The 144179-nt window shown below is 35.1% G+C and overlaps 1 protein-coding gene and 1 pseudogene across 2 annotated transcripts; both read left to right on the plus strand.

Moving 5' to 3' along the window:
- The first annotated feature begins 7368 nt into the window (after positions 1–7368).
- On the plus strand, positions 7369–98722 carry COX10 (cytochrome c oxidase assembly factor heme A:farnesyltransferase COX10). Of its 2 annotated transcripts, none has more exons than XM_074225158.1 (7): positions 7369–7503; positions 18475–18608; positions 22335–22644; positions 51237–51361; positions 77637–77707; positions 85099–85331; positions 96482–98722. In XM_074225158.1, the coding sequence occupies exons 1-7, from the start codon at positions 7461–7463 to the stop codon at positions 96889–96891; spliced, it is 1326 nt and encodes a 441-aa protein (XP_074081259.1). In that variant the 5' UTR covers positions 7369–7460; the 3' UTR covers positions 96892–98722. The 2 variants fall into 2 exon arrangements, with proteins under 2 accessions (XP_074081259.1, XP_074081260.1); XM_074225159.1 differs by lacking the exon at positions 7369–7503 and adding an exon at positions 7665–7848.
- Positions 98723–132582: 33860 nt separating this feature from the next.
- On the plus strand, positions 132583–133320 carry LOC141512107 (heterogeneous nuclear ribonucleoprotein H-like; annotated as a pseudogene).
- Positions 133321–144179: the final 10859 nt, after the last annotated feature.

Raw genomic sequence — 144179 nt, forward strand, 5'->3', positions numbered from 1 at the left:
AATGCCTGAAGTTTGATCATATGGATTCCCTGAGAAGAAACTTTCCCAGGAATTCCTGAATTGGCTACTAATGACTTTTGATTTCCAACTCTAGAAAAACTAGATTAAACTTCAAATTTGTGAACTTGGAGAATTGCATTTTCTGTAGAACTTCTACATATTACAGTATCCACCTTTACTTGAAAACCTAGGAGAACCAGAGACTGGCAAGTTCTATGTGTGTTCTGAAAATTCACTTGAAAACAGATTTGATGTTTCACTCTGATGCAATGATTAGAGTACTGGTCTTGGAGTCAGGAGGACTGGAGTTCAAATCCATCCTGAGATACTTGATACTCACTAGCTGTGTGACCTTGGGCAAGTCACTTCACCCTGATTGCCTCGTATCTAGGACCATCTCCAGTAAATCCAGTCTGATTCATATCTGGCCATTGGATCTGGATGACTATGAAGGAGAAAGTGAGGCTGGTGGCTTAGCACAGTACCCCCTCACTCAAATCCAATTCATATGCTTGTCATAGCATCACCTCCCTGATGTCATGGTTTTCTTTGAGAATGGAGAACAAACATCATCATCATCATCATCACTATTATTTTTTATAGATTTTATTTCATTTATTTCATCTATTTATTTATTTATTGATTGATTGATTGTAAGGCAAGTAGGGTTGAGTGGTTTGCCCAAGGCCACACAGCTAGGTAATTATTAAGTGTCTGAGACCGGTTTTGAACCCAGGTACTCCTGACTCCAGGGCCAGTGCTTTATTCACTGCACCACCTAGCTGCCCCCATCATCACTATTATTAACTTTGAACCCAGAGAAGACTTCATTTAGTTAATTAAAAATGTTTTCAAATACATATCTGATTAAAAGTTCAAACTGGTGAATATGAAAAAAATAGATGTTTTCAATAAAATGAATTCATTTTACCTTTATTTAGGATTTTTGGCTAGGGAGATCTAAAATTCCTTTAAATCTCCCCAGAGGGGAAGAATATAAAGTGTGTGTGTGCTGGGGCAGCTAGGTGGTGTAGTGGATAGAGCACTGGCACTGGAGTCAGAGGACTGAGTTTAAAATCCAACCTCGGATACTTAATAATTCCCCTAGCTGTGTGAACTTAGGCAAGTCACCTAATCCATTGCCTTGCAAAAGTCAAAAATAAAATAAAAATAAAGTGACTGTGCTTTCTGGGCAATTAATTTATCTGCAAATGGAACATTTAGGATTTAAACACTTATATGTATATTGATAACTGATTTGTATAGAAATGATGTTAGCAGAAACTTTGTTGCATCTCAGCTTCAGAAATTGCATTGAGTGCACAATCATTTGCATACAGAAGATCATACACCAACACTTCATCCACTTTGGTCTTGGTTTGTAGCCTTTTCAAGTTGAGGAATTTGCCATCAATGCGATAGCTGACCTTGAGGACACGGTCATCCTTAGTGAAAACATTTGATTAATATGGCTGAAAACATCATGCTAAAAAGCATGGGAATTGTCAGTCAGCAAACATCACACTGAACATTCCTCTACCCTTTCTGAAGTCACATTGGCTCTCCAGGAGGTGACCATCTTCCAGGTGAAGGATCAGCCTATTTGGCAAGAATCTTACCAGCAATGACTAAAAGACAAACACTCCTGTGATTGTCACAGGACAATCTATTCCCCTTACTTTTATAGAGATGGATGAAGGAGGCATCCTTGAATTCTTGGGGTATAACCTCTTCATGCCATACAACCTAGAAAATTTCAGTCAGCTTTTGGATGAGCAAAGGACCCTCCACTTGTATATCTCAGTTGGGATAGAATCAGTATCAGATGCTTTGCCATTTGAAAGCAGTCTAATGGCATTTAAAATCTCTTCTTCAGTTGGAACGTCAGTTATTGATTTCAATTTGAGGTAAATGGTCAATGGTTTCTGCATTGAATGATGATGATCTGTTAAGAACACTGTGGAAATGTTCAGCCTATCTCCCTGGGATCATGTCTCTATTGTTGACCAATGTGGATCCATGAGCAGTTGAAATGTACCATAAATCTTTGGCCCATAAATAGCCTTCAGGGCAGCATAAAAGCACTTTGGTTTGTTACTATTTGCATAAAACTGAAATTCATCTGCCTTGTTATTGAGCCAAGAGACCCGCATTTCACTAAGCTTAGCTTGTACTTTAATTTTTTTTTTTATTTTAAGGCATTGGGGTTAAGTGACTTGCACAAGGTCACACAGCTAGACAGTTAAGTGCCTGAGGTCACATTTGAACTCAGGTCCTCCTGACTCCAGTGTTGGTGCTTTATCCACTGCACCACCTAGCAGCCCCAACATTAATTCTTCTAGTAGTCATTTTGCCTTGGGACTACTGCTTTGGCTGAATGTGAATATTTAACTTGGAGAGGATTAGTCTATGATCAGTCTAGCACTGTGAATCATACATAGCAGTTGTAACTCTCACATTCTGACTCTCTTCTCTTTACAATTGCATAGTCTATTAGATGTTATGAAGGTACATCCAGGAAGTTTTATTGTGTTTAGATAAACGGAAGACTATTCATGATGAGGTCTTGAGATGTGCAAGTCTTCAGTAGTGGGTGACCATTGCTGTTGTTGTTTCCAACTCCATTCCTCTCAAGGACTCCCTACCATGTCTGAAGTAGCAGCAGTGAAGGGGAGGTGCCATGAAGCTGGGATAGGTTTTAGGATCAAAACTAATCTAATCAACATTTTTGAATGCCTACCAAAAGGAGTGAATGACAGGCTCATGACAATGAGATTGCCACTTCCAGGAATACACCATGCCAACATCATCAGTGACTATGCTCCCACCATGTAAATCAAAGAAAAATTTTATGAAGACCTAGATAGAGTTCCTTATCAATATAGAAAAAAAGGAAAAGCTTATAATTCTGGGTGAATTTAATGCTATAATAGGTTCAGATTTTAATTGATATAATAACTTATTAAAGTGTTAGGAGTGAAGTTATCTAGGAGAAGGTAATGCTATTTGATCATTCTATATTTTCAGTTTTCACCATCACTTCTGTAAAATGAATGTGAGTACAATTAGAATAGATTTAAATAGAATTGATGGTAAGGTAATTCTTTTTTTTTTTTTAGTTTTTTGCAAGGCAATGGGGTTAAGTGACTTGCCCAAGGCCACACATCTAGGTAATTATTAAGTGTCTGAGGTCGCATTTGAACTCAGGTACTCCTTACTCCAGGGCTGTGCTCTATCCACTGCACCACCTAGCCACCCCCAGGTAATTCTTATTGTTTTGCAAGATCCGTTTCCTTATGCTCCATCACTTTTCCCCCAATGTTTGAATTCAGTCTTTTCCACATCAGCTCTGCATTTTTCTTTTATGTGTTGAAATAAGGCTTATGGCTTGTAACAAAAAGTTGTTCTCATCTGATTCTCTCTAGAGAAGTTCTCTTTGGATGACAAAGCTCTCCAACATTGGTTGTATTTTCCCTTATTTTACCAACTTAGTGGTTGAGGTGGAGGAGTAGGAATACTCTTTGCTCCCTATTGTCACTATCAACTCTTCTCTACCTCCATCACTCAGTAACCTTTCCTTTGAAATTTGGTCAATCCTTATGTACAACTCAGTTAAAATTTTGTATGCTCTTTTCTCCCTCTTGAAGCAGCTTGGTGTTGCTGGATCTGGAGTCAGGAAGATTGAAGTTAAAATTTGACCTTAGATACTTGCTAGTTGTGTGACCCTGGAAAAAAATCACTTAACTTCTGTTTACCTTGGTTTCTTTAATTGTAAAATAATAGCACTAGTAGTCCCTTCTTGACTTTATTGTGAGGCTATAGTGAGATAATGTCTTAACTCAGAATAGTACTTGGAACAGCATAGGCACATTTAGATAGGTAAATTGAGAGTGATGAGATCTTAAAATCTTATTTCCTTTTACCCCTCCTCAATTCCTGCCCTTGACATAGATTTTGTTGTTTGTCCTTTTTCCTCTCAAAAAAGTCCAACAAAGAAATAGATACTCCTTCAATCAACCTCTCCTCTCAGTTGTTCAATTAGCTCATTTCCCATAATCTACTACTTTCAGGTACATAGAGCTACTTACACTCTTGATCTTATTTACAGACATGCCATTTCCATGTTTATGAACTCTGAGATTCCCTTATTTGACATTCTCTTCTCCCTCTGCCTTTTCTTTATCATTACTATCATTTCTAATCCCTGGTACTGTACTGCCTACACTACCCTCCCTTCCCCCTTTCCATCCTTTAGTGATTTAGTTCAACCCGTAATTGTCCTCTTCTCTTGAATAACCTTCTCCTCTATTCTGTCTCCTATCTTGCCATGCCAAATGGCAGTTTACATTACTATACTATCAAAAACTTTTGTGCCTATTCTGGTGCTGCTGAATAAAGCTGTAGAAAATCGCAAAACTGTGCTAATTGGATTCACTACAACTCTATGGTACATAATCTCATTTGGTTTCTCACTGCAGAAAAGCAATCCTTTTGCTACTTCTTCAGGTGATTTATTATCCCACTACCACAGTAGCTCTTCCAAACCTTTTCATCCCTTCCTCCTCTCCACCCTCTTTCCCTTTCCTCCCATTTTCATATTTAACTGGAAAAAGTTGAGGTCATTCACTTGACAACTTCCTCTTTTCCCTTTCCCCTCATCTCACATATCACTTTCTGCCACTGTCTTTACTTTCATCCATCTAGTATAATGAGGTAATCCTTCTTGCCAAAGCAAACATCTCCACATGCACAAGGGACTCCATTCCAACTCGTGTTCTCCAGCATTATTTCTTCCTTCTTATTATTTCTTCCTCTTACTTATTTCATATCTCTTTGTCTACTGGCTATTTTCCTACTGCCTATAAAATTGAAATATCCCATTCTCAAATAACTTTGATTTGATATACCTATATCTACCAGCTATTTGGCCCTCTCCCTTTTAAGCTAAATTCCTTGAGGTCTTCTATAATAGGTGCCTCTCCTTCTCTCTCTTTTAACTCTCTGCAGTTTGATTTCTGACCTCAACATTCAACTGAAATTGTTTTCTCCATAGTGTCCAATAAATTCGACTTAATTGCCAAATAAAATGTGCTTTTTTTCTCAATCTTCATTTTTTTGTTGACCCTTCTGCAGTTTTTGGCACTGTCAATCATCTTCTTCTTGATTCTCTTCTGTTTTTGATGACATTACTCTATCCCAATTCTCCTCTTACTTTCTGTCTATTCCTTTTTCCTGCTCCTTTAATAGGCTGAGGTCAGTATCAACCTCCCAGGAAGCTAGGTTCAGGCTGTATCTTCTAACTGTAGATGTCACCCATGGTTGTGTCCTGGATCCCTTATGATACCTTTAACTGGGTGATATCATCAGATCCTATGGATTCTGTTATCATCTTTAAGGAGTTAGTTCACATATTATATTCCTTAATGACCTTTCTCTAACTTCCAGTATTGCATTTCCAACTATCTATTGGATAGCTTGAACTGGATTATCAAGTAGATATCTTAAATGTCTCAAACTGAACTTATTATCTTTCATCTTAAACCCTTCCCTCTTCCAGATTTTTCACATGTCTGTTAAGGTCAGCACCATCAGCACCTAGCCTCAAAATAATAAAATATTCATTGACTGACTAAAATCCAGCGAGGGAAAGTTTTCCAGAGAAGGCAGAATGTTAAATGCTTTATTGGTCAAGTAGGTGATGATTAAGAAAAAGCCATGGGATTTGGCAATAAAAAGTTCATTGAAGACTTTGCAGAGGGCAGCTTTAATGAAGTGGTGAGGACAGAAGCCATATTGCAAGGAGTTAAAGAGAGAGGTGAAAAAGTGTAGGCAAAGAATGGAAACTTTTTTTCCCCCCTCAAGAGTATGGCTTGAAAGAAAAGAAGTATAGATAGTGATAGTGTGAAAGAATGGATAAGTCATGTGGAGGATTTTTAAGAATTGGAGAGTATTGGGTATGTTTTGAAAGGCAACAGGAAAGAAACAGTAGATGAATGAATAAAAGAAGAAAAAATATATATTAAGCACTTGATTTGTACCAAACACCATGCCTGGTCCTGGGGACAGAAAAAGAAAAAGATCCTTGTTCTCAAGGATTTCACACTCTGGAGGAGACAAGACAAAAATAGGAAATCCAGTTTTAGGGATAAAGTACTAATGGGGCAATGGAAGATTTTTTTAAAAAGCCTGAAAATTAGTAAAAGGGGTTGATCAAAGTAACAAACTAATGGAGATGGATTAAAAAAGAACTAAGGGTACAAGTAAAGGGGCTGGCATTGGCAGGGAGAAGAACTGAAGAGAACCAGGGAGATGATGTTCTGGGATGTGAATTCTGGAATTCAAGAGAAGGTATAGTTCCTTAAGAAAGGTCTCAATTTTTTTATTTAAATATGGGCCAAGAATCCTCACTTGAAAGGGTTTAGGGAAGTGGTAGCATAGATGCCTTGAGGACCTGAGAAGAGCTATTTTGGATAGTATATTAAAGAGCTTATTAGAAAAGAGTAAGAAAAAAGTATGCAGCAATGAGGATTAAGTTGAGACTGTTGGCTTTTTCTTTTTTTTGCAAGGTAATGGGGTTAAGTGGCTTCCCAAGGCCACACAGCTAGGTAATTAATTGTCTGAGGCCGGATTTGAACTCAGGTACTCCTGACTCCAAGGCCGGTGCTCTATCTACTGCACCACCTAGCCGCCCCAACTGTTGGCTTTTTTCTTAAGAAGAAAGGATGATGTCAGTAATCCAAGTTTGGGTTTTAAGAGGATGATACATGCAGAGGGGTTCAAATGTTAAGGACTGAAACTAGATCAGACACAAAAGCAGGATAATTATATACAGTGAGAAAACCAGTATTAACTGCGTTATTACTATTTGTTAGAATATTTGTCAAAATATTCAGGAAAAAGACCCCAACATAGAAGGCTGATCCCTCTTGTGGGATTTATGAAAGGATATGGATGAGACTTCACCTCCGCATCAGGGTGGGAAATGCCCACACCAATGATACAATATACATTAACCAATCAACACGCTGACTTACTAATTGCTGGTCAGGGTCACTCACCCTAGCAACAAATATTCTGTCGGGTCAAATGGAAATACAAAAAAAACCCAGTCCCCACTTTCGAGGGGTGTCAGTTAATTACGGGGTGACGCAGTGAACAAATAAATTGTGATATTATGTGATTATGAGTATTTCCTTATTTTCCCCCTCTAGCAGTCCCAGGTGCACATCCAGGGTTGCAAGGGAAGTGGGCCCGGGCTCCACACCCGCCTCGGCATCTCCGAGAAACCCTGGGCTGGCAACGGATCACTTCCGGCCTCGCTTTCGGAACAGAGCCCGCCTCCGGATGTGACGCCAGAGACTCCTCGCAGAGTGGGAGGGACAAGATGGCGGCGCCCAGCAGTCGGTGAGGGACTAGGAAGTCTGGTCGACCCCGGCAAGTAGTCCTCAGTTTTTCGCATTATGACCACCGGCTCTCACGCACGTTCCTCACTAGTCTTGACAGGTATCAAGTCCTTTAGCTCCCCTTCACCCGAATTATGCGGCCCCTAGCACTGTTCCGAGACAACCTTGATAGCCCTTGACGGACCTGTGGCCGCTCCGGGCAGGAAACCTCCCCGGCCTGGGGGGCGTGTCCCCGATGGGCGCCTTTCAGCCGCCACCCTGCTCTTCTCCCGTTTTCTCCTCTCACCCGGACTTTCCTTGCTTAGAGGTTTTGCTGCGTTGCCTTATGCTGAGGGGCTGCCTCCCAGGGTCTCGTGGGGACAGATAGAATGCATGGAGCCAAGGGGAGCTTGTTGGGGGCCTTGACCTCAGCCTAGCTGCACCTGAGGAAACAACTCTTAGTTCAGTAAGTTACATTTCTTAGAGCTGGAAGGGATTTAACCGATCCTCGAGTTCTGTAGCCTCGTTTTTCCAGAGGAGGCCACAAGCACAAGGGGTTATTGTCTTGGTCATTAAATCTAGCGGTGGCAATCCCCTTCATTTAACACCGAAGGAAATCCAGTGCCAGACAAGGCAAGTGACTTGCTGAACTCTAAATTCCAAGGTTCATTCCATTGCACTAGGATAGCAAACCTCCTCATTACTTTTTTTTTAGGTTTTTTTTGCAAGGCAATGGGATTAAGTGGCTTGCCCAAGGCCACACAGCTAGGTAATTATTAAGTGTCTGAGACCGGATTTGAATCCAGGTACTCCTGACTCCAGGGCTTGGTGCTTTATCCACTGCCACCTAGCCGCCCCTCATTACTTTTTTTTTTTTAATTTATTTAAGGCAATAGAATTAAGAGTGATTTACCCAAGATCACAAGGCTAGGCAATTCTTAAGTGTCTGAGGCCGTATTTGAACTCAGGGCCGGTGCTCTAACCACCGCACCACCTAGCTATCCCCTAAACCCCTTCGATATTATTTGGGAAATTTAGTCCCAGATATGATAAGTTGACTCCATAAAGAAGTTTACCTTTAAATGCATGTCTTTATTCTTTTATTTTGATCAGATCTTATCTTTGTTGCTTTCTATTAGTTTTTGCTGTTCAGAAACTATCAAATTATATAAAAGGTTTCTGGATGTATTACAAGTCACAAATTCAACAAGCTTTTTATGAAGTTCCTACTTTATACAAGGCAGTAGGGATACAACAGTCCTCAAACTTTCTTTTTAATAGGTTGATCTAACATATACACAGATAAATACTTTGTTGGAGGAGAGTAGGAGGAAGATAGGTGGAAGATGACTTACATTTGGAAGGATCAGGAAGTGGTACCTGAGATGAAAGGAGATAGGGATTCCAAGAGGTTGTGATTCCACATTTTTAAAATGTCCACTCATAACATAAGGATCCTAGTTTAGACTGTTATCACTTTTTTTCTTAGATTGTTAGAGTACCATCCTCATTATTTTCCTTATATCCAGACTTTCCCCTTGCCTTTATATCTATCACAGAATTGCCAAATTGTCTCTAGGATAAAATGCAGACTCTTTCACTTAAAGCCTTTCACAGTTTGCTTCTTGCCTATTCTTAATGTTTATTTACTCATTAATCTCCAGACAAACTACCTGCTTGATGTACTCCATGCTTGATATTCCACCTCTTTGTAAAAGACCCAAACCTATAATTTCCATTTTCATTTTACCTTTTGGAATCTCTGGCTTTCTTCAAGAATTAGTTCATACACCATAGAGTTGCCTTGTTTTTGTCTTTTTTCCCCCACTAATCTTTTAAGGGTCCCATCACCCTAGGTATCCAGCATCATTTGGTATTATCCCAAACTCTTAATTCTTCTTCATCATATATGTTTAATCAGTAAGCTTGTCATTTCTGCTTGTATAATATTTTTAGTATCTATTCCCTTCGTGTGGAGACCACCCTGGTTTGGCTCTTAATTTCCTCCTGCCAGGACCATTGCAAAATCCTCCTAACTGTTCTCATTGCCTCCAGTTCCTCTGCTCTCTACTTTATCCATATAGCAACCAAAGTGATATTACTAAAGTATTCGCTTGACCAGTAATTCCAGAAGCTTCTTCAGTGGGAAAATGACAAGAGTCATTCTTTGCTTTATGAATATCATTTTGGTTGTTGGATTAGAGGAATGGGAGAACAGAAATAGTGATGCCAAGGGGCAGGCTATTCTAGTTGTTGCAGGCTAGAGATAATTAGGGACTAAAATTGGGAGATACCTGAGTAGTAGAGAGAAGGAAACAGATAGGGAGAATTAATGAAGTAGAATTAAAGTCTTGGCAAGAGGTTGTTTATTGAGAGTAAGGGTAAGTGAAGAGTAGGGAATGATTTTAAGATTATGAACCTGGGTGACAGGAAAGATAACAAATTCTGATATACACACGCACATAAATACACACATAGTTTTTTAAGCAAAAAAGTATTTGTTAAATGATGTGCCAGGCAATGTACTAAGCACTTTACAAATATTATCCTTATTTTTTATCCTTAGTTTTGTAAAATAGGTGCTGTTCTTATCCCCATTTTACAGTTACAGAAACTGAGGCAAATAGAAGTTAAGTGACTTGCTTAAGGTGACACAGTCTGAGGCAGGTTTTGAACTCAAGTCTTCCTGACTCAGGCTCAATACTCTATCCACTCCACCATTCACAGTGGAGTGAATTAATCTTCAATGAAAAAGCAGTTTTTTAGAAGTGTTTTTTCCTTTTTAAAACTAAATTTTATTTTTAGGTTTAAATTTTCTCTTTTCATCCACTCCCTCCCCACCCATTGAGAAGACAAGAAATAAATTTCTTCTACATATATAAAGTCATGCAGAACTTTTTATTTGCATTAGGCATGATGGGGGTGGGGGGGCAGTGAGATAAGAAAGAATGAGAAAAACAATACGCTTCATTCTGCACTGTTGAGCCCCATCATGAGTTCTTTGGAATTGTGGTGAATACTTGTATTCATCAGAGTTACTAAGTTTTCACATTTTGTTATCTTTAATATTGTTGTTTCTGTGTAAATTATTTTCTTGGTTCTGTTTACTTTGCTTTGCATCAGTTCTTAAAAGGCTTCCCGGGTTTTTTTAAACCATTTCTTTTATCATTTTCTACAGATCAGTAGCATACCCTTAATTCATAAACCACAACTTGTTCAGTCATTCCCCAATTTGATGGACTTCCCTTTTGTTTCTAATTATTTCCCACCACAAAAGAACTCATTTTTTTCCCCTTCATAGGTACATTTTCCTTTCCTTTTTCTTTGATCTCTTTGGGGTACAGACCTAGTCAAGGTATTGCTGGATCTATTAAAGCTATTTGGGCATAGTTCCAAGTTGCTCTCCAGAATGGTTAGACTAGTTCCCAGCTCCAACAGAGCATGCCCTCCAGCATTTATCATTTTCTTTATCTGTCTTGTTAGCCAAACTCATAGAGGTGAGGGAGTATTTCTGAATTTCTTTAATCTAATTATTAGTGATTTGGAGCATTTTTATATGGCTATTGATAGTTTTGATTTCTTCTTCTGAAAACTGCCTTTTAATATTCCTTGACCATTTGTCAATTAAGGAAAGGCTCTTATTCTCATAAATATGACTCATTTCTCTATAGACTTGAGAATTGAGACCTTTTTTTCAGAGATATTTATTGCAGATTCCTCCTCCCCCTAATTTCCTACTTTTAATTTTGGCTGCATTGATTTTTGTTCAAAAACCTTTTCATTTTATTTAATCAAGATTATTCCTTATATCTTCCATGAATTGTTCTATCTCCTGTTTGAGAGGTCATGAACTATTCCCTTAGCTATAGATCTAATTGATAATTTTTTGTGTGTGTTTCTTTGATTTACTTAAGATATCACTCTTTATGTCTAAACTGTGTACCCATTTATCTTGATAGACCTTGGAAATGTTGGTCACTGTCAGTCTAATTTCCAGATTGTACAGCAGTTTTTGTCAGTTAGTGAGTTTTTAATTAAAAGTTGATAGTTGGGGGTTTGTTAAACACTAGATTGCTGCACTCATTTGCTTCTATAAATTGTTTAACTAATTTGTTCCATTGATCAACCACTCAATTTCTTTATTTTCCCTCTAGGATTGGACAGCATTCTTTATCATAAGTCCTTCAGAGTTGTTGGGTCTCAACAGTACATTTCACTTTTCACCAGCTCATGTATCCAGGTTTTTTTGAGTGTCTTGCTCATCATTTCTCATAGCAGAATGACATTCCATCATAATCATATGCTACAATTTGTTCAGCCATTCTCCAACAGATGGACATCCTCTCAATTTCAAATTCCTTACCACCAGAAAAGAGCTGCTATAAATATCCTTTTACATAGGTCCATTTCTTTTTTATTTTTCATCTTTTTTGGAATACAGATCTAATAATTGGATTACTAGGTCAAATGTGTTTCTGTGTATGTGTGTGTATATGTATGTGTACATGTATGGTTTTATAGTCCTTTGGGCATAGTTGTTCTATAGAATGGTTGAATCAGTTTATAACTTCATGAACAGTTCATTAATGTCTCATTTCCCCTATATCCCCTCCAACATTTGTCATTTTCCTTTTCTGTCCTATTAGCTAATCTAATAAGTATAGGGTAAATACCTCAGAATTGCTTTAATTTGCATTTCTCCAACTAATAGTGAATTTTTTTTTCAGGTAGCATTGCTAACTGTATTTTCTTTCCATCTTATTCTCCCACCCCCCATTTATTCTATTCTCTTTCTCCTTTCACCCTGTTCCTCAAGTTTTACTTCCAAGTAACCCCTCTCCCAAACTGCCCTTTCTTTCATCATCTCCCCTTTAACCCACCCTTATCATAGTCCCCTCCTACTTTTTTGTACGGTAAGATAGATTTCTAAACTCAATTGAGTATGTATATTATTCCCTCTTTGTGACATTCACTTATTCCCCTTTAATCTCCACCCCACCTTCCACTCTGCTGAAAAGCTTTTTCTTGCCTCTTTTATGTGAGATAATTAACTCTATTCTACCTCCCCATTTCCCTTTCTCCCATTACATTCCTCTTTCATCCCTTAATTTTATTTTTTCAGATAACATCACTTAATATTCAACTCACATCTGTGCCCTCTGTCTTCCGATGTAAGAATCATAAGAGTTCAACATCATTAAGTCCCTTTTGATTCCCTTTCCTGTTTATCTTTTTATACTGTACTTGAATCCCATATTGAAAATCAAATTTTCTATTCAGGCCTGGTCTTTTCATTAGGAAAGTCTGAAAGTCCCCAATTTCATTGGATGTTCATCTTTTCCCCAATAGAGTATGCTCAGTTTTTCTGGGTGGTTGATTCTTGGTTATCATCTAAGGATTTTTGTTCTCTGGAATATTGTATTCAAGTTCTATGATCCTAAATGTAGAAGCTGCTAAATTTTGTCTTATCCTGATTGTGGTTTTGCAATGCTTGAATTACTTTTTCCTGGCTACTTGTGGTATTTTCTCCTTGACCTGGAGGCTCTGGAATAATATTCCTGGGAATTTTTTGTTTAGGTTTTTTTGTAAGGTAAACGGAGTTAAGTGGCTTGCCCAAGGCCACACAGCTAGGTAATTATTAAGTGTCTGAGACCAGATTTGAACCCAGGTACTCCTGACTCCAGGGCCAGTGCTTTATCCACTACGCCACCTAGCTGCCCTCTATTCCTGGGAATTTTCATTTGGAGATCTCTTTCAGTAGAGATTGGTGAATTCTTTCTATTTCTAATTTCCCCTCTGGTTTTAGAATATCAGAGCAGTTTTCCTTGATAATTTCTGGAAAAATGATGTCTAGGCTCTTTTTTTTTTTATCATTGCTTTCAAGTGTCCAGTAATTTTTAAAATATCCTGGATCTATTTTCCAGGGCAGGTGTTTTTCCAGTGAGATATTTCACATTATCTTCTGTGTTGTTTTTTTTTCATTCTTTTGGTTTTGTTGTATTATTGGTTGATTTTCCCAAGTCATCAGTCTCCATTTGCTCAATTCTAATTCTTAAGGAATTAATTTTCCTCAGTGATCTTTTGTACCTCTTTTTCCATTTGGCCAATTTTGCTTGTTAAGGCATCCTTCTCATTGACTTTCTGAACCTCTTTTACCATTTGGCTTTATTTGGTTAAGGCATTATTTGTGTGTTTGTGTGTGTGTGTGTGTGTGTGTGTGTGTGTGTTTTCTTTACCAAGCTATTGACATGTTTTTCAGGATTTTTTTGTGTCACTCTTATTTCTCTTCCCAATTTTTTTCTTTCTGCTACTTGATTTTCAAAATCCTTTTTGATCTCTCTCATGGCCTGAGACCAATTCATATTTTTCTTGGAGTCTTTGGATTTTTCTCTGTGTTTTGATCTTCCTTATCACCATAGGAACTTTTATGATCTGATTTTTTTTTTCTGTTTGCTCATTGTAGCAGCCTATGACTTGATTTTAACTTTGTTAAAATAAAACTCTGCTTCCAGAGTGGAGGGTGCACTGTCCCAAGCTTCTGGGGTTCTGTACTGCTTCTAGGGCCCTATAAGTTTTCAGTTCTTCCAAAGTGGTTTAATCTAAGAAGAGGTGTTTTATTACTGTTCTCTTGTATGCTATTCTGTGAGTGACCACAAGTACTCTTTTCTACTCTGATGTTAGGAGAAGAGACCCAGAAAGATTCTAAGGACCTCTCTTGGTTCATAGACAATTGTGAGAGAACTCACATGGACAAAAATATGTTTCAGTCAGTCATTATTATATATTAAAGCTTGTGGAGTTAAGAAATAAAGGGTTGGGGTGGCTAGGTGGTGCAGTGGATAGAGCACCAGAGTTCAAATCTGGCCTCAGGCACTTAATAATTACCTAGCTGTGTGGCCTTGGGCAAGCCACTTTAACCCCATTACCTTGCAAAAAACTTAAAAAAAAAGAAATAAAGGCTCTAAGCTAGTTGACTGACTATGTAGGGAGAGAGGAAGGCCTTTTTAAAGAAAAATCTTGGATCTCAACCAGGTACCATAATCTAGGGAATTTTCCATTTGCAAAGTTCCCAAAGTGGGAATTTCTCAGAAAGAGAGAGGGGGAGCAAGGAGTCTTAGAGATGGTGCAAGGATGAATTCTGTCCATGATGTTTCATGTGCTTGAACTAGTTTTCAGGTTCACATCATTAATTCTCTGTCTGGGAGCCTCTTTCTACATAAAGCTAGGTGTTATAATATTACAGTGAACCTTTCATTTCAGAGTTCAAGTTAAGCACTTCACTTAAACCTAATGGTGGGACTGTGAGGAGGGTCTCTGCTCCCCTGTGGCAGCAGCCCCTGGTGTACTATTAATTCTCTCCTTGGGACTGCAACCCAGCTCTAAATATGGGCAAAGCAACAGAGTCCTGCCTTAGTGAAAACAAAGAGACCCATGTAGTCTCTTGATTCCCTTACTATCTGGAGCCCTGAGAGTTCCTGAAGTAGTTGCTACCACTTCTGCTTTAGTGACTCCCAAGCCTTCCCCTCCTGGTTTCCTGGGACCAAGGCTGCTCAACTCTAGTTCTGCTCTGTTCCATTCTCACCCTGGTATGATAGATTTTTTCTGCTAACTTTCTAAATTGTCTTGAGCTGGACATTGTTTAATTCCATCTTTTTGTGGGTTGTGCCATTCTAGAATTTGTTTAAAGATTTTTTTGGAGGGGCTTGGGGGAGAGCTTGGCTAAATCCCTGCCTTGACTTTGCCTCTATTTCTTATATATTATGAAATTGTTTTGATTATTTTAGCTTTTGTACTCTCAGTTTATGATCCTTAATGATCTTTATGATTTTAATATCACTTTAGATCTGATACTTATAGACCTCCTTTTTTTCCCCCTTCTGATTTCTTTTTCTTTCTCTCTCTCTCTCTCTCTCTCTCTCTCTCTCTCTCTCTCTCTCTCTCTCTCTTTCTTTCTTTCGATTTTTCAAGGCAATGGGGTTAAGTGACTTGCCCAAGGCCACACAGCTAGGCAATTAAGTGTCTGAGGTCGGACTTGAACCCAGGTACTCTTGACTCCAAGGCAGGTGCTCTAGTCACCGCGCCACCTAGCTGCCCCTCCCTTCTTATTTCTTTGATATATTGAATTTTAGTTCTTCCAGAAGCTCTAATCCATTCTCTAGTGTCAGCCAATTTCCCTTATCTCCCTATGCTAACCTCTGCCAAGAAAGGTCCTTACTGAGACTTACTTTGAATTTCTTTATCAGAATAAAGTCTAGTGCATTTCTAGATCTAGTTAGGAGTTTTATGGACTGGAGTTTGGATGCATTTTTTCTTGTACACCACCATCTTAGCTCTGCCTCCTCATAGTTCTTTTCTTGTTGTCTCCCCAATTAAGCTATTTAATTCTTGAGAGCACGGACCATCTTTTGCCTTTTTTTTTTTATGTTTACTCTTTTTTTTTTCATTTTTTAATTAAAGATTTTATTTGAGTTTTACAATTTTTCTCCCAATCTTATCCCCCCCCCCCCCCATGGAAAGAAATCTGTCAGTCTTTATTTTGTTTCCATGTTGTACATTGATCCAAATTGAGTGTGATGAGAGAGAAATCATATCCTTAAGGAAGAAATAAAAAGTATAGATAACAAGATCAGACAATAAGATATCTGTTTTTTCCCCTAAATTAAAGGGAATAATCCTTGAACTTTGTTCAAACTCCATGGCTCTTTATCTGGATACAGATGGTATTCTCCATTGCAGAAAGCCCAAAATTGTCTCTGGTTGTTGCACTGATGGAACAAGCAAATCCATCAAGGTTGAACATCACCCCCGTGTTGCTGTTAGGGTGTACAGTGTTTTTCTGGTCTGCTCATCTCACTCAGCATCAGTTCATGCAAATCCCTCCAGGCTTCCCTGAATTCCCATCCCTCCTGGTTTCTAATAGAACAATAGTGTTCCATGACATACATATACCACAGTTTGCTAAGCCATTCTCCAATTGAAGGACATTTACTTGATTTCCAATTCTTTGCCACCACAAACAGGGCTGCTATGAATATTTTTGTACAAGTGATGTTTTTACCCTTTTTTCATCATCTCTTCAGGGTATAGACCCAGTAGTGGTATTGCTGGATCAAAGGGTATGTGCCTTTCTTTATATGCCCAACACTTAGTATAGTGCCTAGTACATAGTAGTACATAATGCCTAGTACATAAATGCCTATTGACTTATTGACTTGATTGAATAATCCTATAGATTGTGACTTTAAAATGACTCATATGATAGTGGTGTCCAGCAAGCAAGGAGGCTGTATCAGTTTGGACATTTCTCCAAAAAGAATGTTTAAAGTATTCATAAATTAATAAAAATTGTTTTTCAAGTGTGTGCATTCAGTGCAAACTACAGAATTTTCTTTGATACCAGCAAGTGTCTTTTCTTGAAGGCCCAGTCCCTCTTGGGGAAGCCAGTTATACTTTTGTACAACCTGGATGTTTAGAAGGGACAAGCGGATGGCAGCTATATAATTCCTACCTTCCTGAGTTCATATTTGACCTCAAGTACTTACTAGTTGTGTGACCCTGAGCAAGTCACTTGCCTTACTTTCCTTATCTGTAAAAAAAAGAAAAACAAACCACTCCAGGATCTTTGCCAAGAAAAGCCCAAATGAAGTTGTGAAGAATCAAACATGACTAAAAATGACTGAACAATAGCAAAATGTTAAGTAAGATTTCCCTTACAGACATAACTTTGTTTCTCTTTAACTTGTATCCACTTCTTTTTGTTCCAGCCTGTTGCCTCTCCAGGCTAAATAGCCATTCTCATGCCATATCTGAAAGCCTGTCACCATTCCAACTGTCTTCCTTTGCATAATATCCAGCTCTTTATTATCTTTCTATAATGTAGTATTCAGAATTGAATTCTGCTTCAGTCTCAGAGGATAGTATGTAGGATAGTGGGACTTTGACTTCATTTAATCTTGAATTCTGCTTCAGTCTCAGAGGATAGTATGTAGGATAGTGGGACTTTGACTTCATTTAATCTTGAACAACATGCCTCTTTTAATATAGCTTAAAATCATACATACTTTTTTGTTATTTTGTTATCTTATTGTTCACTCATTGGTCTTGTAGTCCACTAATACCCCCATATCTCTTTAAAGACAAACTTCTAACAGGACCTTTCACAATGCTAACAATACAATCCCATATTGTACTTTTGAAGTTCATATTTTTGAATTTGAATACTTTCCTTTGCTATTATTTGTATTATTTCCTTATCTAAATTTATTTCCTGTTTATACATACTAGTCTTTTTAAGGCAACTTTTCCTTTTCCTCTTCTTTGGAATTTGTAGCCATTGTTTATTCAAAATTCTGTTCTTCAATGCTTCCTTTCTCTTCTGGGCTTACTTTCCCTCTGGAATTTTATTGTTGTAATCTTATCTTTGATTTCCATGAAATCTTTGAAATCTATATTCCTAATATTAGGATGCATATCAGATTATACTTGGCTTTCTACATTAAAAATTCTAATATAGAAAAGTCATTTCCCCTTCAGATTTGAATGATTTTCATCTCATCATTTCATCTTGTTAGTGAGACTCAATTCCAAAATAGATTGTTCCCCTGCTTAGTTAGTTCCTCTTCATTTTTGAAGGTTGAAATTAGCATCAAAGCAAGTCAGGAAATTATTCTGTGTTCTACTTTTATAAATTTTCAGCAGGTAAATAGATTATCAGAGTCCCTACTTACTTACTTACAATATCCTGTCAAATGCTTTGCTAAAAATTAGGTAGACTAAATCAAAAGTCTAATAACTCTTTCAAAATAGAAAATGATGATAGTTTACCTTGACTTTATAATAATTTCAAATTCTGGTTGTTTATGATGTTTGCCTTTTAACCTGCCTGAAAAGTTGGGGCTGACTAAAACATTGATTGGGTTGAAATATTTTTAGGGAATTAATTATTCAAAGCTATAAACTTTGGGTAGTTTTGAATCCTTATCAGTTCCATAATTCAGTATTAACTATTGTTATTAATTTTGATCAATGATTATATTTAATCATACTTGTGGTGACTAGAACTAACCTTTTTTTCTTCTTCTTTACAATGTAGGCCAGGTAGGAGCATGTATCTGTCACCTGAAAAGAAGAACCATGCAACAGACACCACATAGATTTATGCACCAGTTAAAGAATGTTAATAAACAATGGATTACATTTCAGCATCTAAATTTCCTCAAGCACATGGTAAGTTTAGAAGAATATCCAAATTTTGATTTGTAATCTGTGCATCTTTTAATTTTATTTATTTAAAGCAATAGGTTTAAATGATTTGCCCAAGATCACAGAGCTACGCAATTATTAAGGGTCTGGGGTTAAATTTGAACTCAGTTCCTCCTGATTCCAGGGGCCAGTGCTCTATCCACTGTGCCACCTAGCTGTCCTTGGTTTGTAGACTATGGAAAACTTTTGTGAAACTGTTGTTATTTGTCATGTTCTTCAGTTTAGAAACTAATTTATTGCTTTGGTGGTTTTTCTCTGAAGAAAGTTTGAATTCTGAATCATAGTGTTAAAAAATGGTACTGAATTTGCCATTTCATTTTGAAGATATGTTTAACTTCTGTCATAATGAGACTGTTAAAATAAGAAAAACCTCAGTTTGGTCTGCATGAAACCTTGAGTAATTCATTAAATCTCTTTGAACCTCAATTTCTATAGTTATTTTTTTTTATTTTTTATTTTTAGGTTTTTCAAGGCAATGGGGTTAAGTGGTTTTCCCAAGGCCACATGGCTAGGTAATTATTAAGTGTCTGAGGTTGGATTTAAACCCAGGTACTCCTGACTCCAGGGCTAGTGCGCTATCCACTGCACCACCTAGCTGCCCCAGTTTCTATAGTTTTTTTTTATGTGGATAGTAATACTAGCTCTGCTTATTTTAAAGATTTATGAAAGTAACTTTTTTATTATTTTATTTTTTTATTTTAGGCATTGGGGTTAAGTGACTTGTCCAAGGTCATACAGCTAGGCAGTTATTAAGTGTCTGAGATCGAATTTGAACTCAGGTCCTCCTGACTCCAGGGCTAGTGCACTATCTACTGCGCTACCTAGCTGCCCCTGAAAGTACCTTCTTAGTGAAATAAAATGCTGTGTAAATGAAAGCCATTGTTTTTCAGATCTATGTTAACAACACATTCAATCCTAAACTGGTAACTCATATTATTGTTTAAAAATCCAAAGTACATAAAGAAATCTCTCTTAAATATCTATTCTTTCAATTCATTCAATTTAGCAACTTATTATAAGCAAGGATAGCTAAGTTCCTAAGTTCCCAAAGCATTAAATTCTGATACAGTATTTGAACCCAGAGCCTACTCTAGAGTCACTGTCATTCATCTGGAAAATACAACTTTTAAACAGATAAGTAAATAAAAGATAATTTGAGGGGAGATAAAACACTAAAAATTAGAGATTAGAAGTTTGCTATCTGCTTTTCACAATGTAGTGTTCATTCATGAAACCTTTACATTATTTTATTCTCTGCTTTGAGTGATATAGAACACTAAGACTTCCTATTTATTCCCAGTGGTGATATTTTCCACCATTTTTATAAATTACAAAGGATCAGAGGGTTTAGGAAACAAGTTTGAAAGCAAAGTCTAATGCCTTATTAAGGAATTTTAGCAAAATCATGATTTGTAATCCTGTTTGTTTTTTTAAATATTTATTCATTTTTAAAATTTTGAGTGCCATGTTCTTTCCTTAGAATGCTCTATTAAGGAATTTTAGCAAATTCATGATTTTTAATCCCATTTGTTTTTTAAATATTTATTCATTTTTAAAATTTTGAGTACCATGTTCTTTCCTTAGAATGCTCTATTAAGGAATTTTAGCAAATTCATGATTTTTAATCCTGTTTGTTTGTATTTTTAAACATTTATTCATTTTAAAAATTTTGAGCTCCAGATTCTTTCCTTAGCCATAGCTCCTTCTTTACTCATTGACAAAGCAAGTAATATGAGATATCCTATTTGCATGTGAAGGCATGCAAAACATGTTTCTGTATTAACCATGTTTCCCCATCTCCCCCTCTCCAGCAACAACAATAAAGCAAAAAAAATTATGCATCAGTCTACCCTTAAAGAGTTCTTCAGTTCTTTCTCTGGATATGATTTTTCAGCATGACTTTTCTAAAATTGTTGTGAATTTTTGAATTTAACAAAGTGGCAAATGTCTTATAGCTGTTCATGATTACAGTATTACTGTTATTGTGTAGTGTTCTTTTGGTTTTGCTCACTTCACTTTGCATCATAAGTCTTCCTAGGTTTCTCTGAACCCATGCATCCCCTTTTTCGTTTCTTATAGCATTATAGTATTCTGTCACAAAGGGGCATCTAGGTGATAAGTGCATAGAATATTAGACATAAATCAGGAAGACCTGAATTCATAACTGACCTCAGATACTCATTTGCTGTGGGCAAACCTCTTAGCCATGTTTGCTTCAGTTTCCTCATCTTAAAATGAGCTAGAGAAGTCAATGACAAATGCTCCAGTTTCACTGCCAAAAAAACCTTAAATGGGGTCACAAAGAATTGGACGTAACTGAAACAGCTGAACAACTATAAATTCTATCATATCATATAACACAACTTATTTTGTCATTTCCCCTGACAGACATCACTTTCTAATTTTTTGTCATCACAAAAGGGCTGCTATAAACTATTTTTTGTACATATTGATCTTCTCCTTTGGAATTCTGTTTTTTTAAAGTGATATCCACCTTCTTAAAGTCTATAGTATTAGTTACATTACATTTTTATAACTGTATGGGAGGAAATAGAGTTGAGGGAAATAGTGGGATTTTAATTTTTTAAATAAATAGGAGTATTCATATTTTATAAATGAGGAAATACCACAAGTTCACGAGGTCAGGTACTTTGCTCAAAGTCAAAAAGTTATGAGTCTAAGATCTTTTACTCCCAAGCCCATTGATTCTATCTCTTGTCTAGATTTTAATCGCTTGTTTCCTGGATTATAATGAGAATCTTCTTTTATTACCTCTTTTCTTCCCATTTGAATTTATCCTGTACTGAACTTCTAGAATATTCCTTTTTCCAACACTTTTCATTGTATCTATCACCTGTTTTAGAAACTATGGTGTATCCAGAATCCAGAAACCTTAAGAGATCATAGCTCTGTATCTGAAAAGAAACTCAGAGGGCATCTTATCCATTTTTATTTCATTTTATATAGTTGATGACTGGCTCAAATTACATTATGTATGTAGATCAGTTGAAGAAGATGTAGGAGAGACATGATAGTTTCAAGTGTTTGAAGAAATGCCATATCAAACAGGGATTAGTTGGGGTTTTTTTTTTTTATGCTTTGCCTGAGAGGACAGAACCCAGAATAATAGCTGAAAGTTGTGATGAAATAGATTTTGGCTCAGGTATAAAATTAAATTTAAAACCCTAACAATTATAGACTTATCCAAAAGCTGTTTTGGAAGATATTGAGTTACCCTTTTCTAACCTCCCCACCCCAGTGGAAATCTTCAAGCATAGCCTGAATGACTTTTTCTGGGATATTGTAGAGAGAATTTCAAACAAATGGTCTGAACTTTATGTTCTTTAAGACTCCTTTCAACTTCAAAGTTCTGTCTGATTGTGTGTGACATACTGAGTGCATTAGTGGACCAAGAATTTAAAAAAAAAGCAAAAACCATCAAGTAAAGTGAATAGGCAAAAGTCAAATTAGTAAGCTGGAATTTGGGAACAGGAAGATTAGAATCTGGAGTGAAATAATAGTCATGCAGAAATGCATATTTAAATGAATGGATTAAAATATTTGTTATTGAAAGTAAAAGAAAATGCTCTTCATTATTTGTTCTAATTAAAGATTTAATTTTGATTACCTAGATTAACTATTTATTATTCTTATAATAAAATACTTTTTTCATTCTTTATGGTAATGCAGTTGAACAGAAACCTCAACCAGCAAATAAAACCCAAGCCAGAGCCAAGGTCACCTCTGTTCCTTGAAAAAACATCTTCAAGTCAAACCAAAACAGTTGTTCATGAGATCAGATCAATTTCACTTCCCAATCTACCTTTGTCTAAAATTTCAAATCAGAAGGAATTGAAAGAATTAGAAACTACATCAATAGTTGAAAACCTAGGAGGAATGGGGACAGAGTCCAAAGATGAAAAGCAGTGGAAAGAGATGAAACTACAGTTGGATGACTTACCAGGAATTTTGGCCCGGCTGTCCAAAATCAAACTTACAGGTATATTTCTTATTTTTTTACTATTCTTTATTTTCATGTTCATCACTTATATACAGAGATAATTTTGCTTGGTATTTAAGAAAATAATTTAATTAAAATTGGGACTTTCTAAATATGGTTTTTCTTTTTTTATTTAATATTTATTTGGTTTTTCTTTTTCACTGAACTTTAATATGACTCTAAATATGTTTAGAATTATTTAATTTGATAGGTTGCAAGTCTACTACCTAAAATTATATTCTCTTCTAATTAATTTATTAAAAATATAATTCATGTTAATTCATGCTTCAATTATCTTTCTAATTCAGCTTACCATTAAAAAGCATTAGAAATAGAGACCTGTTATATTTGAGTTTCTATATTATAATAGGGGAATAATAGACTGTTAAGAATACTATAATACTAGCTGCCCTCAATCCATATATCTGGTCATATCTGTTGTCCTAGTTTTGACAGCTCATTAAGGAAACTGTTTTAGTCCTGAAAGTTCTTTCCCGCATCATCCCCCACTTTGGGTTCTAATCCCAAACAAATTGAGAATTGAGGAAGAATAAAAATGGGAGAAAGATGAATTTGAATCTAGATATTCTTGGGGATAAATGGTAGATAATGAGAGAACATCTAAGTCAGAATTTAGCAATTGTGAAGCATCCGGAAGCTTCTTCAAGAGCAATTGTCCCGAATGCAAAGTATAGCCTAATAAATCAGTCATCAAAATGAACTTGTTTCCTCTATGTAATTAGAATGGACTTTGGCTTATTTTGAAGAGAGCCTTTGAGCCCTTGATATAGAGCTTAACAGAAAGCCAAGGACTGTGAGCATCGAGAATCAAGCCAAGGCAATCAGAAATGATAGAAAACTGTGAAGAGAAACCTCTCAGCTAGATTCAGGAAGCAGTTATAGGCAGAATAAGGAAACGATATCTTTCTGCATTCAGGCAATAGGCAATCAAGGTTGGAATTTAATTGTGATGGTATATTTAAGGAGCCAATAGATCATATACTAGAATGAGGAGGAAAAAAAGAAGTATAACAAGTAACAATCTTGAGAAATAAGGATTTGGGTAAAGCAAGATATCAAATTAACTACAAAGGACCTTTGAGGGAAGATTCTGTCTGTATCCAGAGAAAGAATTGATAAATAGAAGAATGTATAGAATGATTTTACACACACACACACACACACACACGTGTCTAAGGTAACTATTTCTAGGAATAGGAGGATGGGGAAGAGGAAGAAAAAAAACAAGAAAAGGAAAATCATATAATTTTAATATATATATATATATTTAGAAGGAATAGCAATTTGTACATATCAGATTTGCAGTTTCATGTGCAATCATTTTTTTTCTATTCTATTTTATGGAAATGCTGGTTTTATTTCCTAAGTTCAGAATCAAATGAGTTTAAAAAGAAAACAATAAAAAAAGTTAAGTAGTAAGTTAAATACAATTTTTGAGCAGATAGATTAATCACATAGCAGCTTAGGGGCCTTTAGGAGGTTTGGCCTGAAAGTGAGGTTGTTGAGAAGAAAGGCCATTATATCAAAATTTTCATCTCCCAGAAAGGTGTCACAAGTCTTGAACTTGAGAAATGTCCAGTGATGAAGGCAGAATACCTCTTACTAGAGTGCTCTGAGCATTTCATCATTTATGTTATATAGCATTCTCTTTCCAAAATAGTACCCCTTCAGTTGTTTTGGAATGGTACTAGACTTAACTCTTTCCTCTTTTTATCTCTTTCATTAGAAAGCATAGGTAGAATCTCACAATCCAAAATTCTGTTGGGGATATAGAAGAATAAATAGCTATCAAGAATAGTATTCTGAACACTTTGACGAACTAGAAAGAAAGACTGTTTAAAGAGTCTGAAGTGAATGTCTAGGGAGTTCACCAAGCTGTTTAGATTCTTTTTTTTTTTTGCAAGACAGTGAGGTTAAGTGACTTGCCTAGGGGTCACACAGCAAAGTATTTAGTGTCTGAGGGCAGATTTGAACTCAGGTCTTCTTGATTCCAGGGCCAGTGCTCTATACACTGCACTACCTAACAGCTTAGATTTTTAAAATGCAGATACAGCAGCATCAGGTGGCAGAATGAATCCAAAGTGTATTGTATGCCCCTGTAAGAATAGCATCAGGAGGATGAAACTTCAGAATGAACTGAAGTTGATGAGGAAAACTAAGGTCAACAGAAGGCAGTGGTATTGTACCCTTGTTTTGCTTCCATTTTCTCTAACAAGGAGAATAATTTTTAGATTAAAAAGAAAGATGGCAAATAGGGAGCAGAGACCTAGCAAAAGAAAGGAGATAATAAGAGAGCACTTGATCAAGTCACCTGATCCTGTTGAATTATTTCACTGAATACTGAAATAACTGGTAGGACTCCTTAGTGATCTTCGAAAGATCATGGAGGATTGAAAATGAACTAATGACCTGATTTTTGAAAATGGAAGAAGTCATAGAGCTTGACTGATTAAATTCTAGAGATATTATTAAAAGTATAATTAGTAAATATCTTGAAAAGGAGATAGTGTTCACAAAGAGTAGGCATGTGAAATCAATGAGAAGACATGGCAAACTAATCACATTTCTTTTTTTTTAACGGGATTAACTGGACTGGTTAGTTCAATCACTCACATTGTTCTTGAGAACAAAATGAAAAGATGTGATCAAAATTATAATGCATTTAGATACATTCAGAACTGGTTGACTGGCCAAAGTTAATGAAAAGTTATTAATAGTTCAGAGTCTGTTTTCAAGGTATTTTTCATTAGAATGTTTTAGGGTTCTTTGCTTGGCCTTGTGCTGTTTAACATATTTTTCAGAGATTTAGTCAAAGGTAAAATGGTATGCTTAGCATGTTTATAGATGACACAATCCTAGACACGCTGGACAAAGACAGCATTTTAAAAGATCTTCATAGTCTAGGTCCATATTCATGGACCTAATAAAGTAAAACTTAATAGGAAGAAATGGGAGTTTTATACTTGGGTTCAAAATATCACCGTCACAAGAACAAGATTGGGTAGATAAAACTATATAGCATTTTGTCTGAAAAAAGATTTGGAGATGTAGCAAGAGTCATTAGTCTGATATGACTGTCCAAAAAATGGAATTTTAGAAGTATTAAGTCAGACATGTCATTCAAGAATTATTGAGGAGGGGCGGTTAGGTGGTGTAGTGGATAAAGCACCTGCCTTGGAGTCAGGAGTACCTGGGTTCAAATCCGGTCTCAGACACTTAATAATTACCTAGCTGTGTAGCCTTGGGCAAGCCACTTAACCCCATTACCTTGCAAAAAAACCTAAAAAAAAAAAAGAATTATAGAGGTAATAGACCTGCTGACCTCTACCCCACTGAGACTATATATATACTCTGGTGAAATCAATTGATTCTCTATTCAACCATTGAAGTAATTTTCCCAAATTGCAGGTCTGCATAATCATGTAATTCCCCCATTCAGCAAATTTTGTTGACTTTTCATCATCTGTTTCCAGTCTTCTTACACATTACTTCCCACCATTTTCTCTTCAGTCCCAGTGATACTAGCCTTCTAGCTATTGGACATTTTTTCTGGCTGTCTCCCATTGCTGGAATTTCTCTTTTCTCCACCCTGACTACTAAAGTCCCTGGTTTCCCATGAATTATTCAAAGCCTTCCCTAACACTGCTTAATTTTAGTGCCTTTCCTGTTAGTTATTTCCTGGATAATAAATATGTTGGATAAAGGGCTGCCAGGTGATACAGTGGGTATTTTCCTGAGTTCAAATCTGGCCTTAGATTAGCTTGTATAACTTAGTTGTGAAACACTGGGCAAGTCATTTATCCCTCTTTGTCTCAGTTTCTTCATAATGTAAAATGAGCTGGAAAAGGATATGGCAAACTATTTCAATATGTTTACTAAGAAAACCCCATATGGGTCCATAATGAATTGGATATGACTGAAAAAAATGACTCAAGAACAATAACAAAATATAGCTTGCTATATACATATGCATATGTATATACATATATATTTGCATATTGTTTCCCCTATTAGATTATAAACTCCTTGAGGGCAGGAATTATTTTTTGCCTCCTTTTGTATCCTAACATTTAGCACATTGTCTGGCATATTGTAGGTCCGTATTAAATTTAGTTTAGTTTATTAAAATTATTGATTGCTTGATATGAGATAGTCTGTTTAGTTCTTGGTTAGGAAAACTTTTCAGACTCTTTAAAAAAAGTGTTTTCAGAGGGTGGCACCCTTCATATTCAAGAGTGGAGATTATGCCATATGAAGATCATTTGAAAGAAATGAAGATGTTTAGCTTAGAAAAGAAAAGACTTTATAGAGCACATGATAATTGTTTTTCCGTATTTGAAGGCCTTTGGGGAAGAAGGGAGTTTTTACTTTTTCTGATCTACCCAAGAATATAGAACTAGGAACATTGTGTAATGAAGTGTTAAAGAGATTTGTAAAGTTAGATTTGATTTTTACAAAGACTTTCTCTCCAGTAAAGTTAATCAAAAATCATACTGCCTACCACTAAAAGGTACAGATTTATTACTCTTATTAGAAGTCTTTGTATTTTATTTTTTCAACTTAAATGCATTTATTTTATCCTCCCTTTCCTCATTGGAAAAAGAAAAGAAGAAAAGAAAATGCTTGTAATAAGTATGCATAGTTAAACAAAACAAATTCCACATTGGCTGTGTCTCAAAATATGTTCCATTGCAAATCAAAAAAAAAAATAGTCATAGTAAGTCATTTTTTTTGGCACAGAGCAGGTTAGGAAAATAGGTCAATGGTCAATGGGAGCTGACCAGAAGCACAGCACAGAGGTGTGTGCTCACTAATGGTGTTATTGACATTAGCGGCAGGCAGTGACATCATGCCCAGAGATGGTAAGAGGCCTGAAAACCTGGGTAGAATAAGATACCCATACTAGTACTAGGAAGAGACTTAGCAGCATTTAACAGCTCTTTTGTCTATTATCCACTTCTGGGTCACAGTTCTAGAGCACAGCAAAGAGTGGTTACGCCAGCTGTCACAGCTGGCAAGGCATAGAGGAACAATTTGTCAAGGCTGTAAGGGAACAGGGATCCTGTCTGTAAAAGGGAGCATAGACCAGGAGCACAGGCCTCTCCCTGGATCACACCCAAGATGAAAGTACAAAAAAATCTACATATCCCTAGATTGAGCAGTGAAAACAGTAGGACATAAAAAACAGACCAGGCCAACCATCCTTTCAGAGGTAGACCAGATTCTAATATAAAGTCCAAAGTCAAGAAATAGGCTGAAAAATGAGCAAATACAAACTTGACTATAAAATCTTTTGTAGTCAAGAAAACTTAAGGTACAAATACAGAAGAAGACTATGATTTTAAAACACATGCAGACAAAGCCCCAAAGAAAAATGTAGACTACTAATAGCAACATGAGGGTGATGATCAACCTTAATGGACTTGCTCATTCCATCAGTACATTAATCAGAAAGGGACAATTTTAGGGTATCCGTTGTGGGGAATACCATCTGTATAGATAGAACTATGGAGTTTAAACAAAGACCAAAGTTTATTACCTTCAATTTTTAAGAAAAGAGGTCTTATGTACTACATAATTTTGCTATCTCTGATATTTTATTTGTTCCTCAATGATTTTTTTCCTCTTAACACATTCAATTTTGATCAATGTATAGCATGGAAACAATGTAAAATTTATCAGATTGCCTTCAGTGGGGGGGAGAAGGGGGAAGGAAGGGAGGGTGGGGAAAATTGTAAAATTCAAAACCTAACAAAGAAATGATAGGTGGAAAGATGTAGACTGGACACAACCTCAACAAGAATTCTTTTTTTTTTTAATTAATTCTTATTTTTGTACAAATGATTTTTTTATACATTACTAAAATATTCTTTTTAAGAGTAAACATAATACCCCTTCCCCCCAATATAGACCCACATGAACGATAAAGTAAAGGAAAGAGAAAATAATTAAAATTAATAATAATAATAATAATAATAATAATAATAATAATAATAATAATAATAATAATAGGTGCAACCAGGTGGTGCAGTGGACAGAGCACCAGCCCTGGAGCCAGGAGCACCCGAACCCAGATCCAGCCCCAGACACCCACAATCCCCCAGCCGTGTTACCCCGGGCAAGCTACCCCAACCCCATTGCCCTGCAAAAACAATAACAACAAAAAAGACAATAATAATAATAATAATAATAATAATAATAATAATAATAATAATTATAGTAGGGGGTGGCCAGGTGGTGCAGTGGACAGAGAACCGTCCCTGGAGCCAGGAGTACCTGGGTCCAAATCTGGCCTCAGACATCCAACAATCACCCAGCTGTGAGGCCCCAGGCAAGTCACCCAGCCCCATTTGCCCTGCAGCCCCCCCCAATAATAATAATAATAATAATAATAATATTAATAATAAAATGTGCTTCAGTCTGTGTTCTAACACCTCCAGCTCTGTCATGGGTGGATCACATTGTTTATGATAAGTCCATCAAAAAAGCTACTTCCATATTTTTCCACCATTGCCATTGCTGATTGCGACTTCCTCTATTTGTACTTCCACACTACCATATACTGTATTTTCTCTCCTTTCACTCTGTTGCTCTTCTTAAATGTGCTGTAGGGTAGCTGAATGGAACAGTAGACAGATCCCTGGCCCTGGGGCCAAGAGGCCCCGAGCCCACATATCACCCCTAAAGCCCAGCAACTACTTGGCCCTGTGGTCCCAGACAGGCCATCCAATCCCAGCCCCTTGCAAGAAGTGAAAAAGAAAATGACCACTTTCCCCCCATGGTCTCTCGTCCATCACTCACATCCCCCCCCCCCCCCCCCCACCGTTCCCCTTCTCTCCTTACTCTAGATGTCTGTACCCCATTGAATATATATGCTGTTTCCTCTCCTGGCCACCTGTGATGAGAGCAAAGATTCCCTCATGCCCCCTTGCCTTCCCCCCTTCCATATCATTGCAATAGCTCATTGTAATAAAGAAAAATCTTATTATATGAAATATCTTGGCCTATTCCCCCTCTCCTTTTTCTTTCTCCCATTCCATTTCCCTTTTTTCTATTGATTCCATTTTTACACCATATTTTATCTTCAAATTCAGCCTTGTGCTTCATCTATAGAATCTCCTTCTACTTGCTCTGTTAATTGAGAAGGTTCATATGAGTATTATCAGTGTCATTTTTCTATACAAGAATACATGCAGTTCATCTTCATTAAGTCCCTCATATTTTCCCCTTCTCCAATCTCTATACTTCACCTGAGTCCTATATTTGAAGATCAAACCTTAGTTCAGCTCTGGCCATTCCAACAGGAACATTTGAAATTCCCCTAGTTCATTGAAAATCCATCTTTTTCCCTGGAAGAGGACATTCAGTTTTGCTGGGTAGTTGATTCTCAGTTGCATTCCAAGCTCTTTTGCCTTCCAATATATTATATTCCAAGCCCTACGAGCTTTTAATGTAGTTGCTGGTAAGTCCTGTGAGATCCTGATTGCAGCTCCACGGTATTTGAATTGTGTCCTGGCTGCTTGTAACATTTTCTCTTTGACTTGGGAGTTCTGGAACTTGGCTATAATATTCCTGGGGGTTGTTTTTTTGGGATTTCTTTCTCGGGGGGATCTGTGGATTCTCTCCATTTCTATTTTGCCCTCTGCTTCTAGAATATCAGGGCAATTTTCCTGTAGCAATTCTTTGAAAATGATGTAAAGGCTCTTTTCCTGATCATGACTTTCAGGTATTCCAATAATTTTTAAATTATCTTTCCTAAGTCTGTTTTCCATATCAGTTGTTTTTTCAATCAGATGTTTCACAGTTTCTTCTAATTTTTCATTCTTTTGGTTTTGAAGTATTATGTCTTGATTTCTCGTACAATCAGCAGCCTCCCTCAGTTCCATTCTACATCTGAAGGATTTGTTCTCCTCAGAGAACTTTCTTATCTCTTTTTCCATCTGGCTAATTCTGCTTTTTAAAGCATTCTTCTCCTCAATAACTTTTTGAACTGTTTTATCCATTTGACCTATGTTGGTTTTTAACATGTTATTTTCTTGCATTTTTTTGAATCTCCTTGACTAAGCTGCTGACTTTTTTTTCCATCTTTTTCCTACATCTCTCTCATTTCTTTTCCCGATTTTTCTTCTACCTCCCTCACTTGATTTTCAGTCTTTTTTGAGCTCTGTCATCACCTGAACCCAATTTCTGTTTTTTTCTTGGAGTCTTTAGATGTAGGAGCTTGGACTTCCTCATCTTCAGATTGAGTATTTTAATCCTTCTTGGGATCAGAGACAAAGAATTTCTCAATGGTGTTCTTTTTTCTCTGCTTACTCATTTCTCCAGCCTGTGCCTGGTTTTGGGGGTGCTTTCTGAGCTTTTGAATATTATTGGAACACCCCCCCCCCCCACACACACACACACAAGGATCTCCATGTATGAGGGAGGCTCTGTCTTCCCTCCTGGTCTGTGCACCCCTCTGCCACAGGGCTGAGGTGGGGGAGGGCTGCTGTTCTGTGGGGGGGGGGGCTAGACTGCAGTCAGGATCAGAATGTGGTCAGAGCCCCAGAATCCTGTTCCAGGGACAGAGGACAGACCATGGCAGTCTCTCTCCACTCCCCTACCTAGGCTCAGCATTCAAGGCTGAGTTGCCTGGGGGCTCCTGCTTACTGGCTCTGCCTGCTTCCAGTTCCTGGATCTGGGCTGCTGTGGCCACAGCTGCTTGCTGAGTGACCTGAGGGCTGGGCTTCACAGGCTTGCTCTGGCAGAGGTACCCCTGCTGATCCCCCAAGTTATGCTCGGTGCTCCCTGGGGTATAGGTCAGGAGACTTCCCCCGCTGCCATGAGCTGCAGCTCCCAGTGCCCTGGGGCTGCCTCTGGGAGGCTGAAGTTCCTTCACTCCAGAGACCACCCCTCTAACCCCACGGAACAGAGCTTTTCCTCTCTTTTCCAGGTTACCTTGGGCTGGAGAATTGCCTCACTGGATCCCTCTGTGGATTCTGTCTCTCGAAAATTCAGTTAGAGTCCTTATTTTATAAATTTGGAAATATCAGAGAGAGAGAGAGAGAGAGAGAGAGAGAGAGAGAGAGAGAGCACCTAAGAGAGGATCCTCTCCTGTCACCATCTTGGCTCTACTCCTACAAGAATTCTTTTTTTTTTTTTTGCAAGGCAAATGGGGTTAAGTGGCTTGTCCAAGGCCACACAGCTAGGTAATTATTAAGTGTCTGAGACCAGATTTGAACCTAGGTACTCCTGACTCCAAGGCCGGTTCTTTATCCACTATGCCACCTAGCCACCCCTCAACAAGAATTCTTAAAAGAGCCAATGAAAATGATTAAAAAACAGCAAAGAAAATTATTTTTAAAATCAAAAGAGATCAATAGAGGAAAAGTTGGGAAAGGAAATGAGAGAAGTCCAAGAAAATTATGAAAAACTTCATAAAAAGATGAAAATAACTCCTTAAAAAATAAAAATTGCCCAAATGGTGAAAGAGGTACAAAACTTCATTAAAGGGAAAAAAAAACTTTAAAATTTAGAATTTGGGGGGGGGGGGGCAGCTAGGTGGTGCAGTGGATAGAGCACTGGCCCTGGAGTCAGGAGGACCTGAGTTCAAATGTGGCCTCAGACACTTAATAATTACCTAGCTGTGTGGCCTTGGGTAAGTCACTTAACCCCATTGTCTTGCAAAAAACCTCCTAAAACTTAGAATTGGTCAAATGGGAAATTAATGATTTCATGAGACATCAAGAAACAATGAAACAAAGTCAAAAGATTGGGAAAAAAAATAGAAGAAAATGTGAGATATCAGATAGGAAAAATAACTGACCTAGAAAATATGTCAAGGAAAGTTAATTTAAGAATTATTGGACTACCTGAAAGCCAAAGCAAAAAAATATGTCATGAATATTTCAAAAAATTATGATGGAACACTTCCCAGATATCTTAGAACCAGAGGGCAAAATAAAAATTGAGAAAATCCACTGGTTACCTCCTCAAAGAAATCTCAAAATGAAAACTCTTAGGAATATTATAGTTAAAGGTTAAGGTAAAAATACTGCAAGTATCCAGAAAGGAATAATTCAAAGACTATGGGAAGCCTAGTCAAGATCACATAAGATAGAATCATCAAAGTCCAAAAGCAAGACAAACGTCAAGGCAACTGGCAGTGGTTGAGGAATCTTTGATCCTGACTAAGTACCTGCTTTAGTACCCTAACAACTTTTGTAACAAATTGTTCTAGCCATATATTCCACTAGGGAAAGTCTTGGCAAGCTTGGGTTACACATCCCTCTAACTCACTGACATATTAGCTTGTCAATTACCATCAATCCAGTGTAGCTTATTTGCTACTGAGCATGGTACAAATTCTTGGAGGTAAGAGTTTTGTGTAAGTGGATACCAAAAATGGATGAAAAGTCCTGAAAAAGGTTCAGTAAGCCCTCAAACTAGACCTATTGCTTCTCACCAAAAACTCCATGCACCCCTCTCATAACAAAAGAGGTCAAGGAAGAATTTATATGATAGAAGGGAAGTGTACAGTTGAGTGAGTATTGCTTGAACTTCACTCTCATTTGAACTGGTTCCAGCTATTCTATCAGATCTCATCTTTTTTCAGTTTTATTTTCTTGTTTACTTCCCTTTATTCATGCACATGCTTATCCAACTTTTAACAACTGCTTTTAGGTAATATAAAATAGTTACAAGAGAACAAATACCTAAGATTTAGAAATTTTTAAAAAATGAAGCATGCGTATTTTGTGGTCAGTAGCTTCACTCTAACTTGGTTGAGACTAAAACCATTCATCATTTCTCTAACAGATGCTGAAGGTATCATCTGAGGGGGAGGGAGATGGATGCACAATTGTCATCTCAGGAAAAAAAGTTAGTGTAGCAGCATTCTTTTTGTTTAAGCCTTTCATTTATTAAGAGATTTGAGGTTTCATATTGTATTTTGTGCTTATAATTGATTTTGTTAGAGAATTTTTTCTGAATTTATAGCATCAGCAAAACAGAAAACATGATATCAGGGACAGAAACTTCCTAGGTGACAGTGACTGGAATGTATGGCTTGGAATCTTTGGTTTTTTGAGGAATGGAGAGTGACCAGATAGTCATAGGCATCACAAATCAGAGTGAAGATCTAGTCTAGACTGAAAGAGAGGGTGGATGAGAGAAAATTAGAGAATGAGAGAAATCCTCTTCTCTTCTTTCTCTTCTCTTCTCTTCTCTTCTCTTCTCTTCTCTTCTCTTCTCTTCTCTTCTCTTCTCTTCTCTTCTCTTCTCTTCTCTCTCTTCTTTTCTCTTCTCTTCTCTTCTCTGTTTTTGCTAGGCAGTGGGGTTAAGTGGCTTGCCCAAGGCCACACAGCTACGTTATTATTAAGTGTCTGAGGCTGGATTTGAACTCAGATATTCCTGACTCCAGGGTTGGTACTCTATCCCACTGCACCACCTAGCTGCCCCAAGAAATCCTTTTTTTCAAAAAGGAAAGACATGAAATTTAAAAACCTAATGAACAGTTAGTCAAAGGAAAAGGGATGGAAGGGTAAATCTGTTTGATTAACTGGAAGAAAAAAGTGGGGGTAAAGATTTATATATCCACATAAAAACAGGAGACAAAAAAGAACTAATAAAACCTTAAAGGCCCAAAGGGTAATAAATGAGAGGAAAGGATCAGGAGTAAGGGAAAGAGAGGCAATATGAATAGGGCCACCTTTAAAATAAGATAAAGTAATTGGAGGAACAATATATATCTCCAGCAAAAGATCATAACTTTAAACAACCATGTAAGAAGATGAAAAAAAATAACATAACTTTAAATGTGAATGGATTAAAAAATCCAATAAAACAGAAAAGTGATTGATTCAGAAAAATAAAACCCTGCATTTTACTGCTTTGAAGATGAGCATTTTTTTAAAGAAAGATTTTTTTATTTATTTTGAGTTTTACAATTTTTCCCCATTCTTGCTTCCCTCCACAGAAGGCAGTCTGTTAGTCTTTACATTTTTTCCATGGTATACATTGATCTAAGTTGAATGTGATGAGAGAGAAATCTTATCCTTAAAGAAGAAAAATAAAATATAAGAGATAGCAAAATTATATATTAAGATGATGGGTTTTTTTTTCTAAATTGAAGGTAATAGTGTTTGGTCTTTGTTCAAACTCCACAATTCTTTCTCTGGATACAGATGGTATTCTCCATCACAGTTAGCCCAGAATTGTCCCTGATTGTTGCACTGATGGAATGAGCAAGTCCATCAAGGTTGATCATCACCCCCATGTTGCTGTTAGGGTGTACCTTTTTCTCGTTTTGCTCATCTCTCTCAGTATAAGTTCATGCAAATCCTTCTAGGCTCCCCTGAATTCCCATCCCTCCTGGTTTCTAATAGAACAGTAGTGTTCCATCACATATATATATACCACAGTTTGTTAAACCATTCCCCAATTGAAGGACATTTACTTAATTTCCAATTCTTTGTTACCACAAACAGGGCTGCTATGAATATTTTTGTACAAGTGATGTTTTTACCCTTTTTCATCATCTCTTCATGGTATAGATCCAGTAGTGGTATTGCTGGATCAAAGGGTATGCACATTTTTGTTGCCCTTTGGGCATAATTCCAAATTGCTCTCAAGAAAGTGTGCATGAGTTCACAGCTCCACTATCAATGTATTAGTGTCCCAGATTTCCCACATCCTTTCCAACAGGTAATGAAATTTTAATTGATGAGTAGCTTGAAGAACAAATTAAATAGTAACAATAGAAAAAGCTGGTGTTCTTTAAGAAATTGGATCAAAGACTCATTTTTGTAGTAATGGATTCCCTTCTACTCAAGGGCTGAAAATATTTATAGGGGATGAGAGATCACTAAAAATAGAATGAGATTTGATTGGTCAATTCTCAAAGGGGAAATTCACATGATTGACTACAAATGTCCATCAATCAGCAAAGTTTAGTCATCAGACTTTCCATATGTCATCAGTCAACAGGATTCTGGGATTTTCTACTTGCATATTATAAACATTAGGTATAAAAGAAAAAAGTAGAATGGAAAACTGTTTTTCTGGAACAGCAGAACTCAGAGTACAAGTCTTTTTTTCTGTCCTTAACACAGGTTGATTATGACCTCTAAATCTGTATTGTATAAATCTATCTTATAATTAATTTAAAAGCAATGTCATCATCAATACGTGGACATATCATCAATACATAATGGGCTAAATAATTCTGATCTACGTAATTCTAATAATTAAACTTAATTCTATCCTATTTATCTTATGTATAGACAATCCCTGATGCCCACAGTAACAACTGAATAGCTATTGATCAGACTGAGTAGGGATATCATAATGATTTTCTGAAAATATGTAATACTTCTGCTAATGAAATGCATCTTAAAAAATTGGAAAGAATTCTTTCATGAAACAAATATAGTCTTTATACCTAAAGCAGAGAGGGGGAAAGCCATAGAAAGATAACTATAGACTAATGTCATTTGTGACAAAATCTTTTCAATAGCTAATACAATTTGTCCAAAAAATCATAATCATTTGAGATTTGTACCAGGGATGCAAGAATGGTTCAACATGAGGCAGTTGATCAGCATAATTAATAATTAAAAAAACAACATCCTTAATCATAATATCACCTAAATGGATGCAGAAAAAACTTTCACAAAATATAATACTCATAATTAAGTATCCTACAAAATAGAAGCATATTTTTTAAACATCATAAAATATGATTTTTCAAAATAAAAGGAAAAACATCTATCTGAAACCAAAAGTAAGCATGATAAGCAATGTGGATATCCTAGAATCTTTTCTAATGAATATGAGAGTGAAATAATCATATCCACTGTTATTTCATGTTTTTAATAATGTTTGCGATAGCAATAAAAAAGGAGATAAAACTATGCTTTTTTACTAATGATATTGTAGTTTATTTGGACAAACCTAGAGAATCAGCAAGTATAATAATTGAAACAGTTATAGATTCAAGAATGTTGCAGATTGCAAAATATATCTTCAAAGCCTCCTAACATTTCTGAATAATAACAAAGCATAAGAAGAAATAATAGGAAAGAAAATTTCATTCTAAATAAGTACAAAATGCATAAAATGTCTGGAGATGACCTCTCAAAGCATGCACAAAAGCTTGTATAGATTCAATTAAAAAAGTATTCCTTAATAAGGAAAGGAGAATCTAAATAGCTGGAGGAATATTTAATGCTTATGGCTAGGCAAAACTAATATTATAAAAATAATATTACTACCAAAATTAAATTATACTTTTAATGCTATACCAATCAAATTACTAAGGAGATACTTTACAAAACTAAAATTTATTTGAAAACACAAAACATCTAGAATATCAAGAGAAATGATGAAAAGAACTATAGCCAAATAGGGGCATAGCACTTGGAGTCCTTTAAGTATATTATAAAGCAAGTCATCAGAATTACCCAGTGCTGATTAAAGAACAAAGATACATATCAACTGAACAAACTTTCAACCCAGCATTGGGTAAAGTGAAAAATAAATTACCTGGGCAAAATCTACTTAAAAAATTTCTGGGAAAATAGAAAAGCAGTCTGGCAGAAATAAGGCCTATAACAAAATGTTATACTGTATTCCATAATGCATTTTTAAATCTATACATTATATTTGATTTAAGATCATACTCTAAGAAAACTAGAAGACAGATTATATAAGTCGTCTCATAGCTATGGAAAAGTATTCTATTCATAACAAAAAAGAGAATACTTGTAAATGAAAATATAGATCACTTTAATTGAAAATGAAAAGCTTTTGCCTAGTCAAAATTAATACATCTAGGATAAGAAGGGAAGGCAGAGTGAAGTTGGCCAAGTAAAAATAGAGACTCACATGCCCTCTTCCAAATTCCCTTCTAAATAACTTTAAAATAATTCATATAAATTGAATTCTTGAACAACAGAATCACAAAAAAAGTTAGAGTGAAACCATTGTCCAGCCCAGGGCAACCAGGAAGGTCAGCAGAAAAAACACTTTAATTAGGATGGTGGCTTGACCTGGAGCTCAACATAGACTGTGCTGGGTTGCCTAGAGCAGGTCTTGGAAGCATTCTCTGTGATAGAACCTTTGAGTACTCTCAACCCACAGCCAGGAAGGGGATCTATAAGAAGGATATACAAGGGACCCTTTGCTGGCTGTGGGTCACATTGTCCATGCACAGTTACAGATATAGTCCCAAGGCTTAGAGGAGCACTAGCTAACTAAGCACTTGTGGCCTCAGCAGTACATGGGCCCTGCCTGGTCACAGTTCCATGGTGGGGAAGAGTACTTGTGGTCACTCATAGTCCAGAATGCAATGCCAGGAAAGCAGTGACAGTACCTCCTCTGATTATAATCTAAGGAGACCTCAAAAGGACAGAAAAACGACAGACCCCCCCAGAGTCTGAAATCAGTAGCAAGAAAGGCTCCCTCCACCACATGAGCAGAGCCCAATTTTAACATAAATTTAAGTCAAGAAATAGGCTAGAAAAATGAGCAAGACATAAACTTAGAAGAATACAACAAAACCATAACTGCTAAATAAAAAGAATTAAATGTGAATTGGTCACAAGCCCCTAAAAATGTTCCTGGAAAAGCTCAAAAAGGATTTTGAAAAATCAAATAGGTAGAAAAGAAAAGTTGGGAAAAAGAGCCAATGGGGCAGTAAAAGAGGCACCAAAAATGCTGAAGAAAATAACACCTTAAAAAAGAATTGGCCAAATGGTAAAAGAGACACAAAAATCTATTAAAAAGTGGAGTTGACCAGATGGAAAAGGAGGTACAAAAGCTCAGTGAAGAAAACAACTTCTTAAAATTAGAATTGAACAATTGAAAGCTAATAATTCCATGAAACATCAAGAAAAAATAAAAGAAAATCAAAAGAAAAAATAGAAGGAAATGTGAAATATTTCATTTTTTAAAAATTGACCAGGAAAAATAGATCGACATATAATTTAAGAATTATTGGATTATCATATTTCCGGCCAAGATGGTGGAGAGAAGACAGGCACAGTTCTAAAGTCTCCTGATCTTTCCCCATCTACAATATGAAACAAACCTCTTAACAGAAATCCGACCCACAAAACCCAGAAAGAAAAGTCAAGAGAAAGAACATCTACCTCAGGATTTATTTTCCACAGCCCTGGGTGAGTTTGGGCAGGTGAGTCCCAGTGTAGAGGGCAGGTCAGCCCTATCAGCCAGATTAGCAACTGAATTGGAGCCTGGAAGCCTGAGGGCCTGAGAGAAGGACCTGCTTGATCAGCCCTGGGGCTAGACCGCTGGAGGCTTGAGTCAACTAGAGAGCAGAGGCACTGGTGTTGGCACTGATCCTCTGGAGCTTGCCCATAGGGCTAGGGGGAGGCTGAGGCCTCTTTCCAGAACAAATACAATTACAGACTACTTCTGCCTCAGGCACAGGTATGTGAGCAGAAGAACCAGCCCAGCTGACTCACCCCAGGGTAAAGCCCACCATTGACTGAAGGCAAAAAGATTCAATCTCTCCCTTCAAGCTAAGAGACAAGGCCTCAATCAAGGTCACAGACACTCCAGAGAAAGCAAACAGCACCTCCTACTGGCCAGCCAGAGAAATTGCACTCAGTGAGTAAAGCCTCTAAGAATCCCAACACCAAATCCCTGTGAACCAGCCCCTCCCTAATCCAAGGTTTTAGCAAAATGAAGAATGGTCAGTGGAAAGGTGGATTCATAGAAAAATTCTTAGAAGGAAAAGACCCTAACTCAGAGAGACCTAGAACCTCTGAGTTTAATGTGATCTGGTCTCCAACACAGAAAGACTTCCTTGAAGAAATAAGGAAGGAGTTTAAAAATCAACTGGAAAATTTGGGAGAGACAATTAATACCCTGCAACAAGAAAACAAATCATTAGAAAATACAATTGGTCAAATTCAAAATGAGAATAAATCTCTCACATCCTCAATTGGACAAATACAAAATGAGAGTAAATCTCTCAGATCATCAATTGGGCAAATGCAAAAGGAAAATAATTCTCTCAAAATCTCAGTTGGTCAAATGGAAAGCTCTTTCAAAAGTAGAATTGACCAATTGGAAAAGGAGTTGCAAAAAGGTTAATGAAGAAAACTCCTTAATAAAAAGAATGGCGTCTGCAGAAACTAATGACATCATGAGACAGCAAGAGCCTGTTAAACAATCAAAAACTAGAAAAAAATAGAAGAAAATGTGAAAAACCACTGACCTTGAGAATAGGTCGAGGAGAGGCAACCTGAGAATTATTGGACTTCCTAAAAACATTGAAGAGAAAAAAAAGCCTGGACTTAATATTACAGGATCTAATGTTGGAAAATTGCCCTGTTATCATGGAACAGAGGACAAAGTAGTTATTGAGAGAATACATCAATCTCCTCCAGAAAAAGATCCTAAAATGAAAACACCAAGGAATGTTGTGGCCAAATTCCAGAACTAGCAGATAAAAGAGAAAATCCTGCAAGCTACTAGAAAGAAACAATTTAAATACCAAGGAGCCACAGTAAGGATTATGCAGGACCTGGCTGCATCAACATTAAGGGATCGAAGGGCCTGGAACAAGATATTCCGAAGAGCAGGGGAGCTTGGAGTGCAACCAAGAATCCACTGTCTTGCAAAGCTAAGCCTTCTCTTCCAGGGGAAAAAGATGGACATTTAATGAAATGGAAGAATTCCAAAAATTCCTGATGAAAAGACCAGAGCAAAATAGAAAATTTAGACATCAAGCAGGAGGTCCAAGAGACACATGAAAAGATTAAAAAGGGGGGGGGCAGTAAAAAAAAACACCTGCTATCCAGTAAGTTGAAACTGGTTATATTCTAGCATGGGGAAAAAGATTCTCATAAATCTTGAGAATTGTGAGTCTAATAGAGAGAATATACCTAGCCAGAAGTGATGGACATTCATGACCTATCCATGAGACTGCTATCCAATAAGATGTAACTGGCTTTAACCTCACTTGGGAGAAAGATTCTAATAACTCTCAAGAATTTTAGCTCTATTAGATAGAATGTACTTAGCTAGAAATGACAGATACTCAGAATTTTCTATGACTCAGAATAATCTAAAAAACACTACCTCCTTAAAAAGGGGGACAGGAAGGACATGGGAGGAGGGAGGGGATTGAATGGGGTAAATCTCATTACACTAAGAGGTAAAAAAATACCTATGGTAATAGAGGGAAAGAAGGGAGGAGATGAGAAACACCTGAATCATCTTCTCATGAGACTTGGCTCAAAGTCAATTTACAAACATACTCAGTTAACTTAAAAAAAAAATTAACCTTTCAAGTATTCAAAGGGGAAAAGGGAATGGGGGATGGAGATAGCGAGGAGGAAGGAAAAAAGGGGAACTGACAAAAGGAAGGGTAAGGAAAAGGGAACAGGGAAAGAAAGGGGAGGGTGTAGATATAGGAGGGCAAACACATTGAAGGGGATGGTATTCAGAAACAAAATACTGGGGAATATGGATGGGGGGAAATGGGAAAAATACAAACAGGGAAGATAGCATGGAGGGCAATAAAGAATTAGTAATCATAACTCTCCCTTAAAACATAAGTGAATAGCGGAGTGGAATAAAAACCAGAATCCTACAATATACTGCTTAAAAGAAACTCATTTGAAGCAGAGAGACACATATAGAGTAAAGGTAAAAGGTTGGAGCAAAATATATTTGGCTTCAGCTGAAGTAAAAAAACGGGTAGCAATCATTATCTCAGACAAAGCAGCAGCAAAAATAGATAGCGTTAAAAAGAGATAAGGAACTTTATCCTCATAAAAGGTACCATAGACAGTAAGGTTATTTCAATACTGAATATATATGCACCCAATGGGACAGCATCCAAATTCTTAGAGGAGAAGCTGAAAGAACTACAGGAAGACATAGACAGCAAAACACTAGTACTGGGCGATCATAACCTCCTGCTTTCAGATTTAGATAAAATCAAATCATAAACAAGAGAGAAGTTAAGGAGGTAAATAGATTGTTAGAAAAACTAGATATGGTAGACTTACGGAGGAAATTGAATGGGGACAGAATGAAATATACCTTTTCCTCTGCGTACATGGTACTTATACAAAAATTGGTCATGTACTAAGACATAAAAACCTAATGATCAACTGCAGAAAGGTAGACATAGTGAATACATCCTTCTCAGATCTCAATGCAATAAGTCATATGCAATATTGGGCCAAGTAGATATAGATGCAGGACTAATTGGAAACTGAATAACCTCATTTTAAAGAATGAGTGGACCAAAAAACAAATTATAGAAAGAATTAATCATTTTATCCTAGATAATGACAATGATGAAACAACATACCAAAACCTATGGAATTCACTCAAAACGTCTGTCAGGGGATATATTATATCTTTAAATGCTTATATGAATAAATTAGGGAAAGAGAAAATTAATGAACTAAATATGCAACTAAAAAATTAGAGAAAGAACAAATTAAAAATCCCCAAATAAAAACCAAATTAGAAAGTCTTAAAAATAAAGGAGAAATTAATAAAAGCAAAAGAAAACTCTATTGAATTAATCAATAAAACCAAAAGTTGGTTTTATGAAAAAACCAATAAAATTGATAAACCTCTGGTCAATTTGATTAAAAAAAGAAAGAAGAAAACCAAATTGCTAGTATCATAAATGAAAAAGGTAAACTCGGTACTGATGAGGAGGAAATTAAAATAATAATTTGAAATTATTTTATTCAACTCTATGCCAATAAATTTGATAATCTAAGTGAAATGGATGAATATTCATAAAAATATAAGTTGCTTAGGTTAAATGAAGAAGAGATTAAATACCTAAACAACCCTATCTCAGAAAAAGAAATTCAACAAGCCATCATTGAACTCCCTAAGAAAAAATCTCTAGGGCCTGATATATTCACAAGTGAATGCTATCAAACACTTAAAGAACAATTGGTTCCAATTCTATATAAACTCTTTGGAAAAATAGGGGAAGATGGAATTCTGCCTAACTCTCTATGAAACCAATATGGTGCTGATAACTAAACCAGGAGGAGTTAGAACAGAGAAAGAAAATTATAGACCTAGCTCCCTGGTGAATATAGATGCAAAAATCTTAAATAAAATCTTAGCAAAACGATTACATGTTATCACTGGGATAATACATTATGATCAAGTAGGATTTATCCCAGGAATGCAGGGTTGGTTCAATATTAGGAAAACTGTTAGTATACTCAATTATATCAACAAGAAACCTATCAGAAATTATATGATCATATCAATTGATGCTGAAAAAGCTTTTGAAAAAAATACAGCACCCATTCCTACTAAAAACACTAGAGAGTGTAGGAATAAATGGACTGTTCCTTGGAATAATAGCAGTATCTATCTGAAACCATCAACAAGCATTATATTCAATGGGGAAAGGCTAGAGGCATTCCCAATAAGATTGGGGTGAAACAAGTGTGCCCATTATCACCACTACTATTCAATATCATCTTAGAAATGTTAGCTTCAGCATTTAGAGAAGAAAAAGAAATCGAAGGAATTAGAATTGGGAAGGAAGAGACAAAACTCTCACTCTTTGCAGATGACATGATGGTTTACTTAGAGAATCCCAAGAAATCATCCAAAAAATTTCTGTAAACAATTAGCAGTTTTAGCCAAGTTGCAGGATATAAAATAAACCCTCACAAATCCTCAACTTTTCTATATATGTCTAGTGAGATATAGCAGGAAGACCTAGAAAGAGAAATCCCATTCAAAATAACCTCTGACAATATAAAATACCTGGGAGTCTTTTTGCCAACAGACTCAGAAACTTTTTGAAAACAATTATAAAACTCTTCCCACACAAATCAATTTAAATAACCATGCAAATATCAACTGCTCATGGATAGGTAGAGCTAATATAATAAAAATGACTATTCTACCTAAACTACCTTTTTACTTCCCTACCAATCAAAATTCCAAAAAATTATTTTAATGAGTTAGAGAAAATTGTAAGTAAATTCACATGGAGAAATTAAAAGTCTAGAATTTCCAGGGATTTAATGAAAAAAAGTGCAAAAGAAGGGGACTTAGCCCTGCCTGATCTACAATTATATTATAAAGCATCAATCATCAAAACTGTTGGGTATTGGCTAAGAAATACAGTGATGGAACAGTGGAATAGACTAGTTGCAATAGCAGGAAATGATTATAATAATCTGCTGTTTGATAAACCCAAAGAGTCCAGCTTTGGGGAGAAAAACTCTGATAAAAACTGCTGGGAAAATTGGAAGTTAGTATGGAAAAAATTTAGATTAGACCAACACCTCACACCCTTTACCAAGATAAGATCCAAATGGATACAGGATTTAGACATAAAAAGCAGTACTATACAAGGACTAATTTACCTGTCAGATCTATGGAAAGGGAAGCAGTTTATGACTAAGGAAGAGATGGAGAACATCACCAAAAACAAATTAGTTGATTTAGATTACATTAAATTAAAAAGCTTTTGCACAGATAAAACCATTGTAATGAAGATCAAAATAAATGTAGTAAACTGAGAAACGACCTTTACAACTAATGATTCTGACAGGGACTTATTTCTAAAATATACAGAGAAGTGAGTCATATTTAAAAAAAAACCCATTCCCCAGTTGACAAATGGTCAAAGGATATGTAAAGGCATTTTACAGAGGAGATCAAAGCAATCCATAGTCATATGAAAAATTGCTCTAAATCATTAATTATTAGAGAAATGCAAATTAAAGCTTCTCTGAGGTAGCACCTCACACCTCTCAGACTGGCCAATATGACCAGAAATGATAATGATCATTGTTGGAAGGGTTATGGGAAATCTGGGACACTATTATACTGTGGTGCTGTGAACTCATTCAACCTTTCTGGAAATTTGCAACTACCCCCAAAGGGCAACAAAAATATGCATACCCTTTGATCCAGCAATACCACTACTGGGTCTATACCCTGAAGAGATGATGGAAAAGGGTGTAAATATCATTTGTACAAAAATATTCATAACATCCCTGTTTGTGGTTGCAAAGAATTGGAAATCAAGTAAATGTCCTTCAATTGGGGAATGGCTTAGCAAACTGTGGTATATGTATGTCATGCAACACTATTGTTCTATTAGAAACCAGGAGGGATGGGAACTCAGGGAAGCCTGGAGGGATTTGCATGAACTGATGCTGAGTGAGATGAGCAGAACCAGAAAAACACTTTATACCCTAACAGCAACATGGGGTGATGATCAACCTTGATGGACTTGCTTATTCCCTCATTGCAACAGTCAGGGACAATTCTGGGCTATCTGCAAGGAGAATATCATCTGTATCCAGATAAAGAACCATGGAGTTTGAACAAATTTCAAGGACTATTCCCCTTAATTTAGGATAAAAACCATATCTTATTGTCTGATCTTGTTATCTTTTATACTTTTTGTTTCTTCCTTAAGGATATGATTTCTACCTCATCACACTCAGTTTGGATAAATGTACAACATGGAAAGAACGTACAGACTGACAAATTGTTTTCTGTGGCGGGGGTGGGGGGAGGGAAGTAAGATGGGGGGGGAAATTGTAAAACTCAAAATAAATAAATCTTCAGTAAAACAACAAAAAAAAGAATTATTAGATTATCTGAAACCTTGATTAAAAAAAGTGTCTAGAATTATCTTTCAAGAAATCATTAAGAAACACTTAGAACCTCTTACATTCAGAGTATCAGATACAAATTGTAATAATGAACTGATCATCTCCTGAAAGAGATCCCAGAATGAAGATTCATAGGAATATTGGAACCAAATTGAAAAGCTATTTTGCTTAATTGTATGTTAATAAATCTTAGCAATCTAAGTAAAATGGATGAATATTTACCAAAAGTTGTTTCTCAGAATAACAAAAGAGAAAATAGAATATTCAATCCTATTTTGGAAGAAGAAACTGGACACCCATCAATGAACTCCCTAAGAAAAAATCCCCATGACCAAATGTATTCACAAGTGAATACTTGCAAACATTTAAAGAACAATTAATACTACATAACCTATTTGGAACTAGAGGAAAAGGAATCCCACCAAATTCTTTTCATGACACAAATATGGTACTGATACCTAAACAAGGAAGAACAAAAACAGAAAAAAAGGAAATTGTAGACCATTTTCCCTAATGAATATTGATGTATAAATTTTAAATAAAATACTAGCAAGGAGATACAAGTAATATATCACAAGGATCATACACTATGACCAGGTGGGATTTATACCAGAAATGCATAGACTAGTTCAATATTAGGGAAACTATCAGCATAACTGATAATTTCAGTAACAGAAACAACAACAATCATATGATTTTCTCAGTAGATGTGGGAAAAACTAATGACAAAACAACACTCATTATTTGAAATATTGGAAAGCAAATAAATGGGACTTTCCTTAAAATGTTATCTATGATAGGAGATAAGCTAGAGGCCTTCCCAATAAGATCAGAGTAAAACAAGGACATCTGTCATCACCACTATTGATAAAGTGCAAATTTTCATTTTATTACTTATCTAAAAATAGACCTCAGCAACAACAACAATATACCCAAATGCTAGTTACTATAACAAAAGAAAAGGAAAATCAAAAAGGAACTTTAAAAAATATTTCTGAAAAGCCAAAATTAAAATTGTTCTAACATGCTGCCAACTCTCAATTATCTATACTTGACTTATACCTTCTGCGTGTTATTTATGGATCATTTTTTTAGGTTGTTTTTTTTTTTTTGCAAGGCAAACGAGGTTAAGTGGCTTGCCCAAGGCCACACAGCTAGGTAATTATTAAGTGTCTGAGACTGGATTTGAACCTAGGTACTCTTGACTCCAGGGGTCAGTGCTTTATCCACTACGCCACCTAGCCGCCCTTTATGGATCATTTTAAAGCTTGGGCTAGTTTGTGCCCATCATCCTGCTGTGCACCTGGACTATGTTCATCTGTTTTTGTCAGCTGACTGCAAACTAATTTTAATAAATGCCTAAGTCAACATAATTAAGAAAATAAATACATAACGTAAAAAACCAGTATATAATCCGAATTAAAAAACCCTTACATTATCTATTAGTTTCCCTAATTTTTTGGGGGGGAGTTGTAGGGGCAATGGGAACAGACAATCAAGAGCTGGCTTTTGTAAACATTTTCATATTGTCATGAAAAGAATAAGGAAAAAAGCAATATCTAAAGCACACAAGAACATTTCAAAGAAAATAATGATATTCAGAATTTCAGGAGACTGTCATCTTCAAAGTGCAACACAGATATTTTAGAAAAACTCAGAAGGGGTGCTCCATCATGTTACTGTAGGCTTCAAACCACAGACTCACAAGGTGGGCTTGGAACAAACAACACTGCCCCATTTCAGCACCAGACCTGGGAAGAAGACAAGTCTTCCTACTCTCTCATCTAATTTTACAGAGGAAAAAAAAGCAGTGAGTGGCAGAAATTTCACAGCACCATGAATGGCTTTTACAATGTCAAAACTCATTTTTAAAGTGTATTTATGAGAAGGGAAAATAAGCTGTGTTAATTTGTGATCTTAAACAGACAAACATGAAAACAAATCCAACAACCCTTTTTTTCCCTTTAGTGACCATGGAAAAGTTTAACACATTCATAGAATATGTTTTACTTGGTGGGTATAGTCTGTTAATATGCTTTTCAAGTGGGAAACATTTTCTGAAATTGATGATGAGGGTTGCGCCATCTTCCTTTGCTTTGGTTCTTGGATGATTTTCTTTAAATGATCGTGTTCATCAATGGTTCTGTATGGAATGCCCCTTGAATAATACGTTTTGCATCCAATGTAAAGGATAGATAAAACTCCCAGAGTCAGTACAATGCCACCAACAAAGCTGTCTATATCAAATCTTGATCCTTTGTTCATTTGGGCATTGATGTTGGCTGTGGCTGTGGCCAGTGTACCAGTGTTATCATTGTACTGTTGCTGGTTGGGGCAGCTGATGACTTTGAGGCACTGTGGGCTGTTGTGCTTTGAGATACATTTTTTGAGTTGATGCCTGAGGTTTCAGGGTGCTGCAAGTGTTGAGACTTTGGTTGTTACCTGAGGTTTTTCGGTAGTTTTGTTGGTAGAGGCTGATGTGTTAGCAGAAGGTGGCTTGGTGGTGACAGCTGTAAGGTTTGATTGAATTTCTGTGTCACTAGTTCCTGGAATTTTACTTGTGGTCTAGTTGGAATTTTCCTCTGGGCCGAGGCTGCGCGCGGCTCCCCAGAGGAGCAGCACCTGCAGCTCCAGCACCAGCGAGGGCGCCCGGGGGCCGGGCCCAGGAGCCTCGTGGCTGCGCAGAGCGGCGCGGGGCCGCGGCCAAGGCCAGTCCTTGCGGCGGGGCCGTGCGCCCGCTCCTGGCGCCGGATGACCAAGTCCGTCATCACCACAATTATTCAATAATGAAATGGTTATGCTAACTATAGTCATTGGAAATGAAAATGTATTAAGATAGGCAATTAAGTAACTTTATCACTCTTTACAGGTGATACGATGATATACTTAGAGCATCCTAAAGAATCAACTAAAAAAACTAATTGAAATAATTACTATTAGCAAAACTTAAATTTAGCATTTCTATATATTTCCAACAAAGTTTAACTGGATGAAATAGACAATATAAAGTACCTAGGAGTCTACCCACCGAGATAAACCCTGGAGTTATTTGAACTCAATTATAAACTACTTATTACTTAAAATCAAATCTAAACAATTTGAGACATATTCATTGTTCAACATAATAAAATGACAATTCTGTTTAAATTAATTTAGTGCAATGAAACTACTAAAAATTTTAGAGCTAGAAAAAATAATAAAATTCATCTAAAGAACAAAAAGACAAGAATATCAAGGGAATCAGTGAGAAAAAGGAATGTAAAAGGAGGGGGCCTCCTAATACTAGATCTCAAACTTTATTGCAAGCAATAAACATGTAAACAATTAGTTACTGACCAAGAAAGTGTTGGAACAGTGGAATATATTAGATACAAAAATATTCAATAATATAGTGTTTGATAAATATCAAGTTCCAAGATTTTGGAAATAAGAACTCACTATTTGACAAAAATTACAGGGAAATCTGGAGAACAGTTTAGTTGAAAATATGTATAAACCAACATCTCACACTGAATACCCAAATAAGGTCAAAAAGGGTATATGATTTAGGCAGAAAGTATGATATCAAGTGAATTAGAGGAGCATGGAATATTTTGTCAATAAATTATATAGACAAGGAAAGAATTTGACAAGATAGAAAATTAAAATCAAATACAGTTAACAGAAAGTAAAAACTAGGGGAAAAATTAAAAGCAAGTTTCTGTGACAAAGGCCTTAATTCTCAAATATGTAGGGAATTGAGGCAAACTTAGAAGAATATGAATCATTCCCCAGTTGATAAATGGTCAAAAAGATATGATCCGGCAGTTTATCATATAAAGAATTCAAAGCTATGTATAATCATGAAAAATACTCTAGGTCGCTATTGATTAAAGAATCAAATTAAAACAACTCTGAGGTATTACTTTATATATATCTAATTGGTCTATATGAGGAAATATGTTAGAGGTGGATGTGAAAGAAGGGAGACACTAATGCACTGTTGGTGGAGTTATGAACTGATTCAGTTATTCTGGATAGCAATTTGGAAGCATACCCAAAGGGCAATAAAACTGTATTCCTTTTGTTCCAGAAATACTATTACTTGATCTATATCTCAGAGATTAAAATGAAAAAAAAGGAAAAGGACCTAAATATACAAAAATATTTATAGTAGCTCTTTTTTTTTGTGGTGGCAAAGAATTGAAAATTGAGGCCATGCCCAACAATTGGAGATGGCTGAAAAAGTTGGGATATATCTGACTGGTGTAATGCTATCATTTTATCAGAAATGACCAGCAGGAGGATTTGAGAAAAACCTGGAAAGTTTTATGAATTGATACAAAATGAAGAGAACAGAATCAGGAAAATATTGTGCATAGTAACCACAATATTGTATAATGATCAACTGTGAAGGATTTAGTTTATTCTCAGAAAACTGTGATCCAAGAAATTCTGAAGGATTTAAGTTGAAAAATGCTATCCATCTCCAGAGAAAGAATTAATAGAGTCTGAAGGAGATCTAAACATACTTTTTCTTAAACTTTTATTTTACTTTTTGGAACATAGCTAATACATAGCTATTTTTTTTCAATAACTGCATGTATATATTCTATATTCAATTGCTTGCCTGTTCAAGGAGAGAATAGGAAGGGGAGGTAGGAAGATAATTTAGAACTCAAAATCTTTTTTAAAAAAAAACAGTGTTAAATTGTTTTTATATGCAATTGGTAAAAGTAAAATACAAAACTATTTTTTAAGAAGAAAAAAGTAAATTTGAGGGAAATTTTTTTAGAGATAGTGACATGATTATAGTGTACAGAAAACAAGCTAGTAGATATGGAGAAATCAAAGATCCCAAAATAGATGGAGCTATTTTGCTGTAGAAAATGGGATTGGATTAAGTTTGCATTTAGAATTTTTGCCTTGTCAAGGAGAAGTGCCAGAGAAATGGATTAAGGAGAAGTAGTGGGACAAGATGTCTGAGTGATGTGAGATGAGGACAGAAAAAGTAATTTTTCATTAAAGAGTTTCCATTTTTTCAGTCAAATAGTATGTTTTTCTCAACTGAGAATGTGGTTGTGTGGATATTCCCTGGAAGGGTTGAGGATGCATGAAAATGTTTGGAATAACTTCTGTGAGTGGGATAGTGAATGGGAGAGTTTAAAAGGACAACTTTGTTCCTGGAGGGCCCCCATTGAGATCAGGTAACAAATTTGCAGCACACCCATTCAACACTGTTCTGTGATTTTCTCCGGAGTAAAGGCATCCTAGTAATGAGAATAGCTCAAAATTTGTATTGGAACCAGGTATGATCAGTCAAAAGAGAAATAGGGGAATTTGAGCATAGACGGCTGGGTAGAAGTGTATTGATTCCAAGCAATCCAGATTGAGAAGAAATGAAAATTTAGCTGATATAGGGTGGTATCCTGCCTGGGAAAGAACTGAGAGTTATATTGAGTGGATAATGACCAGTGGGGTTCAGGTTATAAGGTAGACAAAAAGTTAAAATGATTAAAGCTAATACCAGATGAAAGAATTTCAGAGTAAATGAACTTGGAAGTTACCAACACTTGGTTTAGTATTAGGTCATGGGACTAAAGTAGATTGAGGAATGGGAATATTAAGTTATTTGAGGAAGAACCAATATGTAGGTTAAAAAGACTAAAAACTTCAGCAAAAAGCAAGGACTGGGTAGTGTAGAAGTCTAAGGGAATGGGGAATTTTGTGGCATAGCTAGGGAAGCATACCCATTGAGAACCACTATGTAAATGCTTAATATTTGTTGGCAGAATAAACTCAAACCTCCAACTTTTCTGTGCATTTAAAAAAATTAGCATTTAATAATAGTATTTAAGAATTAATTTTTTTTCCTTGTGCTGGTGCCTTTAGGTTTGGGAATTTGCTTTAGCAATGATACTAGGTCCTCTTTTTATTTTTGTGTTGCAGCTTTAGTCGTAAGTACAGCTTCAGCTGGATTTGCATTGGCTCCAGTACCTTTCGACTTAAACTGTTTCCTGCTTGCCTCTGTTGGAACAGGCCTGGCATCTTGTGCAGCTAACTCCATTAATCAGGTTAGTATGTTACCTTTTATTTGGTTTGTAAGTGTCTCAATGTCTTTTAACTTTAGATAGAGGTGAGTGATGTAGAAACAGATGTATTTTCTGAAAGAATAGGGAGGAGATTGAGTTTATAGTAATAAATAGGCATAAGCATATGTGTGAGAAAAATAGCAATACGATTTTTCTCTTTAATATAGTTTATAATCACAATCATAGTAGAAATGATGTTTATGGGTGTCTTAAGTAATCACTTAGACACTTAAATTTCATTTTCTTGATTTGTGTTAGTGTTTTATTCTCATACCTGTTTGATTCATAAAAATAGTGTTAAATTCATTAAGAAAGTACTTTTTGGTCATCTAAGAAATTAGTAACTATAGTGTAATGGGCAATTAGAATTGTGTTGAAGCCAAAAACAAGTCTGATCATTTAAAATCCTGATTTTGGAACTTGTTAATGAATTCACTCTTAAATCAAAATAATCCTTTCAGTTTTGAAATATAAAGTTTATCTTGTGTTTTTTTTGAATTTTTAAAATTGAAAATAAGAAAATCCTAGATGTGAAACCATTCTAATGGGGAAAAGTTTATGAATAGATTAGATCTCAGCATCTGATTCTGGCCTTCCCCTGCATTATTTACCTTAAATGACCTCTTGGGGAAAAAATTGGATTTGCAGCCTCACTCTCTATTCCAAGACTATCTTAGTTTTTGTTTCTAATTGTTTTCTCTATGTTTCTTGCACTCTTTTCTTGGTATTTAAGTCCTCAACAAACTACTGGGAAGTAACGCCTCAGAGTTGTTTTCATTTCTATAGTCAATCATGATTTAGAATATTTTTCATATGTCTCTCTCTCTCTCTCTCCATATATATATATATATATATATATATATATATATATATATATATATATATGTATATAGCTTTGATTTCTTCACATGGAAACTGCTCCTTTGACCATTTATCCTCAACTCTAACCTCAATTCTAGCATAAGATAATTAGCTCTCCATCTTTTTATCTATGCCACTGATATCAAATCAAAGATACAATGTATCCTTTGTCAAGTTCCTTTAAAGTCATATATACAAAAATTAGGTTTGCACTGTTAGCAAACAACAAATTTGGTTAATAGATGGTAGTGAACCAAAGAAGGTATTTTGCATACCCAGTTTTTACCAAACTTTCATTTCTTTTCTAAGTTGATATATGGAACACCTGGATCCTTAGTCTCTTTCTCCACAACATGACAGCTAAGCAGGGTAGACAAAAGAACAAGAATTTTATGGGCTCAAACATATCCAATTGGTTTCTCATCTTTGATGTCATGGATAGGAAGACAGTAATGATTGGCTAACAAGACTTAAGTTGTACAAACTTTGGACATGGAAGTTTCCAGAAAAGGGGAGGGAGATTTTAGCTGAAAAGGAAGAACAGACCTATTCCTTTCTTTCCAGTCTTTCTACATCTTATACTCCTCATATATTCTACAATCTAACCATTCTGGTCTACTTACTGTTCTGCACACTTAGCATCTCTGTTCTCCATGTATCTATTTGGACTGTTCTTCAGCCTAGAATTCTTTGCCTCCTCAACTCCACCTCTTAAAATTCCTGGTTTTCTTCAACATAAAGCCTTTTCTCATCACCCCAGGAGCAAATATATTTCCTTCAAAAACTGACTTGGATTAATTTTGATATATTCTCTATGTGTATGTGTGTATGTAAATAAAAACATGTATAGATATATGTGTCATAAAGTGAATCATTGCATGTAATGACATATGCACACGTAGCATGTACATATGCATCTCCATGCACATATATGTACATTGCATTATATAATCTGTTATTACATATACTGCTATGTTTTATACACACATATGAAATATACACATATAATATACATGCATTTCTGTCTCTTTAAAATGGAAGCTCCTCTAGGATAGGGAGTGTTTTATTTCCATTTTTATTTCCCTAGCACTAATCACAATGTTTTACCAGTACTAAATACTTAGTAAATTTATTTTTGATTAGTTGCTGCAAGTGAGCCTTAAGGACCTTAGAAATACCTTCGGACAGAAAAAAAGGCTTTTGCCCTTATCACAAGATATTGTAAAGTTGAGTTTTATTTTGTATGGGTGGTTGAACTAGATTACCTCTAGGATCCAAGTTTCTTTCTTAGGGATAAGAAATAGACAAAGGTACAAAATTAGTAAAGATTTCCTGATGTAAATATAAAATAAATAGGTTTGCTAAAATAAAATTTAAAAGATTTTGAAATTAACAGTCTTAAAAAGAGAATTAACTGATGTAAAACATTATTTAAGGACTTCTTTCTGAAACCTTCCACTTGATATCACATTTTCAATCATGGCAAATATTATTAATTTGTGTTATAATATTAAAATTGTACAGAATATTTGCTTGAGTATTCTCAGAAAATAAAATGAATATATTTTAAAGCTCTACTTTAAGAGATTATCACAGAATAACTTTGAATGATTATGATTCACTTGTGTTATATAGAAAAAACCCTTCCCTACAATCAATATTAAAATCCTTAAATTATATTGATAAACCACATTTTAAAGCATTCTCTGATTATTGAAATTAAAGACTATTTCCTTTGTTTTTAGTGATGCTAATGAGCTACACCTTTGACTGTCTTTTGTTCACAGAGAGTTTTAAAAAAATCTTTCAAATATAAACTAGATGGTAACATCACTTGATTTTATATTGTCATGTTATATTGCATTTTATATTGTCAGATTGTTTTCTGAAAAGATCACCCCAGTTCACAACTTCACTTACAGTATGATATTGTGCTTGTTTTCTTCAATCCTGCCAATGTTGGATTTTTCTATTTTTCCATTATCTTTCCTAGTTTAGAAAATTTAAGGTGGTCCACAATCATTTTGATGTGCATTATCTTTAAGAATGGTTATCTGCCAAGGTAATTTGGGAAAAATAATCTCCAACAATCTGTGGTCATAGATTAGAGATGTTTTGCCTCCTGCTGATCTCATGTCTACTTCAATGAATTGTATAGATTTTTTTTTCAGTTTAATGTAGATACATCTAATTCAGAAAAATAATTACTGTATTAAGTTGGAATGAATATATGTACATATATATAAAACATATATATATGTTTGTGTGTGTGTGTATGTGTGTGTGTGTATGTGTGTGTGTGTGTGTGTGTTCTAAAAATTAGTCTTTTGCCTTGAGTGATGGGGGGAAATTTTATTCATTTGAGAGTTAAAAAGGGACATAGTTGAGGGAAAACATTTAATCCTACCTATACTGAACAAAAATTCTTTCTAATTTCCCTTGAAAAATTCCCTCATATTTCAGCTAGTGATCATTTAATGTTTTCTTGATTGGAATACTCTATAGGCTTCTAAGGTACCCCATTTTACTTTTGAAAAGTTCGGATCGTTAGGAAGTTTGTCTTTACTTCTTTAAATCTGCCTCTTTGCAGTTTCCACCCATTGCTTCTGGTATAACCTTGTTCTAATCTCTTATGAGACTGCCCTTGAAAACAGCTATTATGTTGTTCCCTTTTACCCCTGTCCCTAGATCTAAATTCCTAGTTCCTTTAATCAGTCATCATGTAGCATGAATTCAGTCAAGGTCTTTTGCTAATGAGGCTTCCCTATACTGATTACTTTCCTAAATGACCTTCCTAAAATGACATCCCAGAACTAAACACATTTCATATATGATCTGACCAGGACAGATCCTAGCAAGATGTTATGAAAAGCAGCCTTTTAATTCATGTGGCCTTTTTTGTTTCACACTGTTGCCTCATTGAATTTACCATACTTAAAACCTTTAGATCTTTTCTAGTACATTAATAAAATCATAAAACATAGTGGGATCATGAAGATAATTTTCTCATTTTTTAGATGAGAAAACTGATTCCTAGAGAGATTATGACCTTACTAGATAGTAGAAGACTATGTAACAATAATAATAGTAACAACAATAATAATAATAATGTAATAATTATATATAAGTTATTATAAACAATAATGTAACATAAAGGTTCCTGACTCTGCATCCAATATTTATATACCAAGCAATACAGATGTCTTTTTTTTTTAGGTTTTTGCAAGGCAAATGGGGTTAAGTGGCTTGCCCAAGGCCACACGGCTAGGTAATTATTAAGTGTCTGAGGTCGGATTTGAACCCAGGTACTCCTGACTCCAAGGCCAGTGCTCTATCCACTGTGCCACCTAGCCACCCCCAGATGTCTTTTTTAAACTAAAAAAACAATGAAATTGAATCTTGACATATTTTAAATGGACTCTTCTTGGTTAATTTAAAAATTGTCCTGATGATTTAAATGTAATTTAAATTATATATTAAAGGTAATTTATTTATACACTGTTAATGCATTTAAACAAGCCATAACTTGTTACATAATTAGTTCTAAGAGTTTTCAAACCTTTCACTAGAGGTCCTCTTGGAAAATAGTAGTAATTACTTATTTGGTATTTTTTTAGACATAAAGTTAACTAGATGGAGTATTTTTCAAGCCAGAAATTTTGTGATTCTGTGAAAAGAAGACTCTTAAATTGGTCCTAGATTCAGATCAGATCATCTGGTCTTGATTGAGGAACTGGGAAATTCTGATATTCAATAGAGGATTATTATGTTTGTTGAAATGTTCTAGTAGAAGGCAGAAGTTAGGGTGGAGAAAAACTGTTAGTCAGAAATTGAACTTATTGTGAAAGGCTCTCCCTCAAGGCTCAACTTTTTGGCAGGTGGTTGTGTCATGTGAGGCCCAGGAGCCTTGTGTCACAGCACACAGTAGCAGATGAAGGTCTCAGGAAGTCTAGACAGGAAGCAGGAATTGGCAATTCCAGGTGGATATGATCTTAGAAAGACTTCCAGTTTGCTAGACAAAGTCTTGGAGTAATAATGAAGACTGAGAGACAGGTTGCCTGGATTTGGGACTGATGCAAGTACTGGCTAAAAGGCAGTGGAAGAAAGAGAGCAGAGATTCCAAGATTCCAGACTGATACAGAGTTTCTTGGGAGGTGTCTGTAGAGAAAAGAGTTCAGAGGTGGGGACCATAAATCTGGGCTGAAACAGGACTTCCTGGGGAAAACCCTGGGGCAAGGACAGAGGTTAGGAAGTGTATATGTGGTCAGGAAAGGATATATTTAGTATTTCTGCTTTTCTAAATTTATGAGGTTTTCATTTCCTAATTTGTGATCAATTTTGCATTTGCATGGCTGAAAAATATATAAATGTCTTTCTTTATGTATTCAGTAATAAACAGAGATCTAACTTCTGTCCAATTTTCTAAAGTTCCATTTAGGTGCTTATTTTTTAATTTTTTGAAAATTTTGTTAGATATGTCCAGGTTTAAAAGGGGTAGTAGTATATAGAAACCCCATTATTATAACTTGACTGTCTATTTCTCCTTACAATTTGATTAACTTTTCCTTTTAAATATTTACATGCTATAGGGTGAGATAAATATGTGTAAGTACTGATACCGATTTCTTATTGATGGTACCTTTAAACACAATTTGTTATAAATCTATTTGGGATTAAAGCTTTTCCTTGCCTCTGTCCACTTTGGAAGTTCATTTCTTCCTGTTCAATTTCTTTTTCTGTTTTTGGGACATTTATTTAAATTTTCTCTTGTTCTCTTAATCTGTGTATTGTAAGTTTTTTTAAATTTTCATCTACTTCATTTGAATAATTAATTTTGCCATATAATTGGAAAAATATTTTAACAATTTCCTTTATTTGCATTTGTCAAGTTGCTTTCCCTCTTATTTTCAAGGTTCTATTTATCTGTTTTATTAGTTCCCTACCCCAGTTCAACCTCTAATAATATTAGTTTAATGCTTTTATTTTTCTTTCTTGATTTTGTTTATTTCTTCTTTGATTTGCAGAATTTCTATTTTGGCAATTGAGGTTTTGATTAATCCATCTTCAGGTTTCTTTTTTAAAAAAGTTACTTGTCTAATCTGTTTCCTTTGATGATCAAAGTAATTAGAAAGACAAATTTTCTCCTGTGGAGTTTGAGGGATAGCATTGTATATTTGATTCCTGGATTTAGGGTCTGTACGATCCAGGTTTGAATGCTGCCTCAGATACCTAATAGCCCTGTGACTTTTGGCAAGTAATTTACCCTCTTTGTATCTTAATTCTTAAAAGGTAATTTCAAGAAATACTTGGAAGTTATAAATGTATTTTCAACTATTTCTCTTTACTTTTGGCATTATATTGAGAAAGGGCTATTAATTTCAATAAAGTAACACCTGACACTTCATGAAATTTAAATCCATTTAACAACAGCACCTTCAAAGACAATAAAAATTCCAGTTTGCATTCATCTACTATTCCCTTGTGAAGTTGCTAAGGTATATATTATATCATGTGAAAATTTTGAGCTTAATATCATTTATACACTGTTAGCTAAGATTAGTTTTCCATTTTGCAGTTGTCAAACATCTGTCAACCCAACAGATCAGAAAGTTAATTTATATTTTATACCCTTCTGTATCGATCTTTTTCATATCTAAAGCTATTTTAATTCTCTTACTTCTCTCTGTCCCATCATAATAATTTAATAACTGCATATTTTCATTAAGGTTTATATTTACTTTGAAATTATTTCATTTAACATTGTGTACAAATAAACTCCTGGTATGGTTTTTATTAAAGGGAATTAAAAAGACAAAAAAATTGTTTCAGGTCTTTTTTCAAAGATGGGGAAATAAGTTACATTACTCTAAAGAAGTTTTTAACTGCTCAAACTGAAATAAGGTTATTGAGTAACAATTTTCTTCTAGGGTTGTGTTTGTGAGTGAATGTGCGCATGCATGCGTGCACGTGTGTGTATGAGTGTAAAATATATACACATATATATGTATGTATATGTGTGTGTGTATATATGTATATATATATATATATATATATATATATATATATACTGTGAACAGTATGTATGTGAATATGTTAGATAATTAATGAATTTTTACTTTTTTTTTAGTTTTTGCAAGGCAATGGGGTTAAGTGGCTTGCCCAGAGCCACATAGCTAGGTAATTATTAAGTGTCTGAGACCGGATTTGAACTCAGGTCCTCCTGACTCCAGGGCTGGTGCCCTACCCACGGTGCCACCTAGCCACCCCAATGAATTTTTACTTTCAATGATTTAATGAATTTGCTATTGATATACTAAAAAATAGTTCAAACTGCTACATAGTTACCAAAATATTCAAATAATTTCTTTATGACTGGTAGGATCTTTTGGTGTTGAATATATCCTTTTCATTATAGTCTTTGAAATGCAATTCAATAAATAACAATTATATAATGTTTTAAAAGTTTGTAGGATAGTACAGAAAATGACAACAATAATTGCAAACACTGGTAATTCTTGGTAATATTATAGGCAGGCAGTGTTGTATCATAAAGGGCAGAGGATCTGTTTTCAATTCCAAACTCTTCTTAGCTAGGTGATGTTGTCTCTAAACCTCTTTAAATCTCAATTCCTCATCTATGAGATAAGGATTTGAATGAAATTTGCTCCCTAAGGTGCTTTCCAACACTGTTTTCTTATTCTATGAAATACAAAAGAATTCGAAATACTACTTTTTTTCCCCATGAATATATGATCTTAATACTCTTTCTTGTGCTGCAGGTTCAAAGCTCATTTTTTGGCTAGGCCATGTCCCTTAAATTCTTCACAAATATTCCACCAAATGTGCTGATGGTCTCTTCACATTGAGTGTTATAGTTTTCTAGTATGTGCCAGGCAGTGTGCTGAACATTTTCTAGATGCTAATTCATTTATCCTCACAGCAGCCCTGTGAGGTAAGTACTGTTATCCTCATTTTACACATGAAAATGAGGCAAATGACTGTAAAATGATTTGCCCAGAGCCACTTAGTTCTGCACTATCTGAAGCCATATTTAAACTCAACTCCAGGTCTGGAGATCTGTCAATGCACCACCAAGCTCCCCTCCCCCCCAACCCCCACCCCCATATAAAGCAGTAGATTGTATTAGAAGAAAATGCTTCTAATAGCTAGAAAGCAAAATTAGCAAGATACAAATCCATTGTATTTTGGGAGCACTGCACTCATTTCTCTGCTTCATAGAATTTAGATGTTGAAAATATCCTTAGAGATTCTCTCCAATTCCTTGATAAGTAAAGGTTAAATAAATTATCTTTCCAATCATTATATTATTTTTCTCTTTTGCTTTTTCCCTCCTCTTTCTCCTTCCCTTCCCTTCCCTCTTTCCCATGATATTATCCATATTTTCAGAATCTAGATATTACTCCCATCTGGACTTGTTTAAAATGATCTTGATTACTGCTTTTCCAACCCTATCCTGGGTCTCACTGAAGGTGTTAAACTCATGGCATACAGCCCCCCAAAATTCCCAAACATAGTGTGAACCAGATTAAAATGTAATTAAGAAATTTTAACAAAACAAAATACAATACAGCATAGATAATGTTAATTTGTGTTTCTCCATTTCAGTTTACAACCAGCAGTGATCCTTACTATTCCAGTTTGTTGCCAGTGCTGTAGACTACTCCCTTACTTTTAACCATTGCTCTTTGTTCTCAGCCTTTGCCTTTAATTCTGCTATTGCTGGTGCTATTGGCAATAATTGTCAGTTCCAAGAGATTCTCAGACAGTTAATGCATGACCTGTCTGCTTCAATTTATCTTTTAGTAGTTGTCTAATACTTTAAAATATTCAATAATCTTTCATTGGTCATTCATGTACTTCAACTGTGAAAAAAGTATATTTAATTATGTAAAACAATATTTTAATACTTTTCATTACTAAAAAGTAATAGAGATAGGGGAAAAGGAAATTTAAGCCTAAAAGGAGAATATACATTTGCAGTTCTGTTAACATCACTATTTTAATCACACTTATTTGATACTTTCTTTTCAATAAATATGTAAGATAAATAGAATAAATATTGTGAAGCAGTATGATCAATAAGTACGAAATGTTGTAGTTGAGGTTTGAACACAAGCCTTATAACCCCCTCAAGGGTCCACTCTTCTAATCAACAAAAGAACTTGACTCCTTAAGTTGAACCTTATTGCAGACTTTTTTGTGCATGTAGTCTGCCTAAGTCAGGAAAGAAGTTGGCAAACAGTCAGACCTGCAACAAACAAACCAATATAAAGACAATATAAGGAGGAAATAAGAAATTTTCATAAATGATTACAAACATTTATGAAGTGATTTTTTTTTTTCCCAGAAAAGTTTCTTTTAAAAACTTCAGGTAAAAACAGTCCACTTTAAAAAAAATAAGAATGGTAAAGCACAAAATTTTTTTTTAGGTTTTTGCAAGGCAAATGGGGTTAAGTGGCTTGCCCAAGGCCACACAGCTAGGTAATTATTAAGTGTCTGAGACTGGATTTGAACCCAGGTACTCCTGACTCCTGACTCCAAGGCCAGTGCTTTATCCACTATGCCACCTAGCCACCCTGAGCACAAATATTTTTAAACAACACTAATGCTTAGTTTTAAAAACTTTAATAAAATTGAATTGCCCAGATGACATTACCAACATTGAATAATTAAAATATAGTAATTAAAATTTTATTTTTGCGGGGCATGAATGATTTAAAAAAGTTAACATTTTCAGGCAATTTTTAAGATTAAAAAGGGAAATTAATTAGTGAATCTAGTTTGTGATCAAAAACATTTTTGTCATATTATTTTTGTGATTTCTAGTAGTAGTAATATAATTATGCATCCCAAAGTAACTGAAATTGATGAATAAATCCACTTTGTTCAGAAAAAAAAGCGTGTGAAATGTAGTCAGCATGGTTTTATATGTATAATGTCCTCATACTTTTCAGAAGGGTATAAATGCCACTAATTGGGACACAACAGGTGCCTGCAATTTAAGTTCAAGACGTATATTTTCAAGCAGTCAGTTTTAAGTTAAACCATATGAAGTTCTGAACTAGATGTTTTTTCCTTTCAATTCAGTAATTTCCCTTTTTCCTGTTATGCTATCTTAGTAGTAATATCCAGGTGTGAAACTAGTCGTTCCTCTTCATTTGAATTTTTTAATTCTGCTTTAAAATAACAGCTGTAGGTAGTTACATAATGCTCTTTTTTTTTCCACATCCCATTTCTACCAAAATTTTAGTAAGCCTTCTAATTCATAAATTTGTACTTCAGTCAGTCCTTGGTTCTTTTCTGAATTCAGAATTTGGCAATCTGTTGCTTCAAAACATTAAAAATACCTTAAAATTAGAATTCACAAAATCAACTAAAGTTACAAAAGCTCCTTGTTTCTTAATTATTAAGTCTGATAAAAGATTATGAATTATGTGTTTCACAGACAGTATTATGAAACATTTGTAACTATACTTTGTTTCTCCATATCACTGATGAAGTTAGCAGAGCAGCTTAATATTGGTGAATGAACTGAAGCAGACAGAAATTATATGATTTGCCCAGAGTCACATATGTAGCCAGTTTGAGGATAGATATGAACTCAGATCTTCCTATCTCCAGGACCAACATTCTATCTATAGAACCACTTAGCTGCCTCCTGCCAGTATATACCAAATACAGATATACATGCATACATACATGTACTTGCATAATATTATTGATGTTTGTACTTCATTCTCGAAGAAAATCATGATATAAGAGAGGTGATGCTATGATGTGCAAATTGGAGTTGAGTGAGGTGGTGCTGTGTCTCACCAGCCTAACTTTCTCCACCTTGACCATCTCCAGTCATCCTGATCGATATCTCTGAATGTGAGATAATCAGGATTAAGTGACTTGCCTAGGGTCACACAGATACCAAGTGTCAACTCTCTGAGGCCAAATTTGAACTTAGGTCCTCCTGACTCTAGGCCTGATACTCTATCCATCATACCACCTAGCTGAGCCAAGTTTTTATATGAAGAAAGATGTATTTTTTTAGTCACAGCAGAGACACAACCTCCCACAAAACATATTTCTCTAAATCACATAAGCTGTACCACCCTATTGTCCTGATTGAATGCCTTCAAAACACATTTAATATTGCTGAAGCTGGCCATTCAGCCACGCTTCCCTTTACTCCCTGCTCATATCCTCTTGTGTGACCTACCCTCTTAAGTTAGCCCCCGTCAGTGTTTGGCAATTGTGCCCTTGCCTTTCTACTTTCCTTGGCCTGCCATTACTCACACCAAAATTCTGTCCCCAGACTCCAGCTCCAGTGTATACAATATCAGGTCTCTGAGGACAGTGATTATCTTGCCCTTATATTTATATCCCTATTGCTGGGCTTAGTGCTTGGAGCAGAGCAGGTGCTTAATAAATGCTTTTCTATTCCTTTAGATACACACTTCCATGGTCCTGTCTCTCTAGTACATTGCTTCCACATATTTTAAACAGTTTTCTTTTTTTTTCTTTATTTAAGGAAATGGGGTTAAATGACTTGCCCAAGATCGCACAGAGAGGCAATTATTAAGTGTCTGAGGTCACATTTGAACTCAGGTCCTCCTGACTCCAGGGCTGGTGCTCTGTCCACTGCGCCACCTAGCTGTGCCTGCATGTCTTGTTTTATAGGAATTTTCTGCATCAAAAACCCTATAAACTGTTTAGAAATAGAAATATAAGGGAAAAGGAAAAAGGAGTTTGCTTTCCTTGTAATCACAACTTTAATATTTTATTTTTGTCTTTTCCCATAGTCTTGCTTATTTTTTATGAAAAATGTGTGCTTTACTTATACATATTAGATGCTTAATAAAACCTTTTGCAAGTAAGTTAAATAATCATTAGTAAAATTGTCTCAACCTTTTGTTATATAATACTGGAAGAAAAATTATTAGGAATATAGTATTTAAGAAGTGATAAAATTAGAAAATAATATAGTAATTAACTATATATTATATAATTTATTACATATTAATAAAATGTAATAAAAAGATCTTAAATCTTTAAGACTATCATGAATAATTTCAATGGAATTTTGCATGTATGGTACAGTAGAAATGATACAGATAGAATGGGCTATGTGTATTGTACATGTAGAAATCTTTAGGTGGGCTAAGGTGGCATTAGAAAGACTTTTTTACTTAAATTCAAATCTGACCTTAGACATATATTAGCTGTATCATCCTGGGTAAGTCACTTAATTTCTCTTTGTCTCAGTTTCCTCATCTGTAAAATGAGCGTAAAAGGAAATAGTTAACTACTATAGTAACTTTGCCAAAAAAAAAAAAACAAAACAGAACAAAACAAATGGAGTCACAAAGAATCGGACACAACTGAAGTGACTGAATGACAAGAAATCTTTAATGGCCACATAGCTGAAATGCATTAGAGAAATGTCAGCATTTAGAAAATGTAGTTGTAGCTACTGTAATGAAGGCAGTTTTTACTGGAATATTTTTAAATCAGTTTTTACTATCACCAAGTTTTAAAAGTAAAATGTGGAGGGAAAAAATAATTAAATACCCTTGTATAGGGGATGCCATAAAAATGAGGAAAGCTTTTTGCAAACTTACTTATGAGTTTAAAGGACTAAATCACAATGGTGTGAGTACTTGATTCAGATCATGTGATTAGAATTGATGTTTATTAAATAATCTTTGAGAAGACTGCAGATCTTACATATTCGATTGCAAGATACCAAATTTACTTTCAGTCTTTTAAAATATGTCAGTAAGACAGCAGCGCTAATCATACTAAGCAAAGTCTCTGAAACCACAATGAATGCATAATTAATTCATCATTTTATCATAATAGGTTAATGGCTAGTTAATATATTGTTCATTGAGTGAAGAGCAGAACTACTTGAGGCAATTGGTGACACCACATCTGACTCAGCTCATTAATTCTATTTTGCCATAGTGCTATTATGGGACAGAGCTGTTCATGGAGAATTTTCTCTGAGATAGTAAATGCTAATTCATTGTCAGAAAAATTCCTTTTTTTGTGTGATTATTAAGAGACTTATGTGCTGATTCATTGATGCATTTTTTGTTTTATGTATGAATAAATATTTTATTATATAATATTATTTTGAATATATTTACCATCAGGGCACTTTTTAATCTTTAAAGTATACATAATTTTTACATCCTCACTTAAATTTTACTTGTATGAAACTCATTCATTTTAAGTCAAACTTTAAATACTGAAGTAGAGTTCAAACAGGTTTGTAACTTTTTTTAAAAATTTTTTTATTTATTTAAGTCAGTGGGGTTAAATGACTTGCCCAAGATCACACAGCTAGGTAAGTATTAAGTATCTGAGGGCAGATTTGAACTCAGGTCCTCCTGACTCCAGGACCAGTACACCATCCACTGGGCCACCTAGCTGCCCTTTATTCCATGTTTTGCAGCTTCTAATATTTAAAATGCATTATATTTTAAAAATACACCCAGTAAAGGGCAGCTAGGTGGTGCAGTGGATAGAGGAGTGGCCCTGGAGTCAGAGAACCTGTGTTCAAATTTGGCCTCAGATATTTAATACTTACTTAGCTGTGTGATCTTGGGCAAGTCACTTAACCCCATTGCCTTAAATAAATAAAACTTAAAAAATACATTCAGTATGCCATTGTGATAGTCATTATTTGTTTATATAGCAATTAAAGTCATTTTCTTATTACATCCTTAAGACTTTTATGAGAGGTACCTAAATTTTATATTGTTTTAGCTGTCTTCACATGCATTATTTTTAATTTAAAATTTGGGTCATTCTGCTCCTTTTTTGGTGATAGAGCAGATTCCATAGTGAAGTGGAGTCTGTAGGCATCTATTAAGTGCCTACCATGTGCCATACACTGTCCTAAACACTGGGAATATTCTAAAGAATAGAAGGAAAGGCAGTTCTTGCCCTCATAGAATTTACATTCTAATTGAGGAACAGACATGTAAAAAGATGATGAAAAGCAGGGGTGGAAGAGGTACCTGCATATGCTTAGTCAATAAAGTCCAGAGAGTTGGGAGAAAAGCAGGAAGAAGAATGAAGAAAGACAGGATATTATCTTCAAAGTGCCTTAAAAGTGAAAATTTGGGGAGGAACCAGCCAATTAGATAAGGAGTCATAAAGCCAGAATACAGATCCAGAGTGAGAAGGTCTGGAAAAAACTTCTAGGGTAAGGAAGCTACTATTGCATGGGAGAGGAAATCTGAAGAATCAGAAGGATTTCCAGGGGAAAATGTTCCTAGTTGTGTTATTATTAGTACTTGGAGAAAAGAACAGTTGAAGACCAATAAATTTCTCTTATAATGATTAGTACTTTTTCAGTCACAAAAATAGATTCTATAATAATGAAATGCACAACTGAGGTATAGCGAGAATCCTATTAAAAGTGCATGCTGATAAAAAATGAGAAGTATACTTTTTCTATAGTAATTTAGTTAAGAAGGAGGCACAAAAACTGCTAATCAGGGGTTTATGTTTTGGGGGAGGGGAATTATCTCTAATCTTCTAAGGAAGGAAAGTTGAACATATATAATATCTTTGGATATTTGTTTCATCACAGTTTTGCAAACATCCTTCACCAAATTTATGCCCTCAAAACTGTCCTCCAGGTGAAAATCTATAGAAGGAAAATTCTTTTTGTTTTATTTTAATATTAATTTTTTTCAGTGAATGGAAATCAAGGATTTTCTCCCTTCTACATTCCCATTCCATTATTTCAATTTTTAAAAATTTTGAATATAGATATAAATAAATTTGGTATTTCCATCTATATAGTATAATAGATGAAGATTGCTCATAAGACTATGAATATTTATTACATGTAGTTTGCTTTTCTTTTAAATATGTAAAATTTTTTTATTAATGTTTAAATGATTATTTTATCTTTCTTTCTTCTTCTTTGTATCCACCTTGATGCCTATGTCTCCTCACGTTGGAAAAAAAAAGAAAAATAAAAGCCCTTAAAGCAAATACATAGTCAAGGAAAATAGATCCTTTTATTGGTCATGTCCAGAAATGTTTATCATATATTTTTGGATATGGTCAGGGTAGGAATTTGTTTTGTTTGACAATGAATAGTTTTTGTTTAGAAAGTTTTTGATTTATGGGGGTGAAGGGACAGGCATAAAAGTCTTTTAATTCCAAAAAACTTTATATGAGCATCTTTGGTCTATTGCCTACATCAGTATCATATTTCATTATCAGTTCTCTAGAATCACTGTTGATCTTTTCCTTGATCAGAGTTTTTAAGTCATCCAAAGGTATTTTTATTTATAATGTTATTAGACTCAGATGCTGCATTGTACACGGGTCAGTCAGCAAGCATTTATAGGTGCTGTTAAGGGCCTTTATTAAGCTCTAGGGTAGGAATTAAAAGAATGAAATAGTTCTTACTTTTAAGTCAGAGATAATGAGTATATAAGTTATTTGCTATATTTATAAATAATAGTATGAATAAATACAAAGTAGTGAAATGTAAAGTAGAACTTATAGAACTAAAATAGAACTACCTTTTAACAAAGCTTAAATTTGACTCTTGTTTAGGGATTAATAAAGTCCCTTCTAGAAAACAACTCAAATTTACAAAGTAGATCAAATATGGGATACATATTTATACCTACCCCCATTCAAAAAAATTTGAAGTGTGACTCCTAAGTATACATTCAAAGATTTAAAACATGAAATAACAATCTATAAGTTTTATCATAGTTTTCCAGGAAGTTGATAGCATTAGAATATGAGCTTCATTGTAAGATTGGTGAGCAGGCATTTCACTTCACTTCAATTTCCAGCCTGAGCACTTATTCAAGGTCTTTATCTGATGGAAAGCTTGAGGTCAATACTTATTCAGATGATCATTCTAGGATCCATTGGAGTAGCTGCAGAGAGCATCTCCTGCTTCTGTTACTCATTTCATTTTTATGTCAGATTTCTCAGTGACCCTGGATTTCTTAGTTTCATGAGGTAGCTACTAACAGCAGAAAAGCCCATTTAATTATTTCTATAGGAATTTTTTTCATTTATTGTGTTTGTATTCCAGCACCCAGGACAGTGTTTAGGAAAAAATACAAGGCTGGAAGAAACTTTAGGTATCAAAATCATTGTAGCTTGCATTTATTTATATATAAATATATATAAGCTCTAGTAATATTTATTTCAGTTATTTTTTCTAAGTTATTTAAAAAACAAAGTACATGAATCTCTAGAGGTTCAGTAAACATAATTGAGGGTAAATAGGCAAAAAGGGGGGGGCAAATTTTCCTTCAGACTTGAAAATCAATCCCCTCATCTTTTCTTTGCCATATAAAGAAGTAATACATTTGCTGATGATTAAGCCAACAGGTGTCAGGGGTGCAGAAGCAAATTCTTTCTGTCTATGTGCTCACAGTGGGTATATTATGTCACTCTGTGTTTTGTTGTGGTTTTGTGCCCTTAAGAGGAAAGGGATAACCCAATTGAAATGCATACTGAAACTCCTCTGGGATTAAGTGTATTTCCTGGGGGTTCTCAGGTTGCTTAATGATTTTCCCTGATTTGCCTAAATGTGGATAGTAGAAACTTTTATTTGTTTCATTGTTTGCTTTAAATGTTGATTTTTGATCCACAGTAGACTTTACAAAATCAAATTTGAAACTTATTTTTTATTTTTGTTACTCTTAATAAGCCTATTATGCTTTATAGTTACTAAATCATAATCTAATCTAAATATATTAATCTATTATAATTGTTCATTGTCAATTATAATTCTATTAGAGGAGGATTATATTGCTCTTGGAATGACTAGTCTAGTATCTTTTGCTCCAGAAGCCCCTCTCTTCCTCTGATAGGGTTGGAATCTTCATCGTACTCTGCAGGTTCCCTCTTTTCATCTTTTTTTTTTTTTAAATATTTTGCCTTTCTTTATTAGATTGTGAACTACTCTGGCATACAGACTGTATCTTTTGCCTTTCTTTATATCCCCCACATTTAGCATGGTGCAAAGAATGTACTAGGGACTTGATAAAGGTTGCTTGATTGATAGGTTTAAAAAGATAGACTATTTTTGGATCATTCAGATGTATTGTTTGGAAATATATATACCTTAATAGCATTCAGTGAGTTTTAATGTGTTATGTTTTTTGCAAAACAGATCAACGCATTATTCTAGTTAAATATAAGTTTGGTGTTCTTTGCAAATATAAAGTAATATATTCCGGAAAAGGATATACTGAAAAGGTACTAGATAAATATTTATACCTGAATTTTTTAAAAAAATTGTTTTATATGGTTTATAAAAAGGAATTAGATTATGATGCTTGCCTCTATTCACCTTAATCTCACAGAAGCAAGAGAACTTTGATTTTTTAACTACTCAGTATTTTGAGGGAGCTGTGATTTCATTGGTGTATTTACTCCCTACTGTGCAGATTTCAGTCACTTTATGCTTTCTTATCAATGTATTTTTTTTTGCCATGTTTTGCACAGATCTTCAATTGAAGACCTAGTCAATATGCCAGAAGTCTTTCTTCTACTTTTTTAGTATCTTGGAGTTACCATCATTCTGTGCAATTTTACATCTGTTGTAAGCATCCTCATGCCATTTAATATACACTAAAGTAATAATATGATTCAACCTTGGTTTCCTCATACATGAATTGAATACATTGTGCTAGATAATTTTTTGTTTTTTGGTTTTTGGTTGGGTTTTTTGGTTTTTGGCAAGGCGAAGGATTTAAGTGACTTGTCCAGGGTCACGCATGTAGGTAATTATTAAGTGACTGAGGCCAGATTTTAACTCAGGTCCCCCCCGACTCCAGGGTCGATGCTGTATCCACTAGTGCCACTCAACTAACCCATGGACTAGATAATTAAGTAAATTTTCATTCATTTGAGTTCATGTCACTGATTCTCAGTCATATACTATGAATCATCAGAAAGAAATTGTTGTTAAAATACTGAGCTTTTGTAATGTCAGGGAATTTAAGGTCCTTGAAAGCATTTTAACATTTCTCAAATGTAGTATGAAAAGATTCTATCCTCCTACCCAGTTCTAGACCATATTTATTATCTATTTGTTCAGTAGTCACATATTAATATGAACATGGGCAAGTCTCTTCACTTCTCTGATCCTTTCTTCTATAAAATAGAGGGATTAGACTAGGTAAACATCTCCAGATTCTTCAGACTTTTGGATCCATTATTCTATAGATCTGACAGAATGCCTAGAATACTGTATTTGCTTCATATTTGTTTATATTTGCTTGATAATTTTCAGTAGAGTTGAACAATGTTGACTATATTTAATGTACAAATAAACAACTATCTTATTTCAGTTTTTTAATCAGGCTTTTAGTGATTACTTTCTAAAAAATGATGACCAAATTGAAGGTTATATTTTAATAGGTAACATTAGAATTTGTCAAATCTCAATAGACAGTATAAAGACATATGATTATGAAGAATAAAAGCTACAGGTAACATTCTACTACTTTACAAATGTTCTTTTGGTAATTTTTAAATTTATAGCAAACAAGACTTGGCCATAATTGTAGGAATAGAGAATAATATCATAAATTAAGTACTACATAATTTCCAAAAAAAGGACAAAAATCTATATTGATGTTTTAAGGTCATGATTTTTAGTGTCATAGTTATCTTTTTATAACTTTTTTTTACTCTTAAGTACTTCTAAAAAGTGTGTAAATGTATAAACTTTACATAAGTAAAGTTAAAATGGTAATACTGCAATACAATAATAGACCTTAACAATTTGAAATAAACTTTACAATTTTAATCACTGACAATCTTTGTCACATCTTTAATAAGACATTTGAGTTAAATTAATAACAACTCACAGTTCTGTAGGCACTTTGAGTTATATAAAACTTTTTTTTCCCAACCTACATATGGAGTATGTAATGCAAATTTTTGCCATATTAGGAAATTGAGACTCTTAAGAGAGATTAATTGACTTGCTTATAATCATTAAATAGGTGTTAGAGATAAGATTTGATCCATTTCTCCTAATTAGACTTCTTCATCTTGGACTTAGAAGCAAAAGTAGGAGCAGTAGAGAATAGTTGCTAAGATGCAGATTTTGTCAAGATATATCTAAAATTGTAATGGGCTTTCTAGGATACAGTGGGTTCCTCATTTTTCTTTTAACTAAGGAAGACTGGGTGAACATTGTCCATTATATTCTAGAAGAGATTCTTATTTAGGTATAGTTTAGATTAATAATGACTACTCAGGGTAGCTAGGTGGCATAATGGATGGAGCACTGGCCCTGGAGTCAGGAGGACCTGAGTTCAAATGCAGCCTCAGACATATAATAATTGCCTAGCTATGTGACCTTGGGCAAGTCACTTAACTCCATTGCCTTAAATAATAAAAAAAAATAATGACTTCTGAGGATCCTTTTGTTTTATTGGGGGTGGGTGGGTAAACCAATGTCATGCCTTAGGAAAATATTTTTTTCAATGGTTTTCAGATTTTGATGGTTAATGGAATTTGTTATGGGAAATTTAAGACTTGAAATCCTCCAAAGATTATCTGTTTATATGAAATTGTTGAATGTTAATACCCTGTTTTAAAGTTATATAGTTTCCTTTGTTTGTGACCCTCAATAATCCTGTGACCTTTAGCATATCATTTTCCTTCCCTGGCCCTCAGTTGCCTTAACTTTATGTGAAGGAATTGAAGTAGATGATCTAGGTTCTATGATGGTCTGGAATGCTTTAAATTTCAGAATTAAACCATATACACAGGGTTATTGCCAACTTTATCTAGTTAAGAAATATATTCTTGTTTGAAAAATGGCATTTTTTTTCCCTTGCATGCTAGACTATAGCAGCATCATTTTTTTGTTGTGGTATTCTGTTCTGAAATTAGCTTTCATAATCTCACTCTTTATGTATATGTATGTATATCTAAGCATGTATGTTTAGATATATGTGTATATACCTACATAAAGTAGGTTGTGTTAACATAACAAGTAGACTTGTGTTAATCCTAGAAATTTAGTTGATCACCTTATTGTTATTCAGTCATTTCAGTAGTGTCCAACTTTTTGACCCCATTTGTTTTCTTAGCAAAGATGCTGGAGTGGTTTGCCATCCTTCTCCAGCTCATTTTACAGATGAGGAAACCGAGGCAAACAGGGTTAGCACAGTGTAGCACAGCTAGTAAGGGTCTGAGGCTGGATTTGAACTTAGGAAGAGGAGTTTACCTGACTTCAGGCCTGGTATACTTTCTATTGCATCACCTAACTATTCCATGGTCATTTTTTACAGGTCTAAATAATTGAGAAGAAACCCATCCCTCTTATTTACTGTAAGGGATTAGATGCAAGCGTAAGATGAAGTTAGCATGTAAGCCTGAAACTCAGCTTTGGAGAACCCATAGAGACTAAACATTTGTAGAGACTTAGCTTTGGAAACCCCATAGAGAGTAAACACTAAAGCATTGAGAGGGACTAGCTGATGCTCCTTCATGGATCTTTGGCTCAAAAAGCTATGGATTCTTCCAACTTTTACTTGGTTGGACAAACCTGATGTAGCCCTTTTTTCAGGATCTTGGGGTTCAGAGATAGCAGTATGTGGTGAATGAGGTTTGAGTACTCTATACCTCTAAATCCATTAAATAATTTGACCACTGTGACAAATGTGATAAACAGCTCATTTCTCTAAATCCTGAAAGGACCAGATCTCATGGACTGATATTTGTATTCCAAATTTTAAATGCTGTGAACACTTTTGTGGGTTTTCTCTGGCCTACATTATAATTATGACAGATGAAAATAAAAATTAAAGTGCTATGTTAGATGGCTCTTAATATGATCTCAGTCTATAATGTGTTATATGAATGGATGAAAAACATTAGTTAAGTACATATTATATGCCAATCATGGTACTAGGCTCTAAGTTTACAAATACAAAGATGAATCTATTCTGATAAGGGGAAACTTGACATGTAAGTGAATGGTAGCCAGAGAAGCAAGTTTTAGTTTAAAAGGTCAGGAATTGTGAACAACACTATAAAGCAGTACATTGAAAATGTCTTTTCCAGACCAGTAGTAATAGCGATTTAATTTAATTCCTAGAGCAAAGGGGAGAAAGCAACAGATAGGATGGGAGCAAGAGAGATGACAGTGCTTTGAGATATGAAACCTCTTCTAGCTGCTGGCTAGATTTAGTGGGTTATGTGACTTAGTACTGATTCACTAATCAGGGCAGCTCATCTGTTTAAGGCATTCCAAAACTGAATAGATTAATTTCCCCAGGCAGGAGGAACATGGATTCAGATAATTAGGACTAAAGAGTGACTTTCCAGGTAAAATGAAAGTGGGTACTGGCAGGTCAGATGGAAGATGCATATAGAAGTAGAAATGGTAATAAAGAAAAGAGAGGTATTAACGGCAATTACAGTTGATGAAATTTACAGAAAGGTAGACTCTGGAAGTGACACACTTTTGAAGATCTACAGAAATCAGTTTTTCAGATAGCAGAAAAAAAGGAAGATGTTAATCATTTAGACTAAAAAAATATCATGGCCATTATTGGTGTTGACAAAAAAAGATGGAAAAAACCTTGATAATTGTTGATTCAAATAAGTACCTATTTTACAAAATCTTCATGATAATATGTATGTGTGTTGAGGAAACTTTTAATTATAGGGCCATTTAGCTTTAGAGGTCATCTAATGCATCCCCTCTAATTTTACAGATAAGGAAACTGAATCCAGCAGAGTTTAAATGTATCCAGCATCTTACAATTACATAGTGGAAGAGCCATTACAAAAGTATGAAAAGAGAATAGGCAGGATTTTGCAAACACAAACATAATCACATAGTTTGACAGTTAGCCATCTATTCCAACCCTTACACAACTTCTGCCTGAAGACTTCCAAGGAAGGGAAATTTGGATTGAATCAAATTTTTGTGATGTCTTCCTTAATATCCTACCCTAAATTTGCCTCTGCAACTTCCATTCCATCTTTTGTTTTGTTTTGCTTTTTATTTTTAATGATTAATACTTAGTTTTCTCTCTCACATGTGCATGTTCCCATATGTGTACACACAACACACACATTTTGTGAGGAAGAGCCTTTCATTATGATTTTTTAAATTATCTTCTTGCAAATTAATCTTTTTTATTTTGCCTAATTATAAAAAATGACATAGCCCAACTATTAATGTCTCTTCCATTATTTATTTTCCTTCTATTGTTTCTGTAAAGAGTGTTTTGTGGTTGTAATCCTATGTATAAATGTGTCTTGGTAGAGGAACTGCTCTAATGTTTCTTTGCTCACTGAATCATTGAAGATTTTGGGTTTTTTTCCCCAAGATTTTCACTACTTGGATGATTTTCTGCTTCTGTTAGTTCTCTTTCCAATTTTTTCTTTAAGGGTTCTAATTTCATATTATTATTATTATTATTATTATTATTATTATTATTATTATTATTATTATTATTATTATTTATCTCTTGCTTTATTTCTTCTGGCCAATTTTGGAGTCTTTGTGGGAGAGGCAAAGAAAACAAGCATTTATTAAATGCCTGTTTATTACGTGTCAGACCCTGTGATAAATACAAATAAATACTGCTCGTGGCAAAACTGCTTTTTTATGAGACTCTACTTATGATTATTGTGAAGGTACTCCCTTTTTCTGGGTTTATTTCTTATGTTTTTATCAACACAATTTTTTTTTTCATTTTATTATGTGAGTTTTGGGGAAGGAGGGGTGTTTCTGTTTTTTCCTATTTACTCATGCATGCAGCTTCAGTTCTTGAATTGAGTCTTTCATTGGACTTTGTGATCATAAATATATACTCAGAGTTGAGGAGGTAGAAGGGGATATTCACATGATATTGAAAAGATAAAATTATCAGGCCTTGACAACAAATTGCATATAGATGGTGTGAAATAGTGAGGAATTGAGTATATCACCTTTATTGAGAACCTGCAGGATCTGAAGAATGGTGGTATTATGTCCTCAACAGTAATAGTGAAGTTAATAGGTGGGGGATTTAGTGAGAAAGATAAATGAGCTTAGTTTTAGTTTACATTGACACTGGATATTCATTTTGAGATGTCTGAAAGACATTTGGACATGCAAGACTGGAGGCCAGCAGAGATAGGTGGATTTGAGAATCATAAACATGGAGATGATAATTAAATCCATGGAAGCTTATGGTAGTAGTTTAAAGGAAGAAGAGAGCAGAGTTTTATGGGACTCAGGCAGTTAGAGAACATGAGCTAGATGAAGATCCAGCAAATAAAACTGAGAAGAAGTTGGATGATAAGTGGAAGGGGAAACTGTTCTGAAAATCTAGAGAAAAAGAGTCTCAAAAAGAAGAGAATAATGAACAATGTCAAAGACTGCAGTGAGGTTGAGAAGAATGAGAACTGAGACAAGGCCATTACATTTGGCAATTAAGAGATTTTTCATAACTTTGGAGTGAACAGGTCTGAAGCCAGATTATAGGAAATTAAGAAGAGAATAAGGGGGAGAAAATGGAGACACTATTATAGATGACCTTCTCAAGGAGTTTAGCACCAAAAGATAGAAAAGATATAAGATGACAGCCATCTGGGATGGAAAGAGGATTTTTTTTTAAATGTTTGACACAGGCATGCTTGAAGACAGTATGAAAACCAGAAGACAAGGGAAACATTAAAGATAATTGATAAAATGAGTATAAGAGAAGAAGCAGTCCAATGGAGAAGATGAACTTGAATAGAGGGGTTTGCCTTGGTAAGGAATAGGATCACTTCTTTGTGTGAGGTAGACAAGGAAGAGAGGTAGCATCTGTGTGATATATGATGAGAAAGAGGGAACAATAACAAATAAATCCTTAATTTTTTCTTTTAAAATATGAGAGAAGGTTCTCAACCAAGATGGTGAGGGGAAGGGAGCCATGAGAGACTTGAAAGGGTTGAAAATGTTTGGGATAGAGTTATTAAGAAAGGGGAGTGACTAGGAAGTCTGTAGACATTTTTTTTTTAGTTTTTTGTAAGGCAAATGGGTTTAAGTGGCTTGCCCAAGGCCACACAGCTAGGTAATTAAGTGTCTGAGACCAAATTTGAACCCAGGTACTCCTGACTCCAGGGCCGGTGCTTTATCCACTGTGCCACCTAGCTGCCCCTGTAGACAATTGTTACCAAAATTTTGATTGGTTCATGAGTAACGTGAACTTCACAGAAGAAGAAGTTACTGAATAATGCAGGCATTGCCTAGGTATTACCTAGAATTAACAGTGAGGAGCAAGGAATAGGTGAGGGTGCACTAGTAGTTTGAAGATCAGGAAATAGCAGGTCACAGAGGTTCTTGTAGTTTAATTCTATTCCTAAATCCTGAATAGAAGGAATATTATTCTTAATTCCTTCATATCTCAACTCTTTGGTGTTGTCTTTAAAGTTGGTTCAGTCTATGGATTTGACTGGCTGTGGTGACCATATCTTACCTCTCTATAATCTTTATTTCATCTCTGAATGAGTGAATAAATTCAAACATATATCAAATGCCTGTTAGGTGTGTACAGTACAATACTAATGTTGAATTGGGGAATCTAGAGCCTAGTATGACCCAAGAAAGCCCACAACTCTAACAAGACAAGTTTTTATCTTTTTGGATCCCAAAGATACTGCCCTTCACCTAAGAGACTATGGTCCCTCCTTCCCCCAAACAGGGAATATTCATTCATAAGCCCTTAGAAGCTGTTTTTTCACTTCAACCTGCTTTTTTTTTTTGATCCAACTGAAATACTCTTGCAGTGAGTTTTGTCTTTACCTCTTCTGTTTATACCTCATTGGGCTTTTGCACACCCCAAAACACCAAGTGGTTTGTCTTTTTAAAAATTATATTCCCAGTATGTTCTATCATTTGCTTTCTAATTTTGAACCTGACCCCCTGGAACCCTTTTCTTCCCTGCCTGAGACAAATTCTAGGTCCATTTGAAAATGACTGTTTTCATTATATAAGTTCTAACAACTCCGTTTTAGGTTACTGTTCATCTATGCTTTTACTTGCTCCTGCTTGGGCCCCTTCTTCCACAGACTTAAATGTTTTTTCCTCAGTTATATATCAGTAACACAGACTTGAGTTCATCACTTGCTTCTGAGTAGAACTGAAAGAGTCACGAAGTAACTGTCTGGTTTTGTTGTTGGTTAGTAATTTTTTATTCATGTCTAACTGTTCTTGACCTTTTTTGGAATTTTCTTGACAAAAATTCTATAGTGGTTTTGCCTTCAGCTCATTTTACAGATGAGGAAATTAAGGCTAACAGGGTGAAATGACTTACCCAGTACCACACAGCTAATAAGTGTCTGAGGCCAGTTTTGAACTTAGGAACTCTATTCACTATGCATTCTTAGCTGTCCCATTGAACAGTCTTAGCCTACTACAAATTTATATTAAATAATCTCAACAAGATCCTCATATCAGCAAGACAATCATGCTACTACCTCCTAATGATTCATTATCCCACTTCTGCAGAAGCTGCTTTGATTCTTTTCCAATCTCCTAAAACTCCTTATTTCACCTTTTCAATCGAGGTCTTCATTTCATACTTCATCAAAAGAAAAAAATCAAGGCCATTCACCAAAAGCTTCTTTCACTCCCTTCCTCCTCAAGTCACATCACTCAGACTTTGGTCTCTCTTCACTTTGATCTTAGATGAAGAGGTAGCCCTTTTTCTTGCCAAGGCCAAGTCCTCCATATTCACAGTTGATCTCATTGTCTCTAGTCTTTTCCAACAGATTGTCCCCTGTATCACTCTCATTCTCTATTTTCATCTCTCTTCACACTGATCCTTTACTTCCTCCCTTTAATAGTTACATTTCCTCTATCCTTTAAAAACAAAACAAAATAAAACAAAACTCACTATTCTTCCATCCACAATAATTAGCGTTTCATTTATCTCCCCTACTTCCTAACTCAAAAAAGTCCCATTTGGAACAACATCTATTATTCTTTCCTAAATCCTTTGCAATCTACCTTTGGACCTTAATATTTATCTTTAAAGAAATGCCAATTTTCAGCATGTCCTATTGTCTTCAGTTGAAGGAACAGGAGATGTTTAGCTTGAAAAGGGAGACTCTTGCATTCAAGACCCTTCAGCTTACCAGTTTCTGTCTTCCAGATAATTTCCAGTTTATCAGTGTCTTTCTTAAACTGTGGTGTCCAAAACTTAACAATACTCCATTGTGCCACTTCTATGGCACAATGAAGCATCAGAGTAGGATTTAGTCAGTTACTTTCCAAAGTTTAAAATATCAAGAATAAAGTAAGTAGAAAGTTTTCTTGTAAAAGTAATTTTAATATTTTTTGTCTCTTCTGTCATTTTATTCTTCAATACAGTTCTTTGAGGTTCCATTTGACTCAAATATGAATAGAACAAAGAACAGACCTCTGGTTCGAGGACAGATCAGGTAAAGTAATATATTCCCTATCATATTCTTTTTATGCCTTGTCTTTTCTGTTGACTTAGAAACAACTAGGGAGCAAAATAGAATTCTGGACCTGGAGTCAGAAGACCTGAGTTGAAATACAGTCTTAGACTCTTACTAGCTATGCATCCCTAAATAAGATACTTAATCTTTGTTGCCTCAGTTTCCTCAGTCATAAAATGGAGATATTAGTAGAATCTACCTCATAAGGTTGTTGTGAGGATTAAGTGAGACATAATATGCAGAAGGTGATATGTAAGTATTTCTTCCCATTTCACTGCCTTAACCCAAGTAGTATTCCAACAAAAGACATCTCAAAAAGACGTCTTTCAAAAATTGGTATGACTAAATAAAATACTTTTCACTACAAATCAAAATACTTCACGATGCATTTAAATTCTCATAAGGTCCATCAAGTTTTGGGGAGACAGAAGTGATATATGTTACAATTTTTTTTCTCAAATACAATATTAGAGCTTAGTGGTTATCTTCATTGTGTTAGAGATTCAGGAGCAGCACCATTAGCACAAATACTTTTCAAACAAATCCATACTTAAGTCAGAAGAAACATTAAAATACTGACAAATCAGACAGCTGAAAAGACCTTGTATTCAAAATTAAACTACTGCTATGTCCCTGCTTCTTTCTTGGAAATTTAATATATTAGAGTTTAAAAGGCATGTAAACTTTTTTGAACACCAAAGAGCAGAAGTATTTTTTGAACTTTCTTGACATTTTCTTTATTCATTTTTTAAACCTAATATAATGTATGAGACTGAAATAAGAACATAAATTTTAAGCATTTTTTTTTTAGGTTTTTGCAAGGCAAATGGGGTTAAGTGGCTTGCCCAAGGCCACACAGCTAGGTAATTATTAAGAGTCTGGGACCGGATTTGAACTCAGGTACTCCTGACTCCAGGGCTGGTGCTCTATGCACTGTGCTACCTAACCACCCCAGGATTGTTTTGACTATCTTAATAAATAAAACAAAATTAAGTACAAAACAAATACAGATATAATAGAGATTATAAATGGTAATATATTAAAATGAAGTATCTATACTGTATTTGGCCAAAATGAAGTCCATCCTCTAAAATGAGATGTTTTTGAAAGAAAAAAGAATTATGCCATGTTCATTAAAATTATTATATAGGATTACCATTGTTATTTAGTTATTTTAGTTATGTTTGATTCTTCATGATTCCATTTGGGGTTTTCTTTTTTTTTTTTTAAGGTTTTTGCAAGACAAATGGGGTTAAGTGGCTTGCCCAAGGCCACACAGCTAGATAATTATTAAGTGTCTGAGGCCAAATTTGAACTCAGGTACTCCTGACTCCAGGGCCGGTGCTCTATCCACTGTGCCACCTAGCCACCCCCATGGGGTTCTCTTGGCAAAGATATTGGAATGATTTGCCATTTCCTTATCCAGTTCATTTTACAGATGAGGAAACCAAAGAAACAAGTTAAGTGACTTGTCCAGGGTCACACAACTACTATGTTTCTGAGTACAGATTTAAATTCAGAAAGACATGTCTTCCTGACTCCAGGCCCAAACACTATTGTTTCATCTTGTTGGCCCGTATAAATATATTTAATAACGAATCATGAAGAGTTGAGTAGTGTAAGAGTATTGTTTATGACAGGAGGTTTCACTAGGGACTAAGGGAAGAGTCCCAAGTAATATGGATGAAGAGACAAGCAAATTCATATAGTTGACTGCATTCCAGGATAGTAGTGGAAGATAGAGGTAGTGATTAGTGAAGAAGTCCTCTGAATTTCACACTCAGTTTGGGCCTCTTAGTGTCTAAAGTTATGGGTAGGAGTGACAAAAACCAATTGAAGTACTGCTTACTGTTGGCCATACTTTGATATAGAAGACTCAAGTTTTTGTTATTGTTGGTTATTTGGTTTGAGGGGAAGAAGGAAGAATAAGGGAAGACTAACTGCTTATATTCAAGCTAATACAATAAAATGATTTTAGCATAGCCTATAAAAAGAATTTGCACAGAAGCCAGATTGGAACATATTTAAATACTTGAAAGCTCTTTGATTTCACCATTGTGGATACTCAATGTGTTGATAGATATTTGAATTCCTCTATAATTTTTAGATAATCTTTTAGAGTTACTGTAGCTGAGAAATTTATTATCCTACAGCCAATAAATATCACAAAATTTAATCAAATTTTTAAATGATAGACATTTAAACCATGCTAAAAAACCTTTCCAGTTTGTTAGGACAAGCCACAGCTTGCATTACACTAATATTATTATAGAACAAAGTGATTCTTTGATGAGACATCAGGTAAAAATTCATCTGAAGAGTCAGGAATATATATCGCTCCAGAGAGTATGTTAAATGTATATGTGTGTGTGTGTGTGTGTAATATAATACTCAAAACTGTCATTTGAGTACTTGATTACCTTCTCACAAACTAGGTACCATGTGCTTGCCAAAATGTCTTGTATTTCTCTATGGCATTGTAATTAATATTACTTAATCTTATAGACTTTACAATTATAACCATAAATTTTTGCTGCACATTTTATTTATAAAAAATGGGGGTGACCTAGGTGGCGCAGTGGATAGAGCACTGGTCCTGGAGTCAGGAGTAACTGAGTTCAAATGTGGCCTCAGACAATAATTACCTAGCTGTGTGGCCTTGGGCAAGCTACTTAACCCCATTTGCCTTGCAAAAAAAAACCTTTTAAAAAAGGATAAAATGTAAGCTCTTTGAGGTCACAGATTTACAGGGCAGCTAGGTGGCACAGTGGATAGAGCACCGACCCTGGTGTCCTGAGTACCTGAGTTCAGATCAGGTTTCAGACACTTAATACTTACCTAGCTGTGTGGCCTTGGGCAAGTCACTTAACCCCATTGCCTAGCAAAACTAAAAAAAAAATGAATAAATGTACTTCTAGTATTTATCTCCTTTGCTAACATTATCTTGTGTTTGAAAATTAGGGTTAACTGAGAAACAAAATTCAGAGTATTATAAACTTATTAATTTGACCAGTTGTTACCAATAAATTGGATCTATGGCCTTGAGTGAAGGCTAACAGGGTCTTTTATAATAAGCAAAAAGATGACAAAGCAAAATCTCAAGCAAAATGGTGAAGTTAAGGGGGGGGAACACAAAACAGAATATTAAATCTAATTTGATTAAATTAAATTTCTCAAAATATAATTAAAATCACTTTTCAATTTTATAATCACTATGGAGTAATAGCAATAATTCTATAATATTTATATGACAAAATCTTTAAACATAGGCCTTGTAATTTTTAAGTAGTGAACAGAAGAAAAAATGAAGGGAAAAACTTAAACCTTTTTGTCTTCATTAAATTGAGAAACTGATGAATAATGTTAACCACCTCTAGAGAAAGAACTAATGGAGTCTGAATACAGAACAAAACATACTTTCAAAAAATATTTTATTTATTTATTTTTCAGGCTATATGCAACAGTAGTTTCCAAACATCATTTTTTGCAAGGTTTGAGTTTTACATTTTTTTCCCCCTTGCTCTCTCCCCTCCTCCTGAGAGGATGTATAAAATGCTAAAAATAGATCCATAGTAATCATGTTGTAAAAGAAGAATCAAATCCAAATGAAAAAAAATAGAGATAAAATAAAAATATAATACATAAGACAGACAACTTTTAAGATAGTAAGCTTTGGTCTAAATTTAAACTCCACAGTTGCTTCTCTGGATATGGATGGTATTTGCTATCCAAGTCTTTTAGAATTGTCTTTGAATATTATACTACTGAAATATACAAGTTCATCATGGTTGATCATTACCCAGTGTTGCTGTTAGTGTGTCTAATGCTCTTCTGGTTCCACTCACCTCACTCTGCATCAGTTCATGTAGTCCCATCCCTCATGATTTCTTAGATTTCTTATATATGTGTTCCTTCACATTCATATATCACAATTTGTTCAGCCATTCTCTAATTGATGGACATTTCCTCAATTTCCAATTCTTTGCCACTACAAGAAGACCTGCTATAAATATTTTTGTACATGTAGGTTTTTTACCATTCTTTTGCGATCTCTTTGAGATACAGAACTAGTAGTGGTATTACTGGATCAAAGGGTATGCACAGTTTTATCGCTCTTTGGGTGCAGTTCTAAATTGCAGTCCAGAAAGGTTGGATCAGTTCATAACTCTACTAACAATATCTCAGTTTTCTCACATCCCCTCCAAATATTGATCATTTTCCTTTTTAGTCATATTGGCCCATCTGTAAGTGTAAGGTGGTATCTTTTAATTGTTTTAATTTATATTTCTCTAATCAATAATGATTTAGAGCATTTTTATATGACTATAGATAGCTTTAATTTCTTCATCTGAAAATCAAAGCATACGTTTTGTTTCTTTTTTGGAGAGGGGCAGTGTGGTTGGTATCTGTTTTCTTTCATATAGGAAATGTTTTTGCATGAATGAACATATACAATCTATGTCAGATTCCTTGTCTTCTCAATAAAGGGAGGGAGAGAAAAAATTTGAAACTCACAATTTAAAAAATAAATATGAAAAATTGTTTTTATATTAAATATTTATATATTTTAAAATAAATTATTCTCTTTGTCTCTCAACAAAATGTAAAGACTTTTATGATCTGATTGAGAACAAAATGAGCAGAACTAAGAGGACAATTTACACAGTAAAACAGAAATAAGCAACTTTGAAAGACATTACAACTCTTGATTAATACAATCACAAACCACAATTCCAGAGCACTTAAGAAAAATTGTGCTAGTCCCTTCCTGTCAGAGAGATGATGGACATATATTTTCGGGCATGTCCAACGTGACAATTAGTTTTGCTGGATAATACATATTTTGAGTATTTTCATGGTGTTAATGATTATTGTTGATCATGTGGGGAGTAAGGCAGTAGTAGGGAAAGAAATGTTTGTAAAAATATTTATTTATATTTTATGTGTAGTTATAAATACGTTGTCTATCATACTTTATCTATCTGTGTATGTATATACATACATATGAGAGAGAGAGAGAGAGAGAGAGAGAGAGAGAGAGAGAGAGAGAGAGAGAATGCATAACTGCAAAAGCAGCTAACAAAGATGAACATTAAAAGTGACTTGGCCCTGAAAAGGACAGAATAAGCTAAGATTTTTGAGAAATGCCAAAAACTTTTTTAAAACAAAAAAAGGACCTTTTTAAAATTAAAGATGTTGGATAAAGGGGAGATGATTGCAGAAGCAGCTGTATCTAAGATTCTGTGTGGTTGAGTCACTGTTAACCATTGAAAGAGAGAAAGCAGAATGAATGAAAGCATGATCTGTTTTGTTCCATTTTGCTTATTAGTTACAAGGCTAAGTAGTGATAGATGGTATCATTGGTATAACAAAAGAGCAGCATTAAAATACTTTAAAAGAAAAGAACAGATGGTAATTGAAAGCAAAAAACATTGAATTACTACATAAAAGTAAGAGTCCTTTTTTTTAAAAGCTTTTAAAATAGGTAAACCATTCATTAATTTGACTTAAAAAGAGATGATTAGATAACATGCTTTGTCATCTGTCCTCTGAAGTCATGATTGGTTGTTTCATTGATCAGTTTTTAAGTATTTTAGAATTGGTTTCCAAACATTTGTTTCTAGTCACTCTACTTCATTGACCCTGAACTCACTCATCATCCCTTCATCACCTCCCATTTTACCAATAGTGAGGCTGCACCAGATCCTAGCAGACCCAAGGTCATTAAACAGCTTAATGACAAAACCTACCCTCACACCCTCATTTCTCTCCTGCCTCTTTTTTTCCCCAGTACTTTTTGTTGAGTAAGTTATCCCTTCCCTGAGAACAAAGGAACCATATAAGCATATCTAATAAGCCTAAATACTGTGGAAAGAACTCATAATTTGATAAAAACTGCTGGAAATGTTGGAAAGAAACCAGCAGAAGCTAGATTTAAGTCAACATTTTTCACTACATGTCAGAATAAGATCCAAATCAATATATGACTCAGCTATGCAGTTCCTAAATGATACTATAAAGAAATCAAGCAATGAGAAAAATGACCCATATATATGCAAATATAGCTCTTTTCCTAATATCCCCAAAATGAAAACTAAAGAGGAATCCATCTATTCGTGAATGATTAAAGCAAATTATAGTATGTAATGTAATAATTTTTGTGATATAAGAAATGTACAGTTTCAGAGGAGACTGACAAGACCTCTGATCTAATGCAGAGCAAAGGAGTAGAAATAGAAAAATGGCAAAAATTTAGAGAAAAACAAAACTCTGATAAGTGAAAAGTTCACAAAGATAGATTCACATCATCTATGAACTTATAAAATACAGAATAAGACATCTTTTTGAACATAAAATTGAAATTTGTTTTTTAAATAAGTTATGTCTTTTTTAAAATCATCATAATTTTCCCTAGAATCCCTTTCTCTTTCCTTTCCAGAGAACAAGCCTGTAACAAATAGCATTTTTTAAGTTAAAGGGGGGGGGTCAATATAAATAATTGATACATCAAAAAACTGAAAATACATGCAATATAATTATGGATCTTTCACTTCTTCTAAGGAGTAAGGTGGAAGTTTAAAACCAGTAATGGAATCTCTTGGAGTATAGGCAAATGTCATTTTATATAATTTATATATTTATATAATTTAATAAATAAATCTTTCCACAACACCTCCAACATTTCTATTGACCCACTTAGGTACTACTAATAGAGTTATACCTTATACCCATCAGACTGACATAGTTGACAACAAAGGAAAATAAGAAATATTGGAGGGATTATAGGAAAACAGGCACTGTTGGTGAAGGTATAAATTGATCCAGCCATTCTGGAACACAATTTGAAATTAAATTATATACCCACATACCCAGCAGTACTACTAGATCTATACCCCAAAGGAGATCAAAGAAAAAGATCTCAAAAAACAAAGCCTCTTTCTGATCAAATATACCTTATCATTCCAAGGCACTTGACTGCTCCCACTGCTGCTGCTTCAATAGTTGGTATCACCTATTCCACACAATGCTGCTAACCTGCCTGTACCCCAGTTGTCCACAGTCCTCTCTTTCTAAGTTTTTCTAGTCTAGAAAAATGATTCAGTGTGACTTATTGTTGTTTTTCTTACCTAGAATTTGGTTTAACACATTTGTTTTTGTAGAGTTATTTTGAGAGAGTTCAGCAAAAATGCTGAATTTACCTTTTTTTGTTTTACTTCCAAGGTGTCCTTTTCCAACAATATATGAGATCAAATGAATATCTTCTAGTGTACAGGCAAGATTACTATAAATACAAGGATAGATTATTTACTTCTTATAGAACTTTAGATTCTAGGCTAAACATTTAATATTTCTGTTCTGCTCTCTTACAGTCCTCTGCTAGCTGTATCTTTTGCTACATGCTGTGCTGTTCCAGGAATTGCACTACTAACTTGGGGGGTAAATCCACTCACAGGAGTTCTAGGTGCTTTCAACATTTTCCTATACACCTGCTGTTATACACCTCTGAAAAGGATTAGTATTGTCAATACATGGGTGGGAGCCCTTGTTGGAGCCATCCCACCAGTCATGGGCTGGACTGCAGCTACTGGTAGCCTTGATGCTGGTAAGTAGCTAGTAACATAAAATCTTCTTTCTCTCAAGGGACAATTGAAATGTATGCCAAAAAACTGTTTCTCTTCTATCCTGGTGTTAGGATGAAATAGATATTTTTCCCTAGCACTGAAAAATTGGTTTTATGTTCCTCTATATCCATTACCAGTGTTATTAACAGGTATGCTACTTTCTCACTTTAAATTACTGAAAATCTTGAACCATGAAGAAATTCTATATTTCTCCAGCTCCATTCTGACACACATTTCCATTTTGAACGAATATGGGAGGAAAGAGGAAGTGAGAAAGAATATACTGACTATACATCATCATTGATTATAATATAACAAAAACAAAAGAATGCAAAATTCCTAGTGCAAACACAATCATGTGTGCTGATCACTCGTTGTCAAAGTGTGCCATTTAAGGAAAGAAGTTAGCCACTTACACATCCTTCATTTTGCATTAGAGTAGTTTTAATTTAGTTAACAGGTCATCTAATTATCTCTTTGTAATGTCCTATAAAGTTTGGTTTTCTTACAAACAGATGAAGTTCCAGAGAAAAAGGTTTTTGTTGTTGTGATCAACAAAATTATTTTATTTCTATTTAAATTGTTGATGTAATGGGCACCCAAAACACTGAGACATTTAGGAGATTTTGACCTGCCAGAATAAAAGCTTTGTAAATTAAGCATACAATTTCAGGAAATATTCATAATTCAATTACAAAGAAGTTATCCTCTAGAAGAAGGGAAAGGGACTGGTGGAAAGTAAAGTATATTGCAAAGTATATCACTTGCAGTAAATGAAAGGATTGGGTACACCTTGAAAATTCATAGTATCATAGATGTTGACCTGGAAGGGTCTTCAGAGATCCCCTCATCCAACCTTATGAGGAAACTGAAGCACAGGAAATTTAAGTGACTTTCCCAAGGTCATCTACATTCCAAGTGTTACAAGCTTATTCTACTCTCATTTTTTCTACCTCATAAGATTGCTAATGTCTTTACTGAACAACAATTTGACACACAATAATTTGGACAATACATTTTTTTGTTTGAATTTTCATTTTTTTATATTTTTATCCTTATATGATTCTCATCCAACTGTCTTTTTGTGTGAGTTCCCTGTGAAGTTTTTTCTCACTGCTTCATCTAAAAGTACTCACTCCTTTCTTGAATTTTACTTAGACACATTGGATCCTTTTCACACTTTTCCTTGTATGAGTATGTCAGTATGCTTGTATGGACAATAACATGAAAAGACTAACAAAAATGTCATCTGCTTTATTACTTTTAATATATTTATTGTTTCTATGAATTTTTTCCTCCAGCATCTTTCAAGATGTTGTTCCTTAACTTTTTCTTTAAATTCAAAACTATGTCATTTGGTAAGTGTATGTATGTATAAGTGTAAATATTAAGAGTTATTATGCATGCATGATATATTTAATTGCAATGTAGTTTTCATCTTTATATTTTATCTTATGCTTTTATTAATATTTACACTGATTTTGTTTCTAAATGATGTTTAATATTTCTACCTTTTTACATTTATTTACATGTGATCAGTTTTGTAATTTTGTAGGCACCACATGATGCTAAAAACACATAGATTCTTCAATATTCCCATTCAGAAGATGTCATAAGCCTTTCTTAACAAATGAAATTTTAAGGTTTCCTGCAATTATCACCTTACTGTCTTTTTTAATTCAGATTTTCCTCTAAATATTGCATATATTTGCATATATTGCATATATATTAAATGATATTTATTTAAGCACAATATGGTTCCCTATGAACCTTTTTTGATTTTTATTATTGCCTTTTTTAAGGTTATAAATTCAGCTTCTGCCAAGAACAAAATTTTTATTCTAGCCCTCATTTTCATTTAGTATGTTTTATTTTATGTGTTTTTTGTGTGCAGCATATTGTTGGGATTTATTTTGTTGTTTATTGTACCATATCCTTTAGGTTATAATAGTATTGTTTTCTTCAGCAAATTGTTAGGATTTATTTTCTTGTCTATTCAACCGTATCCTTTCATTTTATTGTGATGTTTAACCCATTCACATTTTTTTTTGTGTTTTCTTCAGCTTATTTCACATTTATATATATCTCCTCCTTTTTTCTTCCATTTGAAAAAATTGAAACTTGATTCCTGAGGTGAATTTTGCTTTTACTAATTGGATTCTAGCAATCTTACACAGATTCTCTGTCCCTCCTCAACAATGATCCCCTTTCTTGATCTGAGACACAATCCTGGAAAGCTCAACTTTGCTCAGAAAAGGAGTATCCACTCTCTTCCAAAGGACAACTGTTGCAAGGTCTTTTTTTCTCTCTCCTCTGTCTCCAAGAGAATATACCTTGATATCCCCACTCAGAACTTTACCTCCTCTGATGGGGCTAAATTCCCAGTTATCCTCCACAAACACTACTGTTCTTTCTATACTCTTCATGGTTTGGTTTCCTAGTAAAGCTAGAGATTAAATAAACCTTACTTCCCTTATCTTTTTAATCCCAGGCCAAACACCTGTGACTTCATTCTGTCTCTTATCCCACTTCTTCCGACCTAAGGTTCCCTCTATGTCTCTCATTGTCTTTTTGACTCTAATGCATCTTTCTGTTTTTCTTACTTAAAATGTTAAAATATTAATTCCTTTTTTGACCTTGGTTTATCTTAAAGAATGACTTATTTCTACATTTTGTTGAAAAGTCAATTTACCTTTGGTAATTAGTCTCAGCTTTCTGTTATATATTATTTTATTATGCAGCCTTATCACTTTTGCATTTTGGAATATCATATTCCAGTCTCTTCTTAGATTTCTCCTATACCAAGTCACTCCATGGTTATTCAAATTTATTGTTCTTAACAGTAAAATCTTTCTCTTGACTGCTTACAATACTGGTTGTTTGACAGAAATTCTGAAGCTTAAAAGTTGAAATTTCATTTTATTTTGACCTTTGTTGTTAATATATCTAGGTTACTATAAGCATTGTTTCCTACAGCATGGTATTTGGTCTTTAAATTAATCATGTTTCACTGGGCACCTTTGATCCACTGCTATTTTTAAAATCAACAGTGCTCTCACATGGTGGGGTGGGGTAGGGACGGAATCGAGGCAGTGGTTCTGCTAGATCCTTGCCATGTGAAAACTTTAGAAAAAGACAACCACAATTTGGTTTAACTTCTTTTTTCTGTAGAATAGTCCCTACCCACCCCTAGTCTGACTTTGGTCTTTTTTTGTTGTTTGCTCATTTTTCCACTCTATTTCTTGACTTTTGTTATGTTAACCTGACTTATGTTAAAGTTGGGTTCTGATCTCTTGGGAGTGGGAAGGAGGCACTTTGCCAAACTTTAGACTTTTTTAAACCACTGTTTTCAGTGGTTCAGTGGTTCAGTTTTTAGTGCTTCCAAGGTAGAGTTTCTCAGCAGGAGTTGTAATCACCATTTTCTTGGATTGTTCTCTGGGCCTTACCCAGGAAGGGCCCCCAGCTTTCTTATAACTACATGTATTTCTCTTCTCTATGAAACTATACCCCAGAACTGGATATTGGCAATGCAGTTGCCAGACATTGTCCACACTGTAATCTCTTTCTACCAATTGCTAAATCCCCTTACCATCTCTGGTCTGTGAGTTCCAAAGCTGCTGCTGCTGCTATCATATAATAGGAATTTCTTTCAAACATGGTTAAACCATATTTTTATAATACATAGGTTAGGGAAGGTAAAGTTGTGGCAATAAGAAAAACACACTTTAAAGAAGTAGAATATTTAAGGTTTCTCCATTTGTAAATTCAAAAACATATCATTTGAGATTGTGCTGAGAAATTAAAACCAATTAGAATAAATTTTTTCCTGAAGGAAAGGTGAAGCATTTGCAGTAGATTTAACTGCTCAGTGCTTATTCTTGAAGCAGGTGGATACAGCTGTACTAATTCCAGTCTTCCTAACTTACTATATCAGGATTAAAGGAGTAATTTGTTTTACTTCTTTTTATCTAAGGAAAGCCACTTGTAACTGGATATCATGTAGAATCGTATGTAATGATTTTCTGGGTATTGCCCATAAAGGTAAGGTGTGACTTCCAAAACCTTTTTTTTTTTTTAAGGTTTTTTGCAAGGCAGTGGGGTTAAAGTGGCTTGCCCAAGGCCACACAGCTAGGTAATTAGTAAGTGTCTGAGGCCGGATTTGAAATCAGGTACTCCTGACTCCAGGGCCAGTGCTCTACACTGTGCCACCTAGCCTCCCCAAAACTTTTCATTTCTAACATTAACCCAACTTATACCTAATTTTCTTTGAAGGAAAAAAATAATTTTATTCCAATAGAAGTATTTTTTATTGTATGCCTTTATTTCAGGCAAAATAATGGAAATTGTACTTTAGAAAAATAATTCATAGGGTTAGCTAAAAGCAAGGTGCAAGAAGATTTAACATCTATTTTGGAAATGATATTTTAAACATTCCACCTTTGTTCTTGTTGGTTATTATTATTATTGCTTTAACCCAGTCATTAATAGAGTAATTGTGAATGTTGGGCTATGATCATAAATTACCTTCCTCTCTCTATTTCAGTAGGAGTGATAATGTTTTTCACAGTATATTTGTAGAAGTCTTAATTTTCCTATTTAGTAGTAAAACTTCCTAGGATAACACCGATTTAAGATGGACAGCAACTTTTCTTGTTTAAAGGTCTTTGATATGACTTTTGGGCCTACTGAGTATTTTGTATATTTCTTTTGTTACTTAAAAGTTCAGATTCCTTCTATAACATACCTGTTAATAAATGATCATTCAGCCTTTGTTCAGCACTTATTGAGGCAGCCAATTCAGTTCTCTTTGGCATAGCTCTTGTCAGAATGTTTTTCCTTAAATCAAAGTTAAATTTACCTCTTTGCAAAGTACATCTCTTTCCTTTTACCTGGTCCTCTTAGGTGAGGCACAAGTTTAATTCTTCTTTATGACTGCCCTTTAGATATTTTAGAAAAACTGGAGTATTTCCATAAATCTTTTCTTCTTTGGTCAATCCCAACTGTTTCAGCTGGTCTTCATATAGCATAGTCTCCAGACCTTTCACTATCCTGATGATCCTTTCCATCAGTGGAATGAAATTTAGGAATCCCTGTGGGCTACATATTGACTTAGAAAACTATGCATTAATCTTACCAGTGTGTTTGGTTTTTTTTTAATATTTTCTAATTACATTTTTATCTGGTTTTCCTGCATTCTTGTGGCCAGCAGGTTCTAGATCATCTCTGGTTTATCTTGGCCTTTTCTAAATATTGTCTTTAGAACTGAATACAATATTACTATAGTGATCTGACCAAGGCAGAATAGAGGAAAATTATCACCTCTGTAGCCATAGACCCCATACTTCCTATGGCACATAGTAAGCTACCATACTGAGTCTATATTCACTAAATATGAAATCCTCAAAAACACCAGAATATGTCTTAGCTAAACTTGGATGTCAGCATACCCTCCCTATCTTGTCAATGTTTGAACCTTTTTAAATTTTATATCTTTAGATTCATCTTCGCATTCTAACATTTTAGAATCATTTGGAATCCTGATTCTATCAACTAGATAATAGTTTCTTCTTAGCTTCACTGTTTCTTATATATGACACTCTATCTCCTGACTCCTTGCCTTTGCATCAACTGTGCCTAATTGATTATACTCTTCTACCTTCCCTTTCCTCCTGGCTTTCTTTGAGACTCAGCTCAGATCTCATCTTGTAGGGAAACTTTCCACCTTACCTACACATCATTCATATTAGTTTCCTGTTACTTTAAGTTCGACATTGGATTGAAATATGATTCTCTTTGATCATTTAACAGTTAATTAAAGGTAACTTTTAACACAACCATTGCAAGAAAAGAATATTTAGCAAAAATATTACAATAGTCTTCATATGGAAACAGATCTGGTAAAGAAGTTTTTTTGTCAGGAGGATGACTAAAGCAATCTTGGGACATCCTTAAAATGGGAAAGACTTCAACTCCTCATAGTCAGGCCTTCTTATGCCCTTAGGTGACTATGTCAGTATATTCAGAAGCTGTGACAGGAAAAAAACAGTTTTAGCCCCCTAGGCTAATCAAGTCCCAGAGACAACCTTTCCACCTTTCAGGGAAAAGACAGATAGTCATCCTATCACACCCTCAATATGTCTTCCCTCTTAGATAATCTTCCATTTGTTACACACACACACACACACACACACACACACACACACACACACACACACATTTGTTAAACTTGAATAACCATTTGCCTGTTTCCTCCATTAGAATGGAGGTCCTTGAGAGCAGAGACTTTGTGTTACCCTTTCCTTGTGTCCCTAGCCTTTATAGCACTATGTCTCTCATATCATAAGCACTTAATGTTTTTTAAGTGACTGTCATTTTCTTTTTGTTTGTGTGTTTGTTTGTTTTTTAGGGTTTTGCAGGGTTACAAGGCCACACAGCTAGGTAATTATTAAGTGTCTGAGACCGGATTTGAACCCAGGTACTCCTGACTCCAGGGCCGGTGCTTTATCCACTGCACCACCTAGCCGCCCCTGTGACTGTCATTTTCAAAAATGATAATGTGTTTTCTATCACTTGATACAAATTGTTGATAAAAAAAAAATATTAAATGGTACAGATCCAAGGACAATTCCCCGAGGAACTCCGCCAAAAGCCTAATGACTAATCTTTGACTCCATTCATTCAGCTAGTTGCAAATATACCAGACTATATAGTATACTACCCATTTATTTCCATCTTATTCATGAGAATAACATGAAAAATTTTTTTGTCACATTCTTTGCTAAAATCTAGGTCAACTCCATCTGTAATATACCCTTAACCTACCAGTTGTGAGTAACCTTGCCACAAAAAGAAATGAGGCTACTTGAACAAATAGGAATAGTTTATAGGAAAGCCATGCTGGTTTTTTGTAATCACTGCTTCCTTTTCTATAAGTTAATACTTTTAATAATTTATTTTACAATTTTGCAAGAAGTTGAAGTCATGTTCACTGTATTATAGTTCTTAGTTTTCATTCTCTTCCCTTTTTTGCACTTTGAGGACATTTGTCCTTTTCTAGATTTGTGCCACCTCTTCTACCCTCACTAGTCTTTTTTTTTTCTTCACCTTCAAGCACATGGTATTTAATCAGGACACAAGACGATCTTACATGCATTCTAATACAAATGGGGAAAATGTTGCTTGAGAACAACACTCTACCAGATGATAGGGAAAGTAACTGGGACAAAGTAATCACATACTGTCTCTTAAATGCACAAATGTTCATTATATATTATGATACCATTGTTCTATAAACATATCCCAATATCTCTTTTAATGAAAATCACAATATTACTCAATGATGACTGCTCACAATCTTCCTCCTTTCAAGTACTGGATGGATCAGGTATGTCTTATGTTCCCAGCTCTACCTGAAGATTTATTATTGTATTTCTGATAAGCCCTTGAGGCAAGGCTGACGTTAAAAAAATTTTTTTAAACACATTATTAGTTTAGGAAAATGCTAGAGCTATGGATACCTTTTGGGGGAAAATAAATATGGAGTGAAAAGATTCATTACACAATATGTGCCATAAAACGTTGGCTGAAAATGGTGTTTAAGTGCTTGTATGACTATGATGCATTAAAAAGCACCAATCAGTGGCACCATTGCAGATCAAGATCTATTGTCTTGGACTGGCTACTGCAACTAACTATAAGTACTCTATCCTGCCCCTTTCCCTTATCTGCATCACCACATAGTACTTACTTTCATTCTCCTTGAGAAACTGGACTCTATACATATGGGGGGAAAGAGAGGGATGGCTGGGGCCTGGGCAGAACAAGAACAACAAAACAAAGATCATGAGGGAGAGCTAACTTCTCCTAACTCATGGCTCTTACTAACCCTTTATTCTTGCTATTCTGCTGCTGGCTCTACAAGCAGAGACTGCCATTTGGGTAGAGCAGAATCAAATTTCTGAGTTGCTGTAGAAGAGGAAGTAGAATGAAATCATTCTTTATCAAATGAACTAAGCCCAAAACCTAGGTGTCTATGGAGATGCAAGACTTACCACCCACCCACCTTTGCCACCTGACAACATTCACAGCAAAAAGAGTCGAGCCAAAAATAAAGCCATTACTGAAATCTGTTTTGTAAAATCAAAGAAAAACAACCCCAAAGTCAAAAGCAAAACTGCTTGCATCTTGCTCAGTCACTGATCTGACTCCTTTAGAGAGGTCTAGAAGCTGATGACCTCTTAATACCCTCACTAGTCTTAAGGGAAAAAAAAAATCCTGTCAGTTGTTCAGCTATACATTAGCCAGTTCTTTTATTTCTCAAGGATATGGTTTATCTGGACCTAATGATTTAAATTCATAAAGATTATTTAGGTGCCCCAGAGTTCAAAGGAATCTTGAAGCTATCTAGTTCAAACCCTCATTTCATTGGTGAAGAAACTCAGACCTAAAGAGGTGATTACCTGAAATCACGCAGCTATGATAGATCCAAGACAGCAATCCACCTTTTCTGATTCCAAGTTCACTAGCTCCACTTCTCTCATTAGCAAGTTCTTCTTAGAACTTCTATTTTAGGGAAGGTCTCTGGGCCAGCAGCCATTCTTCATTCTCTGAACTATGTCAACATGCCCTCTTTCAGGCACCTTCCCTCCACCAGCTTTTCAGTTATAGTTTATGTGTCATTTAAGACTGTATTTCTTTTTTTATTGAAATTTTATTTTATTTTTCCAATTGTATACTACAGTAGTTTTTCAATATTCATCCACTTGCAAATTTATGTTACACATTTTTCTACCACCCTCTCTTCCTTCCTCTCTCCTTCCCCCACCCTCCACCTCCCACATTTGCTATGATGGCAAACAGTCTAGTAAAGACGGTACATGAACATTATTTAATATATTTGACTATTTTTTTGCTTGTATTTATATTCCCACTAATTTGCAGACAGTAAGTGCTTAATAAATTCTTGTTCAGTGACTGTCCTTTCCAATAAACCATGTCACCCTTTATAATCAGTCAGTTGTCATAAAGGTTCTTTTATTTATATAATTTTCCTTTGAGATATTTTTACTGGCTTCAAATGATGCCTTTGAAATCAAACAGAAATTCTCAGTCATGAGCTTCAAAACATTTCACTTTCCTTTACTGAAGATTAGTACTACCCTTTACATTAGCATAGAAAAAAATGGAAAAATTGTATTTCTTATAAACTAATCTTCCCGAAAATCCGCCCTCATTATGCCACCCTTGGATAAGAGTTCATGGTAATTCATCCAATCCTTCCTAACTCTACCACCTTTCCTTTTGCTACTCTATTTCCGATTAAACAGCTTTCCCTACACACTTACCAAACTTTCTCTATGATTTTGCTCATGTTGTTCACCTTATACATATATATAATGGTCTTCTTTATCTTTTCTGTGAATGTTTAAATCTAGCTGAATTTGCAGCTCAAGTCATACCTTTCATAAAGCCTTCTGTCTATGATGCCTTCTCCAACTATGTTAACCTACACTGCCTTCCATTTACTTAAGTGAAATACTTTATTTTCTCTCTAATGTTTCTGTTTTTATTGGTCTCCCTAACTAGATACTCAGTTCCTTAAACCATTTCTTATGTATCAAGATCTTCCAGGTATTCAGGAAATACTTAATGACTGATTGACCTATTTTTAGCCTAAAGCCCTTAATTATGACCTCCTTAGGCTTCTGTGCTTGTGGCTTTTCTTTTCCTTCAAGATACAGTACTTAGACTCTCCATCCCAGAAACCTTCACCTTGCTCTAATTTACCCTGTTTTTTTTCCCAAGCACAACTCCTAAGAACTATTAGATAGAGCAATGGACCCTCATTTTGAATGTGACCTTAGATTAAACACTTGTAGCTTTGTGACTCTGAGCAAGTCACTTAACCTATGTTTGCTTCAGTTTCCTTATCTTAAAATGTAGAGGCACCTGCCTCACAGAGTTGTTGTGAGACTCAAATGATGTAATATTTGTAAAATACTTTGAAAGCCTTAAAGCATTCTGTGATTACGGGATACTAGTGGTGTTGATGGGGAAAGAGTATTACAAGATTTACAAAGAGAGTTGCTACAATATAATTTTGAGAGGGAGAAAGCATTAAAAATTACAGTCATTAAGAAAGAATAAGAATTCCATAAAAAAGTGGCATCTGAGGAGATCTCAAAGAAATTAAGATTCAAAGAGGCAGAAGTGAGGAGGGTTTGCATTCCAGTCATAGAAGCAGGGGGTGGAATAGATTTCAAAGAGCAGCAAGTAGCTCAGTATAGCTTAAGTGTACGCAAAGTACATAAAAGATAGTCATGTGCAATATATCTGAAAAGTTAATCTGGAATCAACCTGAGCAGATGATTGTATGTTGATAAGAAAGCAGTGAAAAGCTTGAGGAGTGACATGCTGAAACCTATGCTTTATGACTGTTACTTTGGCTATTGTGTGAAGGATGATTAGAGAGGGAGAGGGTAGAAACAAATGAAGAATGATAAATGAACAAATAAAAAGATTTGATGTTACTAATAACAGGATTTTTATAGCATCTCCTATGTCAGGCCTCATGCTAAACAAACATCTCATTTGATCTTCACAAAATGCTGGAAATTAGGTTCTATTATTTTCCCTGTTTTACAGTTGGGGAAACTAAGGCAAATAAGAGTTAAGTGGCTTGCTGAAGGACAAATAACTTATAAGTGATTGAGGTCAGATTTGAACTGTTTTTCCTAATTTAGCCCAGCACATTATCCATTATAAAATTTAACAACTCACATAAAAAGAAGTGAAATATCATGCAAAGTGAAGAAAGCAGAACAAAATAAAAATATATTAAAACCCTTGAAATATATCATTCATCCTGAAGAAAGCAGATCCATAAGATTCTTACATGTAAGTATGGTAGATATCTGAGTGTGTATGTGCAGACATATAGAAGAGTGAGCAGACAAAAATTAACAATGAAAGGAAGGTGGAAATAAAGGATCAAAGTTGAAATAAGCATCATGTCTAAAAGTTTTTTAAAAGTTTATTATAAAAGTTAAATATTTTGTGAGGTTTATGCTCATACACACGAATGACTCCTCATGAATGTTTTCATTTTTTTTTCCTAAAACTTTTTCCACAGGAGCATTACTACTAGGTGGAATCCTCTACTCCTGGCAGTTTCCTCATTTCAATGCTCTAAGTTGGGGCCTTCGAGAAGATTATTCCCGGGGAGGCTACTGTATGATGTCTGTCACTCATCCTGCCATGTGCAAGCGAGTGGCCTTACGCCACTGCCTGGCTTTAATTGGACTGTCAGTGATGGCCCCCATATTGAAAGTCACCACATGGACTTTTCCCATCATCTCTTTCCCAATCAACTTGTATATTTCCTACCTTGGTTTTCGGTTCTACAAGGATTCAGACCGAATCAGCTCTAGGAAACTCTTTTTCTGTAGCCTGTGGCATTTACCATTACTCTTACTTCTTATGCTCACTTGTAAGCAATCATTTGTTGGGGAAAACGACTTAAAACTTAAACTTAAAAGCTGAAATCAAATAACTTTTCTAGAAAAATAGAGCCATGGAGTAGCATGCATTTTTGTTATCAATCAATATTCAGTCATTGAAAGTCTAGTAGAGGGATTAATGTTTTCAGTAAATTGATATTCCAAAATAATCTTCCATGCGTAAAAATGATGCTCAAGTAATATATACGTGTGTGTGTGTGTGTGTGTGTGTGTGTGTGTGTGTACCCATATACACACATATACATGTATCCTGAAATATGGACAACCGATATATATGTGATATATGAAAATATATTTGATCAAAAAACTCCCTCTGGGGGAATTGATCAGGTTAAAAAAATTAGTATTTTAAAAGAACATTTTTCTTTTGCCCATTCTAACAGACTTCCTTTTGATAATATCGAGAGAGGACATATCTCTCTTTCCCCGTTCCTTTAACATTTCCATCTCTAAAAAAACATGTTTACGGGTTTTCTCTTTCCCCATTTTATCCTCTTTTCTTTCTTTTTTTTTTTAAACTAACAGTACCAACCTGGTTGATAAATGATGAGCTCTAGTAATTTAATATGTCTAGTTCTGTTTCTCAGGCTTTAAATGCCTCACAGATACTAGTAACTTTCCCCTATAGCAGAGCAGAGGAAATTCATCCCCCTCTTTGTCCTGTAAATAAACCAAAGGTATTATTATGTAATTGTTCCCTGTTTTATGAAAAAATCATATCCCTTCAAACATCAATGAGGGGAAAGTGAATGAGCTGATCCACAACATACAAAGCTAATCCAAAGCAGTTTTTCTTTTTTTAATTAAAGATTTTATTTATTTTGAGTTTTACAATTTTTCCCCAATCTTACTTCCCTCCCCCCACCCCCACAGAAGGCAATTTGTCAGTCTTTACATTGTTTCCATGGTATACATTGATCCAAATTGAATGTGGTGAGAGATCATATCCTTAAGGAAGAAAAGTAAAGTATAAGAGATAGCAAGATCAGACAATAAGATATCAGTTTTTTTTAAATTTGATTTAGTCCTTGGTCTTTATTCAAACTCCACAGTTGTTTCTCTGGATACAGATGGTATTCTCCATTACAGAGAGCCCCAAATTGTCCCTGATTGTTGCACTGATGAAATGAGTGAGTCCACCAAGGTTGATCATCGCCCCCATGTTTTTGTTAGGGTATACAGTGTTTTTCTGGTTCTGCTGATCTCACTCAGCATCAGTTCATGCAGATCCCTCCAGGCTTCCCTGAATTCCCATCCCTCCTGGTTTCTAATAAAACAATAGTATTCCATGACATACATATACCACAGTTTGCTAAGCCATTCCCCAAATGAAGAACATTTACTTGATTTCCAATTCTTTGCCACCACAAACAGGGCTGCTATAAATATTTTTGTACAAGTGATGTTTTTACCCAAAGCAGTTTTTCTTGAGCATTTCAATAGGGCTCCTTCTCCTGGCCCCCAAAATGCACATCAGTATTTCAGAAATTTTATTGTATCAAAGGTTTATATAAGATAGTACTTTTGAAAATGCAGAAGTTGTTTTCCATGGCAATTCTTGAAGGAAATTTTGCTCTGAATTTTCAGTGTAATAAGTCCCTCATCCTTTGATCTTATCCAAATAAGGTTTTGCTTATTGTATATTGCCAGTCCTACTCTTTGGGAAAAGTTCTTTCATATTGTAAAATTATTTGGTTATTGGAGAAGTAACTAGACAATCAAACCTTTTTAAGTTTAAGTTTCCATTCTTTTTCCCAAGTACACACACACACACACACACACACACACACACACACACACACACACACACACACACACACACACACACACACACACACACACACACACACACACTACAGTAGGATTGATCAGTCACCAATCTGGTAAGCCCTTGGAAGAGGAAGACCACTAGCCTGCCCAAGGAGGAGCAAACAGAATACAATCCAAAAATATAATCAGCCACAACAAAAACAGCAAGTTGAAGCTTCTGTGCCAGTCAGTGTCAGGATCAGGCCTATAAGACCTGTAATATATTTCCAGCCTGTGTGAAATAATGAGACCCAGTCTCAAAATAAAAATTGGGAGGATATTTTAATTATTTGGTCTCCAATGTCACTACCACTTGAAGAAATACATTTTTGGGGATTAATATTTGAAAGATCAATTTGAATATGCCTTTTTTAAAATTTTTTTAAATTTTTATTAAAGATATTATTTGAGTTTTACAGGTTTTCCCCCAATCTTGCTTCCCTCCCCCCCACCCCCACCCCACAGATAGCACTCCGTCAGTCTTTACTTTGTTTCCATATTGTACCTCAATCCAAATTGGGTCTGATGAGAGAGAAATCATATCCTTAAAGAGAACAGAATTCTCAGAGGTAACCAGATCAAACCATAAGATATCTGGGTTTGTTTTTTTTTCCCCAAATTAAAGGGAATAGTCCTTGTACTTTGTTCATACTCCACAGCTCCTTATCTGGATACAGATGGTACTCTCCTTTGCAGACAGCCAAAAATTGTTCCCAATTGTTGCGCTGATGGAATGAGCAAGTCCTTCAAGGTTGAACATCACTCCCATGTTGCTGTTAGGGTGTACAGTGTGAATATGCCTTTTTTTCTCAGAATTTTCTAAAGTGGTTACAGATAACAACATCTAAACTCCATTAATACTGATTTGAAATACTACCTCTCAGCCTATATACTTTTCCAAACTAGTGAAAATAAATTAGTTGAGTTTTTTAATATCTATTCACAAGAGATAAACGTGCAAAAGTGTTACTCCACTTTACTGAAAACTTTGACTATTCCTCCCCTTTAATCAGTCCTGCAAAGTTATGCTAGCTTAATCTTCTTAAAGCATCTCTTTAGTTTTGTCACTCACCATTCCCCTCTGAAATCTTCAGCAACTCCCCATATAGTCTAACCAAATAAAAACTAAATTCCTTAGCCAGACTTTTCAAGGCCTACTACAATATAACTTCACACTACCTTTTCAACCTTAACTCGCATTCTTAGCCTCTGTACCCACCACAATTAGCTATTCTTCTACCTTTGTATCATTTCTTCTACCTGGATTGTACTTCCCTCCCACTCTGCCTCACACTCATAATGATCTTTCAAGACGTGACTTAAACCCTACTTTCTTCATAGTGTCTAATTGCTCTAACTAGAGATTATCTGCCCTTTCTATTAAACTGTAGCACTTAACTACCATTTTTATCTCTTATATACCAGTATAAGTTGTCACCATTTTATCTCCCTTACTAGATTGTAAGTTTTTCAGAGGGAGGAACTGTATTTGTCTAGCCCAGTGCCTTTTAAGTTATTGACATTCAATAAAATATATGTTGAAAGAAAGTATTAGAAATTATGTTAAATGGGGATGGCTAGGTGGCGCAGTGAATAAAGCACTGGCCTTAGAGTCAGAAGTACCTGGGTTCAAATTCAACCTCAGACACTTAATAATTATCTAGCTGTGTGGCCTTGGGCAAGCCAATTAACCCCATTGCCTTGAAAAAAATCTAAAACAAAAACAAAAAAAAGAGAAATTATGTTAAATGTAGCTTCCTTTACCAGAGGGAAAAGATATGTTACTTGATCCCTTGATTCTTCTTGCCTGATTTCCTATACTGTGCCTAAACCTTAAGGGAAGCTAAAACTTTTGACTGTTTTACCTTAAGTTCTTGACTTTGAGTTGAGCAGTAAATGGAAATATATCATAGTATCCTAGTATATTAGATTTGGAAGACTTCTGGGGCAGAGGCAACAAGAGAGCGTGAAGCCAGCATGTACCTGGAGCTTTTAATGAAGCATCTATATAGACATTAAAGCCACCAAAAAAAAAGCAAAACAGGTTCTCAGTTCTAGACATCATCGAAGAACTTTGTTGAAGATCCGCCTCTTTGGGAGAAGAGGGGAAGTAGAGCCCAGCTAGATGGGAGAGCTGGAAAACTAGCAGTTGGCTTCTAGTTGCAGCACAACTCGGATCCTTGTAGCTAGAGAGCAGCCCAGGTCCTGGCTCAACTAGATAGTAGACTAGCAGTAAAGATCCCAACCCCAGGAAAAGTCTGAGCCCTGGGAGCAATGGGGCAACAGAAAGGACTAGGTAGGGAACAAGCCATTGCATAGGCAAAGCCAGGGCTGCATAGGCAGCACCTTTAAAAGTAAAAATGACCAACTAGAAAAAAAATGTAATTAAAATTGCCCAAATGGATGGAAAGGGGTTGCAACTCATCAAAAAATAAAATTATACAATTTGAAAAGGAAAATAAGCTAATTGAAAATAAAACCCTAAAAATTAGAATTGGACAAATGGAAACTAATGACTCTGATACACCAAGATTCCATCAAACAATCAAAAGGGTGGAAAAAAATGTAAAGTACATTTTAGGAAAAACAAATGACCTGGAAAATAGATCCAGGAAACTAATTTATGAATTATTAATCTAAAAGCCTAGATCAGAAAAAGAGTCTGGAAAATATCTTTCAGGAAATTATGGAAAATGCCATAATATCCTAGCTCAAGAAACAAAATAGCCAGTGAAAGAATAAACGGATCACCTCCAGAAAGACCCCAGAATAAAAACTCCAAGGGATATCATAGTTAAATTCCAGAATTCTCAACTAAAGGAGAAAATACTATATATAGCCAAAAAGAAGCAATTAAAATACAAAGGAAGGACAATCAAAATTACACAGGAATTACCAGCTTCAATATTAAAGGATCAGAGGGCTTAGATATGATATTTTGTAGGGCAAAAGACTTAGGATTACAATAAAAAATTAACTACCTTACAAAATTCAACATATTCTGTCGGGGAAAGGATGGACTTTGAGTGAAATAGAGAATTTCCAAAATTTTCTGATAAAAAGACCAGAATTGATCAGAAAATTTGATCTTCAAATATAAGACTCAAAAGATGTATAAAAAGGTAAATGAAAAGAGGGGGAAAAAACGCTAGTCAGGAACATTAAAATGTATTCATCCCTACAAAGGAAGGTAATACTTGTAACTTAATAATTTATTATTCTTAGGATAATTATCAGGTTGAATATAGTTGAAGGGATCGCATATAGAAAAAATGGTTATAAATAAGACATGAAGTGATACTGATTATGAAGGTGGTGTTTCCTTTTTTTTCAAAGATTTTCATTATTTTGAGTTTTACAATTTTCCCCCTAATCGTACCCCCCCCCCCAACCGAAGGCAATTTGCCACTCTTTACATTCTTTCCATGGTATACATTGATCTCAGTTGAATGTGATGAGAGAGAAATCATATCCTTAAGGAAGAAGAGTATAAAAGAAATAGCAGGATCAGACAATAAGATATCAGGGTTTTTTTCCTAAATTTAAGGTAATAGTCCTTGGTCTTTGTTCAAACTCCACAGCTGTTTCTCTGGATACAGATGGTATTCTCCATTGCAGAGAGCCCCAAATTGTCCCTGATTGTTGCACTGATGGAATGAGCAAGTCCATCAAGGATGATCATTGCCCCCATGTTGCTGTTAGGGTATGCAGTGTTTTTCTGGTTCTGCTCATGTCACTCAGCATCAGTTCATGCAAATCCCTCCAGGCTTCCCTGAATTCCCATTCCTCCTGGTTTCTAATAGAACAATAGTGTTCCATGGCAGACATATACTACAGTTTGCTAAACCATTGCCCAATTGAAGGACATTTATCTAATTTCTAATTATTTGCTGCCACAAACAGGGCTGCTATGAATGTTTTCCTACAATGATGTTTTTAGAAGGTGGTATTTCCTATTGAGACAGGGAGGGAGAGAACTTAGAGGCTCTTTACATAATTAAATCATGAAGTGACCCTAATTTACTAACTACTTTAAGGAGAGTTGTAGTACAATAGGAACAGAGAGTGGGAGTGTACTTAAAAGGTTTGGATATAAATAGATTAGGAAGTGATCTTGTCTTAATACATACTTAACAAGGGTTATAGTACCATGATTGGTGTACTAAAAGAGACAGAGGGAGAGACTTAGAGGGACTTGGTATGAAAAAAATCATGGAGCAATTTTGCTTTGCTTGATGCTTTGAGTTCAGTTGAAGGGAGGATGCTTGATAAAAGGTGGGAAATATAAATGGTCCATGAAATTTTTTGACTTTACATGATGCTTTAGCTCATGAGGATTGTGCATCCAAAGAGGTACTTGAAATGAGGGGGTGGGGTAAATCAATTATAATTTGATGTTGATTTACTTTTGAGAAGTGTATTTCTAATGAGACAGAAGAGGGGAGGGTACTATGTGACCATGAGGCAATACTGCTTATCAAGCAATCTGCCTTTGAGAATGGTACTTTCAGGACAGACAGGACAGATAAAAGGAATGTATTTTGACAAAGGGGTTGTAGGTACAAGACTAGGTTAAAACAATAAAGATATTAAAAAGGACTATACAAGAAGAAGGCTAGGCATTAGTGAATAAATAACAGGTGAAGAGGTGCAAAGATCTATTATAGTAGAGGGAAAAAAGGGGGAACATGTGAGCACTGATTAAATCCTACTCTCAATAGATTTGACCCAGAGAGGGAATAAACCCAGTTGAGTTTATAAATCTATCCTATCCTACAGGGAAGTAAGGGGGAAGGGGAGAAAGGAAAAGAAAGGTGAAGAAAGGATTGATAAAAGAAGGTGAAGGAAAGGAAATGTTAAAATTTAAAAGAAAAAAGGAGAAAGTAAAACTTTGGTGAAGAGGAATAAGAGGAAATAAAGAGAAAAGTATAAATGGGGAAAGATATCATGGAGGGAAATACTGAATTAGTAATCTTAACTGTAAATATGAATGGGATGAACTTTCCCATATAACAGAAATGGATAGCAGAATGAATTAAAAACCATAATCCTACAATATGTTATTTACAAGAAACATTTGAAGTGGAGGAATACATACAAGGAAAAGGACTTGGAGCAAAATGTATTACGCTTCAATGGAAGTAAAAAAATGGAAGTGATCCTGATCTCAGACAAAACAAAAGCAAAAATAGATCTCATTAAAAAGGATAAGGAAGGGTTCAGTGGATAAAGCACTAAGTGGCCCTGGAGTCAGGAGTACCTGGATTCAAATCAGGTCTCAGACACTTAATAATTACCTAGCTGTGTGGCCTTGGGCAAGCCACTTAACCCCATTTGTTTTGCAAAAACCTAAAAAACAAAAAAAAAGGATAAAGAAGGAAACTACATCTTAAATGGCATCTTAGGCAATTAAGTTCTATCATTATTAAACATATATGCACCTAGTGGTATAGCATCCAAATTCTTAGAGGAACTGAATAAATTAAAGAGACATAGCAAAACTATAATAGTGGGGAACCTCAACCTTCCTCTCTCAGGATTAAATAAATCTAATCACAAAAATAAATAAGGAAATTAAGGTAAACAAAATCTTAGAAAACTTAGATTGTTAGACTTTTTTCTCTGTAGTACATGATAGATTCACCAAAATTGACCATTTACTAGGGCATTAAAAACCTCACAATCAAGTGCAGAAAAGCAGAAATAAGAAACACATGCTTTTCAGATCATGATGCAATAAAAATTACCTGTAATAAAGGACCATGGAAAGATTAACCAAAAATTAATTAAATCAGATTTTAAAAAATGAGTGGATCAAACAGCAAATCATGGAAATAACCATTTTATCAACAATAAAGATGAAACACTAGCAGAATTTATGAGATGCAATCAGAGCAATTATTAGGGGAAATTTTATGTCTCTGAATGCTTATATGCATAAAATAGACAAAGAGCAGATCAATGTATTTAGCATGCAGCTAAAAAAGCTAGGAAAAAAGAACAAATTAAAGATCCCCAATTAAATGGCAAATTAGAAATTCTTAAAATCAAAACAGAGATTAATAAAATTGAAAGCAAGAAAACCAATGATCTAATAAATAAATAAAACTAAGTTTTATGAAAAAAATAGATAAATCTTTGGTTAATATGATTTAAAAAGAAAGAATACCAAATTACCACTATCAAAAATGAAAAGGGTGAACTCACTACTAACGAGGAGAAAATTAAAGAGACAATTTTGAACTATTTTCCCCAATTATATGCCAACAAATTTGACAACCTCAGTGAAATGGCTATTTATAAAAATATAAACTATATACATTTACAGAAGTGGAAATGAAATACTAAATAGCCACATTTCAGAAAAAAGAAATTGAAGAAACCATCGATAAACTCCTTAAGAAAAGTCTCCAGGTCCAGATGGATTTATAAATGAATTCTACTAAACATCTAAGTAACAATTCTAATTCTACATAAGCTATCTTTTAAAATAGAAGACTTCTGCCAAATTCCTTTTATGACACCGATATGGTACTGATACCTCAATCAGAAAGAGCCAAATCAGACAAGGACAATTATAGACCAATCTATAATTTTAGCAAAGAGATTACAGCAAGTTGATCGGGTAGGATTTATACCAGGTAGGCAGGGATGGTTCAATATTAGAAAAACATTCAACATAATTGAACATTTCAATAACAAAACCAATAGAAATTATATGATTATCTCAATAGATGCTGAAAAAGCCTTTGATAAGATACATCTATTCCTAATAAAGACACTAGGAAGTTTAGGAATAAAATAAAGGTATCTATTTAAAACTTTATAAACTATGAGCATTTACAATAAGATAAGTGGTGCAACAAAGATACACATTATCACTATGGCTATACAATTTAGTATTAGAAATGTTAGCTTTAGCTGTAAGAAAAAGGAATAAAGAATGCAATAGAATTTGTTCAAAGGAAATACTTTCTAAGAGTTATGAATTTGGGAATCCCTTCAATTCCACATTGAAGTATAATGAATGTTATGGACAAAATACTAGAGAAACCAAATGACTAACAATTGTGGGGAAACTCAACCTTAGTTCATTTATTAATTCCCATCAGCCAACTATTTTGTTGATAGTTTGTTTGATACTTTGAGAATCCTAGAAAATCAACTAAAAAACTACTTGAAACAACTTTAGCAAAGTAGTAGGATATAGAGTAAACTGACATAAATCATTAGCATGTCTGTATATGAACAACAAAGCCCAAGGGCAAGAGATAGAGAAAGAAATATCATTTAAAATAACTATAGACAATATAAAATTCTTGGGAATCTATCTCCCAAAACCAACTCAGAAATTGTATGAACACAATTACAAAATACTTTTCACATAAATGAAGCCAAATCTAAAGAACTGGAAAAAGTGACTCATGGTTAGGCCAAGCTAATATAATAAAAATGACAATTCTACCCAAATTAAATTACTTATTCAGTACCATACCAGTCAAACTATCAAAAACCTATTTTACAGAGCTAGAAAAAATAGTAACAAATCATCTAGAGCAACAAAAATCAGAATATCAAGGGAATTGATGAAAAAGCAATGCAAGTAAAGATGCCTAGTTGTACCAGATCTAAAACTATACTATAAAGTGGCAGTCAATAAAGTTGCCTGGACTGGTTAAGAAATGGAGTAATGGACATAGCTATGGCTTAGAAAGATACAGCAGTAAATGACTATGATAACCTATTTGACAAATCCAAAGACATTCACTTCTGGCATAAGAACTCACTATTTGACAAAAAAGTGCTGAGAAAACGGGAAATAGTATGGCAAAAACTAGGCATAGACCCACATCTCATACTCTTTACTAAAATAAGGTGCAGGATTTAGACAAAAGGTTAATACCACAGACCAATGAACCTGATCAAGAAATTCTTTATCTGTTGGGTCTTTGGGAAGGGAGAAATGTATGACCAGACAAGTAATAGAGTACATTATAAATTGCAAAATGAATGATTCTGATTGCATTAAAAAGTTTCTGCACTAATAAAATAAATGCTGACAAGATTAGAAGGAAAACAAAAAGCTGGGAAACAATTTTCCCCAATAGGGTTTCTGAGAAAGGTCTCATTTCTGAAATATATAGAGAACTGAATCAAATTTATAAGGTTACAAGTCATTGAAAAATGGTCAAAGGATATGAACAGGTAGTTTTCAAATGAAGAAAGTAAAGTTATATGTAATATGAAAAATGCTCCAAATCATTATTGATTAAAGAAATGCAAATTAAAATAACTGTGAGGTACGACCTCACACCTATCAGATTGGCTCAGATGACTGAAAGGTTGAAGAAGTTGTGGGAAGACTGGGACATTAATGCACTGTTGGCGGAATTGTGAACTAATCCAACCATTCTGGAGAGTAGTATGGAACTATGCCCAAAGCGTGATAAAACTGATCATTTCCTTTGACCCAGCAATAACAGTACTAGGTCTATAATCCAGAAGAAATCATAAAAAAATGAGAAAAGTGCCATTTCAAAAATATTTATAGCAGCTCTTTTTGAAATGGCAAAGAATCAGAAATTGAGGGGATGTCCATCAATTGGGAATTGGGTAAATAAGTTATGGTATATGAAGATTATGGAATACCATTATTCTCTAAGAAATCATGAAGGTTCAGTCTTTAAAGAATCATGGAAAGAATTACACAAACTGATGCTGAGTGAAGGGAGCAGAACTAAGAGAAGATTGTACACATTAACAACAACAACAACATTGTGAGATGATCAACCTGGATGGATTCAGCTGCTCTCAGCAGTTCAGAGAGCTAGGACAATCCTGGGACAATGCCATTCACATCCAGAGGGACAAAAAAACCCTATAGAATGTGGTTACTATAGATCACTTTTTAAAAAACTTATGTTTTTCCTTTCTATTCAATGATTTTTCTTTCTTTTCCCTTAGTCTTAATTCTTCATTCACAAAATGACTACTATGTAAACTTGTTAAGCACAAATGTAAATGTGCAACTTTTACCAGACTACTACTGAGGGGATGGAAGTGCATAGGGGGAGGGTCTTAGAAAATTGTGTAACATAAATATGCAAATAGATAAATGTTGAAAAATGTAATTGGAAAAATAAAATATCAATCATATTAGACTTGGAAGGTGTCTTAGAGATTATTTAGTCTAGCTACTTCATTTTATAATTGAAAAACAGTCTCAGAAAAGTGAAGTGTTAAATAAAATGACCATTTATTAGGGTGATCACATTGTGAAACTGAAATTGAAGTTGCTTCCTGATTTCCCAGCTAGTGTCTCCAAACCTATATTAAGCATATATATATATATATATATATATATATATATATATATATATATATGTTACCATGCAAAGGACAGAATAATGTGCAACTATGACAATAAGCAGCTTTTCTGAATGAATAGAGTTTTTTTTTAAATGTCTGTAAACTATTACCCTTTGTATCAGCACCTTTTCTGGTGAGCAAGGGTTAATTGCTGGCTAGCATTCCTGCACACATATACACTCCCACCTAGTGAGCATCAGGCAAAGTAAGATTGCCCCAAGCACAGGAAAATTGGTATTCTTCAGATTCTGCCAGATATACTGTCAAGAGATGAGTAAGTGATCAACAAATGCCATCCAAGACTATATGATAGGGACTACCAGCCAGCTGAATTGATACTTAAAAGAGAGTAATTCATTCACTCTTGTCAAAATAACATTTTAAGATCAAAGAAATAGGGTAAGTTAAAACTTCCTAGTGCATTTTGTTACCCCATTCAATCCTCACAATTACATTTTTCTAGTGTCCCAACCATCTTTCTATTATGCCATAATTTGAAAACATGCCTATTCCCCTCTGGAGTATGAAATCAGGTCTCTAGAGTCAAGCCTCTGGAATAAAAACAAAGCAGATTTATGACCCTTCCTGGTCTTTGCAAAGCATCTTATTCCTATAGACAAAAAGAATTAACTTCTTGATGAAAAATCTTTTGGAGGCTCTCCAAAGTTAGCTAAATTGATCCTAGGGTAACATACACAATATCCATTTCCAGATCTATACTATATACTTCTCAACTTGGAAGGACTTGCCAGAATTTGATCTATTTTGCTATAGTTATCAAGAACCTATGATCGGGGTGGCTAGGTGGCGTAGTGAATAAAGCACCGGCCCTGGAGTCAGGAGCACCTGGGTTCAAATCTGGTCCCAGACACTTAATAATTACCTAGCTGTGTGGCCTTGGACAAGCCACTTAACCCCATTTGCCTTGTAAAAAAAAACCTAAAAAAAAGAACCTATGATCATATCTGTGACAAATAGTTTGTGCTGGGCTGAGGGCCTGATTCTATGGAGCAATCAAGAACTTGGGCATGTGGCTATTACTTACATGCTCAGCCAGAGTGGTTTTTTTAAATAATATCTGTAAACTATTGCCCTTTCCATCAGCACCTTTTCTGGTGAGCAAAGGTTAATTACTGGCTAGCATTCCTACACTCAAACTCCCACCTAGGGAGCATTAGGCAAAGTAAGATTGCCCCAACTAGAGGAAAATTGCATTCTTCAGATTTTGCCAGATGTACTGTCAAAAGATGAGTAATTAAGTGGTCAACAAATGCCCAAGTCCTCATCTTCCTTATGAAATACTTCCCCTTCATACTATATTTTATTTGTTTCATTCAACGCCACTTATAAGACATACTAGTAAACCTTCAATCAAAATGCTAGCAATAAAACAATTTATTTTCCAATGTTTTCAATGTTCTCAGTCCATAATATATCCATCCAATTCCCACATCAGTCTCCCAGATAGCAAAGATCTACCATACCCCTCCCTCAGACTCATCTCTTCCTAGATGGGTTTGCATCCTGGGTTTTATACTCAAAAATTCTCTGTGGAAGATTACCTTTATGATGACTCTTGCAAGAACTCGGTTTTCTGCTAGTTTCTTCCAAAACTGATAAAGCCTGTGCAAAAACATCAACATTTGGCATCAACCTTTCTACATCTCTGCTTTTCCAATCTCCAGTTCTTCCCACCTTATTTCCTGGCATATTTTTGCCTTAATACAGGGCAAATCTAATTCTTTCCAGGACATAAGTTACCTAGATAGCTAGTCTTACCTAAGTAGCCAGGAAGAAAAACACACAAGTAAAATTGCTAGTCTTGTTTAAAAAAAAGAAAAAAATATTTTCCCCCAAATCATGTTATTTTATCCAATAATAGCTCCATTGATTTTCTTTGTGCAAAATTTTTTTATCTTATAAAATCAAGTTTATCAGTTTTGCCCTTGACTCTTTCATTTCAAAGATAAAAGTTTGGAGGGTGGTAGATAAGAATACACTATTTGACAAAAAACTATTGGCAACACTGGAAAGTAGTCTGTCAGAAACTAGGTAGACCAGCATCTCCCATCATATATCAAACTCAAAATGAGTATATGATTTAGTCATAAAGGGAGATATAGGCAAATTAGGGTAGTATATAAGAACCTGTCAAGAGGTATTGTTAGTGGAAGAGTTCATGATCAAACAAGAAATAGCTTCACAAGAGGTTAAATGATAATTTTGATTACATAAAATTTAAAAGTTTTTGTGTAAAAAAAGCCAATGCAACCAAAATTAGAGAAAAAGAAAGAAATTGGGTCAAAGAAAAAATTACAGAAAATTTCTGTGTGAAATATGGAACGGTGGAATTATGAATTGATTCAATCATTCTAGAGAGCAATCTGGAATTATGCCCAAAGAATTATAAAATTGCCTAAACCCTTTGGCCTAGCAAAACCAATAACTTGTCTATTTTCTGAAGATAATTAGAAAAAAGGAAAAAAATGTTTATAGCAGTTCTCTTTGTAATGGCAAAGAACTGGAAATTACAGGGATGCTCACCATTTCAGGAATGATTGTGATTGGATTCTACTGTGCTATAAGAAATGATAAGAACAATGATTTTAGAAATTCATGGAAAGTTTTACACAAAATAAGAAGATATAAATAAACAGAACCCAACAAGCATTCCTTGGAAAAGCTAAAAAGATTGATCTTCAAAATCAGATAAGAATGATAAAGGAAAAGTTGGTAAATGAAATGAGAGCAATGCAAGAAAAATATGAAAAGACAACAGCTTTGTTTAAGAAGGCACAAAAATACTAAGGAAAATAACTTTAAAAATAAGAATTGGCTAAATGGAAAAAGTGATACAAAAGTTTACTGAAGAAAATAATTCCTTAAGAATTAGAATTGGGCTGTATAGCTAATGACTCCCTGAGACATGAAATGAAAAAAAAAAAGTCAAAAAGTAGAAAAATAGAAGAGGTGAAATGTGAATTATCTCATTGGAAAAATAACTTACCCAGAAAACTGAGAATAGATAGTTTAAAAACCATTGAATTACCTGAAAGTCATAATCAAAACCTAAACATCATATTTCCAAAAAATCATCAAGGAAAACTGACACCATATGAAAGAGATAAAAAAAAAAAAGAATGTTATAGGAATATTATAGCCAAAATCCAGAGTCCCCAGGTCAAAGAGAAGGAGTTGCTAGCAGCCAGAAAGAAATCACTTAGATATCATGAAGTTGAAGTCAGGTTCACACAGGATTTAGCAACTTCCATATTAAAAGAGTGAAGAATTTAGAATACAATATTCTGGAAAGCAAAGGAGCTAGGATTGCAAAAAAAAAATAACTGCCATTGCAAAACTGAAGATAATCTTTTATGGGAGGCAATGGATATTTCATGGAAAAAAAATGAACTTTCAAGTACCAAGACCAGAGATGAACAGAAAATTTAACATTCAAATACAATACTCAAGAAAAGCATAAAAAAAGTGAAAGAGAATTCTTAAGGAACTCAGTAAGATGAAATTGTTTGCATTTCTTTTTTGGGAAGATGATATATGTAACTCCTCAGAACTTTATCATTAATACAGTTGGAAGAACTCTACATAGACAGTAAGCATGGGAGTGAGCCAATTATTTTGTGATTAAAAACAGCAGATGGGCAAGAAAGTGTGGGCACTGAGAGAAGAGAGGAATAATGGGGAAAAAATTATCTTTCATAAAAGACCATGCAAGGATCCAGAAGAATTCCATTCCATGCTATACCTTGGTAGGAATTGTGAATTGGAACATAAACAAGATTTCTGTAGGGAAAATAAGGGAATCTAAGGTAGGGTTGGGAGGACTTGCCCATTGTCAGGATGTTGGAGAGCTCTTCCACACAGAGGAGAAATGGGAAGAAAAGGGCAGTTTACACATTAGAATATAAAAATAAGTTCACAACTCTTCCTTAAGAAGCAAGATGATCTGGGGAAGAAAAAGTTGCTTATCCTCCAAAGAATGTTATGATTGACCCATAGAAACCATCCTGTGAGAGATAACCCCCAAAAAAGATCAAAATAAGAGAAGTTAAATAGTTGGTGATTCTCTGATCAGAGCAGCTTTCTGAGGCAGCTATTTATTGACCTCATTGAGAACCCTTATCTAAATTCATTGTTTTTATGCATTCACCTCAACCCCTTCTTTCCCCTACACACACACACACACACACACACACACACACACACACACACACACACATACGTGTACACAGTGAGTTTGAGGGCAGGTGGAACAATAATGTCTCAAACATTAACTAGATGTATGATCATAAGCAAGTCACTTTTTACCCTTTTCAACCTCAATTTTTTGGTCTATAAAAGAGGAGTAATAATTGTGCTTCTCAAAGGACATTTATGAGTACCAAATGAGATAATATAAGGCAAGCACTCTTCAAATTTTAAAGCACTTGACAAATGGTAGCTATTGTTATTATTGAAGGGACACTGTGGAGTAACCAAGAATATTTGAATTCAAATACTGTCTCTGACAAATATTGGTTGTTTGTCCCTGAGCAAGTGACTTAATCTCTCAATGCTCAACAAAATTCTCTAAGACTATAAAAGGTGCCAACATCTACTGGGACAGCCAGTTTCCTGTTTGGGGAGTTCCCTAGTAATGAAATTATATCTGCCTGAACACAAAGAAACTGAAGATCATAAATAAATAACTTATGTTATCCATTGAGGGCAAGAAGTTATAAAAAAAGAAGTTATAGAAATGAAGTTATTCAAGATGATGCTTGAGAATGGGAATTAGACTTAAAGTAAATGTGTACTCCACTTCTGTTCAGGAATCTAACAAAGACTAGCAAGAATATATTGTCATGGGGGTAGCTGGGTGGCACAGTGAATAGAGTACTGACCCTGGAGTCAGGAGGACCTGAGTTCAAATCCAGTCTCAGGCACTTAATTACCTAGCTGTGTGATCTTGGGCAAGTCACTTAACTCTATTGTCTTGCAAACAAAAAGCAAAAAGAATATATTATCATGGTGTCTTGAACAAATGGTTTTGACTCAAAATAATAAGCATATCAGTGAATATTTGAATGCATGTCAATATTGGGGGAAACACAAATGATTTTTGTCAGGTGATAATCTTTATGGACCACCTGGACAAACAAGTCTGGCACTAAAGCATGATATATATATATATATATATATATATATATATATATATATATATATACATATATACATATGTATACATATATATATATATACACACATATATGCTAGTGACAGGAGACTTCTGTTATTCAAACATCTGTTGAAGATCTATGTCAAAAGCAGAGAATATTAGAAAATTTTGACTTACCTTATTGGTAATTCCTTCTCCCAAAAGTTGGAAAAGCATACAAGTAAAAAACACTATATTTTATCTGATTATCACAAACAGGGAGGAACTAATTACTAGTGATGCTAATGATAAGAAATTTGGAGGGAAGTAACTACTGTCTCCCAGAGTTTGTGTTAGAAAAAAAGAAATCTGGGCATAGTCTGACATGTACCCTAGATTCCAGATGCTACAGAGGAAAGATATAATTCCATGGGCCAATTTGCTACAAAGAAAGAAATCCCAAGAGGAATAGGAGATGCTCAAGAATTAAATGCTGAAGACACAGAGTTAGACAATACTAGTGAGAAGAAAAATGGGACTGATATATATGTATGTGTGTATGTGTGTGTGCATACATGCAAACTCATATTATGGAAACTCCCCAATGAATATGGATTTTTTTAAAAGAAATGTACAGGATATAAAGGCCAAGTAACAAAAAATGAATTTAAGAGTATGAAATAGTCATGTTAAGGGTCTGAAAAGCTAAAGCAAAGATGAATTGAGGTTGATGAAAAAAAGCTATGGGATTTTAGATGGGATGAAAAAATAAAAACAAACAAAAACAAAAACAAAAACATTTTTTTAAATGTGTGAAGAATTTAGACATAAAGGGTGATACCATAAGCATTTTAGGAGAACATGAAATAGTCTATCTGTCAGATCTTTGGAGAGGTGAGAAGTTTATGACCAAACAAGAGATAGAGAACATTATAAATTTTAAAATGGATGATTTCAACTACCTTAAATTAAAAGGATTTTGCACAAATAAAACCAATGCAGCCAAGATCAGAAAGAATGCAGAAAGTGAGAAACAAAGTTCATAGCTAGAGTTTCTGATAAAGAACTCATGTCTAAAATATAGAGAGAACTGAGTCAAAACAAGTCATTCTTCAATTAGGTAATGGTGAAAGGATATACACAGGCAGTTTTCATATGAAGAAATTAAAGCTATTTATAGTCATATGAAAAAGTGCTCCAAATACTTAGTGATTACAGAAATGCAAATAAAACAATTCAAAATTGGTTCAAATGACAAAAAAGGAAAATGATCAGTATTGGAGAGGATGTGAGACAATAATGCCCTGTCGGTGTAGTTGCGAATTGAGCCAACCATGCTGGAGAGCAGTAATCTGGAACTGTGCCCAAAAGCTTATAAACCGTTCATACTTTTTTTCTTTGTTTTTTTTTAGAGTTTTGAGTTTGACAATTTTTCTCCCACTCTTACTTCCCTCCCCCACTCCCCCCACTTCCCCCATGGAAAGCAATCTGTTAGTCTTTATTTTGTTTTCATGTTGTACATTGATCCAAATTGAGTGTGATGAGAGAGAAATCATATCCTTAAGGAAGAAACATAAAGTATAATAGATAACAAGATCAGACAATAAAGATATCTATTTTTTTTCTAAATTAAAGGGAATAGTCCTTGAAATTTGTTGAAACTCCATGGCTCTTTATCTGGATACAGATGATATTTTCCATTGCAGACAGCTCAAAATTGTCCCTGGTTGTTGCATTGATGGAACAAGCAAGTCCATCAAGGTTGAATATCACCCCCATGTTGCTGATAGGGTGTACAGTGTTTTTCTGGTTCTGCTGATCTCACTCAGCATCAGTTCATGCAAATCCCTCCAGGCTTCCCTGAATTCCCATCCCTCCTGGTTTCTAATAGAACAATAGTGTTGCATGACATACATATACCACAGTTTGCTAAGCCATTCCCCAATTGAAGGACATTTACTTGATTTCCAATTCTTTGCCACCACAAACAGGGCTGCTATGAATGTTTTTGTACAAGTGATATTTTTACCCTTTTTCATCATCTCTTCAGGGTAAAGACTCAGTAGTGGTATTGCTGGATCAAAGGGTATGCTCATTTTTGTTGCCCTTTGGGAATAGTTCCAAATTTCTCTCCAGAAAGGTTGGATGAGTTTACAACTCCACCAACAGTGTAACAGTGTCCCAAATTTCCCACAACCCTTCCAACAATGATCATTATCCTTTCTGGTCATATTGGCAACTCTGAGAGGTGTGAGGTGGTACCTCAGAGAAGCTTTGATTTCATGCATACTTTTTCATCTAGCAATACCACTGCTAGGTCCATATCACAAACAGATCATTAAAAAAAGGAAAAAGACTCACAGGTAACAGAAATATTCATAGCAGTTCTTTTTGTGATAGCAAAGAATTAGAAATTGAGGAAATGCCCATTAATTGGGGAGTGGCTGAACAAGTGATATATGAATGTAATGGAATATTGTTGTTTTCTAAGAAATGATGGACAGGCAGATTTCAGAAAAACCTGGAAAGACTTACATGAACTAATGCTGAATTAAGTGAAAAGAAAAGAATCAGAAGAACATAATACATAGTAATAGCAACTTTCTTTGATGATCTCTTTTGATAGACAGCTCTTTTCAGCAATACATAATCAAAGACAATTCTGAAAGACTTGTGATGGAAAATGAAAGAACTATGGAGTCTGAATATAGACCAAAGCATGCTATTTTCACTTGAAAATTTTTTATTTTATTTCTTTCTCACAGTTTTCCCTTTTTTGTTTTGATTCTTCTTTCACAGTATTACTAATATTAAAATATCTTTTACCTGCTTGGGCATATATAACTTTTATTAGATTGCTTGCTATCTCAGGGAAGAGCAAGGGGAAAATGGGAGAAGGAAAATGTGACAAAATCAATATTTAAAACTATCTTTATATATAATTGGAAAATAGATAAATAAATGAAAATAAAGTGCTTCACAAACCTTAAAAAATTAGGCTAGTAGAGAATGTTGTATTGAAAATGTTTTATTCCTTAACATAACTGACTCTATTTTATATTAGCCCACTATTTTTGATGAAAATATTTTTATATTTATTTCTCATAGCTTGATTATCAATATTAAGATAAACTTACCTATGGTATAGGTTGGTTTTAGTATGTCATAAACAACTGACAAATATAATGGGACTTCTAGAAAGGGAGAAATTTGGTAAACATCATGTTTAACTTATATAGCTTATCAACCAAATTTATTAGTAAAGAAATTAGCCTTCACCCTGCTTTTTGGTTGCTATTAAGACTGGCTCCTGGGGGGCAAAGCCAAGATGGTGACAAGAGAGGATTGTCTCTTAGGTCTTCTCTCTTAAAACTTATAAGCTAAGGACTCTAACTACATTTTCAAGAGACAAAATACACAGAGGGACCCAGTGAGGCAGTTCTCTAACCCAAGGTAACCTGGAAAAGAGCAGAAAGTCTCCACTCCACGGGGTTGGCGGGGCAGCCCACCAGAGCGAAGGAACTTCAGCCTCCCTTCAGCCTCCAGGAGGGAGCCCCAGAGTGCTGGGAGCTGCAGCTCACAGCAGCAGGGGAGTTTCCTGACCTACACCCCGGGTAGCACGGGGCACAACTTGGGAGATCAGCAGGGGACCCCTTCCAGAGCAAGAGCGTGGTCACGGCACCCCAGATCCAGAAACTGGAAACAGGCAGAGTGGGTAAGCAGGAGCCCCCAAGGCATGAGTGCTGAGCCTAGGGTGGGGAGTGGGGTGGAGAGAGAGACTACTGAGCTCTGTCCTCTGTCCCTGGAACAGGACTCTGGGGTTCTGACCACATTCAGATCCTGATCGCAGTCTAGGCCCCCCAGAGAACAGCAGGGACCCCCACCTCAGCCCCATGGCAGAGGGGTGTACTTGTGGTCATTCACAGACCAGGAGGCAAGACAGAGCCTCACACACAGAAATCCTTCGGGGGGGGGGGGGTCCCAATAATACTGAAAAGCTCAGGAAGCATCCCAAAAGCAGGCACAGGCTGGAGACATGAGTAAGCAGAGAAAAAGAAGGAACACACCATTGAGAAATACTTTGCCTGCGATCCCAAGAAGGATCAAAATACTCAGTCTGAAGATGAGGAAGCACAAGCTCCTTAATCTAAAGACTCCAAGAAAAACAGAAATTGGGCTCAGGCTATGACAGAGCTCAAAAAAGACTTTGAAAAACAAATGAAAGAGTCAGAAGAAAAACTGGGAAAAAAATGAGAGAGATGCAGGAAAAACATGAAAACGAAGTCAGCATCTTAGTCAAGGATATCCAAAAAAAATGCTGAAGAAAATAACATGCTAAAAACCAGCATAAGTCAAATGGATAAAACAGTTCAAAAAGTTATTGAGGAGAAGAATGCTTTAAAAAGCAGAATTGGCCAGATGGAAAAGGAGATAAGAAAGCTCTCTGAGGAAAACAAATCCTTCAGACAAAGAACAGAACTGAAGGAGATTGCTGATTTTACAAGAAATCAGGACACAATACTTCAAAACCAAAAGAATGAAAAATTAGAAGAAAATGTGAAACATCTCATTGGAAAAAAACTGATATGGAAAACAGATTTAGGAAAGATGATTTAAAAATTTTTGGAATACCTGAAAGTTATGATCAGGAAAAGAGCCTTGACATAATTTTCAAAGAATTACTATAGGAAAATTGCCCTGAAGCGGGGGCAAAATAGAAATGGAGAGATTCCACCGATCTCCCTGAGAAAGAGATCCAAAAAAAAAAAAAACAACCCCCAGGAATATTATAGGCAAGTTCCAGAACTCCCAAGTCAAAGAGAAAATATTACAAGCAGCCAGAAGGACACAATTCAAATATCGTGGAGCTGCAGTCAGGATCACACAGGACTTAGCAGCAACTACATTAAAAGTTTGTAGGTCTTGGAATATAATATTCTGGAAGGGAAAAGAGTTTAGAATGCAACCAAGAATCAACTACCCAGAAAAACTGAATGTCCTCTTCCAGGGAAAAAGATAGACTTTCAATGAACCAGAGGAATTTCAAATATTCCTACTGGAATGGCCACAGCTGAACAGAAGTTTTGATCTTCAAATACAGGACTCAGGTGAAGCATAGAGAGTGGAGGAGAAGGGGAAAATATGAGGGACTTAATGATGATGAACTACATGTACTCCTGCATAGAAAAATGACACTGATAATACTCACATGAACCTTCTCATTTAATAGAGCAGGTAGAAGGAACTTTTATACATGAAGCACAGGAGAGAGCTGAGTTTGAAGATATAATGTGGTGTAAAAATGGAGTCAATAGATAAAAGGGAAATGTAGTGGGAGAAAGAAAAAGGAGAGGAGGAATAGGCTAAGATATTTCATATAATAACATTTTTCTTTATTACAACAAGCTATTGCAATGATATGGAAGGGGAGAAGGCAAGGGGAAATGACGGAATCTTTGCTCTCATCAGAGGTGGCTAGGAGAGGAAACAGTATATATACTAAATGGGGTATAGGCATCTGGAGTAAGAAGGAGAGAAGAGGGACAGGGGGAAGGTGGGGGATGTGAGTGATGGAGGAGAGGAAGGACCATGGGGGGAGAGTGGTCAGATATAACACATTTTCTTTTTCACTTCTTGCAAGGGGTTGGGATTGGATGGCCTGTTGCGGACTATAGGGCTGGGTGGATGCTGGGCCTAAGGGGTGGTAGGGGGGCTTGGGGCCTCTTGGCCCCAGGACCAGAGATCTGTCTGCTGCACCACTCAGCTACCCTACAGCAGAGTCAGAGTGAAAGGAGAGAGAAAATATAGTACATGGTAGTGGAGAAGTATGAATGGAGGGAGTTGCGATTAGCAAAGGAAAAGTATGGAAGTAACTTTTGTGATGGACTTATTATAAAGAATGTGATCCACCTGCGACAGAGCTGGTGGTGTTGGAACAGACTGAAGCACATTTTTTATTATTATTATTTTTTTGGGGGGGTCCAGGGCAAATGGGGCTGGATGGCCTGCCTGGGGCCACATAGCTGGGTGATTGTTGGGTGTCTGAGGCTGGATTTGGACCTGGGTGCTCCTGGCTCAAGAGCCAGCACTCTGTCCACAACCCAGCCGCCCCTACTATTATTATTACTATTTCATTTTATTTTGGGTCTTTTTTTTTGGTTTTTGCAATGCAATAGGATTGGCATAACTTGCATGGGGTCACACAGCTGGGTGATTGTTGGGTGTGTGGAGCCAGATTTGGGCTCGGGTGCTCCTGGCTCCAGGGCAGGTGCTCTATCCACTGTGCCACCTGGCCATACCTAAAATTATTACTATTATTTTTTATTTTTCATTTTAAATTTTAATTTATTTCTCTCCCCTTTCTTTATCGCTCATGTGGGTCTATATTCTTTTGGGGGGAGGGGGTATTATGTTTACTCTTAAACGAGAATATTTTATTAATGTATAAAAACATTATTTATACAAAATAAGAATAAATAAATAGATACAGTAAAAAAAGACTGGCTCCTATGTTTCCTGATTGTCTTGAGACTCAAAATATCCCCCTAGTTTTCTTGAGGGTTGGGCTAAATGACTAATGAAGATTTGCCACCTTACCAAGCAACTGCTTCAGAGAGAGATTCATGGCTTTCAATACAGCAGAGGGGGAACCTTGTCATTTAGTACTTTTTACACGAGACACTCTTATTGGGAAATTCCAGGAAACCAAGTTGGTAGTTTGATCTTATGAGATTAATATTTTTCTGGATTTTTTTTGATCTAATAGATTTTGTAGACTAAAGTTTGTATGCTCATGATCAATAAAGTCTAATTACTATTATCAAGAGTTGGAGGTCTAATTATTATTTCTATCATGCTAATTAACATATATAATGATGAATTAGTTTTATGAATGTTCTCTTACACCTGAATATAGTTTATCTAGATTTATCAAAGCATGTAAGAAAATACCTTGTCTTATTCTAGTATAGAATATGAAGAGACACTCCCATCTAGCTGCACTGCCTTGGAGCTCCTTTCACTGACTGCCACTAAGCTCCAGGAAACTAATTATTGGGATAACCTCATCATCTTATAAGAAGAATTTCATCACACTTAATTGGAAGGTGGGGCCATGAACTCCAAATCTCTGTTTAGGGAGAGTCCAGTTCAAATATCTCATTTCCTCACCTGGCTTCCCTGTCTTGAGTCTTCTTTCTATTAGAATTCTTTTTTTAAAAAAGATTTTATTTATTTTGAATTTTACAATTTTTTCCCCTAATCTTGCTCCCCCCCCCCCCAGAAGGCAGTCTGTTAGTCTTTACATTGTTTCAATGGTATGTATTAATCTAAGTTGAATGTGATGAGAGAAAAATCATATTATTAAGGAAGAAACATAAAGTATGAGATATAGCAGAATTACATAATAAGATAACTTTTTTTTTTAAATTAAAGGTAATAGTCTTTTGTCTTTGTTCTAATTCCACAATTCTTTCTCAGGATACAGATGGTATTCTCCGTTGCAGATATCCCAGATTTGTGCCTGATTGTTGCCCTGTTGGTATGAGCAAGTCCATACTCCCATGTTGCTGTTAGGGTGTCAACAGATACCTTCCTCTCTCCTTGTTTTCAACTTTCTTTGTGTCTTATCTTCCCCCCATTAAATTGTAACTCTCTGAAGACAGGGTCTATTTCTTTTTTTTTTTTTTTAGTTTTTGCAAGGCAATGTTAAATGACTTGCCCAAGGTCACACAACTAGTCAATTAAGTGTCTGAGATAATATTTGAACTCAGGTCCTCCTGACTCCAGGGCCACTGCTCTGTCCATTGCACCACCCAGCTGCCCCAGTTGTATTATTTCTTTCTTTCTTTTTTTTGTATTTGTATCCCCACCACTTAACTCAGTGCCTAACACTTAATAAATGTTTCTTGACTCACTGATTGCTTGAAGAAAGAGACAGGTACAATACAAGAAATTGCCAAGGCAGCCAGAAAAGAGGCAACCATGACTGTTATGGATGACCGCCCCCCCAACCTCTGACAATGGAAGGGGCCCTAGAGGAAAAATCACACATTTGGGCCTGTGCCCTGGGACCCTGAGGATAACCACTCCTTCAAACCCTTAGCACCCACTGAACTTTTATCTCCTCTCCTGCCTTTAAGATGTTGAATTGATTGAAAGACACAGTGGAATTCTGGGTTGTGTGTCCAATAAGATGATGGACTAGACATTTTCTCTGATCCCTATAGTATCTCAAACCTCTCCAAAACAGAAATGGTGTGCCAAAGATTAAAAACAACCTCATTTGTCTCCATACTTTAAGAACCCAGAATCCAAAAGAAGTTTAAAAAAAACAACTAAAACCCTAGGAACTGATGCTCACTGACCCAGAGCCCAGTGGGCACTCCTTCCCCATTTCCCATGTCATTGATAGAAAAGCTTCATTAGCAGACCCAAAGGCACATCTCAAAACCTTTATACCCAATCCCCCTACACTCTTTCTAGTGTAGTCTATCCTCAACTCCAGGCTATGGAATTTTGTATGGACTTGGACAACCAACTTGGTTACAGTCCTTCAGGAACAAAAACCATAAAGTTCTGAATTGATTGTGTCAAGGAAAACAGGCTCTTTCCTGCTGGTGGAAGGTCAGATGCCTGAATAGAAGAAAGAATGAGATAGATTACTAATAAACTGAGGAAAAGAGCACAGATCCAGGAAGAGTCAATTATAACCACCCAAACAATCAGAGGAGAGAAAGTCAGAAAATGAGTGGTAAGGAAAATACATGGAGAGAGGATACCCTGAAACTACCAAAGAGCCGAGGAAGAAGAAAATTCGAAGACCTTGAACATAAACAGATAAATTAACAGGAAAAACTACCAACTGAAGTAAATGTGACCTCTAGGTCTAGTAAATGATTTTGGGCATCTCTAAATAAATACTTTAAAATAAAGGGAAATGATCAAAGACTTGAGACAGGGTACCCAGTAGAATTTGAGAACATGAAACCACAACACAATATTCATGAGACTTAAAAGAGAAATGAGAATTATGAGAAGAGAATTTTTTACCTCTACCACAAAAATTGTAAGCAAAATGGAAAAATTTGAATCTATAAATGGCAAACTTCACCAAATAAATAAAAAACCAATAGATAAGAAATGTAAATACACAGAAATGACAGACAACCTAGAAAAGAAATTTTAAAAGACTACATATATATGATGCACCCTTTTTCAAAAAAAAATTGGGGGTCTAAGACTTCCAGCTAAGATGGCAGAGAGAAGACAAGCACAGTTCTAAAGTCTCCTGATCTCTTCCCCATCTATCACATGAAACAAACCTCTTAAAAGAAATCCGACCCACAAAACCCAGAAAGAAAATCCAGGAGAAAGAACATCTACCTCAGGATTTGTCTCTGGCAGCAGCTTTGGCTGAATTTGGGCAGTTGAGTCTGGGCTCAGACGGAGGATCAGCCCTGGATCAGCCAGATTAACAGCTGAAGTCGGGAGTCTGAGGGCCCGACCGAACCTGCTGGATCAGTGGTGGGGCTGGATGACAGGGGCTTGGGTCGGTGGGGGAGCAGAGGCCAACGCCTCAGTGTTGGTGCTGTCCACCTGGAGCTTAGGGACGGGGATGGGGGGAGAGTTCCGATGCAGGAGAGCTGCGGACACCATCCCTGGGCTCCTTGGGTCTGAGGAACTCTGAGTCCACACTTCCATTACTTCTACTCCAGACTTCTTCCCTAAGAAACAAATACAAACTACTTCTGCCTCAGGCCCAGGTGTGTGATCAGAAGAACCAGCCCAGCTGAGGAATGACCTCAGGCCAGGGTAAAGCCCACCATTAACTGAAGGCAAAAGAATTCAATAGCTCCAACCCCTCCCTTCAAGCAAAGGGAGAAGGCCTCAACCAAGATCACAGACACTCCAGCGAAAGCAACCAACACCTCCTACTGGCCAGCCAGAGAAACTGCACTCAGTAAAGCCTGTAGAGCCTAAGCCCTGGTGAACCAGCCCCTCCCCCCACTCAAGGTCTTAGCAAAATGAAGAAGGGTCAGCGGAAACTTGGATCCATAGAAAAATTTGTGAAAGGGAAAGACCCTAACTCAGAGAGACCTGGAACCTTTGAGGAGAATACAATCTGGTCTCCAGCACAGAAAGACTCCCTTGAAGAAATAAGGAAGGAGCTTAAAAATTTGGGAGAGACAAGTAATACCTTGCAACAAGAAAACAAAACCTTAGAAAGTACAATTGGACAAATACAAAAGGAGAATAAATCTCTCATATCATCAATTGGACCAATACAAAATGAGAATAATTCTCTCAGATCCTCAAATGAGCAAATGCAAAAAGAAATTAATTCTCTGAAAACCTCAATTAGTGAAATGGAAAGCTCTTTCAAAAGTAGAATTGACAATTGGAAAAGGGGTTGCAAAAGGTTAATGAAGAAAATCCTCCCCCGCAAAAAAGAATGGAGTCTAGAGAAACTAATGACTCCATGAGACAGCAAGAGTCAGTTAAACAAAATCAAAAAATAGAAGCAAATGTAAAATACCTCATCAACAAAACCACTGACCTTGAGAATAGAACGAGGAGGCCAACCTGAAAATTATAGGACTTCCTGAAAACATTGAAGAGAAAAAAAAAAGCCTGGACTTAATATTACAGGATCTAGTGATGAAAAACTGCCCTGATATGGAATTGGAGGACAAAGTAGTTATTGAAAGAGTACATCGATCCCCAACAGAAAAAGATCCTAAAATGAAAACACCAAGGAATATTGTGGCCAAACTCCAGAACTATCAGATAAAAGAGAAAATCCTGCAAGCAGCCAGAAAGAAACAATTTAAATATTAAGGAGCCACAGTAAGGATCACGCAGGACCTGGCTGCATCAACATTTAGAGATCGAAGGGCCTGGAACGAGATATTTCGAAGAGCAAGGGAGCTTGGAATGCAGCCAAGAACCTACTTTCCTGCAAAGATGAGCCTTCTCTTCCAGGGAAAAAGATGGACATTTAACGAAATGGAAGAATTCCAAAAATGTCTGATGAAAAGACCAGAGCTAAACAGAAAATCTGGACATCAAACAGGAGGTTCAAGAGACACATGAAAAGGTAAAAAAAAGGGGGGGGGCGGTAAAAGGAAAAAAAATGCTATCCAATAAGTTGAAACTGGCTATATCCCAGCATGGGGGGAAAAAAGATTCTCATAAATCTTGAGAATTGTAACTCTAACAGAAAGAATACACCTAGCCAGAAATGATGGACATTCATGACCTATTCATGAGACTGCTATCTAATGGGATGTAACTGGCTTTAACCCCACTTGGGAGAAAGACTCTAATAACTCTCAGGAATTTTGACTCTATTCAATAGAATATACTGAACTAGAAGCAACAGACACACAGAATTTTCTATGACTTACATAGAATGATCTAAAAAAACATTACCTCCTTAAAAGGGGACAGGAAAGAGACTGGAGGAGGGAGGGGATTGAATGGGGGTAAATATCATTACTCTAAAAGGTACCAAAAAACTTATGGTAATAGAGGGGAAGAAGGGAGCAGAGGAGAAACACCTGAATCTTCTTCTCATCAGACTTGGCTTAAAGTCAACCTACACATACTCAGTTAACTTATAAAACATCTAACCTTTAAAGTATTAAAAGGGGAAAAGGGGAGGGGGGGATGGAGAAAGGGAAGGAGAGTGGGGGGGGAAAGGGGAAATAACAAAAGGAAGGGAAGGGAAAAGGGAAAAAGGGAAAGGGGAAAGAAAGGGGAGGGTGTGATATAGGAGGGCAAACACACTGAAGGGGGTGGTATTCAGAAACAAAATACTGGGGAATATGGATAAGGGGGAAAGGGGGAAAATACAAACAGAGGGAAGATAGCACGGAGGGCAATAAAGAATTAGTAATCATAATCTTGAATGTAAATGAGATGAACTCTCCCTTAAAACGTAAGCAAATAGAGTGGATTAAAAACCAGAATCCTACCATATGCTGCTTACAAGAAACTCATTTGAAACAGAGAGATACATATAGAGTAAAGGTAAAAGGTTGGAGCAAAATATATTTTGCTTCAGCTGAAGTAAAAAAAAGCAGGGGTAGCAATCCTTATCTCAGACAAAGCAGCAGCAAACATAGATAGTGTTAAAAGAGATAAGGAAGGAAACTTTATCCTCCTAAAAGGTACCATAGACAACAGTCATTTCAATATTGAATATATATGCACTCAGTGGGACAGCACCCAAATTCTTAGAGGAGAAGCTGTAGAGGAGAAGCTGAAAGAACTACAGGAAGACATAGACAGCAAAATTCTACTAGTGGGAGACCTCAACCTCCCACTATCAGATCTAGATAAATTGAATCATAAAATAAACAAGAAGTTAAGGAGGTAAATAAATTGTTAGAAAAATTAGATATGGTAGACTTATGGAGGAAACTGAATGGGGATAGAAAGGAATATAACTTTTTCTCTGCAGTACATGGAACTTATACAAAAATTGACCATGTACCAGGACATAAAAACCTAATGATCAACTGCAGAAAGGCAGAAATAGTGAATACATCTTTCTCAGATCACAATGCAATAAAAGTCATATGCAATACTGGGCCATGGAGATATAGACCCAGAACAAATTGGAAACTGAATAACCTCATTTTAAAAAATGAGTGGACCAAAAAACAAATTATAGATAGAATTAACCATTTTATCCTAGATAATGATAATAATGAAACAACATACCAAAACGTATGGGATTCATTCAAAGTGACCCTCATGGGATATATTATAGCTCTAAATGCTTACATGAATACATTGGAGAAAGAGGAAATCAATGCAACTAAAAAAATTAGAGAATGAACAAATCAAAAATTCCCAATTAAATACCAAATTAGAAATTCTAAAAATTAAAGAAATTAATAAAAGCAAAAGCAAAAAAAACTATTGAATTAATAAATAAAACCAAAAGTTGGTATTATGAAAAAAACCAATAAAATTGATAAACCTCTGGTCAATTTGATTTAAAAAAAAAGAAGAAAACCAAATTGCTAGTATCATAAATGAAAAAGGTGAACTCACCACCAATGAGGAGGAAATTAAAGTAATAATTCAAAATTATTTTGCCCAACTCTATGCCAATAAATTTGATAATCTCAGTGAAATGGATGAATATTTACAAAATTATAAGTTTCCCTGGTTAAATGAAGAAGAGATTAAATACCTAAACAACCCTATCTCAGAAAAAGAAATTCAACAAGCCATCATTGAACTCCCTAAAAAAAAATCTCTGGGACCTGATGCATTCACAAGTGAATTCTACCAAACATTTAAGGAACAATTGGTTCCAATCCTATATAAACTTTTTGGAAAAAACAGGGAAAGATGGAACTCTGTCTAATTCTTTCTATGAAACCAATATGGTACTGTTACCTAAACCAGGAAGAATTAAAACAGAGAAAGAAAATTATAGACCTATTTCCCTGATGAATATAGATGCAAAAATCCTAAATAAAATCTTAGCAAAATGATTACAACAAGTCATCACTAGGATAATACATTATGATCAAGTAGGATTTATTCCAGGAATGCAGGGTTGGTTCAATATTAGGAAAATTGTTAGTATACTCAATTATATCAACAACAAATCTATCAAAAATCATATGATCATATCAATAGATGCTGAAAAAGCTTTTGACAAAATACAGCATCCATTCCTATTAAAAACACCAGATTGTAGGAATAAATGGACTTTCCTTAAAATAATTAGCAGTATCTATTTGAAACCATCAACAACCATTATATTCAATGGGGAGAGGCTAGAGGCATTCCCAAAAAGATCAGGGGTGAAACAAGGGTGCCCATTATCACCACTTCTATTCAGTATCATCTTAGAAATGTTACCTTCAGCATTTAGAGAAGAAAAAGAAATCGAAGGAATTAGAATTGGGAAGGAAGAGACAAAACTCTCACTCTTTGCAGATGACATGATGGTCTACCTAGAGAATTCCAAGAAATCATCTAAACAACTGCTGGAAGCAATTAGCAATTTTAGCAAAGTTTCAGGTTATAAAATAAACTCTCATAAATCCTCAACTTTTCTCTCTCTATATATATATGTCTAGCAAGAAACAGCAGGAAGAGCTAGAAAGAGAAATACCATTCAAGGTAACCTCAGACAATATAAAATATTTGGGAGTCTATTTGCCAAGACAGACTCAGAATCTTTTTGAAAACAATTATAAAACACTTCTCACACAAATTAAATCAGATTTAAATAACTGGGCAAATATCAACTGCTCATGGATAGGTAGAGCTAATATAATAAAAATGACAATTCTACCAAAACTAAACTATCTGTTTAGTCCCCTACCAATCAAAATTCCAAAAAATTACTTTAACGAGTTATAAAAAATTATAAGTAAATTCATATGGAGAAATAAAAAAGTCAAGAATTGACAGAAGCTTAATGAAAAAAAGTGCAAAAGAAAGTGGCTTAGCCCTACCTGATCTAAAATTATATTATAAAGCATCAGTCATCAAAACTGTTTGGTATTGGCTGAGGAAATAGAGTGGTGGACCAGTGGAATAGACTAGGTGTAAAAGCAGGAGATGATTATAGTAATCTGCTGTTTGATAAACCCAAAGAGTCCAGCCATTGGCATAAAAACTCCCTCTTTGATAAAAATTGCTGGGATAATTGGAAGTTAATATGGAAGAAACTTAGATTAGACCAACACCTCACACCCTTTATCAAGATAAGATCCAAATGGCTACAGGAAATAAACATAAAAAAACAATACTATAAGCAAATTAGAAGATCAAGGACTAGTCTACCTGTCATATCTATGGAAAGGGGAGCAGTTTGTGACTAAGGAAGAGTTGGAGAACATCACCAAAATCAATTAGATGATTTCGATTACATTAAATTAAAAAGCTTCTGCACAGGTAAATCCAATGTAACCCAGATCAAAAGAAATGTCGTAAATTGGGAAACAATCTTTACAACTAATGATTCTGACAAAGGACTCATTTCTAAAATATACAGAGAGCTGAGTCATATTTTTAAAACAAAAAGCCATTCCCCAATTGACAAATGGTCAAAGGATATGCAAAGGCAATTTGCAGATGAGGAGATCAAAGTAATCCATAGCCATATGAAAAAAATGCTCTAAATCATTAATTATTAGAGAAATACAAATCAAAGCTTCTCTGAGGTACCACCTCACACCTCTCAGATTGGCCAATATGACCAGGAAGGATAATGATCATTGTTGGAAGGTTTGTGGGTAATCTGGGACACTATTACACTGTTGGTGGAGCTGTGAACTCATCCAACCTTTCTGGAGAGCTATTTGGGACTATGCCCAAAGGGCAACAAAAATGTGCATACCCTTTGACCCAGCAATACCACTACTGGGTCTATACCCTGAAGACATGAAGAAAAAGGCTAAAAACATTACTTGTACAAAAATATTTATAGCAGCCCTGTTTGTGTTGGCAAAGATTTGGAAATCAAGTTAATGTCCTTCAATTGGGGAATGGCTTAGCAAACTGTGGTATATGTATGTCATGGAACACTGTTGTTCTATTAGAAACCAGGAGGGATGGAAATTCAGGGAAGCCTGGAGGGATTTGCATGAACTGATGCTGAGTGAGATGAGCAGAACCAGAAAAACACTGTACACCCTAACAGCAACATAGGAGTGATATTCAACCTTGAAGAACTTGCTCATTCCATCAGTGCAACAATTGGGAATAATTTGGGGCTGTCTGCAAAGGAGAATGCCATTTGTATCCAGATAAGGAGCTGTGGAGTTTGAACAAAGTGCAAGGACTATTCCCTTTAATTTAGGAAAAAATGGATATCTTACTGTCTGATCTTGTTACCGCTTAGACTTCTCTTCTCTTCTTTAAGGATATGATTTCTCTCTCATCACACCCAGTTTGGATCAAGGTACAACATGGAAACAAAGTAAAGACTAACAGAATGCTTTCTGTGGTGGGGGGAGGTGGGGGAGGGAAGCAAGTTTGGGGGGAAAATTGTAAAACTCAAATAATATCTTTAATAAAAATAAATTTTAAAAAAATTTTGGATCTAAAAACTGGGAGTGTCCTATACAGTAGTTGTGAATTTTTTTACCTGCATTTCCCACTTTTTGGAGCCCAGGGAGTGCTTGTGGTCAACCACAAATCAGAGCAGAGGTAGGAGAGCAGTCAGAGCCTCTCCTAAGATAGTGATTTGTCATCAAGTACAGATGAGGACAAGCTAATGGGTGGGAGTTTTGACAATGATGAGAAGTTGAATGAAATTTATGATGAATAAAACTTGAGTTCAATAACTTTATGTAATATATTATGTTTTCAAATTTCAGACTCCACAATTAAGGTGCATCTTATACATGGGGAAATACAGAATCTCCTTCCAGAGACAAAAGTCAGTGAAAGAGGAGCAAAAACAAGGGAAAGGCCACAAATGCCACACATCTTCCAAAACCTCTTCTGCAAAATAACACACATAGACAACATACAAAATTCAACTGAAATCTGATTGGGAAGATCAATTAAAAGTTATTGGGAGTCATTTTGCTAGCTCAAGATAGCTTAGGGAATACAGAAGGTCTTTGGACACTAGTGGGGTCTGGCAGGGATTGCATATTGAGGAAATCTCAACAGTGATGGTGGCATAATTGGTGACAACAGATTTGCCAGTGCAAAGGGACAATAAGGGAATAGAATACCTGGTCAGAAATCCCTGAGTTTCTGCATTTAGCATTGGGAACAGAATTGGGTGCCATTTGTTTTGGGGTTTTGTTTTTTTGGCTGGGCAATGGGGTTAATTGACTTACCAAAGGTCACACAACTAAGTAATTGTTAAGTGTCTGAGGATGGATTTGAACTCAGGTTCTCTGACTACAGGGCCAGTGTTCTATCCACTGCACCACCTAGCTGCCCCAATTGAGTGCCATTTAGCAACTTTCACTTTGGTCATAGATCTAGGACAGAAAGGAGCACTGGTGATTGTGAGTGGGCAGAGACTTCATTTGTGTAGAATAAGTGTGCAGACCAAGAGGGTAGTGAATCACATTTCTCTCTGGATCCCATCACTTTGCAAGTACTAAAAACTTACAGGCATCCAATGCCTGCCAAAGCACATGAAGCTCATAAAAGATAAAAGCTTGGCCCAGAAGTCCTATGCAGTCCGAACAGGAAGCAGAATCCAACTTAACATAAAGTCCAAAGTCAAGAAGTAGGCTTTAAAAAAAGGCCTTACAACAACAACAACGAAAAAAAACAACAGAATTTGCCAATATATAGCTACTATGGGATTGAGAATCTTAAGTTATAAACTCAAAAGAAGATAATGACTTGAAAGCATCTATAAGCAAAACCTCAAATAAAAATGTAGATTGGGGGTGGCTAGGTGGCATAGTGGATAAAGCACCAGCCCTGGAGTCAGGAATACCTGGGTTCAAATCCGGTCTCAGACACTTAATAATTACCTAGCTGTGTGGCCTTGAGCAAGCCACTTAACCCCGTTTGCCTTATAAAAAACAACCCTAAAAAAATGCAGATTGGATAGAAGCACACCAAAAATTTCTGAGTTAAAGATTTTTAAGAGGCAGCAAAAAAAAAGACTTTAAAGATTAAATAAGAGTAGTAGAGGGAAAAATGGAGGGATAAGAGCTATGCAAGAAAATTATGTAAAGAAAAAATTTTAAAGACAAAAAAATTATGAAAATTTGGTAAGAAGAAAATAAAATAAAATAAAAAGATACCAAAGAAATTAACTCTTCAAAAGTCAGGATTATTCAAGTGGAAGATAATATGGGTTTTTTTGAGATAACAAGAAACTTTTTAAAATGTCAAAAGATAAAAAATAAGAAAAAGTAAATATGTCATATTAAAAACAACTTACTTGGAGAACAGATCATAGAGAGAAAATTTTAAAATTCCTGGACTATCTGGACTATGATTTAAAAAATATTTTCAAGAAATTATACAGGAATTCTACCTAGATATCTTAATCAGAGGGCAAAAACGAAACTAAAAGAATACCTCTCACTTCCTTAAATAAATCTGAAAAGGGAATAAAACTGAAAACTCACAGAAATATTGTATTCAGTATTCAGGAGAATACTGAAAGCAGCCTGAATAAAACAATTCAAATACCATGGATCTGCAAAAAAAAAAAAAAAAAATTAAATAAAATACTCACTATAAAGAAGATTATAAAAACATATCACAAAAATCATACATTATAACAGACTGGGTTTATATAAGGAATGCAGGGTTGGGCAATATTAACCAAATGAAATATAATGATGACAAAGGCAAGGTTCTCTATTTTAACATCATGAGTTATGCTTTATGCAGCAAAGAACTCCAAATGAACACAGATAGTATACTAATTGCATTTATTCTGGAAGCTCTACAAAACTTTCTCAATACAATTCTCATTTGAAAGAGAGCAGCAGCATAACTATTGTCCTATGATTTTAAAAAAGTGTGTGTGGGTGGGGCTGAGGAATGAGGAAGAAAACGAAAAAGAAATGTTGCCCACATTGCAACATGCAATTGAACAGTCAACCTTTGAGTTATTCAATCAGATTATAATCTAAATGAATTATGCCTTAGACAGGTACTGAAGAAAGACAATGAGTTGACCCCCAAATGGAATAGAGGGAGGAAATTTGACTGAATCAAATGGAGGGAAAAATTTCAATGGTCCAAAGACTCAGATTATGTTTTAAATCCTGCCTTTTAGAAACTAATATTATTTCAATGATCAGAGCACTATAATCAGGAGAATTAAATCCAGGTGATCCAGAAAGCAATGGAAAGATTGATTTTAAGAAGACTACCTCATATTAATTATATATGATTTTCATGAGAATCATGTCACAAGAAACATCAGGAATATATAATACCAGGGGAAAAAAGGTGAATTTGTCATTTAGTGAGAATAAGGAATAATAGATAATCTGAGGGTTTACTTGTATTCAAGGATTAAACATACCCACACACATACCCCCCCCCCCACACACACACACACAGAGCACTTAAAAGCATTAGGCAAGGTCCTTTAAGGAGAAATAATGGAAGATATGGAGAAGAATCAAAGAAGAAAAAAATATGGAGACTTTCTATTTTTACATCTCCTTGGAAAATATCTGGATAATATCAGGATTTATCTAAGACATTAAGCTCTAATAGATAAAATTTATACATGAATAATTACAATTTAGCAAATAATGAGTTCTCTAAACAGGCTAAATGCATATTTCTTCATAGTCACATTGAAGTCAAGTATTGAGTGGCTGCCACTGACTGAATGAAATTACACTGAAGACCAAAAATAGAGAAGACTTCATGATGAAGTTTACCAGGGTCATGATGAAGTTCAACACTTCAGAATAAAAAATTCAAAATTGGAGGTCAGGCATTCATTTCATCTGTACCCAAGAAGGCAGATCAAATGAAGAAGCATTTGTTGTACTTAAATCAGAAGATGAAGTAAAATTGACACTGAAAAAAGACAGAGAAACTATGGGACACAGATTGTTAAAGTTTTCAAGTCATATAATGTTGAAATGGATTGGGTGTTTAAATGTACTTGTCTAAATAGTTTTGACACTGCTAATGATGATGGCATCTTAGGGAAGAAATTGCTCAGGCTTTTTTCATATTTGGAAAACAAGTCAAGGGGAGTAATACAGCTAGTGGACTTCCAGGGGAAGAATACTATGTAGTGAAGTCTATGAAAAATCAAATAAAAGTAGTAGATGATATGATAGATATGACTTTGATTCAAAAAATTCAGAAGACCTCACAAACAAATTTTTGGGAATGTCTGTCTGATCATAGATATGGAGATGGTGGATCCACTTTCCAGAGTATAACGGGTCATTGTGTGCACATAAGAGGATTACCTTACAGAGCTACTGAAAATGATATTTACAATTCAACCCTGTGCAAATATGCACTGAAATTAGACCCGATGGCAGAGTGACTGGAGAAGCAGATGTTGAATTTGCTACACTTGAAGTTGCTGTGGCAGCTATGTCAAAAAATACAAATATGCTGGATAGATATGCAGAATGCAGGAGCAAGCAGTGGTCCTTGTCAAACTAGTTAAGGTAACATGGTCCAGCTAGCTCGAAGTTGAATAGGGTTTATGAAAAGGACTTTGGTTGTTAAAGCATCATGAATAGATTTGACCAAGGTTTACAGGAAAACTCCAGTGCTTTTCAAATCAAACTGCATAGAGAGCTAGCTACTACAGTAGAGGGACTTGCACATCTATGGGAGTGAATGAAATGGGACAAAGTATAACATGTCCAATATGAATTAGTAGGTGGAGAATGTAATCCTACTCACTGATTCTTAGTCAGTTTTTAAAACAAACAAAAATGAAATTCAACAGCTTTGCTTGGGATCTATGCTTACTGTCAATGAAATTAGGATTGTTTTGAAAGCTTCAGATTCAGTATAGTTGAACACAGAAAAGTCATTCATCTAGAATGTCATAGTCAAGTTGCAAAAAGAGTAAAACAATTTCAACTTTTTTCCCTTGATTTTTTCCTCTTTATATAGACATTTACTTGCAAATAGTGATATAATTTTCCCTAACCTTTCTTTTCCTTTCTTCACCAGTGTATTTCTCTTCCTTTCCCATTCTTTTAAGAAAATCAAGACATTACAGAACCACTCCTAGGCCTTGTAATTAGACACTTTTGACTTTCTGATAAGGAAATAGTTAAGAGGAGCCATGTATCATGTCTTCATATTTGAATATAATCAGTTTATCCATGTTTAGTCCTTTATTGTTGTTCATATGTACCTTTTTATATTTCTCTCTACTCCTATGTTTGAACTTCAAAATTTCTAATAAGCTCTGGTCTTTTCATCAGAAGTGTTTGGAGACTGTTAAAGGTCCATTTCTGTCTCCATAACATTATACCGAGTGATTAAGTTAGTCTTAGCTATAAATACATATCATTTGCCTTGCAGGATATTGTATTCTAAATTCTCTGCTTATTTTTAATGGAGACTGCTAAATCATGTATGATCCTGACTGGCTCCTTGGTACTTGAATTCTTTCTTTTTGGTTGCTTGCAATATTTTTTCTTTGACCTAGAACTTCTGGTATTTGGCTTTCATGTTCCTAGGAGTTTTGATTTTGGAGTTTCTTCTTCTTTTTAATTAATGGATTTATTTTTTAATTTTACAATTTTTCTCCTAATCTTGTTTCCCCCACCCCCACAGAAGGCAGTCTGATAGTTTTTACATTGTTTCCATGCTATACATTGATCTAAATTGAATGTGTTGAGAGAGAAATCATATCCTTAAGGGAAAAAAAATTAAATATAAGGGATAGCAAAATTACATAATAAGATAACAGTTTTTTTTAAAATTAAAGGTAATAGTCTTTGGTCTTTGTTCAAACTCCACAATTCTTTCTCTAGATACAGATGGGATTCTCCATCGCAGATGTCCCTGATTGTTGCACTGATTGAATGAGCAAGTCCATTAAGATTGATCATCAATCCCATGTTGCTGTTATGGTGAGCAAGTTCTTCTGGTTCTGCTTATCTCTCATAGCAAATCCTCGCAGGCTTCTCTAAATTCCCATCCCTCCTGGTTTCTATTAAAACAATAGTGTTCCATAACATACATATACCACAATTTGTCCAGACATTCCCCAATTAATGAACATTCACTCAATTTCCAATTCTTTGCCACCACAAACAGAGCTGCCATGAATATTTTTGTACAAGTAAACACCTTTGTACTAAGCTAGCAATGTCCTCTGGCTGACAATTGGAAGGTAAACACATTGGTCCCATAGAATATTATGGACATGGGGTTGGAAGTATTCTGAGCAATCCAACAGACAAGTACAAGCTGTGGGTGTACCCCATGGAGTATCACACATTCAATGAGAGAATTTGGACTAGATAACTTTAGGAATTCCTTCTACCTTTTGATCTATCATCCAAATGATCCTATTAATCAACAATTAAGTACCCATGGTATGCCAGGAACTTTGCTGGGCAATAAGAATGTAAGGACAAAAAAGGAATAGTACCTAAATTTAAGGGATTTACATTGTATCAGAAAAAATAACATTTACAAGTAAGTGTATAATACTCCCTCAGAACTTACTTTCCCAACTCATACCATCACCCATTAGTTGGATCCTATGAAAAGTGTTTGTTAATACTCTGAAGGTTCTTCCAATAATCTTGTCATTGTCTATTCTCCTAAACACTCATGAAACCCTAAATGGTTTTGTCAGACAGTAGACTCTTTAATGAAAGCATTTATTTTAATGACAACAATAGATATCAACACTATAGATAAATTCTCCTACAAATACACTCAGTCCAGTAGTGAGACAGAAATAGGAAATAAATGTGGTCAAGTCAACTCACAAGCCTGGAACTACAGGACCTTGAGGTTATGTCTCTTTCCAAAGAGTCTTTATGAAGTTCCTCTTCAGAAGGCATTGTGTTTCTGATGGACTTGCAGTTCAGATGATATGTTTTCTTCCTAGGATGGTTCTGAATGGGCCATTTCACTGCTGGAATATATCAAATAGTTCATTTGGTAGCTATGTTGGTTCCTGGCTAGGTTCTTCTGCTACTGGACTAGGTTGGATAGATCATGCAGAGATTCCTAGATGCTCCTGATTACATTACCATTGGGCAGAGGTTGCCAGAGCAAGTTGGAGAAGTTGCTTCATCCCTCTCCAGATTGCACTAACGAATGACTCCTCTCCATAAGACTTTCTCTGCTATGCCATAGTAGATGGAAACTCACCCTAACTCAACTCAGTTCTCACATTGGAAATTTTCTTTTCCCTGGAGGCCTTACCTTTTGATTGCTACTCCCAGAACCTCCAATTTAAGTAAAATAAGTTCAGAGATACTTTGACTTTCTTCAGGGTGCATTGCTAACTCAAGAACATGGGGCAAACACTGCTACACCCTATACGCTAGGTACTTTCTCCCCAACCTGTGATCCTCTCTATCCTTTGTTTGGTCATAAATTATTCCCATATCCATTTTGGCCATATCTTAGTATATGGGTTAAGTGTTGATCTAAGCCTACCAAACTGTTTTCATTTCTCAGCAACTTTTGTGAAATTATGAATTTTTATCCCAAAGTTTGGAACATTACAATATGATAGTCATTTACTACTATGTATTGTGTACCTAATCTATTCCACTTATTCACCATTCTATTTTTGAGCCAGAATCAGATTCTTTTGATGATAACTACTTTGTAATATAGCTTGAGATTTAGTGTTGCTGTCACCTACCTTTACTTTTTTCATTTGTTCTCTTGATATTCTTGACCTTTTGTTCTTACAGATGAATATTTTTTTCTAGTTCAAATAAGTCTTTAATAGTTTTATTGGTATGACACTGAATAAGTAATTAATATAGGGAGTTGTCATTTTGTTTGTATTGGGCTCAGCCTACCCATGAGCAATTTCTCCAGTTGTTTGCCTTTGTGCAAAAATTATTTTGAATTTATGTTCATATGCTTACTTGGTTTGTTATATACTTACTACATTTTGAATCCCAAGTATTTTATATTGTCTGTAGTTATTTTTAATGGAATTTATCTTTCTCTTCCTTCTTGTTCTGTTGGTAATATAGAGAAATGGTGATGATTTATGTGAATTTATTTCATATGTTGCATCTTTGCTAAAATTATTTATTATTTCAAATAGTTTTTAGTTGATTCTTGAATGTTGTCTAAGCATTCCACCATAGCATCTGCAAAGAGTAAAAATTTTGCTTTCTTGTTGCCAATTCTAATTCCTTCAATTTCTTTTTCTTCTCTTATTGCTAAAGCTAACATTTCTGATACTATATTTAATAGTAATGATGATAATGGGCATTCTTGTTTCACATCTGATCATATTGGAAATGCTCCTAGTTTATCCCCATTACATATAATACTTATTGATGGTTTTAGATATTATTTATTAAAGGAAAACTCCATTTATTCCCATGAACTCTAGTGTTTTTAAAAGGAATGGGTGTAGTATTTTGTCAAACTTTTTTCAGCAGCTTTTGAGATAATCATATGTTCTGTGGTTTTGTTATTGATAAGTTCAATTATGTTCCTAATAATTGAACCATCTTTAGCTATCTGGGATATATTCTACCTGATTATAGTGTATTATACTAGTAATAACTTGCAATCTCTTTGCTAAAATTTTATTTAAGATTTTTGCATCAATGTTCCTTAGGGAGATTGGTCTATAATATTTTTTGTCTGTTTTTGACCCTTGCTGTTTAGGTATCAGCACCATAGAGGTGTCATAAAAGGAATGACAGAACTCCTCTTATTTTTAAAAATAGTTTATGTAGAATTGATATAAATTGTTCCTTAAAGGTTTGGTAGAATCCACTCATAAATCTATCTCAGTCTGGAGATTTTTTCTTGAGGAAATTATTTATGGTTTCTTCAATTTCTTTTTCTGAAATGAAATTTATTTTCTTTTCTATTAATCTTGTAGTCTATAGTTTTAATTAATATTTTATTTTTCCAAATACATGTTATGAAAGTTTTCAATATTCATCCATATGCACATGTATATTTTTAAGCTACAAAATTTCCTTCCACCTTCCCCCCCATCAGGGAACAGTCAGCTGAATATTGTACATTCACAATTGTCTTAAACATGTTTATAAATTAGTCATTTTCTGTATGAGGAATTAGAATTAAGGGAAACAAATACATAAGAGATATTTTTTTAAAAAGTGAATATAGAGTTCATCAGATCCTGAAGGGATTTTGTCTTGTTTTGTTTTGTTTCTCTTCCTCTGGATGGGCATAGCATTGTCTGTAGCTGGTCTAATAGGGTTGTTCCAGCTCTTTGAATTGCTGAGAGAAGCTGCTTCCATCAGGGTTGATCATCTCACAATGCTGTTAATGTGTAGAATGTGTTGGTTCTGCTCCTTTCAGTCAGTATTAGCTCCTGAAATTCATTCCATGCTTTTAGAGTACGACCATTCATGATTTCTTATAGAACAATAGTATCCTATAATATCCATATACCATAAATTGTTAAACCATTCCTCAAATGATGTGCATCCCCTCAATTTTCAATCTGTGCTACTACAAAAAAGGGCTGCTATGAATATTGTGGAACGTATGGGACTTTTCATTTTTTTTAGGATTTCTTCTAGATATAGGCCCAGGAATTGGAATTGCTGGATCAAAGGGTATGAACAGTTCTATTGCTCTTTGGACATAGTTTGATATTGCTCTACAGAATGGTTGAATCAATTCACAATTCCATCAGCAACGAATTAATGTCCCAGTCATCCCACAACCTCTCCAACATTGATCATTTTCCCTTTTTAGCCAATCTGAAAGCTGTGAGGTGATGTCTCATAGTTGTCTTAATTTGCATTTCTCTAATCAGTAATGATTTGGAGTATTTTTCATATGATTTTTATATATATATATATATATATATATATCTTTAATTTATTCATTTAAAAACATGTCCTTTGACCATTTATCAATTGGAAAATAACTTTTAACCTTATAAATTTGATGCAGTTCTTGATATATATTTTAGAAATGAGGCCTTTAGGGGCAGCTAGGTGGCGCAGTGGGGCAGCTAGGTGGCGCAGTGGATAGAGTACCCGCCCTGGAGTCAGGAGTACCTGATTTCAAATCTGGCCTCAGACACTTAATAATTACCTAGCTGTGTGGCCTTGGGCAAGCCACTTAACCCCGTTTGCCTTGCAAAAAAAGCAGAAAAACAGAACAAACAAACCAAAAAAAAAAAGAAATGAGACCTTTAACAGAAGGTTATTTGTTTATTTGTGAAGATTGTTTCCCAGCTTTCTGCTTTTCTTCTAATTTTGGCAGCGTTGATTTTATTAGTGAAAAATTGTTTTACTTTATTATAGTCAAAATCATTCATTTTGCAGTTTATAATGTATCCTCTTGTATGTTCATAAATTTGTCCCCTTTCCATAGATCTGATAGATAAGAGTATTTCTTGATCTATCAATTTATCTATAGTGTCGCCCTTTATGTATAAATCCTGTACCCATTTTGACCTTATTTTGGTATAGGGTGTGAGATGTCTTTGCCATAATATTTTCCAGTTTTCCGGTTTTCTAACAATTTTTGTTCAATAGTGAGTTCTTATCCCGGAAGTTAATAGCTTTGGGTTTATCAAACAGTAGATTATTGTAGTTATTTACTACTGTTTCTTTTGATCCACTGATCCATTACTCTTTCTTAACAGTCCCTGGCTGTCTTGATGACTGCTTCTTTACAGTATAGTTTTAGATCTGGTAGAGCTAGGCCACCTTCCTTTACAATTTTTTTCCATCAGTTATCTTGCTATTCTTGTCCTTTTGTAGCTCCAGATGAACTTTGTTACTATTTTTCTAGCTAGGTAAAATAATTATTGTGTAGTTTTATTGATATGTCACTGAATAAGTAATTTAATTTGTGTAGAATTTTCACTTTTATTATATTAGCTCGACCTAACAATGAGTAATTGACATTTTCTCAGTTATTTATATCTGCCTTTATTTGGATGAGAAGTGCTTTATAATTGTGCTCTGTTTTTGGATTTGTCTTGGGTGGTAGATTCCCAATATTTAATGTTGTCTATATTTACTTTAAGTGGAATTTCTCTTGTTCTTGCTCGGGCTTTGTTGTTCATATATAGAAATGCTGATTATTTATGTGGGTTTATTTTCTATCTTGCTACTTTACTGAATCTGTTAATTGTTTTAAGAAGCTTTTTAGATGATTTTCTTGAATCCTCTAAGTATACCATCATATCATCTACAATGAGTAAAAGTTTTACTTCCTCACTGTCAATTCTGATTCCTTCTATTTCTTTTTCTTATTGCTAAAGCTAATATTTCTAATACTATATTGAATAGTAACTGAATTATCTCTTTGATTTCCTCCTTATTGGTGATTAGTTCACCCTTTTCATTTTTGATACTGATAATTTAGTTATCTTCTTTCTTTTTTTTAAATCAAATTAACCAATAGTTTACCTATTTTATTGGCTTTTTCTTAAAACCAACTCTGTTTTATTTATTAGATCAATGGTTTTCTTGCTTTCAATTTTATTACTCTCTTCCTTGATTTTCAGAATATCTAATTTGATATTTACTTGAGGATCTTTACTTTGATCTTTTCCTAGCTTTTTAAGTTATATATCCAATCCATTAATCTCTTCTTTCTCTATTTTATTCATTATAAGCCTTTAGAGATATAAAGTTTCCCCTCAAAACTGCCCTGGCTGCATCCCATAAATTTTGGTATGGCATCTCATTATTACCATTTTCTTGGATATTTTTGTTGATTATTTCTATGATTTTCTGTTTGATCCACTGATTTAAAATTAAGTTAGTTTCTAATTAGTTTTTGGTTCATTTTTCTGTGACCCTTTATTACATGTAATTTTTGTTGTATCATGATCTGAGAAGTACGAATTTATTATTTCTGCCTTTCTGTGTTTGATTATAAGATTTTTATACCATAATACATGATCAGTTTTGTTATAGGTGCCATGTACTGCTGAGAAAAAGGTATATTTTTTCCTATCCCCATTAAGTTTTCTCCAGAGGTCTATCATATCTGAGTTTTCTACAATTTCATTCACCTTCTTAATTTCCTTCTTGTTTATTTTGTGATTAGATTTATCTAGTTCTGAGAGGGGGGGGTTAAGGATCCCCATTATTAAAGTTTTCCTGTCTATATCTCCTTATAATTCACTCAGATTTTCCTCTAGGAATTTGGATGCTATACTACTAAATGTATACATGTTTAATAATGATATAGCTTCACTACCTGTAGTGCCTTTTAAGAAGATGTAATTTCCTGCCCTATCACTTTTAATGAGAACTATTTTTGTTTTTGCTTTATCTGAGATCAGGATCGCTACCTCTGATTTTTTTACTTCAGCTGAAGCATAATATATTTTGCTCCATCCTTTTACCTTTATCCTGTGTGTATTTCTCTGCTTCAAATGTGTTTCCTGTAAACAACATTTTGTAAGATTCTGTTTTTTAATCCATTTTGCTATCTGCTTCTATTTTATAGGATAGTTCATCCCACTCACATTTACTAATGTGGTTACTAATTCTGTTAAGATTACTAATTCTCTATTTCCCCTCCATGTTATATTTCCCCATTTATATTTTTCTCTTTCCTTTACTCTTATTCCTCCTCACCAAAGTTTTACTCCCTTTTCCCCTTTAACTTTTCTTTTAAAATTTAACTTCCAGTTTATTTTCACTTATACCTTTTCTTTTATCAGTCTCTTCTTCCCTTATCTTTTACTTCCCCTGCCCCCTTCCCTATAGAATAGAAGAGATTTTAAAATCCAAACAGAAATGTATCTTCTTTCCCTCCCTGGGCCAAATCCATCAGATAGCATTTACTCAGTGTTCATATCCTCCCTTCTTTCCCTCTAAAATTATAAATCTTTGTGCCTCTTCACCTGGTGTTATTTATTACTCAACTACTATTAATCAGGTATCATCAATAACAGTTTTATTAAATGACTGTTTGATAAACTCAAAGTATTGTCAAAGTATCATCATTGCTTGATTATTTGATAAGCAGCATTGCCTTAAAGTCACTAAGTATCCTCCCTTCTTGAATGGCATCAAATTATAATCTTTTTTTTAACCTTACCCCCATTTCAAGTACCCTCCAAGAACACACCATCTTCATGAACTAAAATATCATCCAAAGCCAAATCATTTCTTGAACTATTTGTATCCCTCCCTCCAGGCATGCTTTCTCCCACTCCACACCCTTTGTAAGTAAAGTATGGATTAAGTCAACCCTGATTTAATTAACTAAAAGAATCTCAAAATTCTCTAAGTACTGGGATGCTCTGAAGGTCTCACTTAAGAACTTTACAATTGATTGTAAGCTATGGGAGTCATTGACTCCAGCTTGAGTCACATCTAGCTTGAGATACCCTCATCAGAGAAAGTTCTAAGCTTTATGGGAACAGCAAAATTAGAGTGGGCCAAAGGAAACTGAGACACTTAAGTTTAGGGTAAACAGTCCTGCTTTTCATCAAAGCTTTTTGTCTCAAATATAGTGATGTAATCTTGGACCTCTTTAATGGAGAGACAAGACTCCACCATATCCATATCCTCTAAGTCAAATCTCTTCAATTATATCTGACCCTTTAATTAACCTAGGAGAAGTACAATTCTCAAGAGTTATGAGTGTTATATCTTCACTTTTAAGATTGTATACAATTTGATGGTCTTGACTAACATTTGTTTTCTTTTTTCCTTCCCCTTTTCATTTACCTTTTTATGCATCAAGTCATGTATTCAGCAATTGTATTCTCTGTTCAGTTCTGGCCTTCTTGTCTGGAAATTTTGGAAGTCCTCTTTTTTTATTGAACATCCATTTTTTCCCTGACAATATAGGCTAAATTCTTCAGGACAGTAAATTCTTGGTTGCAATACCAGGTCTGTTGCCCTTATAAATAAGTTATTCCAGGTCCTCTGGTCCTTCAGTGTTGAGGCTGAAAGGTCCTGTATTAGCCTGATTGTATTTCCTTTGTATTTAAATTCTTTCCTTTTTGCTGCTTGCAGTATTTTCTCCTTTATTTAAGAGTTCTGGAATTTGGCCAAAATAGCCCTTGCAGTTTTTATCCTACTGTCTCTTTCCTGGAGGGATTCTGTGTATTCTTTTAATGGTTATATTGTTTTCTTAGTCCAGCAGATTTGGGGAGTTTTCCCTAATAATTTCCTGTAAGATATTTTCCAGGTACTTTTTTTTTAATCTAGGCTTTCTAGTAGTCTAATAATGTATAAATTATCTCTTCTGGATCTATTTTCCAAGTCATTTATTTTTCCTAAAAGGTACTTTATTTTCTTCAATTTTTTCAGTCTTTTTATTTTGTTTGATGGAATTTTGTAGTCTCATAGATTAATTGGTTTTTATTTGTTCAATTCCAATTTTTAGGGTTTTATTTTCTTCAATTAACTTTTGTGTTTCCTTTTCCAGTTAGTTATTTTTACTTTTAATGGAGGAAATATCAAGAGTCTAGGAATTGGACTCAAATCCAAAAACTCATATAAGAGTTTTAAAAAGAATTTTAAAAGCAAAGAAGAAAAGAAGAAGAAAAATGGAAAAAAGAAATGAAAGTCATGCAGGAAATTATGAAAAACTGACCAAATAAATCAACTCCTTTAAAAGAAAAAATAACCAACTGGAAAAAGAATGTTAACTCTTCAAAAAATAAAATTGACCAACTGGATAAAAATGCAGCTCAGCAAAGAGTAAAATTAACCAACTGGAAAAGGAAATACAAAAGCTAACTGAAGAAAATAAAACTCTAAAAATTAGAATTGACTAATAGAAACCAATGAATCTACAAGATAATAAGATAACATCAAACAAAATGAAAAGGCTGAAAAATTTGAAGAAAACATAAAGTATCTTTTAGGGAAAACAAACGACCTGGGAAATATATTCAGGGGAGATAATTTACAAATTACTGGACTACTAGAAAGCCTAGATTAAAAAAAGGAACCTGGAAAATATCTTACAGGAAATTATCAGAGAAAACTGTCCAAAATCTGCTAGAGCAAGAAGACAAAATAGCCATTGAAAGAATTCACAGGCCCCTCTCTCCCACCATGAGAGAGGTATGCCATTTTGTTAAGATATCTTAATAAAAATCATTTTAATCACTCTGGACTAAGTATTCTTGAGCCATTTATAACAGGAGATGATTGAGTACATCATGTGAAATGACAGATTGGATGAATCAAAAAGCCAGAATTAATGTTGCAGGAAGAATTTTTAACAGTTTCAGATATACAAATGTACCACTCTGATGGCAGAAAGTGAAGAAGAATTAAGTCCCTTGAGAGTGAAAGAGGAGAGTGTAAAAATTGGCTTGAGGCTTAGCATTAAAAAAGAACCTAACATCTTGGAAAATG

The sequence above is a fragment of the Macrotis lagotis genome, chromosome 2 (assembly GCF_037893015.1).
Source record: "Macrotis lagotis isolate mMagLag1 chromosome 2, bilby.v1.9.chrom.fasta, whole genome shotgun sequence".
In the NCBI taxonomy this organism is placed as follows: Eukaryota; Metazoa; Chordata; class Mammalia; order Peramelemorphia; family Peramelidae; genus Macrotis; species Macrotis lagotis.

Coding starts and splice junctions, on each gene's coding strand:
- COX10 (XM_074225158.1), top strand. CDS start 7,461: ATGACCACCGGCTCTCACGCACGTTCCTCACTAGTCTTGACAG. Junction 22,645..51,236: donor GTCCAAAATCAAACTTACAG/GTATATTTCTTA, acceptor TTTGTGTTGCAG/CTTTAGTCGTAAGTACAGCT. Junction 77,708..85,098: donor CTGGTTCGAGGACAGATCAG/GTAAAGTAATAT, acceptor GCTCTCTTACAG/TCCTCTGCTAGCTGTATCTT.